We start from the raw sequence: 144,179 nt of genomic DNA, 5'->3' as shown, positions 1-144,179 counted from the left end.
ACCCCAGTCAATGCCCGGCGGGACCCTCAGATCCCCGCGCCCTCCGCTCCCAGCCGCTCCTCAGTAATTAATACTTTACACTGGCCGTGGAGTTTAGTGGCCGATCCCTTTTCTCCCGGACACCGGCCTTCTGGAAAGGAGCGGCAGGTAAGCGCGAGTCTCAGGCGTGGGGCTGGACAGCAACAGCCAAGGGAAAAGGGAAGTGCCCGGTAGCTGCCTGTGCGCGCAGCAGTAAATACCTGCAGAGCGGCCAAATAAGCGTGACCTTTGGACATTTTGCCCAAGTATGTGTATGCCCATCACAGGCCTCCAGACGTCCCAGCAGCACGTTCCCTAAACGCATGTGTCTTATCCCTGCATGTGTCTTCCTCCCCAGACAGGCTCCCGATTTGGGGGATTATCCGACAAGTGACACCTAGGACTCTAAAATCCTGCCTCCCCCCCCCCAAAACAAAAACACAAAAACAAACTTCAGGCCAAAAGGGGCATTTCATTTTGATTCCCTCTTAGGTGTTTGGAGAGAGACGAGGTGGACTGGGGAGTTGGGGGAGGGAGGCGTGACCGGTCAGTGCGCTCCTGGAGGACAGCCGGGCGGAGGAGGCTGTAACCCAGCGGGGCGCCCCGGGGGTGCAGCCCGGGGCCGAAGCAGGAGACTGGACGGGCTCGGCTGGCTCGTTCAGGACCAGCTGACTAGCTGAGGGCGAGGGCGGGGTGGGAGGGGGAAGTCCAGTACCAAAGGCATTGCCCTTCCAGAAACTCGCGCGCGCGTGCGCGCGCGCGTGTGTGTTGTGTGTGTTTTAAATCTCTGTCTATAGTCAAGGCGCAAGGAAGCCAAGCGTCATTCAGATTCCCTCAACGCATCCCTAGAACAGACTGCAGGAAATTTCCTAGGCCAAGTTTTATTTTTCTGTCCCCAGTATTCCTCCTTTAACACTCTTTCAGGCATTTTTCAGCTGAAGGTACTTTCGCCTTGCTGATTTAAAAATACAAGTGAAATAAGTGCTCAGCGCAGCAGCCCTTCCCTGCAGCCGGCACCCCCCGCCAACCCCCACCTCCGGGCTGGGCGCTCACTTCAGCACGCGGGCTTCCTGCGCAGACCGCCCGTCGGCACCTGCACCTCCTCCAACCCTCGCGGCCCCTTTCGGTTCAGGGGGGTTCGGTCCCGGGGAGGGCACCGGCAGGAAGGCGCTGAGCTTCTCAGCACAGTTCTGTTGGACGTCCCGAGGACGGTGGGCTCTTAGCGACGACTGCTCCTCAGCCTCAAGGGACCCTCACCAACTATTCCCTCTGAGGTGTCCTGCTGGGTAGGCGATTGCTTCGGATCTTTATTAATGGGAGAATATATCCCCATGAAGCCACGGAAAGGGGAGAATGCTACTAATATACAATTCCGAAGGTAGCTGTCAGAATTAAGGGCGTGAATTATCTTGTGTCTTTCTCCAAATACTCCATCTCAGCAGACCCCAGGGGCCCCGGGACAGAGCGCATCTCTCGGGTTGCTCGAACCTATTGATGCGCTGGGCCAAACCCTGCGTCTTTCTGCAAAGCCGCGCGAGGGAGGCGCGAGGGCAGGAGCGCGCGGCCAGTCGCCTGCGTTCTGCCGCGAGCACCCCGCGAGGTCGAGGGCACGTGGTCAGTCCCCAACTTTGGAGTTTCTGCGAAATGACGTCCCAACGCTGGGGTCTGGCCGGGGAGGGGTCCCGAAGCTGGGACGTCCATAGGCGGACGCAGCGCTTCTAAACAGCTCAGGGGCTTTGGGATGGGGATGTGGGGACAGTGAGGAGGCCGCGGACGCGTTGGGCTTCCTGCTTTGTCATTATTTATTTCAAGTTAATTTTTTTGATGCGCGGCGCTGTCTGCAAGTCTGCGGAAGGGACAGGCAGCACTATTAGCCCATTCCATCCCCGTTTGTCGGCAGGGAGAAGCCGGGGATGTCTCCTGGATGGCCTCAGCCTGAAATGGGCAGATTAGAGATTTTAAGAAAGCAGGTTTTTTTTTCATTTTTCATTTTTCCCTTCTCTCTGTGACTTTTTCCCAAGTCCCTTTCACTGTTGTAAAAGGAGTAAGTGGATTCTTAAATGCCTTTTCCCCCTGTTATCCCCCACCTTCAATCACTTCCCTGTCCTTTTCTATTTTTTTTGGTAAGTGTGAAATTTACCCTTGCACAGAACTTTTTTTTGGTCCCCTTCCCTTAGATCATTAAGACCCAGAAAATCTCACAGTGTCCCTGCCACTATCTTTAGGACAAAATGTGTTTCCATCCAAAGGGAAAGGGCAGATTGCTCTCTTTCTCACTGAGTGCTCAAACTGGAACCTGCCTCTCCCCCAGGTTCCAGGTTGGCTGAAATGCAAGGAGGGCCTTCTCTTTGGGATGCCTCTAAGCTGACAAAATTGTCAGCCTCGGTTGTCAGAAGACTGTCTTTTTAGTCTCACCAGCCTTAACATTCATGTGCAAAGCAGGACAGATGAACAGTTATTGGTATAATTCAGAGATGGGGTTATTATAGATTCAAATATCAGGGCATTTATTGTTCTTCAAAAAGGAGATACAGTCTTAAAGGGTTATAAAAGTAGCCATCTTTCCCTTAAATGCTTTCTCGGCACAGTGGAGACATCTTACAGGTTGAGATGTTTCCCACAGCAAGAGGAGAAAAAGTGGTGTTTGACTGAGGGTTGATAGTTCTCGAAGGAAAGGAAGGGTGGGTGGTCTTGGACTCAGACACTCTACCCAGGTATTCACCCCACACCTCCAGGGTCCACTTCTCCACCAGGGCATGGCTCCAGCGTCTGCTGAGAGAGCCAAAATCCAGCTTTCATTTGAACCTCAACTGTGTTAAAGACGTGAGGTCTCATGGGCAGCAGACCTGGTGGCCACTGGTCTTGCAAATTTTCGAGGCATGATGACCTCAGGGGCAGGGTCTGTGGGTCTGAGTGTGGCCCTTGCACCCTGCATGATGGAGTAGAGTTCTGGGTCATAGAAGTACAGCAGAATGGAGACTTCATGTCCTCCCGATCCCATGTTGTTCCCTGCTATTTGCTCACTCATCATCTCTCTTACATTAGCCTAACATTAATGATTCTCAGCCCCCACATAAATCAGTTCAGCAAATATCGCTTGAGGGCTTACTATGTGCCTTAACATCCAAAAGGAGACAAAGTTGGGACCCTGCTGTTAAAGTCTTCATGTCTGGTTTCTGTCAGAATTCAGTCCCTGTCCACCCATACTCCTTTTTGCTCTTGGGTCCTCTCCCTTCTGAGACCCTCTTTCTCTGCCTCAACCATGATTTTCTTTTTTTTTTTTTTAGCTCTGAAAGAATGCTTGGGTCACAGAGAGCTGCCCCTCATACGTGCTGCTCCATCAGAGTGCTGTGGGGAAGCCTAACCCAAGGGAAGGGTGGCCCAGGGGCAGATCCCTTTCCTTGTCTTTCCTCTTGGCCCCAGGAGTCACCTCTTCTATTTGAGATGATCCTGCGCTGTTCGGCCTGAGCCGTCATCTCCCCACCGCCCCGCCTCCCTTTCTTGGTCCGAGCCCAGAGATGCCTCGTAGTGTATGGTACGCTTCACTCTCTCTTTGGGGGCCATCTGCCAACGAGCACAGTGGTGATGACAGTTTCCAGATGATTTTCCAGGAGCAAAGAAATCTTCTGGGGGAGGAGAGAGTGGCATTGGCCAAACACTGAGTGGGCTGAACATTGCGGTTCCGGAAGAGGCCCAGGGAGGTGGAGTTTTCTGGGGCTCCAAGATTTCTTTTTCCCCTTTAGATTCTGCCTAAAGCAAAAGTCACTAATTGCGTTTTATTTTCTCGACACTTAAGAGGTTCTCTGGATTACGAAGTTCCTCCAGGAATTTAGGTCTGAGGAAAGCGGGGCTTTTGGGGGATATTGGAGCGGACGTTTGCTTCCAAGTTTCCCTTCCTCAGCTCAGCTGGGCGTGAGACCTGCTTCAGCCAACTCTTGTGTTAGTTCTGTTAGACAAGAGGACTGGACAGGTTAGGCAGGGGATGGAATGAATACTCACCTGCCCTCTGCTTCTGTCCCTGGGCTTTTCCCAGCCCAGCATCTTTCTGCCAGGGGCACTTTGGTTTTTAGTTAAGCAAAGCAGGAAGTGGGAGTAGGGTTACCATGGAGACTTAAGAAGGGTTCAGAAAAAAGATTAGAGTCTCTTGACTCTGAAAAATCCCAAGAAATACTTCCTTAGAGGGAAATAATTACGATTTGCCTTTGTTTGCCAATTCGGAAGAGTGGCCCTAATGTCTTAAGTCTCTTCCAGGTCCTTCGGTTGCTTCTCAGTGACTCATGGACAGAAGTAGCCCAGCCTTCCCAGATTTATGTACTGACACCCCCGTCTTCAAGATGTTCCTTTCTGGTGAACTGGGGAGCCTTCTTTACAGCGTTTCTTGTAAGCTACGCCTCTCCCTTTTCAGAGAAGGGTGTCTCTCACGATAAAAGTTGCCCGTACCTACTTTTATCTTGGTAAAGATGGGAGATTCATTCAGACTATGGAGTAAATGACTAGTAAGGCTTAGTATATTCTCAGTTTAAGAGGCAGCCAGATTTGAGTAAGGGACAGAGATCCTGTTCAAATGTTAACCCCTCCATACAGACCTGGGGTCTCCCCAGGAAAGCTCCCGCCTCTGTGTTCTTATAACATTTTGTTCATGCCTCATTATGCTGTGTGTTTGTGCCCCCCACTAAGTTGTGATCTCTGTGAGGACTGAGACAGGACGTTATCGGCTTGATCTCCAGTCTATGTGCCACAGAGACTTTGCTGAATAAATGTGCGTTGAGGGAATGAATGCCCCAAATTTAGCCCAAGCAATGAATACCCAGGGGTAGATTTCACTACCAGGCACAGAGAGGGACACCTTGGCCAGTTAGATGGGATGTCTTTGTGGCATCCTTCAAGATGTGTCCTGTAGATGACTGCTGGTGCCTCTTACAAGGAAGTCTGTCCTGGCCCTGGAGCCCTAGATTTGCTGTTCTTTCACCTCTTCTGTAAAAAAGGGTGTTGGAGACGTGCCTTTGGAGAGAATATTTGGAGTGATGTATATAAAGCTTACAGATTGCAATCTTTGTACATTTCTGGCCTAGATTTACAAGTTTTGAGAAAACAATCAAACCACAAACTGAAATCATTATTAACATATCAGAACCTTTAAAACCCTCAGACCTTGCTATCCAAATATACAATGATGATAAATATTTTTTTCTTCCTGGTTTTCTTGCTTGCTTTTCTAAGCACAAAGCACAGTCCTTTCATGGATGAGCCATGGTGTGGCCCGACCGTTGAATGAATGGTGGGGGGTGACGTGCAGAGGAGACAATTATGACCTGGCTTTCCCCCACAGCTCCTCTAAGGAAGCCTTTTTCTTTTCTCTGCAAATGGCACTGCTGTTTGTTTGGAGAAGGAGAGCTGTGGGTATGGAATTAGGGGGTGTCATGTGGCCTGCACGTGTGGCTGGAGCTACCTGAAATCTGTAAGCTAATCACTCCCAGATGGCCCCAGGGACTCAGTCCCATGAGCCCCAGAAGCACAAATCCCTCCCTAGCTCCTCCTGTGGTGGGGGAGGGATTTAAAGTGAAAGCGAGAATGAAAATGTATATATGTGGCTGTGTGGTGTCCGGGAACTTTGGGGGCTTGCAGTGCAGCTTGGACCTAACACCCTACATCCTCCCCAGCCAGAGGCATTTGAAAAACGAATCACCCATCTCCACCCCTCCCCTAATTCCAAACTGATTTATTACAAGAAGGAGGAGAAATGAGAGGTGGACGAAAATGACATACAGGAGGAGAGAAACATACAGGAACTATGCACTGGCTAGAAGGTGGGTTGGGGTGCAGTGGATGGAGTTAATTTCAACAGGTATTTCTTTAGTTATTAAATGTCAAAAGTGCCATAGCTTTTTGCTGCTTCTGGGTGAAACTTTGCTGCTCCGGGATGGAGCAGGGCTCCAGGCTGGGCATTCACCTCCAGCAATGGGGAGCCACCCCACGTGGGGAATGTGGGGTGCCAGCCTGAGGAGAAGTCTCGGGCTTGGCCTCAGTCTGTTTAAAGCCTGTACTGTCTCTGCTCTGTGCAAGGCACCATGTGCCCTTCCATCCACACTGTGGGCTCTGTTCTTCTGCCCCAGAACCAGCCTTTGCCTGGGCACATTTATCCCAGCTCCTCACAGTTCTCACCAGTCCCCCAAATGCACGCTGCAGGATTGCTCATTCACACGCAGGGACCCTGGGAGCGCACTCACTCCTCATCCCCTTTCTTGCTGGATTCCATAGCACACGTGTTCACCTATTGCTGCAAAAACGACTTCACTGCTAACGCGTATTGCTTTGTTGCGTGCTCCTGCTCATTGCTGCGGCTTTTCAAGTGCCCTTACTTGAACTCGTCAACTCCATGCCCTGGCCACCCATGCTATAGGCGGCGGTGAGGGGAAGAAATGACTGTCTTTGCTTTTGGAGTGAAGAAACGGAAGCGGCAAAGCAGCGCGGCGAAGGGCAGTCGGGAGGGGCCCGTGAGCGCGTGCGCCCCGGAGTCCACTGGCCGCCGCTGCGGAGCCCAGCCTCTGCGACCTTACACTTCTCCCCGGTCTCGTCTGGGCTGCTGCTCTCTTTGGGGGCACGCGGAGAGACTGGAGCTCCACTCTCTTGTGTCCTTGATCTCCTCCCTTCTCCTCTAATCAGGGTTTGCCTGCCTTTGTCTCGGAGGAGGAGCAGAGAACAGAGTGAGCCATGCACATCCGACGTGTCTCCCATCCGTGAGAACTTCTCTGGGTTGGCAGAATGGTGCATTGCTCGATTTTGCTTCACAGCAGTCATTTTACTTTATTTTACTCTGACGTGTGTTGGGTTTTTTTCTTCTCTGGGTTATGTGGCAGCTTTTTTACATCTTGATCCAGGTTCGTCCAGATTTTAGAAATCACTACAAGGATGAAGTGGGATGTCACCGTCCTGTTAGATCTGGGGACGTCCTTATATCGAAGTGCAGGGCTTTGCATCACGACCCGACCCTTAACTTTTCTCTCAGCTGGGACGTTTATTAGTAAGAGGAAATCTTTGCAGTCTTTACTATGTTCTCAGCCATCTGCTAAGGGCTTCAGCTGATCTACCACCTGTATCCCCCCAAGAAAACCTTTCGTGGTAGTTATTATCTCCCTATTTAACATGTGAGAGAGCTGGGGTTTAGAATGGTTAATTCTCTTCTTCAAACCCCCACAGCTCTGTGTTAAGGGGTAAAATTTACAGTCAAACAAGGAAAACACAGCTCCCAACTCTTGGATGCTTACTATGTAAACGTTCACTTAATACAAAGATGGGATGGACTACACCATCCTCACTTCTACACGGGGGAAACTGTTTACCCCTGGCCCTGTTTTTTTTTTTAGCCTTGATTTCCTTTCGACTCTGTTTTGTGAGGCAATGTTAACCCACGTTTAGGGACAAAAGTTCCCAAACAAGGTTGTCAATAACAGAGAAGGAGTAGGGCGGAAGTGTTGATGCTGAGATTTCTGATCTTTCCTGTCTTGCCTGGGCTGCCTGCAGCCCACATTGGTACTGCTGTTTGCTCCTGTAGCCTTTCTGCCCCTCTGCCCAGACTCCCCATTCAACCCCTAATGCTGAAGGGCCATGCAGGGGAAGGATGTGTTCTTTCCAGGAGGGAGCAATATTAAAAGCCTCTGGATTAGATTTGGTCTTAGCGATAACACATTTCATTTGCATTGCTAAGGAACTTAGTCTTAGGAACTTAGGAGTTTACGAAGACTGGTGTTGAAAACTGGATCAGGTCCATCAGCATGGGCCAGGATGGAGCAGAGAGATGGCCATGGAGACCTGGAACTCAGATTCCCTGAGGATGTTGGTGACCTTTCACTGTTCTCTAGTTCTTTTCTCCAAGCAAAAGCCATATTAGAATTCACCTGGGCTCAGCCTTAATGTTTGGCACTTCTTCCTGTATAATTGGTTGGAAAAATTGAAAAGTGGGGTAAAGGCAATTGCTAAGGTCTCTCTCCAGAGACTATACAGAACAGGGACAGAAGATTTCAACCAAAGGACAAGAATCAGTTAGTTTCGTAGCCCATTTCATTGATGTTCCCTGACCTTGGTTCCCTCTCAGGGGAGCCAGGGAGTCTAGTGGGGCTGAGAACAATGACAAATTCAAACATTAGGACTCCTGCCTCTGGGAAACATCCAGTATGTTCTAACAATGACACAGAGCTCTTTAAAAAAGCGGTACACATTCATTCCACAAACATTTCACGAATGTCTAAGAGAGGCCTGGCTCAGTGCTCTACAACCACCCAAACGGACCAGCTCCGGGGTAACTTCAATTCTTAATCGCAGCCATGTCAGGCTGCGCTGCTTTCTCAGCGGAAGCCCTTGTCAGTCTGGCCTTTGGCGACAAAATGCCACTCTGGGGGGTGGGGGGCCTGATTAGAAAAAGAGAGAGCAACACGTCTGTGCCACATACTTGGACACTCCCCTTTACCTTCCCTGTGTGTCTGACGCTCAGGCAAGGTCTTTTTCTAAGTCTGTGGCCACGAAGGTTTCCATGGACATTATAAAGTGCTTGGTGTATTGGAAACTGTGAATAAAAAGGTAGGGGGAGGGAAAAAAATAAGGCGGACCATCAAGCTCACCCAAGCCCTAAACCTCAGACTCTTGGAAGGAACCAGCTGCATAAAACAGTCCCAGACTGCAAACATACCGTCAGCCGGGAGGACAAGGGAGATGTTTCCAGAGAGACTGGCGGTTCTGCCTCTGTGGAGGCCTTGGCGGCCGAGTCCACCCCAAGCAGGAGTGGAGATCCTTTTTAAATCTCGGACGGCAAGACACTTCTTTCCTGTCTCCCCTCACCCCCCGACCTCGCTCCCCCTGACGAGGCTGGCCTCTCTTTGGGGGCTCCTGGCTGACCCCAGAGCCAGCAGCAGCCTCTGCCTTGCGAGCAGTCACCTCTCTTGCTGGAGCTTATCTGGGAGAGCAGGGGCTCTACCTTTCAGATCGCGCACAGTTTCTGAAAGAAGGCATTGTTATTTCTACAAAACTGCCCAGGTTAGGAACAAAGGCTGGATCTTCTTTAAGCAGGGTAGAAATGAATTGGCATTCCTTTAAAATGGCTTGTTATTTGCAGCCGATTTCTGCTAACAATTACCTGACAATATAAAATGGGGTCTAACTCCTTGAGGGGCTTATGGAGTTTTCCTTCTCTTTTTCTTTTTGTGGAGGCTTAAAAAAATTGGAGCATACCTGGAGCTCCGATTTGGACACACCTAGTATATTTACATTCATGACATATGTGTGAATCTTACTGGACAAATAATTATTTTATACAGGTTGTGTGTGTGTATGTGTGTGTGTGAACATATATGTGCCTTCCCAGCTAAAAGAAAATTGGGATACTTTCTTTCCTTCTACAATCAAAGTGTCTCTTTTAAGAACAAGAATGTAGGAAAGAGAAAAGAGTGAGTTGCTGAGTTTTGGAAACATATATATGGAGAGTATGATAGGATGGTCTGCTTCACAAGCAGATTTGGTATTTTTTTATTATCTGATTTGAGCAAATGCCTTGCATATAACTGACACTCAACAAATATTTGTTGAAATGAATTGCATCTCCTATGCTTGATGTGTCTAAGCAGAAGGGAGTCTAGACTATGTGCTGGAATTGGGCATAAAATGCTTTATTGTTGGCTTAGGAGAAATGAGTGTACTGAAGACTGTAATGCTGCAGTGCTCCAGCAGATGGTCAGGATATTTGGTTAAACCTAAAAGCCAATTTTTGTCAACACAGTACAATTTCCATATATTTTTCAGGTAATAATCCTAAATCCAGAGTTCCTTAGACCCCAAATGTGATCTCTGTGTCCCTATAAATATGTTGTATGATCTTCTGTAAAGTGTTTCGCTTCTCAACGAGCCAGTTTTCTCCTATTAAAAACGAGACATTGTCTTGTCTGAGTTTCCATAGATACTGAAGCTGCATTACTCATGCTTACTAGCAAGTTTGACCTCTGAGATAAGAGCTGGATTTAAAAAAACCAGTCCAAACTAAACACCTGGCATTATTAGCATTGTTTTTCCATCAGATCTGTTCACTTGATAGAAAATCTGGGGGTGGAATTGGTGGGTGCCCTAAATATCCCAGCCTGGTGAGAGATAAGATACCCCATAGATATCTCTTTGCAGCCTGACATACTTCAGGAGCTCAGTAGGCAACCAAACAGAAAATTCCCTGCATACCGGGAGATCTGGCTGTTTGGGGATGGTCCAAAGCTGCGTTGGGACTTCAGACGTGTTCTAGCCCTTTCAGAGGTAATGCGTGTCAAGGGGAGGTCATGTGCATGTCATATTCTTTGTAATGTGAGTCCCTTGCCAAATGAGCAGAATCCTTTTTGATGAGACTGGGTTTGATAGTAGATAGGTTTGTGTTTGTTTGTTTCAACCAAAACCAAGGTGTCAGCTTCCCTGTTCACCCCTTTGTTCCCCTCTTCCTAGCTCGCTCTTACGGGCCCCACACATGGATTGTAATTTTCAACACTTAGCGCCTGACTTAGTGATCTAAGATCACTGACTCAGAAAACGGGAAAGGTCAGTCTGACGAACACCTCACCCAGCGTCCTGGGATTAGCATCCAAAACAAACAGATCAGAGATGGGATGCAGACTCCCAAGAGACAATTCCCACGTGTGAGAAAGCCCAGGAGAAACGGATGGCGTTTCTCAAGCTCACTGACATCACTCAAGTTCCTGATCCAGGGCTTTACCTTGCTGAGGTTGGGGGTTGGAATTCTTCAGGAAGAGCAGAAGAACTAGGCTGGTGGATTTAAAAAAAAAAAAAAAAACAAGCAGGGGGAGGGAGAGGAATTCTTTCTGCTAATCAAAGGAGAAACCAAATAAAACGAATGAAGTCCAAGAAAAATACAGCTCTATTGTTTTGGGGGCATAAGATGCTGGCTTGGAGGCTTCATTGAGTAATTCATGTCACACCCTTTCTCTGTGGGACTGAAGGAATGTTGGCTGTTTCTCTGGAGGCCAGGTGGGAGGTGGGTAGACAGGTCTATGGAGATGAGAATTTCTTGGAGCTGGGACTCTCTGAACATCCCCAGTGGCCTTGTAACTAGAGGCTGGGACTCAAAGACGCAAGAAGGTGGTGCTGCATTAGAGTCGAGGTGCAGTGTCCCCGGTAAGGGATGGGAGGAGCCAAAGAAGGTGGAAAGAGACGAGGAAGCAGGGAGACAAACGACCCTCTTCTTTTTGTCTTTGTCTGAACAGGGGCTTCTGTGTCCTCAAGAGCCCCCTGGCCCCTTTTTATTAAACCGTAGGGCGGCTACCCAGAGAGAGGTGGTGTGTCTGGGCCTGGGGTGCGTCGGGAAGCAGGAAGTACCAGTCATTTCCCAAGAAGGCTTGACAGTAGAGAGAGAGCCAGTGAAAGCTGGCAGACCCCCAAGGTGGGGTAGGGAAGTCTGGCCCGGCCGAAAGAACACTTGGCTTCACATAGTTCTGTGGGTATGTGAAAAAACAAGGCAGTCCACAGAGTTGTTCTGCCAGCCCACCTAAACCTCACTTTCTGTTCCCTCTCCTTGATTGTTTCTCTACGACGGCTTGTCAGCTGCTGACGGTGAACTTCTATGGACCGAGGAAGGATTAATGTGACCAGATGTCTTGGCAGGCTAGTCCTTCCCAATAGCAAGCTCTTAAAATAGAATTCTCATGAACGTGTGTAGGCTCCTGATGGACCCTGCTACCTTATTTTATCCTTCCTTCCCCCTCACTCTTTCTTCTCCTTAGATTTTTAGCAAGAACCTTATTTGTGCAGACATAGCTCGAGAATTGCTTGTAACTCCACTTTTGGGAGAGGTCTGTTGTTGGATCAGGCGGTGGTCCGTTTCCTTCTGGACATGTCCATCCCCTTTTTTGGACCTTTGATCCTTTCTTTGGCTGGGGATCTCCTACCCAAACTCTAGCTCCAAATCCCCAAACTCCAACTTGTCTTCTTCAGCTATTCATGGCAAAGACTCAGAAGATGCCTCATCTTTTGCCACCTGTGATGTGACACATCAGATTCATCAGTGTCCTACCTTGGTGTATCTGAAACTGCAACCATTGAGAAAGACATGTCCTCGGGTGCTTTCCATTTTTTTCCAGAACGTTTGTTCTACATTTGGGTTTGTCTCAGTTCCCATGTCTCTGGACTTCTGCTAATGGGCATTATTGTATATCTAATGCACAGCAGCATTCTACACTCAGAGGACCTGGGTTTTCTCTTTTTTTGATCAACTTGTTCTGTGACTTTAGAAAAGCTATATACGTGTGTCTCTGTATAGAGCCGTGTCTCTTACTTAAAGGTGGTTCTTTGTCAAAAGTTAATGTCCACTGATGCTTTTGCCTTTCCCCAGGCCAGGAGATACACCGTAGAGGTCACAGACATGCTTCTTCCAGTGCAGTCTGGTTCGAATGAGTTTGAAGGAGCTTAGGAGGAGGGAAGTGTTGGAAGCAGACAAGAGATTTGAGGGTTGAGAGATGGCAGTCCGTTTGCCTTTAAGGAATCCCATGCCTTACCCTAGAGGCAGAGAAGAGCTCATCATCTATGGGGCACCAGCCCCTGAACTTTCAAGGTTTAGAACTTGTATGGCAGCTGTCATGGAAAATATCTTTGAGCTGAACAGATGAGGGATGAACCAGTCTAGAAATAGTCCCACAGTATCAATAGCCACGTTTACAGTAACGCATATGAAAAGAGTTTAGATTTGATAAATGTCCACCCCTTTTTACAACAAGATGATCCAGCCAATAAAAGGTAGACCTTAGCAAGTGCTTGTGTCTGAAATCTATTTGTCTGATATGGTATAGAAGTCCCCAACTGGGGCATCTATTTTTTAAAAAATTATTTTTTATTAAGATATGATTGATATATACTCTTACGAAGGTTTCACATGAAAAAACAATGTGGTTACTACATTTACCCATATTATCAAGTCCCCACCCATACCCCAGTGTAGTCACTGTCCATCAGTGTAGTAAGATGCCACAGAGTCACTATGTGCCTTTTCTGTGCTACACTGTTTTCCCCGTGATCCCCTGCACCAACTGTAGCATCTTAACATTGCCCAGTTCCTTATCACAGCCATAGCACCCAGTGTTCTGAACTAAAAATCGAAGCCCTCAGAGCAATGCTTTGCAGAAAAGTCTTTGCCAGCTATGCAGAAAGCGGCTTTCCAAGTGAACCCTCATTTGGGGGTGCCACTCTTAGTGCTAGGGTGCTATCTTTCATAGTAGTGTCCTCAACTGTTAAAATAATGGAGTATAGGAGTCCAGAGCAATGAGAAGCACTTGTTGTTGGCTATGTTCTCAGCTCTATTTGGGGGCTGATTGGATGCTCTCTCTAAAAGTACCCCTACTGCTGCTAATGATAATCATCATCATCATTTGTTGAAAAGCCACTGCAAGTAAAAGTTTTGTACTAAATGTGCCACATTCAGTACAGCTCATTTCACATAGCAGGCCTAGGTTTCCAGCTGATTCTCCATGATGGAAAATAACTCCGGTGTCCCTCCTCTGAGGTTACACTGAGGATTTGAGCTAGTGGGTGTCACGGGGAAGAAGAGTGTCTAATAAATGCTCAGCATAGGTTAACTGGGTTAACTGTGTGTCCATGCTAAGCTGAAGACAAGCAGGCTCAGAGCCATCAGATATTATATCCTAGTTCACATAGCTGCTAAGTGGAAGGGTTGAAGTCAACACCCAGGTCTGTCTGTAACTGCAACCTGGGCGCTTGTCATTTCTGGAAGAGGACGGCAGGAAGCCGTGGGGGTCAGCATCTCTAGCAGCCACGGAGTGCTGAGTTCCCAGGCCACATGCTTCCCACATCAGGGCTCCCGAAAAACTGTTGCTTGGAGGAAAGGATATTAGTACAAGAGCCATGCAAGGTAGGGCAATAACTTAAAAATATGTCTCATAAGTGGCTATGGTATGATTTGTTTACATTTTTCTGGATGTTTGCAATTTTCATAATAGAATGTTGGGGGAGAAAAGGGGCAATGGAGGCAACATGAGGCTTATTTGGAAGGCAAGAGGGCTTTGCCTAGAGGCCCAAACTGTAATCTCAGCATTTTCCAGAGGCAAGAAGGAGCAGCAGTGGTCTGGAGCTCTGTGCACCTTTTCTGGAGGCCTGGACCCATGACAGTTGCTCAGCCTGATTCAGGGGACATCTGTCCTAGGTGGAAGATTGGTTCTAAGGAACAAAAAGCCTCTTTTCCCCAAACCTTGCTGATCTTCACATTACATAATGTTGAGTTATATGTCTGCTCTGAGGTTGGCAGGAGCCTGAACACGATATGTTGATAATATATGGAGTCTTGCACGCAATCTTTGTTTATACATGGGGCCCTCCCTCTGGGTCTGGGGCAGGGAGCTGGCTGCACAGCCTCCATCAGAGCCTGGAAGAGTCCGTGTTTTATGGACATTCATGTTTATTTTGCTGTCTAACTATGTTAGCCATTGTGAGTTTGGTTAAAGCGAAGCACCAAAGGGAGATGGAGAAAGCGTCCTTTGATATAGATGTAACTGCATATCCTCGAGTATCTTCCTTGTTAGATGGCATCCTGGTCTATGGAGGAAGGGCCGCCCAAGGCCAAAAAGGAGGCTAGACCAATGCCTTGGTGTTTTATCTAATTGCCTAAAAAATTCGGTTTTCTGTGAAAGCCTATTTAAATATTTAAGCAACTTTTATGTCAAAGTTGGCTTCTGAGAACCGAGAACTGGCATCCTGTCTTCGAAGGGATAGCAGGCAGACACATTCTGGAATGTCACTTCCAAGCCATCAGTTTCGAGTGGGGGAAAAAAGACCAGCCCTGCTCAAGAAACCTTGCTATCCCAGCCAAGAGGGACCTGAGGCCTCAGGTTGAGTCAGGTTCCCACGAAGCAGCCAAATGCTTGCAAAACAAGCACCAGGATGAAGAGGCTTGGTTTGCAGAGACATCCCAAGGTTGCGACAGTCTTGGAAGATGTGAGCGTGAGCTGACGGAAGAGCCTCGGGGAGCCGAGGCTGAGAGGCAGGCCTGCCCAGGGAAGAGCCAGGTCCTCTCTGCTCGCTGCCCGGGACCCAGTGTGCGGAGCAGGGAAGGGTGAGCCGGCTGGGATAATCGTCCAGTGTTTATATTTGAAAAGGGATACCGCACTTCCCGGATAATTCCCTCCAGCCTCCTCTTGGGCTAAGATTTCCAAATGGTCTAAAATCCTGAAGAGAAATCAGGGGCTGATTACCTGGACTACTGGGCTGCAATCACACCTTTCAATACTGATTATCTGCTCCTTGAGCTCAATGACATTGAGCGGCCGGGCTCTGGCTGGGGAGAACCTTGCTCAGTGGTTTGTATCACTGGCTTAAGACAATGATTTGAACGGACAAAGTACCCACACCGTGCCTCGATAAGCAGGAAATGAATGCTTGTTTGCAAATAAGATTGGGAAATGTGATCAGCTTCTTGTTCGGCATCTGTCTTAGGTAACCAGCCTGATAATACTAATGTAGATATAATATGTTAGAAGATACCAGTGAGGGTGCCTTTTAAAATGATCCCCCCTCCCCTGCAACTTTCTCTCCCTGAAGCAAAGGCAGAAGTTAATGAAATGTTGTGTGTGTCTGTGTTTGTGTGTTTCCTCCCTGAAAGCGTTCTACTTTGAATGTGTCTGTGTGGGGATTTGGAAAAATGGGTACCAGTTTGATACGATACTTTTTCAGTGTTGGGGTTTGTTCATATATGTGGCTTTCCTAGATGCCTGTTCCTGTTCTCAGCCCTCTGTGACCTCTTTCCCCCAGGAAGCCCTCCTTCATTCAAGAGAATAAAAATTTTACTTCCACTTGGATGCAGCTTAATCAGGGTTCATTAGTTACATAAACAGCTTCAGTATAGAGTCTTTTGAGTGGCATATCACTTGGTGACTGGAATGCATTATGAGTGTCTGAGAGCTCAAGGAGGATTAAGATACGGGCTGGGTGAATGGAGAGGGAGATTACCAGGCCAGTGATCTGTCGGAGCTGCCTGCAGTGGTGTCTTCCTAATGTATCATTTCTGGTGAAGGGGGCTGGGGGACATGGCCTTTAATCTTTGGGAAATGTTACTTTCAGATCCTGACCTCTTGATCATAAATTAGAGAAGGTTAGTGTTCTGGGTCACATTGCATCCCCTTTAAAGATGTAGAAGTCCTAACCTCCCGTACCTCTAAGAATGTGACCTCATTTGGAAATGGGGTCATTGCAAACGTAATTAGCTGAGTAGGATGGGTCCCTAAGCCAATATGGCTGGTGTCCTTTCGAAAAGGAAAAATTTGGACACAGACACACACAGAAGAAAGACACCGGGAGACACCCTGAGGAGATCGAGGGTTGGATGAATGCCTCTGCAAGTGGAGGAGCACCTGAAGCTGTCAGAAGGTAGAGGATGACATGGGACAGACCCTTTCCTGGTGTCCGCAGAGGAAGCATGGCCCTGCTGATGCCCTGATTCCAGACTTCTAGCCTCCAGACCTGTGAGGTAGTATGTTTCTGTTGTTTTTAACCTATCCAGTTTGTGGTACTACGTTACGGCAGCCTTAGGAAATCCATCCACCTCATTTTCACGGATTTGAATGATTTGGGCCAGCATTGCAAGGTCAGCCAACGCAAGCCAAGACACATACGTCCTTTGCCTTCCAAGCTGGGCAGCTTCTTCATCTGTTGCCACTGAAGTCTCAGAAGTACCTGTCCTGTCTTGGAGGCGTTTAAGTTTCAGGGGACTAAATCAACTGCGCACACACCTCGGGCCACGGTACCAACCGAGGTCAGCAATGTGAGAGCTGTTTGGTAGGATGGACCGGCACTTGGAATCCCTTACTTCATCCTCTTACCTTCCCTCCCTTCACCCTGGAAGGGCAGCCAAGAGAAAAACGCTTAGGGGCAGATGCTCACTTTAGAGCCAAGCACGGTTAGAGGCACAGGTGGTGTCAATGGCATCCTACTGGACCAGCCTCAGGGCCCTTTGAAATAGATTAGATATTCCCTGTAGCACTCCTCCCATGCAAATTCCCCCAAATATAACTGGAACCCAGGGGGCAGTGGAGACCCTTGGGACTGAAAATACTGTTTGTACTTTGCCTTCATCTCTTTTTTACTGTCCTGAGAATTACTGGGTCCGTGAGGTCCTGATGAATTTCTTTCTCTACCTGGCTCCTTCTCTATGGTGGGAAAGACCACCAGTGAGGAGGGTCCTCTTACCCTGGCCCTGACTTTGTGTCACAGTGGTGTTTAGAACTGTAGAACCCTAACGATGTAAGGACCTTCAGGGATCAATATTAAAACTGTCTTATTTTTGCTTGAGGATGCCACGGTGCAAAGCAGGAAGGCGACTTGCCATAATGTGGACTTCGAATCCGTGTTCTGAACTGTGTGCCCTTCTTGTCGCGGCCCATTCCTCCCTTTTCTCCGGAAGCTCTAAGGCTTGCCCCATGATTGTGACAGCTCTCCAGGTCTCTGTCTTCCCCAAACTCCCATCCTCCTGCTGCCAGACCCCCGAGGGTTGTTCTCTCTTCCCCTGGGAAGCCTGTCCTCTCTCTTGGGGCTACTTGAATCAGAAAAGAAAGGAGAATTAACATTTGCTGGGCACCTACTCTTTGCTAGGCATCGTGCCGAGTGTTTTACCTGTGTTAAGCGATGCGGGGACTGGGGCTCAAAGAGGTAAAAGCCATGCTGGAGACCATGCAGCTATTAAGATGTAGAGCTGGGATCCACATTTCTCCCGGGAGGCTCTTTCTCCAGCTAGAGAAGGGGCACCACACCCGTGGTGCCGGGCTTGGGTGTCGCCGTAAGGAGCAAAGGGAGGATGAAAATGGTACCTCCCTGCGACTTTTCCATTCTCTGCCACATTCTTCTAGCTGGAAGGTTTCTCATTTCCATGTCAACAGAAGCATTTTGATTCAACGCCTGCTATCTGTTAATGAGATGATTCATTTTTTTGTCTCTGGACCTTTTTGACATAAACAGAACGTTTTATGGTGGTGGTACACGCAGACGCCCCTGTGGCCCGCTTACAGGTCCAGCATTAGAGTCAAAGCGAGCCAACAAATATCTGGTGGGCACCCACGATGCCCAGCGTGAGAGCAGTGATGTGTGGGCTCCTCTGTTTGAGTTGGTTACTAGCCTCGAGAGGGATGACTCAGGTGCCGCTCAGCAAGTCAACATGCCAAAAATAAGGATGTTCTATGAGGAATCCAGCCACCGGCCACCCCTCAGTTCACCTCCAAACCTCTCCTGTCACGTCTGCCCACTGCTAGCCTAGTCCTCTTGCTACAGACACAGCCACATCCTGCTCACTCCCTTTGGCGCCGTGGCTGAGGTTTCGTCCCACCTCTTCCTCAAATGGCCCCAGTGATGTAGTGGAAAGACTGGGCGCCTGGGCTCCTGACTCCCTGATTCTCCTCTGCCACAGGACCTGGTGGGATGGGGGTTTGGAGAAACCTCCTGGACCTCATTGTCTGCATTGTTTTCCTGAAGGAAATGAACACAGGACACTGAAGAGATACCTGCACTCCTGTGTTTACTGTGGCATTATTCACCACAGCCAAGGTATGGAAACAACCTAAGTGCCAGTCAATGGATGAATGGATGGATAAAGATGTGGTGTATATGTATACACACACACAGTGGAATATTGTTCAGCCATGAGGAAGAAGGAACTCCTTCCACTTGCAACAACATGGATAGATCTGGGGAACATTATGCTAAATGGGGGAAGCCAGACAGAGAAAGACAAATACTGTCTGCTATCACTTACATGTGGAATCTAAAAAAAGCCACACTTGGAAAAACAGAGTGCCATGGTGGTCACCAGGGATCGGTGGGGTGTGAGGGGGGATAGGGTGGAGGGGATGGAGATGCAGTTTAAGGGCACAAACTTGCAACTAGTAGATACATAAATCAATAAATCTTGGAGAACTAAGTCCTCTCCTGCTATGCCTCTCCTCTCCTTGTCTAGTTCTACAGCTGTATAGTGAATATGGGCAACAATATTTTATGATCATCATCAAACTCACTAAGAGACTAGATCTTTTTTTAATTTTTTTTATTAAGGTATCATTGATATACAATCTTATGAAGATTTCCCATGAGCAACATTGTGGTTACAACATTCATCATATTATCAAGACCCCTAACCCCCACCCCATTGCAGTCACTGTCCATCAGCGTAGCAAGATGCTCTAGAGTCACTACTGGAAGAGACTAGATCTTAATTATTTCCACCACTAGAAACAAATGATAACTATGTGATGAGAGAGAGATGTTAATGAGCACTATAATGGCAATCATGTTTCAGTGTAGAAATGAATCCTATCAACATGCTCTGTACACTTTCAACTTATACTATGTACGTCAAATGTATTTCAATTTAAAAAGGACACTTGTAACACAAGGGTTTTACTTAATAATAAAACAAATCCTTCCAGTTCTAAAACTTCATAATTTTTTCTGGGTCAATCTTTGATTGATCCTTCTCTTCAAGGTTTTAGCCAAAACTGGTTCTGTTCATTTTTTCCTGTCTAACTTACTCAGACCTTCAGAGCACTTAACTAAATAGTTTTCATGTACTATTTTATGTTTTTTATAGGCATTTAGAGTAGTGTCATAATTGTATGTTTTGTTTTCTGGGCTAGATTGTTAGCTCTCAAGTGTAGCTTGATCATTCAGTTATTTACAATCCCAGGCACTCAACAGATCTGATGAATGGGACTTATTTGTGAATTCTTATGTATTAACTTGTTGCTGATCAAGTTTTTTCATCCAATCTGCTGTTAAATTCTTTGGTGATTGAAATATTCTTGTAAATACACTCATGCACTTGTGCAGGTAGAGAAGACTCCGAGGTGGATGTGAGTAAAATGCTGTGCTGGCCCCACATGATGAATACACTAGAAAGAGTTTGTGATCTCCTTTCTTGCAACAACACGATTAGTTTCCTTGGCCTTTTGGGCTACCCATCTTTCTGTCACTGATACTTACTGTTCATATGAACTCAGTTGAAGATAAAGTTGCCCACAGGGTCAGAGATTCTGGGTTCTTGTGGCTGTTATTGATCACTAAATAAACCCAGACAAAGCAAGGACCTTTATAAATTAGTTAAACAGGTATTGACTGAACTCCATCAAATTCCAGGCACTGTGCTCATACAGTAGAGAGCCGCCCTCAAGGAGCTTCAAGTCTGAACAGTAACACAAAGCAAATAAAATTGTCAGAAATTGTGACACATGTTTGAAGAAAGCAACTGAATGCCCAAGATAGAGAATAATGGAAGTGGGGTGGGTGGAGGATGACTTCCTTTACATAGGGTACTGGGGACAGGGCCTTCAAGAAAATGGTAATTAAGCTGAAAATGAGGCTTGCCATTCATGACAAGCAGGGAGTGGAAGGAGAGGGAAGTGGGGAAAACATCCCATGTAGAGACAAGAGCATGTTCAAAGGTCCTGGGGTGGGGAAGAGTGTGGTATGTTCGAGAAACCAAAAGAATGCTGACAGGTTTCAAACGTGGAGCCTGTGGTACAGAGGCTAAGCAACTCTCTCAAGCCCTTCCTGATAGAAAATGGAGAATACAAGTCTGTGCTCTTTCTCACCCACCGTGCATCACGGCTTGTAGTCGGCTGGGTATGTGTCTCTGTAAGGAAGTCAGAATGGATCACCTGTCAGGACTGGGGAGGCTGGAGCTTGGCTGGCAGGATGTGGAGTGTGCGTGTTTTCTGTTTATTCTTGAAGTTTACTTCCCTGCAAATGCATGCCTAGCCGCCACGCACGTTCACAAGGGAGCCAACGCCAGCACTCCATCGCTCACGAGCAATCCTGCAAAAACAAATCCGTATCCTTCATGCAACCCTAGGCCCTGGCTGGGCAGCCTGGAGCTTAGGAACAATCTGGTCCTTAGGAAGGGAGGGAAGGAAAACAATTTCAAATTCCAGGCACTGAGGGCCTCTTACAGACGGCTGTTGTCTGGAGAAGGGAACTGGAAACTGTGTAAGGGAGCCCAGCGGTGCCTCGGGGAAGGGGAGAAGATATTGACGTTAGGGGCAGCTGCTCAGGGCGCGGCGGTGGGGGTGGGATGGATAATCGGACGGGCTGCACGGTTTGCTCGTGTGATCCTGGGGCAGCTTGTCTTTAAGGGAGCCTGTTCCCTCATATTTAAAATTATGGGAAGAGTATATCTGCCCTCCCTCCCTTGGGTTGGACATTGGAATGAGAATAGCCTTAGGAAAGGGTCCCACACTCTCCAGAAGTCAGATTGCAAAAGGGGCCACCTCCCTCTTTAACAGGTGGTTGGCTACGTGCCCCAGAGTATCCTAGTGACTTAGGGAATAGCCACGGGGGAGAATCATAGTGTCCCATTCCCAAGGGTGAAGGTGGTGGGTGGGTGTTCTCCAGTGTGATCTAGGTTAGGTTAACCCCACAAAGGGCTTTGTCAGCTGCAAAAGAGTGCTAACTCATCCAATTTTAAAGCACCCAGAGCTACCGTGGAGAGATGCGATAGGAGATACTTAGCATTTTGATAATGATGATAATGACAATGCTGACAGTAGTCATTTATTGAGTTGACTGAGTTCTACTGCACGCCTGGTGTCTTAGTCAACTCAGGCTACCATAATGGACATACCAGAGACTGTATGGTTTATAAACAACAGAAATTTATTTCTTATAGTTCTGGAGGCTGGAGGGCCAAGGTCAAGGCACTGGTAGATTCAGTGTCTGGTGAAAGCCCACTTCCCCTTCGATGACTGTCTTCTCCTATAACCGCACCTGGTGGAAGGGGAGCTCCCTAAGGCCTCTTTTACAGGACACTAATCCTGTTCATGAGGGCTCCCCTCTCATGGCCTAATCATTTTCCAAAAGTCCCACCTCCTAATACCATCACACTGGGAGTTAGGATTTCAACATATCAATTTGGGGGAGATGTGAACAGATACTGACGCCTCGTAAATAGCACTAAGCACTATATTCTTATGATTTCATTTGCTCTTCACAACAACTATATCAAGCAGGTGCTAGGGTAATCCCCACTTCACAGATGAGAAGACTGAGCCAAAAGGGGTGATAATTGGTCCAAGGTCATACTGCTAGTAAGTGGCAGAGCTGACACTCAAAGCCATGTATATCTGACTTTAAAAAAGATGACCTACCCATTACATACGGGTCTTTTTAAAGAAATTAACTTTCATATTTGAGTAATTGATGTTCATCTTTTTAAACAAGCTTGTATAAGCACATATAAATGACATTTAATGTTTATTGGGGAGAAATTATTTACCGTATGGGATTGTTTAATTTATTGCTTTGTACATGCTTTAGTCCTTGGTGCTTTTAGAGAAACAAAATACTAATGTAATGCAAAAACCCAGCTGGGGGCTGATGCTATTTATTTTCCATCATATGCTTTCTTGTTGCATAAAAGTTAACCAGAGGGAGAAAAGGTGGAGAAAATAAGTTCCAGACAGAGGGAAGAACATAGGCAAAACTCAGGTATCAAGAGAAAACATGGCAGGTTCTGCGAGCTGCAAGTCAGTGAGATGGCTGGACTGTAGAGGCTGGTGGGGGTGAAGGGTGGGGTGGGGTAAGAGATAGAGTTGGGAAACTGACTGGTGGCAGATCAGAAAAGGCCTGAGATGCAATGTTAAGGACTTTGGGATTTATCCCAAATCAATGAAGGCTCTGAAGCTGGGGGCAGACATGATCTGATTTGCATTTTAGAAAGAGAACGCTGGCTGTAGTAGATCACACTTCCCAGGCTGCAGGCGTAGATCTCTTCCCTCCCCCTGCTCCGCTCTGATTGTGGTTGGATTTTTTTTTTTTTTTTCAAGATCTGGTTCGGTGCTCAAGGGGCCTGCCCTGGGGAGTTAGGCCATTTTCCTCTTAGGGGTCGAGCTGACTCACAGCTCCTGGAACAGCCCAGCCCTAACCCAGTGAGCGCTGTGCTCCCTGCCTGGCTGTCAGCCTGGGGGTGTGCTCCCCCTTTTTCTCATTTGTGTGACACTAAAAAGACAGGTGCTGAGTTCCAGGGCTTTCAGACTATTGACTATCAGCCTTTTTGCTGAGTTCTGAAGGATGTTTAGCTGATGCCATTTGGGGGCAGACACTGGGTGATTTTTCATCTTAGCTATAAGTCAACCTGCACCTCAGGATGGAAAAGGTTGAAATGAACTATGGCATCTCTGTACTTAATGACAAAGTAGTAATGTTCACTTCCTGCTGGCACTTAAGTCCCTAAATGGGGTCTCCACCATCATCACCACAACAGCAAGATATGCAGTTAGATGACAGGTGAATGGACACTTAAACAATTGGGTACAATTGGACTTGAAATGTGTCAGGTCTGTGCACCTCTCTCCTTGACTTTGCTTTTGGCTGAAGTCAATGATACCAGCTCTTCCTGCAGGTCAGTGTGGGAGGCAGGCAGGGAGATGTGTAGACCTGGACTTGTTTTACCATCGGGGGTGCTTTGTGCTTTTCTGATTCCATTTTCCAACTCGTTCAGATCACTAAATACGAATGTCTTGAAGCTTGAGGCCAACCAACTGGAATGGATGATCCTGGGTAATGACAGTGCCAGGAAGCAGAGCCAGAAAATTCTTTCCTTGCTGCTTCGTAGGCATCAGGCCTTTAGGAGGTGAAGGGCTGTTGTTTGCAGGGTGGACCTTCGTCACCTGAGTGGAGCTTGGGAAACTTCACAGCTCCGCTTCGAACTCCCCTGCAAGAAGTCAGAGCAAACAGTGGAGGTCAATGACTGAATCGTGTCTTAAAGCCCTTTCCATGGGAGTCCAATTTCACTGCCAGCTGCTTAACCAGGACATCTGGAACCTGGATGTGAACATTCTGACATTCATTCTTGAAGGGACAGTCTATTGGATGACGACCTGCCACTTTCTTTTGGCCAAAGGAAGAGAGGGAAGGAATAAAAATGGCAGAGTAGGTTGTGTTACCCTTGATTTCCTTAAAAGGTTTAATACCCCCAGGAGCATATTGGACAATTGGCCACTACGACATTGATGATAATCAGATTTCTCTTCCATTTTGTGATCTGGGTTTGAATTTATTTCAAATTCTAAATCTTACCTGTGTAAGAAGTCGTGCTTAATTTAGTGGGGGAGCAATACACGGGGATGGAGCAAACAGGATGGTGCAGATTTTCACAGCGACAAATTCACTTTATGGCTCCGAGCATCAGTTCTCTTTCAGACACAACAGATACGTAATTTAAAATGTGGAGGCGTCATGAATATCACTGTGGAATCTCTTCATTAACTCCTTAAAAATTAGGAATCTGTGTTGGGAGGACATGATGACAGACAGACACACACATTCTTGGTATTTCAGACTTTTTTCACCTCTGCTTTGGTAGGTGTATCGTTACTAAGATGTGAAAGCATTTGGAGATGATGTATGAGACTTTGGGCTGGGCTCTGCATAGCCAGGAATAGGGATGTATTATAAGGGTTGGTGTGGGTTTGGGGGAGAAAAGGAGGCCATCTCTTCCATCACAGTGTCTTCCTGGATCTTAATAGACCCAGGACTGGGAGGGGTATCAACCCTCATGGAGAAATGGGCCTTAGAAATTAGCCTTCTCTTTGCTTGCCCAATAGTCATGCTTTCTGAAAGAAAGGATTTGATTTGGCTTATCTGTCACCATCCTACATGGGCAGCCTCATTGGGCAAAATTTAGAAACAGTGTACCCCAGAGATATTCAGCCTTCCTCATGTCCACCCATATGTGGTTGTCTTTGACTTATCAAACATTCCCTGGGGCCATCAGGTGTGGTCAGAGAGCAGGGTTGGTTTATCCACACAGCATGGCGGAACCTCTATCATGATAGGTAGGAATGAACCATTCTAGCCATTTCCCTTAAATGGGCATGAGCACCTCAGACATCTGACTGATCTGGTACCCCTCCCGCAGTCCCTCCTAAATATTACTCTTGTCCTGCCCAGAGTTTTGGAGGATCATGTCACTAGTATGCCATTTACCAATGCCTCCTGCACCCATGCCAACATGTGGCTTTTACAGGTGTATCTAGAAGACCTGTCTTTGTATGACTTGTGTTTGGACAAACCTAGAGATATACCAGGTGGAAACCCAAGGAACCACAAAAGAGTCTGAGCATCAGCTCTGAGGACCACCGGGCTTGTTGTCCATGTGGGTTTTGTCCAGAGGCTTCTGGGAATCATGACATTGGCTAAACTGTGAATGTTGATCTTGCCGTTGGATCAGCTCTGGCTCTTCTCTCACATCACATTGAGTTGGACAGTGGTGTGTTCTCTGTAAACATCGTTCTGCCGTGAGACAAGCTGCATTTAAAAATTTCTTACACTTGTTTTTTTTTCTTGCTTTGTCCACTTCTTGTAAAGCCAGACTAGGGTGAGGTGAACACTGCACCCAGAGTACAAACTATTAGGAGATGCTCGCCCTCAGGGCCATACAGGTGTGCAGTTGGCATTCGAGTGTGAGGGCCTCCTTACATTTTGCATTCCAGGTGCTTTGCTGCCTCACCTGAATGAAATAATACATTTTCATTAATTTGAAATAATATTTTTTCATTAATTTTTAAAAATAATAATAGTATTAACAAGAACCAGTACTTAGTAAGTGTTCTCTATGGGCTGGAAAGGTGAGTTAGATATATTTGTTTATTTTTTTCTCCCTTAAAATCCTCTGTCATAGGTCCAAGCTGTGTCATCTCTATTTCACAGACAGTGGAACTAAAACATGGAGATGTTAATAAGTAACTGTCTCCAGGCTTCTCACCTGGGACAAGCCACATCCGGGAGGTGGATCGAGGTAAAAATCTGACTTTGAACTCTTGATTCTCTAATTTCTACATATACCTCTTAAGGGTATTTCTGTCCATGTGACAAGTAGAAAAGTTTCACCGACTGTTTTCTACTTGTAATTATAACACAAGGGATTTGAGACTGTGAATGGCCGATGGTCAAGAATTTTCAGGGTATCTCCCCAGTAAGAGGAATCTCACGTATCAAACACCGGACTGCTCATTCTCAGCAGGGTGCTGTGAGTGACTGATCCTTGGACCTGTCTGTTGATTGCATTCAGCAGCTGTTTACTGGGCCTCTCCCGTGTGCTGGGTACCGTTCTAGATCCTAGGAACACGGCTATGATTGCATTAATGCCTGTGTCCTCAGACAGCTCACATTCGAAGAGGGAGAGCAGATCATAAGTAAATGAACAAACAGACAGGGGATGCCCAGAAGAAAAGTAGAGCCGACTTAGAGGGTAGCGAGTGTGGGGTGGGAGAGGGACAATCTTGGGTGGCTGCCTAGGGACGGTCTCCCTGAGAAAGTGTCATTTGAGTAGGGTCTTGAGTGACATGAGGAAGAGAGGCCAACGGCAAGCCTCACCTAGACGTCCTGAAGTTATTTTGTGAAATAAATTCTTCCTACCATGCCTTGTGCTTTACACCAAAAAGGCCAAGGTCAACGTGACATCAGTGCAGCAGGGAGAGCGTCACTCACCCAGGCAAGGCCTTGAGCTGTTTTAATCTACTTACTGTGGCCAGAGGGCGCAGGTGGGGTAGATGGTCCCTAAAGCTCTTGGCTCCCTGGCACAATCCTCTGGCTGGGGATTTGAGGTCGGCTGAGGGATCCCCTGTTTGCTACCCCAAGTTAAGTCGGAGCCGGGCAGACTCCATCTCACAGCTCTGTCTTTCAGTCTCTGGTGGACCAGAGCATCAGCCAGTTTTCATTCGCGTCTGAATTCCCTGGTGACAGGAGCCACCTGATGTGAAATACACCCGTTCCTGGCTGATGGCTGCAGACCCCGCGTCCGGCGGCCTGTCCGCAGAGCAGCGTTATCTGGTCTCCCGTTTTGAACCTTGTGCATCACAGTAGCGCTCATGCGGGGGATTTGTAAGTCCTCCCTAGGGCTGGCGGAGGACGGACGACAAAAGCTGCCAAGACAGTAGTGTGTGTAATTGATCGGGCAGGCGAATACGTTAGGTGAGGCCTGGAGTCCTCCTCTGAGATGGGCTAGAATGCGACGAGCACCTTTGCTGCAAGTCAGGGACAGATTTGGGCAACCTCTTTCGGTCTCTTCCAGCCTGGGACTCTTGGGAGGCTTTCATCCAAATTGTGATCCGGGTAAGGGCGACCGGGACTGAAGGTAGATGCTCCCCAGGGCATCTCTGTCTGGAGGTAACATTTTAACTCTGGTCAGAGCCAGATTTTAAGTTTTGGCAAAAACACGTTTTGCAACTCAAAACTTCTCTTCCTGCTTTATTCTGATTAGTTGTTAGTTGAAAACAATCAGCACCTCAGCTCTGCCCATCCCTCCCTACTGTTCCCCGTCTCCAACAACTACAAACTTCCAAGCTCTGGGCTGCGTTCAGCGCAGACATTTATAATAATTACAGGGAGGCAGATGGGTGGAATGTGGGGAAAAAAGGGAAGGAGGATGAAAGAAATTCCTAGTCCACCCAGGTCTCCTCCTGGAGATGCTGCTCTATGGGGCACAGGGCGGGCCTCCGGAGTTAAAAGGGTCAGGTTCAGACTTGATCCTCCACTGAAAGTGCTGTGTGACCTCGGACTACTGGCCTAACCTCTCTGAGCCTTAGATTTGTCCTCATCTGTAAAGGAATAATGTGAGGATTCATTTCAGGGAAATAAGTTCAGTCCAATGATTCTGTTAAACTGTGCAAATTGCCCAACACATGCTAAGCATGCAAATTGGGAGCTGTTTTCTTAATACTTTATTTCAACACCAAGACCCCCATTTCAAGGGTGGCACTGCCTGGCCTGGGGTAACGTGGCACTCTTATATCCCAGGTCCACAAAGTCTATGGCATTGCATAGCTAAGAGGTTGGAACAATCCCAAAGACTCTTACTATACAAGAACCTCATAGAGGCTCAGATGCTGACAAAGGAACTAGATATTTTATTTTAATATTACATATATTTAATATTAGTTAATATTAATTAATCAGTATATTAATATTTTATATATTAAATAATATAACTATATTATATTATTATTAATTATATACTAATCACATTAATATATATGAACAATATATATTAATATGATTAAAATAATATTGCATGTTAGACATATTAAAATATGTTGGAAAATAGATGAAATACATACAAATATAAAATGAAATATAAAACAACAAAAAAGCTGTGTTAGTTAATTTAATGTGTCAACTTACGTGCAAAGCTATAGGACTGAGCTGTCTAATCAAACATTAATCTAAATTTTGCTGAGAAGGTATTTTGTAGGGGCATTTAACATCTATAACCTGTTGGCTTTAAGTAGATTGCCCCCATAACATGAATGGGCCTCCTTCAATCAGCTGAAGGACTTGGGTGCACAAACTGTTTCCCTCCAAAAAGGAGAAATTCTCTTTTAGATTACAGAATCAATTCAGACCTGAGTTTCTGGCTTCATGGCCTGCCCTGTGGATTTTGGACTTTCTAGTTCCCCACAATCACATGAGCCAATTCCTGGAAATAAATTTCCTTATATACGTGTATGAGTATAAATGTGCATATACACACACACACACACATATATATATATGTTATATATGATATATATTTATATCACACATAGCATATATGATATATGTACATATTTCATATGTATTACAAAACTAGATGTTTATATTTTAATATTAGATATATTAAAAATAGATAAAATATATAAAAATATAAAGTATGTATATAAAAATGTATATCTTTAATGTCCTACTTGTTCTGTTTCTCTGGAGAGCCCTGACTGACATAGACACTGGTGACTTCAACACGTATGTCGACAAATTTTAGCAGGAATCTTTTCTCGGCTCAGCTATTATAGGAACCCAGACTGGAGTGCTCAGTGAAAACAAATAAGAAAAGGATGAAGGTGGGAACCGGTGTGGGGATGGATTTCCTAATCTTAAGCTGAAAAGGGAATTTCAGGCTGGAATGGGTAGCATCCCAAACCCCAGCCCAGTGTCCCAGCCCTGAAAGAGGCTCGGGGAGAAGTAAACAGTTTGGGTGGGGTGTGCAGTTTTGCTGGCCCCTTTGCTTAGCATTCTGGGCCTTTTCCCCAGGCTCGGTCATGGTGGTTTGTTTAAAATTAGTTCTTGTTTGGCCTGTGGAGAAGAGGGATTTGCGGAGTCTGGGGTTTACTCTGCATTTCAGGTTCTGAGGCTGGATCCCTTGTCTATTTTAAAAGCGGAGAGAGATGGACCCAAGGCTGCCATGTGACGGGACGCCTGTCCTCGTGGTCAGAGCTGGCCAGAAGCCTCGACTGCGCCAGAGGCTGGTCCGATTCGGGAAGGATCTTGCCAGTCCCAGTGGAGCCTCCACGTCCCAGCGGGAGATGCCTCCAGGCACTCCAGGGAGTTGTCTGTCTCTAGAGCAACTTAGAAGCAGCTGCCCCGTTGCAAAAGTGTCACCTCAAAGCCCTCACTGAACGTGAGCACACACTGCCACTGGATTTCATCTTTGCGATTAGCTGCACCTCCTAGAGCAGGGTCACCTTGGAACAAGACAGAGGGTGGGTAAGCTTTACGTGGGGAGGGAAGGAAAGTTGAGATACTAATTGCATGTAATTGCATATTTGGAAAGAAGTTCTGGCTCTTTGGGCTTTGACATACGATCTTTGGGGGCTGGGGAGTGGAGGATGTCAACGGAGAGAGTTCCATCAAGTGACAAAGGGACATAAAAATGGGCATTTCATTCACTTCGCACGTGTGTTTTCAGCTAGCATGAAACCTTCTTTGACTCTGGAGTTGTTTTCTCCAAATATATTTGCTTTTCCTTTTTCTGTACGGTTGGTTTCTATTCCAGTGTCAGAGTTAAGGCTACACATGGTTGACTACACACGCTGCCTGGTCCCTGTGAAAATATCTAAACTAATCTTGAGTTCAGGGGTACTGTTGATGGCTGTCCTTAGTGGGCTTACATTGTGCGGCTTTATTGATCTCAAAGACCATATCGACAAGCCATGCTGTGAACATGTGCTGTCAGCTTCCGTAGTTTTAGACCAATACCTCATACATGCTCACACATGCACATGCACACAGACAAAACACTGTGCTACATTATCAGCTGAGTTTAGTTATTTTCCTTCCAATCTCAGCAACGCTTAATTTCCTTACCAGTCATCAGTGGTAAAAACAAGTGATTGAAGGTGATCGGGCCTGTATCCCCTCATGTCACCTGTTTAAATCTTTGGTTAGCAGTTGCAACTCATGGACACCCAAAAAGAGTGATCACTGGGTAGGATCAGCTTGGTAGGAATGTTAGAATTTTAATGCCCCCAACATAGTAAAACAAAAACAAAAAAGGAGTTAGAAGTAATCGGAAGATTTGCTGTATATTCTTATTAAGTTATAAGAGACTTCTATACACCCATCATATAGACAGTAGATAGATTTCTGTTCCAATTAAAGATAACTATGTTATCTGCTATTCAGTTAAGAACATTTATATAGTTTGTGTTCAAACAGATAAATTTGAGCAATGAAAAAAATATCATTACTGGGCATCTGCTGGTTCCCTACCCAGTGGCCAGCCTCTGCTATGTCTTCCTAACAGAATGCTGGTTTGATTGAGGTTTGTGGAAGCCATGTGTCAGGGAAGGTGGGCTGTAGGAAGATGCTCAGGGAGGGAATCTAAGCCATTGTGAGATTCCTGAACTTCCCTTGGTATATGAAGGATGATACGAATCTGCTAGAGGCTCTTGGAAAATATTGCACAAGAAGATTCATTGAAATAGGCCCTTCCTTTTTGCCTTGGATATTGCCATGTAGGAAGTAATGCTTGAAGCTGCTACAGACAAATTGCAACCATCAAGGAATGCCAAGAGACTCTGAGACTTTCCATTATTGAGATGCTGAATTAACCCTTCCTGGAGTCACTTACATCATAGCTTATTGATGTGTCTTTGCCATTTAAGCCAGTTTCTGGATGTTTTGTTACCTACAGCCAAAGATATTCCATTGATGCTCTTTGCAATATTAACAAAAAAATATAGATATGGGCAAGATTTAGTCTTTATATTTTTCTTGGTCCTAAGTAAAAGGTAATATCATGGACAAAAGTTGATTGTGCTTTTCATAATTCTAGGAGTCATCATCTAAGAATAAAATGATTTGGAAAGCATACATGTACACAGGAACACATGACGGTGCACGTGCATACACACACACACAATCCATTTTTGAGATTGATATATTGGCGTTTCCAGGCATTGATTTTTTTCACCATTTCCATAAGTAAAAAAATTGGTGAAGAATCTGAGAGCCCCAGATCTAGAAATTTTTAGCCCCTGCTATGCAAGTTGGCAATGCATAAAGGGTAGAGAAAGGAAGCACGGTGGACCAGGACCAGGGGGTGGATAGTTACCAAAAGGAGAGCAACTCTCAGCCCTGTGGGTATTGTCCTCTAGCCACACCACTTCACAAGCTCAGAAGTCACACTTGCTAAGTGTGTTTTACAGATAGAAAATTCAAGATGCAAAGAAGTCAGGACCTGCTCCCAGAAACTGAATGGTCCAAGTTCCTGGTGTCCCCAGAGGATTTTCATGACCGCACATTACTTCTGGTCTATCTCCTCCCATGAACAAGGAAACGGATGCAAGCTAAGCACTCTGAAGATGCATTGCCGCTTTATGAGCTTGTGGAGAAACAAGGTTAAGCCATTGCTGGATCTGCTCAAATTGAAACTATGAATTGGTCTCAAGAAAAATGGTTTTCATTTCAATTAACCCAGCCATCTGGACTTTGGGAGCCCTAATAGCCGCATGTAAGGAACCACATTTGGAAGAGATTAATTTCCTTTTGTAGGTTAGCAAGGGGGTCACAGGGGCACTCTCAGGGCCTTGCCGACACCAGACCAGCCACTGATGGAGAGCCTAACTGGGTGTGACAGGTCTGAACACCACGTGTCCAGGTCGCTGTGGTGACACACTTCCTGAGAACCGCCTCTGATGTAAACCTTTCACTGACAGTCTAGCCCCGAAGGTGCGGCATCCCTGATGGCTGCGGAAGGAGCGAAAGGAAACAGCCACAGGTCACCACGAACATTTCTAGTTCAATTGTCATCCAGTGGTTTCTCAAGGACAAGGAGGTGTGTGACAAACAGCGACAAGAAGGGACCAAGATGGTTTGGGCACCACTGCTCTGGTGCAGGGCACTTCTGTAGAGTGAGGCTGCCCTGGAGTTAGGAGCCATCACCACCCCTTCCCAGCGGACCAGGGATGATCTAGCAAAGGCTTTGATGGATGCAAGGCTAGTGGGGAGGAGACAGTCTGCTGACCTTCCACGTCCACCTTGGGGACCCTCTGAGGCGCTGACGCTTACCCATATTGTCCTGCTATTCCATCTTCCCTATGGGAGTTGGGGAAAGAGAGAAGAGACTTTTTTTTTGCATTTTTCTTGAGACCAAGACAGTCTGAAAATTTTCAAAAATGTCACTGTTGTTTTAAATACATTTTTATCAGATGAAAACACCTATGAACAATGTGAAAATGGTTGAGTTTCCAAAACTAATTCTCAGAAAGCTAAAATGTCACCATAGAGCAGCTTTTTTCATCATTTCTCTAGTTCCTGTTTCTGTCCCATCTGGTTTGAGACTTTTCCACTCCTTAGAAACTGGTTGGCCTAAGCTTCCTGCTCTGATTGAAGTTACCTGTGACTGGCATTTTCTTATTTCCAATATATATATTCCTCAGCGTATATTCTCTGAGGACAGAATTATGATTTAGAGCAAGCATCTTGTTCTCTGTGTACTTATGTAACATATGTGATTAATATACCTTGTGCCAAATAAGGGCACAGACTTTTCTGTTTTTGCTTCTTACTTCCCCTGCTAGCTGGATCATTCTTCAGATAAATCTGTCCTCTCCTGGGAATTTTCTATCAAGAATTGAAAGGAATTTGGTAACTGCTGCACTGGAGTAAAGTATCGTCTCTCAAAATATGTTCCACAGAACACTGATTCCTTGTGAACCGCTGTTTCATGTTCCATGTTATAACACCTTCCAGGACTCATGTTCTTAGGGAAGTATTTTGGGAAATGTTGGAGTGATGCAATGTTCTGGGAAAGCACAGAGGTAGCATTGACTGTAACTGCCTTGGAATATGGGAGAAGGTTTCCAGGAGGAGGTGACATTTGATCTTGATCCTGAGGATGTAGTAAGAACTCAACCAGGAACTCAGAGAGGCTAACGGCATACTAGTCTAAAATATGTTCAAGTAGGGACCACTCAGATTAACTCAGCATGTTTAAGAAGGCTCAGAATTTCCATCATGGCAGGCAGATAGATGAGTGAGGGGTGGGAGAGAAGAGGGTACAAGGAGTTTGGAGCAGGGCATGAGGGTCTGAGCTAGTGTGCTGGATTTCTTCTACCCAGCACGATATCACTCTCCACCCTTGTCCACCTTGTTCTTAGAAGAATGTCAATGGTGGCCCTTACCCCCTGACTTCTGGTTGGATTCGCCTAGGTGTGGGCCCCAGCAGGAGACTGGAAGAAGGTAGGGGAGTATTTGAGGCAGGTGTTCGCCCCACTGGCTCGGCTCCTTCCGTGAGAAGTCATCTTGGGCTAGTTGCCTCCCCCAGCTGGGGGGACCTTCGAACGCCATCCAACTCAACTTGTCCTTTAGGGATCAGGTACCATCTGCCTCTCCTTGTCCCTTTGGGTCTGCAAATGCTAAGCCCGTCGTTACTGCAATGCCTCTTGTGATTCCCCTATACTCATACCTTTGTAAATACTCTCTTCATAAATATATCCTTCTCAAATTATTTTTTTAGATGTGCCCACTCCTTTCTGTTGTGTGTTCTGACTTAACAGAAATATGAAGCTAAGGACTTAGAATATAATATGGACAAAAGAGAGCCAGTGAGAATTTTTATTAAGTTTGTGATATTACCTGACTTATATTAGCAAGAAACCATTTGTTTAGGATGGATAGAGGAGATCCTTTGGGGGAAACAGGAAAAGTTATTTAGAAATCATGTGAATGTATATGTCTAAGATTTGGCCACAGATCCTTTAGTTCAGTGCCCATGGACCCAACAGGATCTGTAGAGAGAATTCAGGTAGTCCTTGAACTAGAAAGGAAAAAAATTACACCTTTAACTGAAATTTAGCATGTCTTTTAATTATGAAGATATGCAATACTATTGGCCATCCTAAGACTTTGTCATCATTGAAAATGGCAGGTAGTTTCCTTTCACACTGTAGTGTTCTTAACATCTCAAAATATTATCTTTACTTATCTCTACCTCAAAACTATGGTGATTAGTAGACCCACAGCTCTTGTTATGGATGTGGTAGTAAAGAAGTATATATATTAATCATAACAATTTTGTTTTCTAAATCTTTGGATAACTTCATTTCAATATAATTTACCTTTTCATGACCCAATGTATTTCAAGTTATATATTTAAACATACAATTCTGAGAAGGAGTCCATAGGTTTCAACAAATTTCTAAAAGGGTCCATGGTACACAAATTGTTAAGATTCTCTGTTCATTCATAGATACTCCCTCGATAAAATATAACAATGGGTGGGTCTCTGGGATATCTCTTTCCAAAAAAAGAAAATACCCTCAGTGGTTAGAAAGCCTGGATATTTTCTATATGTGGAATTTCTAGACTAAATCCTTTGAGTTCAATGTGCTGATTATATCCAAATCATCTTAAATATTTGACTTGATTTTATTTTTTTCTCCAATTCTTCATGCGTTTCGTAAATGAATTTCCTATGTAGCATTTGATTTTAAAATGTGAGGAGTGAAACTTTCCATCTTTGGCCTTACTTTAATTTTCATTATGTAGACTTACAAGTAGCTCACAAGTTGGTATCTCATAACTCACTTCTGAAATATCCAATGAGAAACTGCCAAATTCTTCTTCACAGTTGTTTATTTTGGTCCCAATACACTGTCCATGCCCTGGTTGAATATCTCGCCGAATTTCCTCCAATATATTGCAAAACCAATTGGCAGAACAATAAGGAAACCTGTTTGGGGCCAATTTTAGGCAATTGATGGTGCCGCCTCTTTCCCCCACCCCCACTTCCCACTAATCCCTCAAGTTTCTTCCAGATCCAGCCATTCTAATAGGAATATGACACCTTGGCATGACTCCAGGCATGAAAGAAATACATTCTTCCTATCCCTGCCACGCTTCTCCCCTCCCTTCTGCTTCCTATCCTGTCCTCAAAATCTGTAGCACCCCAATACTCACTTCTCTCAGCAGAGAAGATGGTCGACCTGGCATCGCAACATCCAGAATAAATCTTACGGGGCAAATGGGTGATTGTGCTCTAATCAATAAAGGAAATGGGAGATTTCAACCTCTTACCATCAAAATGTGACTCTTTCACAAGCAACAGATCTGGAGTATTTCCTGTGTGGCTGACGTAGGTGGGAGACGCTGACTTGCAAAGCCTATTGAGATCAAAACTAGGAAGCGTCTTACTGCCTGTTGCTACTCAAAGTAGTTTTGTATAGATGGTGGTGTCTTTCTAACATAGGTTTTAAATCTCTTTCACACAGACTCCATAGTTCCACTGCATTTTTAGGACAGAGCAAAGAGCTAAGTTTCTCTGCTCTCATTTACATCTGAAGACTAGAGACTCGAGAAGGTTATAGGACTTGTTCTTCAAATGATGAGCCCCAAGCTCACGGGAAAATTATTTCCTCTTTCAGAATCTGCTGCCATTTAGAGCTAAGCATATGTTGGGTTGATTCTCAGATTTCTCCCTCGGTAACAAGCACAAAACATCTTAGGATATTTATCCATGATGGCCACAGGCAAGAAAACAGAAACCACTTCAGGTATTATCACAGAGGAAATTTAATAGAGGGGATTGATTATTTAGCTGTTGGATGACTGAAACAGTGAAATGGGAAGACTGTGGTTACATAGAGATAGCAGCTGGTGGGAGAAGCTACCCCCAAAAGGCTGGGGCAACACCAGAGAAGATTTGAACTGTGAAACCTAAATGATCAGAGGAAGGCTCAGAGGAACTGGGGCCCAAACCCCTGGGGAGGAGGTTCTGTATGGCTGCTGAGGGCCTGTGAGGAGCCTGTGGGGAGACCCTTGCCGAGCTTGAGTTCTGATTTCTGAGGAAGGACACATGTCCAGCAAAGATGAACTATCATCTGCAGAGTATCCTTTAGCATCACAAGCAGGGCATAAAGAGCTTTAGGGCTGGGAGACAGAGCTTACTACCTCACACAGGTATGTGGGACACTTTCAGGTTGCCAGAGGATGCATCAGTCACCTGTAGGGGCACTGAGTATCAGGAAGGGACTGATTTAATAGCAAGTCTCCAGGTTGTGTAAGTATGGCCTATAGCCGGCTTGTGAGTCACTGGGACTCCAGATTTCCTAGGCCCTTTCTTGTTTGCATAGTCTTGTTGCTTGGGGCGGAGAGAGTAAGGTTGGTGTGGGAAGGAGACTGCCGCATGCACAGCTGTGGGTGGTGGAGCCGGTACCCCTTGTCCAGCCATGCAGGTACTGGGAGCTCCATAGCAGGCAGGCCTGGGCTGATTGGGCTGAGCTGCGGGCAGGGGTTAGGCAGAGAGGAAACAGACACTGTCTGAGAGGCCACTCCAACCTCATCTTCATGGAGAATCAGAATATTGGTGTAGAGAAGCACCTGTACCTATTTATGGCTCAGGTTTCTGGAATTGTGAGGAGCAGAGAGAAACTTGATAATATAAATCTACAGTCATGTGTTCATCAGATAATGAAAGGGTGTCTAGTATATGCTGGCCACCATGCTAAGGCCTGGGGATATGGAGATGAATCAGGTAAAGATGAATCTGCCTACAGGGGAGCTCAAATATTAGAAAGTGTCTACAATAGAGCATTATAGTCACTTCTGTCTGTCAGAGTGGGGACAGAGTTGAGGGAGTTGTAACTTACCCAAGGCACACCAGGGACAGCTTCAGACAGGAGTCCTGAATCCTGACATAAGGGTGGACACGCAGTGGGTGTCAAGGGGGGAAAGAGGAAGCAATGTAAACAGAGGCCCAGGGGTATAGGTCAGCCTGGTGCCCGTGAGGAAACCGGAGGGTTTGCATGAGAAGCTTAGGGTCTTCATTAAGGCCACAGCCTCAACCTCCTTCTCTGTTCAAACCTGCTACCAGGTAGCAGCCTGACTGGTTTCGGTTCACCTTCTGGTCACCTTTGATGAGAGCAATAATCATTGCTGCCCAGAGAGCAGCCAAAGGAAGAGAAGATGCTGAAGATCTGAACAACAGACAGATCACTGGGATCATCAGCTCTTGGATAACAGAGAGAAGAGAGACAGCACATGAATAGTCTTGATTTACTCATGAAGGCAGAGCCCAATATCTGCCTTTTTCTCAAACCAGTCTATATTGCCTTGTGGCTTTCCAAGGTAGAGAGGGCATGTTAGAACATTTATTTGGATTTTTCTCACATTTTTAGAGAGAGGGAGGGACGCACAGTGTCTCGATATCCAGCATGTAATACGCAGGTCCTTCTGAACGAGCTGGCCATTAGTCAGCCCCTTCCAGAAAGCTGTCCTAGGATTTAAGCTCTGTTAGCAGCCTTCTCTCAGCTCCCGTCCCCCACAGAACCTTTGGCTTCCATCTGACCAGCCTTGACACCCAGTGTCCAAACATTGATAAAATTGATTTCTCTAAGTGTGGGAAAGTCCTAGAGCATCGATTGTTTCCTCCTCTTCACCCCCCATGCCCTGGTGTTAGCACCCACCCCGAATGTACCTTCCTTGTTTGGTTGGAGGAGGTCAAAGCCCTGATGAGGAATGAGTGGAATTCCACAGGATCAGGCCGGTCTTGATAAATGACAGCAGGGGATGGTGTGGGGAGGGGGAAGGGATCTGGGAAGTGGAGAGAACTGATTGGCTTAAAGACAATCAACTCACTGCCTCCCCTTGTTCCACCAGTCTGTCTAGTACTTTGAGAGTGACCAAAGGCTTGCCATTCTAAATATTTGCACCTTCAAAAAATGATCTGTGGAATATGTTTATTATTTTCAAGTTAAAAATATTAATTTTTCTGAGACTGTTATTGTTATACCTCAGCGAGCTAGAACCACCTAAGCAGGATTGGCTGTCATTGGTTGAGGCGTTTGCTCTGATGCATTTCTTCCTTGTTGTTGTGGACCGGAACAATGGACCTGTCCATTTTTAGCTGTGAATAGGCCACCGTCCTCTGCCCGGAGTTCTAGTCTTGCTCTGCTGATAAGTTGCCCGTGAGCCTACTTAACTTGCTGTAAAATAAGAGGTGGGTTGGTGGTCTCCTATGTTCCTTCCAGCTTTGACTTTTATGCTCTCTAGCTCCCAGGTACCTCATCAAGTCTGCAGAATGAGGATAGGCAGGTAATAACTACAGATGAACCACCTGCAAGGTGGTACTGGGATGGCATAGAGAGTCCCTGCACTACCCTTCTTCTCAAATCCAGACAGGGATCACAGTGGCCACACATACCTTGGTGAATCATGGACGTGCTTTTGGTTATTCTGCCGTGGGTAGACTGAGATGTCCCCCATGAAGAATAGAACTGCTCACACTATCAGGCAATTAGACAAAGACATAGAAGCCTTGATTACAGATGCTACTCAGGTGGAGTTAGGATCAAAGGTGAAGAGGACCTGATGGCTAATGGTCTTCTTGGGAAGGCTTTTCCCAGTCACGGGGAATTTGTTTTTATGGCTTGAGCTTCTGCATAGACCAGAGAGAGACATCCATTTCTGTTACTCCTGGGTTTAAAATCAGGTTGAAAGTTCAACGAGAGACTTTGGCATATAGGATTGAATAGGATGAGCATGTATTTATATGCCCTCCATTCCTTGGGCATGAACATCCTTTTGTCCATTTAGTGTCTCATCTGGGGGTGGCTTTGTCTCTACTGGACATTTGCAATATCCATAGACATTTTTGATTATCAGCCTGGTAGGATGGATGCTGCTGGCACTGAGTGAATAGACTTCTATGACTGTTTTAGAGAAAGAAACCACCCTTTCAAGACTCAGTTCTATCAGCTTCCCCAACCACATGTTCTTAGTAAAATGCTTATGACACTCTTTCTCTTAGGATTACAATGTTAGGACTGCTATCAATTAATAAAACATACTGCAAACTATAACTTATCATTTAGATTTTTTAAAATATGGGAATATCACATATTTGGTGTAAGGATTTCCTAAGCAAGTCTCAAAGTATTCTCAATATCAACAGAGAATGTTAGCAGGTCATGTTATTTCCAGACTAGATATACCTTGTATATTTGCTGATATTGGGGTAACACTCCTCGTGATGTTTGTTATGAGAATGTATGAAATATATTCCAAGGCTGACAGCAGCAGAGCAGTTATTGACATCTTTCAGGTGTTTTCCAATTGTCTGTAATTTGTCATTGTTACACAGATACGGCCCCTATCATGCCTTTGTTGATGGAGTTTAACAGAGGATTAATAATGTGTGTCAGGTATTAGCATGAAAAGCATAGGTAAAGAAACTACTACCATTAAATATTTTGCTGATTATTAAAGTAGTTATGCTCGCTGTAAAAATTTTGGAACTCATTGGAAAGTGTAAAGAAGAAAATAAATATTCATGACCCTATCATTCACTTATAGCACTGTTAACTTTTTGATACATGTGTGGATACATTAACATACATCACATATGTACACACATATAAACAAGTAAAATGTAGAAGTGTTTTGGAAATTCTATTTCACACACAATTGTGTATACTTCTATTAACATTATGCTTTGAGCACTGTCTCCTATCAGTGTAGAATTCTTTATAAACAATCTTTAAGGGTCTGGCGGTAAAGCATTCTGTGGGCACAGCATGACGTTACTCTCAGCAGTTACACGAGAAGGCTGTTTTCAATTTTGCACTATTATAAACAATGCTACAATGGGCATTGTTGCCTCTATCTTGTAGATTTTGTGAGAGTGAAATGAGATGATCCATGTAAATCATCTAATATAATAGTGATAAACATTCAAAACGTCATTTCCAGTTCTCTCCCCATCCACATTCTTCTCTTTTCTATTTTTAATGCATTTTCCCCTTAAGATTCAGATCCTAGAATTACAGCTATTTAGGTAAGCATACACATATTTTTTAAGATCTCAACATGGGACATCACTAGGTTACTTTTTGGAGAGTCTGTGCTCAATTTTCTTCCACCTGAATCCAGTTTTTGGCTGGTTTGTGTACCTAACAGAGATGATGATATTCTGTTCCAGTCTCAGTTCATGTGAACATATGAGAGGGCAGGGAGGGGGGTGTGCAATTCGGGGGCCAGTTGTCACAGCAGGAAGTCCTGTGCACAGGTGGCTGTGCCAAATCCTTGCCCAATTCTAGCTTTGTCCAGTTGAAACCACTGGAGGACCAGTCCAGCTGTCCCTGACCCAATCTTGATAAGACTGGGGGGGGTACATTGGGAGTTCCTTCCATTCTAGGGGGTCTAGAATTAGACTTGTTGTGGGTGAGGAGACCCAAACCCCTTCTTGTCTACCAAGCCCATTTTATTCCACCACATTTATTCAGCCCGTAAGCCTGGACCTTTGCTCCCCAGATTCCCGAGTCGTACTCTATTTCCTCCTTGCAGCGGAACACCTGTCCTAAACACTAGCCTGCTCGGTATCTGGTCCCTGCTGATCCTTGCTCTCGGGGAATGCGGTCTGCTGCAGGGGCCACATGGAAGCGCATTGCTGCCATTGTGTCACACCGACTTAGGACACCTTTGCTCCTCTCTCCTACCACATGAGCCAGTTTGCTTGGGCATTGACAGCACTCCGGATCAAGGTCAGATTTTCCATTCCTCTTTGGAGTTTTGGCCCCTTCTGGTCCCGCAGAACTGGCCCTGGGGCTGATTTGACCTGTGTGTTTTGAGCCCGTCTTTCAGCTTCCTTCATGCCTCGTTGGCCAATGCCACCAAGTTCCTGGCTTGCGCACGGCCAAGCCAGCTCACAGAACTGCACCCCCTGGGGTACTACTGGCTACTTCATGGTTCTGAGGAGAAGCAGCAGGTGCCAGCAGGCGTGTTAAGCAGACCAGGCTCCTATGGGAACCTCAGAGTTAAGAATTCCCACCCCTTTAGGCTGCCTTTCACATATGATTGATTTTTCTCGATTGGTTGTTTGCCTGACCTGATCAGAGAGCTGGGGCAGCGGTTTCTGTTGACAGTCTGTTTCACTTTGGGTAAAGTTTAAACATTACTTATCACAACCCTGACACGTCTGGAAGGCCATGCTTTGCCCCCCGTCCTGTCCTCTGCCTCTTTCAGTTACGGGACCAGAGGGTACAAAGGCATTAAAAAAAAATTATATAGGAAGCAAATTCATGGATTTGGATATTTCTGGATAAAATAGACATTCCAGGTTATAATCACTGCTAGATGATGCTTGTCTTTTGCACTAGAGTTTATTTCACTTACCACAGGTAAAAACCATCCCGATCTCATTGGAAATGCCACTGTGGGATTGGAAGACCCAGGCCCAAGGTTTTTGTGTGTATGTCTCTTTCCAGTGAAAGTGGCTGGATACCTAAAGCTGAAGTCGCAAGTGTCCCCAGTGTCAGGGAACTTCAGGTCTAAGCTAATTAAAGTTCTTTGAAGGTTCAAGCTTCTATTTAATTCTATTTCATGTGGAAATCCTTCCTACATCACCCCTACAAGGGAACCATGGGTCTCTATACCTGTCTACCCTAGTCTATTTTGAGGCTCGTTCTCATAATTACACATATTTCTCTTACTAAATGGGAAATTCCCTCCAGTTTCCACTCACTCCATATTTGGTCAATATCTACCATGTGCCGGCCGTGTCGCTAGGCCCATGGGATCTAAAGTTGGAGAAATCCCAGAATCTGCCTTTAAGGAGTTCCAAGTGGAGCCATGGAAATGGTCACAGAGTGTCAGGCACAAAGTTCTTGGGGACGCAGGTGGAAGTGTGCTTAGTTCCACTGGGGAGGTGGGAGAAGGCCTTTCAGACGGTGGGCCGTCAGAGCTGAGCCTGGAGAGGAAGGAGGGATTTCAATTAGGCCGAGAAAGTGGAGGAAGAGTACATCGCGTCCTAAGAAAGCATAGCCATCCCTGAACTAGAGTCATCCATCCCACAGCACAGCTGAACTGAGAGCAGGTGTGCCGGGGGATGGATGATTCTGGAAAAGTGGGCTGGAACGAGGTTGATGTGGACCTTGAATGCCATGCCCAGGGCTTTGAGCTTTTTGCTGCTGAGAAGAGGAGCCACTAAAGTGAGGAATGTACAGGCGTTGGCATTGTAACTCCCGACTGGACCAGGAGAAACAGGAGCGTGGGGCCAAGGCGGCACTGAATTCAAGAGATATTTAGAGGCAGGATCACAGAGCTGAGCAACTGTCGTGTCTGGAGGGTGACAGAGAACATTGTGCCAAATTCTGCTGCGCCCTGATCGCAGTCCTGCTTCAGCAGGAGTCTTCTCTGCACTTAGTCCGCCACATCCGTATGCTTTCCAGAACCTTCAACATCCTCATCCCCTCTGAAAATGCAGTGGCTTGGGGTCCTCTCTTGAATGTGGTCCCAGCGTCAAGCACATACACCAGAAGACATGTAACCAGGGGGGACGATGGCATTTTAAAAGTGAACAGGACTTTTCTTCCCGTCTCAGTTCCAAGTCCCCGTCCTTTCCTCCCCTCAGGCTCAGTCCGTCCCTCCCTACGTCTCCATCTGTTCACCAGCATGAGCTATTAAAGAATAGAGCATGTGACCACTTAAAGAAAAAGTGAATCAAAATCAGTTCGAACATTCATCTGTTCATTCTGTAAGAATGTCTGATATTTACAGCATGCAAAGCATTACAAACATTATAATTAAATACCTGTGGCACACCTGTGGGCTCATGGTTGGAATGACGGGTCAATTCCAGGATTTGCCTTTAACGAATTCATTCTAAGTATCTAAATGAATAAAAAGATGTCTGAAACAAGTTTCTACCAAGGAGTGGCTTGTAGTCTGGAAGGCAAGAAATACATGGCATGGATTGGATGCTTTCTCTGTGCGGGTGTGCTTCTAAGAGGTGGGCAGGAATTAACTCACTCAGTCCTCGTAAAATACCATGAGGCAGGCTGATACTCTCACTAACATTCCCATTTTATAGAGCAGGATACTGAGGCACAGCTGCTCCAGGTCACCCGATGTGAATAAGGGGAACCAGAGTTCAAATGCAAGCATTTTGCCATCCAAGTCTGCACCCTTTAGCAGTATGTTGCAAAATCTCTTGTAAATAACTGTAAGACATAAGGTAGAAAAAGGGGCCTGCTATGAAAGAGGCGGTGCAGACTCCCATGCCTGGAAAAGGGGGCCTGTTCGGATCCCACTGTAAATGGTTCACCCCTGTGTGGGCTTCTCTGTTTCCAGGTATGCCTCGTGCACCTATCTGCTACCACGCATAATTTACTGAGGGAAGGCTCACACCCAGCTGGCCCTTAGTGTTCAAGCCGTAATGTTTTTTGCTTTTGCTTGTAGCAGGTGACAGCAAAAAAGCAGTGGTTTTTTTTTTTTTTTTTTTTTTTTTTACTTACAGGACCTTGAGATTTAGCATTGCCCCAGACTGTAGTGAAAATTCATTTATGGTATGACAACTACAGATAAGCAATTTATCTCTCCCCAAATAGCAGGGCAGTTTATTACCCTGCTGTTTTGTTCCCTTTTCCAGAAAGGACAGGATCATGTGCCAGGTTGCCCCAGTGAGTCATAGCCTGGTTTTATTGTATGGGATAAATCAATCAAACAGGTTTCTTGCGTTGGCTTAATGAGGCTATGATCAGCAAGTACAGAGCTTGGGAAACAGTTGTTGGTCAACAACCTTTGAGTGCTGACAGAGGGCCCTCGAAGGGCTGAATTTGAAGTGAACACTCAGCAGTTTGCCTGCAGGTGGGTGATAAGAATCTGGGGTTTGGAATGAGAACTGGCTTTCAAGAGGGCAAGTGTTCTAAAATACAGATGAACCTGCAGTGAGCTTTTGCACATTAGGAGACCAAAAACTAAATAAACAAAACAAAATCCAACAAAAAAGTCTTTTTTTTTTCCTACTGGTAGCCCTTGCCATTTCCCCATGCAGTGATGGCTTCGTCTGTGGGAGCTTGAGATGATGTGTGAAGAAGGGGAGTGGGTTCCTGAGCACCCAAGTGGCCTTCCAGAGGGAGGCTTCCTGCTTCTCTATGGCTAACACGGGGTGTGGAAGCTGTTTTGACACAATATTTAGTAACTCCTTGTCTTTCCAAGCTCCCAGATGTTACACCAGCCTTCTTTGCTTGGGCTAGGATCACGGCAGGGAAAGACATTACAGTTTCCCTCTGCCCTTCGTACCATAGCTTATCTCAAGATGTATTAGATTCCTCCAAATATCTCTCAGGTGTTTGACAAAGGGACAAATGAAGACTGCCAGGATCTTCTCTTCACTTGAGTGAACACACCTGCCTAAATGTTCCATGAAGCTATTCCATTTTCCTCCCTCTGCGCAACAGTTAATGACGGCGCCACACGAGGAGAGACTACAGTGACCGTAAGACCATACTCTGCTGCAGGAGAGGGAAGTGGAGTCAGAGAGAAAAATCAGGTGGTACCCACTGTTTGGACTCTTCTCGGAGGCAATCTGTCTTGCCTTTTGGCATGAGTAATAATCCCTAAGGAAAGGCGGGAGGAGGGGCCTTTGAAGACTTTCTGCCCTAGCTAGGGCACTTCGTTTCATTTCATGTTTCTACTTTGTCCTTTTCACTACAAGACTTAGACTTACCAGAAAAAAATACCCAATGATTTTCATTCCCATCTCAGAAGATAGAAATGTGCTGACATCTAAGCAGAAGAGGGGTTACCGAGACATAAGAAAACACTTCGTTAGGGACCGTGATGGTGGGTCAGCCAGGGTTGCCTGTGTTGTATCAGTCAGGGCTGTTATGGTGTGGTGACAAACAACCCCTGAATATTATTAAACCTTTAAGTGTAAACTAAAACTCAACACAGAAACAAATGTTTATCATATTAGTATGAAGCTAACATACTTGTAGTTAGGAAATGGAGCTTAGACTGCCACCCCAGAAGTCCCTTCACATGCCCTGTCCCCCTTTCCCTCCAAAACAAACCACTTTGTTCACTTGTACAGTAATAACCCCCAAATCTTAATGGATCAAAACAGTTAAGGTGTATTTCTTATTCATACTATGTATCTATCACCAGAAGCTGAGGTCACCATCATTTTCTTACTCTGGAACTCACGCTGACAGAACTTTCTGGAACATAGCCAGTGAGCACAGCAGAGGGAATGGTTCATTCTGGGGAGACGCACATTGGCTCACTGTTTAAAAATCTCCTATTCAGGTTAGATATTCAAGACTGAAAGAGATTTCTGCCAACCACTGCCCAGGATGGTTGAATCAGGGGACTTGAATGGTCTGAGATGCTCTAACCCCAGGTATAAACACAGAGCTGTGGACCACCTTTGGAAGCACCTTGGAGCCTTGTACTTTCTACTCCACGGCCTATTAGTTTGGGGTAGGGGACAGAGAAGGGAAGGGGAGGTGAGACCTCCCATGGCTAAATCCCTTTGGGGTTTCTATTTTGTTATTGCTTCAGGATGTTGATCTTTTTCCCCTTTTTTGGATGGCAAGAAAGTGACTCATGTTCAGGGGAGGCATCCCATCCCCTCTCACTGACAGCAAAACTGTCAAAAAGCCCATCCCTATAAAAACTAACCTGGCAAAGGAGACCAAGCCTCCGTATGGAAAATCAAAGTAAGGGATCTGGCAGGGAGTCGCAAAGATGGTTTGAATCAGAGGCAGAGACAGCCCGTGGATATTGGGGTGGGGGCTCTGAGGGGCTGTCTGCACCCTCGTGCCAAGATGGCTGGGAAGCTGGGCCAGTGAGTTTCCATTCGCTGGGGAGGGCCGCCCTGTCTGCACTGGAAGCAAGATCATGGCAGGTCTCTGGTTTAAATTCGGCTAATCGGAGGGTCCTCGGAGCTAATTGGGAAGGAGCCGGACTGTGTTTTCTTTCCTGCTTAATAACAAGGGGAATTGCTTACAGCTCTGGACTTTATTAGGGGGGAATTGGACATTGTTTGGTTGGGCAGAGGCTCCGTCCAGGGAGCTAATCTCTCACACCTGTTTGGCTTTGTTAAGAAGCCAAGGGGCCCCAGCCTGATTGCTCTGGGTTACCGCAGGGCCTGATACAGGGGGAAGAAAGGAAGGAACAAGAGAGAGGATGAGGATTTGCCTTCTCACTCCTAATTCTAACAATCTACTGCTAAAGAGGATGCAAATGCTAGTGACAGTTAATAAATATGATATTTGCGTCTGGAGTAGGTCTGTCCAGCAGCATCGATTCCCTAAATACTTACTGGGCATCTGCTGTCTGCAAGGCCCCGTCCTGTCCTAGCAACAAACATGATAGGCAGCGTTTCTGCCCTTTGGGGATTTGCATACTGTTCATCCCAAGAAACAACTGGAACATCTCTCATGGTTCCAAGAAGCCAGGTCACTGGGGGAAAGGGGTTTCTCTAGGAACTGTTGCTGGCTCTTTGCCTGTGCCTTTTCTTTCACCAGAGTCACTGCCAACATTGCAGGCTGTTTCACAAGCCCAGGGAAACTTGCCCTTTATCCTTTGGGGGAGCTTTACGCTCACCGTGCTGCTAGAATGATGGTCAATGGAACCTGCGAGGATACAGCTGGGCATATACACCTGTGGGAGCAATGGAACCTGCGAGGATACAGCTGGGCATATACACCTGTGGGAGAAGGGAACGTCCCTCATCCTGTGGCAGGGACACAAACCTGGGGCCTGTTGGTTACTAGCCACACATGTTCCTTCTTCTTGTTCCACGGCCACTGGCAGAGGAGGAGGCCACCAATTCTTGCTCCACCAACTGGAGCAAGACACCAGTTGAACATCTGGGGAACTAATAAAAAGGCCCAGACTCATCTGGATAGAGCACCGAGTTTCCTGCACAGTGATCAATACCTCCATCTCTTGACCTGAGATATCTGGGTTTGAATCTTAGCCCCTTCTAACTATAATGACTGGGGCCAACTGCGAGGCCTTGGCCAGGAAAGGAGAGGTCATGGACCCAGCAGCCAGACCCCCAGTGGACATGCAACCTCAAAGATACTGCAACCTCTGTTCCAGGGCATGCTGAGAATCTGAACTGGGGGATGGTGGGAGGCTCCTTCCACATCCCAGTGGGAAATGGCTGGGAACTTCCTCTCTGAAGTAGACCAGGGCAGGCAATGGACTCTGCCCTTCTGCGGGCCTGTGTCATACGGTTGATGACAAGACCCTTTTCCTTGTCTGCAGAACCCAGGTGCTGCTCCAGGTGGTAGGCACTGGTCAGGGGCAGGTACAGAGCATCGGGGATAAGAAGCAGGGGGCCAAGAACCCATCCCAGAAAGCCTAGTAGGCAGCAGGAGGCAGGACCAGATGCAAGTAGAGGCTGCAAGGTCCCAGGGGTGCTCCATCTGACTTTAGTTACAACACACAAATTCAAAGATAAAACTATTAAGAATTTTAAGATGGCATCTGTAGAGCACTACACCCCAGGCACGGTCCCCGTGGGTGATTACCCTGATTGCACGCCCAGGAAGCCAGCCTTGCCCTCAGCGTTACCACTTACAAGCAGTCAAATCTTGAGAATCTTACTTAACCTCTTGCAGCGTGAATTTCTTCATCAATAAAGTTGAGCTGAGAGTACCTATTGCAAAAGGATGTTGTAAAACATTTAAAATGAAAATCCATTTGAAGTGCTCAGGGCAATGCCTGGCAGTTAACAAGCACTGTTTTCTCCACTAGCTTTTCCATGTTGTCCTTCTGTGACCAGTAGCAAGAGATTCCAAGTATCTAGCCAAGTTTCAGGAGGTGAACCGCAATATAGAACAGGGGACCCTCTGCTCCCCAAAACACACCCACAACACTCACACAGACACAGATACACACACACACACACACACACACACACACACACACACACCTCTCCTTAACCTTGAATGCTAATGTGGATTTTCTTTACAAGCACTTCATGGACACCGGTGTTTCTAGGTGATGTTTGCCACAAAAGAAAAACAGTGTCCCTATGAGCAGACAGGAGTTGTAGCCATAACTGGCCACCCCCCTTCCACTCTCCCCATTCAGCCACAGAAACTGGCCTTTTGGTTTGAACTGTATTTTGCTGTTTCATATAGGATTTTGCTTGAAAAAAATAACAAGGGTTCTGCTATTCTAAAAAGAAAAAGATACCAAGAGCCAGCAGTCTACTCAATGGAGCAGTGGGACTTGGACTCGGCCGTAGCTCTATGCCTGTTGAGTTGGACTCTCTGGCCAGGTGGCTGCTGTCTGACCCAGGGCACCGTGGCTGTCCATGCACAGGCGGACAGATCAAAACCGGGTTCTGCCATCACAGGTTGCTTGTGATGGAGACACAGCCAGTAAGTGCGACTGAGGTCGAAAACAGGGCTTTCAGAGTCCCAAGTGCCTTCTTTTCCCTCTGCACTGCCTCCTTGCTTAAACTCAGGTCTAGCAGGGATGGAACTTCCCAGAAGAGCTGTCCGAGAGGGAGGGATTTTGATCCTCCTTGGAGAAACAGTGGAGTAGGAATCAGAAGACCTATGTTCTAGTCCCAGTCACCCTCAGTCGTGTGCCTTTGGGCAGATAGCAGAAGCTTTTGAGCCTTAATATGCTCATCCATAAAGCGGGAGGTTTCACTATCTCGGTTTTATCTCCCAGCCTTACGAGGCTCACGTGATACAGTGTGTGCAGAAGTCCTTTTGGAAACTGTACAACACTATCCAGGTGTGTGAACATTTTAAGGGTGGGTTCTTGCCTCCTTTCCTGGCCTTAGATGAACCTTGTTCTGGCAGCCCCGATGAAACAGTAGGGCAGGTAGGAATGGCTCTTTTGTGTCATTTTTCTACCAGTGGCCTTCTTTCACTTTTGTGATCTGCTTCTATTAAACCAAAGCTAAGCGATGAATCAAACACATACACACGCACCCATGTTCACCTACGTATACTACGTATACTTCTGTTTAACTATCATCCTGTAATTCATTAAGACTACCCCTTTTCCTTACAGGCAGTCACGGTATTGGACAGCGGTGTGCTGGTAAAATTTAACAATCAACTCTCTTAAGCAAATATGTTTGTGTTTCTACATATACATAAGCAATTATAAATCCTATTGATATGAAGGATGCAGAGCACACAATTTGCAAATAATTATAAGATAAGCAATACCCTTTATTGTAAATTCCATATAGCTAATTGGTTCTCAAGAAAACGTTTCACTGGCTATTCTTTTGCAGATAATGAAAGAGTATAATTCCAACCTACATGCTGGTAGATATCTTCATTTTTGTTAGGGAATAAGACGAAAGAATGAAGATGTATTTGTAACCCCCTTTCTTAGTTGGCGATGTCACTGATTTCTTCACAGAGTCACAGAATAGTTTTTGAATACTGCGAGAATCTGACCTTAATATATATATATTTTGGCTACTTACAATGTAACAACTATAGACATGCTATGCCTTTATGTTTAATCTGCATTATTAATATTTTCTTCATCACTTGCTTAAGTCTAGGCAATTATGGAACCATAAATCCAACCCTGATTTGTAGCATCTTTAGATTTCCATGGGGTTAATGTTCCTCCCTGTAACCAATTTTAAGCTAAAAATCTGACATCGTGGAACACAGAGTAGAGAAGAAATGGCCATAGTCACGGTTATCCAGCATTTCCCCCATATAGACACAATCTCCCCAGAGACAGTCCTGGTTCTCATGCAGCTTATAGTCAGTCTTCTTGAGGTAAATGGACTCAAGAGCACAGATAATAGTAAGACACTGTCAGATAGGATGTGATAAGCTTATGTACCTTTGTTTTTAACCTAATTTATGTAATTGTAAGTTTATAGGGTTTCATGTTTAATAGTGGCTGTGTTTAACTGCTGGCTTGCAAAACTCTTGTAAATTTAACGATCGGCCCCCGTGAACGGGGATGAGCTGGCCCCAGCACACCCCTGCGTGTTTGTCTTTCCCCTCCTTGTGAATCTGTCATTTTCAACATTCACCAGGAGTGATTTAGTACTTAAATGTGGTATGGGATGGGGATTCAGAGACACAGTCTTGGCTCTCATGTAGCTTACAGTCTTCTTGAAAAACAAATCAATGAAGCTGTGATTTAGAGCTGTTTTCGAAGTGTGTGCTTGTTTTTTTAACTATGAAATAGAAAACCCTGTTTGGAGTGCAAGTGCATATCTGCCCCGTTCTTATTTCCCTGTTACCTTCTAGGCCTGGAACCTTCTGTCTGTGCTCTCCAGTTTTCTGGCTAAAAATTCTTTCTTATTGAAGAACTTTGGCTGAGGACCATGGAGCTAAGGGCCGTGAGGTGTTGTCTCCAAGTGACCCTCTCTGCCTATTCCTGGTGTGGCACCCTTCAGAAGAGAGGTCCCCTAAGCACTGTGTGCTTCACTGAGGCCGCAGTGATTCAACCCTTTCCTTTATCATCGGAGCTTCCTCCTAAGACCTCCACCCATTTCACGGGCAGGTATGAATCCTGGATCCCAAGCAGAAATACATACACGAATCAAAACTTTGAAATGCCCACTTACCCTTTGCTAAGAACAAAATAGAGTTCATGTTGTAAGGGCTTCCTCATTTTGTAGAATCCCCTCAAGTCAGGGACTTTCCAAGTCATGGCTGCACCTCTGTTTACGTGAGCTGGTGTAAGGCTCTGAGAGTATTGGTCACTTTGCCCAGAAATGGATAGATGTGTGCACACATGCATGTGTGCACGCGCGTGCACACACACACACACACACACACACACAGGGAGAAAGGCTCTCTTCACGTATGAGCAGAGCTTGGCCATCAAAGGGCCAGCAGTGAGTCCTCTGTCATCATTCATAATAGCTCCTGAAATGACTTGGAAAACTTTAATTATGTTACTGCCTCGTTTTCAGCTTTGTTATCTTTTCAACTCCTGGAGGGGTGAGGGAATGGCTCACCCTGCAGCCTGGGCTTTTTCTAAAGAGCCTTTGTCTCTCTGCCCAGGTATTAAGTTGGTGACGAAACCACCATAGGTACATTTGGTTCACTTTTCTACCCCACCCCCCCCGCTCCACGCCATCCTGGGGCTGAATGTGGGCCTGTGTTCTCCTGGTCCCCGGCCTCAGCCCTGCACAGGGCACTGAAAGAGAATGGGCCACAGGAATGCACCCAGAACAGAGCCAAATTGTTCAAGCTGCGTGAAGAAGAAAGAAAAAACGGAGGGGGGGCGGTGGTTGGGAGAAGAAGAAAAGCTTCCCTTGTTAGCTCAATTTCTCTGGAGATATTTGGAGGATCACACAGCAATTTTTTTAGCGGGGGGCTTGGGGGGGAGCAAAACCGAGAGAGTCGGGTTTGATGGGCACAGTGGCCCATACAGAAAGGTGACATTTGAGAGAACAATTGCTAGGTTGTTCGGCCACATTTGTGGCTATGAATGAAGCTTAAGAAAGCTGTCTTTGGATCGCTGCTAATAGTCATCTTCATCCTCCCTGCTTGCTCTCTCTCTTTCTCGGTTCCCTTATGAAATAAGGGCACACAGGTAATAAACAAAGCACTATAAAAGATCGGATCGAGGTATTCTGTGGGCTCAGTCAATGTCGAGCGCAAGCGTTCTGCACACAAGTGCTGTGCTTTCTGCTGCAAAAGCCGGTCAGAGGCCGGGGAATAGTGGCGGGGTTAGGCTAGGCCCCCTGCAGCCCTGCAGCAACCCTGCTGAATTTATCAGGGCCAAGTCGTTGGGCAGCTAAGCCACGCCTGACGACTCAGGGACAGAGGAAACATGGTGGGGTAGAGACCCTCGGACCGTGCTCATATGGATTTTGGATTTTGACCTGACTTTCTCTGTCAATTCTCATGCCAGACCCAGGTGAGTAGCTGCCTGAGTTAAAAAGCTGTTGTTCAGTCAACTTTGACTTTTCCCCCCAACTTTGACAGATGACTCAGTCATGCTTATTTCTTCTCTTCTTGCCCTGGTTTAGGAGCTGGTGGCTACCTGTAACCTCCTTGCAGAATCCTTTCTGGCCACCTGCTGCATGAGGGGCAGGCCAGACTCTGCAAAGGAATTGTGTTGATGTGTAGGAATGAGCTAGGTGAGCTCATCTGATTTGTGGGGATGGTCAGCACTGGGTGGACAGAGATAGGCGTGAATGACTCTTCACCTGACAGGCAAGCTTTCCTGCCATGAGCCTCCTTGTTCCTGGCTAAGCCTCTATCTTCTGCCTTTGCCCTGCTATAATTCTTCTTTGCTTCCAATTTGCAAGCTTCATCATCAGTGCATAAGGAAACCCTTGGTGCTGTCTGGTTTCACAGACAACGAGTGAGTGGTGGGCACCTGCTGTAGATCTGGTTTCCTCCCGAGAGTTGGTACCTAATGCCGTTGTCTAGAAAGTTCAGCCACACGCAGGTGCTGGTGAGCTGGGCTCCTACAGGCCAGGTGTCTGGGCTGACAAGGAGCTAAAATGAAACCACTGGGTTTTGGGGCTCTTGTGCTTCTTTGGAGCCTAGCACCTCCTGGGCTGCTGTTTGTCTTTCTCCTGGATCACAATCACATCACAAAAGCATCTAGGAATAGGCCTGAATGAAATTATATCTGTTTTGCAGAGAGGAGTATAAGGTTGGAATGGGTTTGTGTCTGTGCTCGTGTGGGGCAGACACACCGTATAGCGATAGGAGGGCTTGACAAGGGTTCAAAGACCCCTGTGTTGCATGGCATGAACAGGGTAATTATATGAGGCACTGAACTCCCAGGCATCCTAAGGAAAAAAGCTGTTCTAGCGGCTGTGTATTCATATGAGTGTTTTCATCAGTGAGTGATACCAAATAGTGGTTCGGTATGACCCTCTGTAAGATTGGATGGTCTGATGTTTATGCGATATGCTTAGCTTCAGAATTTCGGATACTTCCTAAATGACCCGTTCACTATTATTATTAATTTTTAACCTCCCATTTTGTGAGTCAACTGTGAAACGGATTCAATCAGAGGTTTCAATTGTCTTCCAATTGTTGCAAAGGAAGTCTTTCTGGTATTTAACTAAAACCTAGACTTCCCAGATGAGAAAGACTGTGTGTGTGTGTATGTGTGTATTAGAACGTACACTGTGAAAGTGGCATAAAAACTGGTATATTCCTTGTTCTGTTCCGGTGCATGTACGTTAGATCCTTCAACTGACGCTTTTCGGATAGGCTGCCGCATGAGACACGAGGCAGAACGCTGCCGAGGCGTGGTATGAATTCGTAGGACCCGGGTTCTATTCAGTGCCTCATAAATGCATTTCATAGACATGTGCAAAGTCTAACATACCTAGATCTTCTCAACAATGAATGAAGGGTACTTGAAAGCTTTCCAAATTTACCACCACATAGAAAATTTCCTCTTCATTTGTTCCTTGAGGCTTTTTTTCTGCGCCTGTTTTCCAAAACGGCACTTGATTTCTCTGGAAATAGCAGGGCTTTTAATATGTCTGCTCTGAGAGAAACATACCAAATACCTGGTTTTAGCCTGAGCCAGGAACATAGTAGGGATTCGGTAACTATTTGAAGAATGAAGGAGTGATTGCTAGTTCCCTGGACTGTACCTAATGTGTCCCTCTGTATCTGTGTATACACATATGGACTCTCTTGAGAAGAACATTCACAGCATAATTGGACTTGCTGTCTTTGGACTCAGTTGATAAATTCTTTTCTCAATGTCTCACTTAATTTGTCCATAACTTAAATTCAGTCCATCAACCTATTGCTTGGCTATTACGTAAATATATCACCAACCTTTCTATCCTTCAGATTTCTTTGTTTATCTCCCATTATCATCTATATTTAATCATTATGTATCATGGGTTTTATTTGTGTCTATTATATATCAATATAGGCTGCATAAGAGTTCATTTTCTCTGAGACTACAGTCTGAAATATGTATGGAGTGTAAGTATGCGTGTAGCAAGTCCTGAAACTGAATTTAACTTCCTTTCCCGATACTTGCTCGCAACTCCTGATAGTGACTGGATTGGCCAGTAGAAGGTCAGGGCAGGGGTCAAAGACTGATATTCATGGCAGGTGAAAAGTGGAGACAGCACATCACAGCTGGAGGGTTCTACACGTAAGCCTAAGCACAAGGTGCCCCCACAGTTGGGTTCTAATAAGCACTTTGCCCAAACAACGTTGGGCAAAACAATTGCCAACGGTGCCGGGCCCTGGACACCTATCTGCCTTTCAAGACTGATGCAGACATGGGGACCCAGGGCTCAGACACCTGCTACTGACTGCTTTGTTCTCTGCTCGTTGGCCTTGTGGGTGAGGGCGGCATTAAGTGCCGGCCCAGCAGCCTTCAAGAGCAAAACGCAGGAGAACCCAGTCTTGTGTTGGGGGCTTTAAGAGACTCTGAGATGTTTTGGTGTTTGGGAGGGTTGGAGAGCAGGTTGGCTTATAGCCATTTCTGTTGGTAATAATCACACTAATCTTTTCGAGGGAGGTTTTGTGTCTATGCGTGTTCCCCCTTCCCTTCATCCCCAGGTCAGAGAACAGTAGGGGAGCTGTGGTTCGGCAGTGTGGCCTGCGGCAGGAGGCAGCGTGTGCCTTCAGGTGGGTGAGGGCTGCAATGGGTGAGGATGCCCACGGGCGTCAGCCCACGCCCGGCGAAGGAGCCCCGGCCTCAGCACTACCGCTCTGGCCGCATTGTGGGGAAACATGTGCCTGTGGAGCCATGTGAACAGCAGCTATTTAGGGGCTATCAGATCCAGTGCTCTTTGGGTGAGTGCAATTCTTGATGCTAGTAGCCAAGGAAAAGAGGAGGGGTGTGTGTGCAAGCATGCACTCATGAGTGTGTGTGTGTAAGGGGGTGGCAAGCACTGAGAAAAGAAAAGAATTTGTCAACTGAGTCCAAAGACAGCTAGCCCAATTACTCTGTGTTTATCTATAATGTCCAAGTCAAGTCGTCAGCTCTGCGAGGAGTTAAAATAATCTACCAGAGTAGGCTAGGATGAGGACGTGCCCTCTGGTGTAGAAAATGTTATTTCAATGTTCCCTGGCGATGAGGATCCTCCTTCTAATTTAGGAAGTAAGTGCTCAGCAAATACTTGCGCCTAGACGGTCAGATCAAGAAGCTCAAGGGATATAAGACCCAAAAGGCAGGTAAAGCTCACGGCACCTCTGTCACTGTGGATGCTGATTTCCTGCACATCCCCCACCCCCAAATGGGGCACAGGATCCCATTAAACATCCTGCACCTACCAATTCCTCTTAGTGAATTTCCACAGGCTAGTGCTCTTGGTAGGCACTGTGAAAACAGAGGTGCTGCCGACATATCAGTTTGGGTAAATGCAGAGAGTTCAAATTCTCCTTGGCCTCCCCGGCCCAGGTTTCCCTGGTGCCCACTTCGGGGGTGTTGCACACCCTGTTAAGCAGCTGCTGGACTCAGCAACAAGGAAGCCAGTGTGGCTGGTGGATGGAGCGCGCTGTTGGTGTGATTTGGCAGCAGGTTGCACGCTGGCACCAAAGGGCGGTGCAAACTAGAGGAGGCGAGGATGTTTCCACAGGGGGGGGCGGGGGTTGCACCCAGGGGAGGGGGGGTGGTAAGGCTAGCAACCTAACTGCCACCAGCGGCTGATGCCCTTGGGGAGTGGCTGATCTGAATGACGCTGAGATCCAAGCAAAGAATTTCTCCCCTCTCAGACCCCAGGAGTTCTCCAGCCTGCATTTCCCAACTCCCCACGAACATTTCCAAATAAAAAAAAAAAAAAATAAGTGTGGAAAAATCCAGTAAAAGTGACAGCGCCTTCCTGGTTTCCGACAGCTCTGTTTTGACTTCACAGATCAGCCAAACTGGAGCCCCTGAGTAGCTGGCTTAATTTGTCACCTGGAGTTATTAACCGTTTCCCTGCCTTTCTTGGTGGGTGTCCTTCTGGCTGCCCGCCCTGGGCTGGCTTGGGGACCTGTTAATCCTGTGCCCTTTCTCCTGGCCTTATGGATCCCCCTGAAGAGCTCAGTTTCTCTCCTGGAGTCAAATTTGAATTCACATCACTGTCAGGTCCCTGTGGGTTTTGGCGAGTAGTAACTGAAACAGAAGAGGAATGGGAAAGGGTAGGAGAGATTGACCCCTGAGCCAGCTCCCGCGTGGTCCAGTGGCCTACACAAGTCCCACTGTTTGGTATGTTCCTCTTGGTTAAGGGTCAAAAGGCAGAGGAAGGTTCCTTCTAGAACTGGGATGATATAGGACACAGTCAACAGGGACATGGAAGCAGAGTTAATCTCATATTTTATTGTCAGCAGAGTCAGTCTTTGGGACAGATGGCTTGGCCCCTGGGCATCTTGTCTCTCCTCCCACCATCCCTCCGGTACCTTCATTTTGTCCCCTGGCTGCTCAGGAGCTTCCTGTGTGACCCCATCTACCCAGACCAATGCCTGTTGTTCTCTCTTCCCTCAAAACCTCCATGTCCCCAATCCATTCTCCTTGGAGCCTTGTACTTTTCGGCCATGCAATATGAAGAGGAGAAATGAGGCCAAGTTCTTGAACTCTTTGGGGGCTACTGGTTGAATGCATTATTCAAACAGAGTACATGGCAAAACTAAGTTGTCTTTTAGAAACAATCTTAACTTGGATTAAAAAGTCAGTTTTATTTTTGTAAAATGTCAATTTCACTCTTTTAAAAGGGGTAGTAAATTTGCATGACATTTGATTCGAAATAGACACATGCATGCCGTGATGCTTTCTGCAGCAACTCTGGTCCTCTTCTGGAGGCAGCAGAAATTACTAGAGTGTGGCTTGTTCTTCCGCACGTATTTTATGCACGCGTTAGCAACGATATAATCTCTACCTCTTTTTAACTTTTAGTAAATGTTTTATTTTAGAAAAGTTTCAAATGCAAAGAAAAGTGGGAGAGATACTATGGAGTTCCTATATGCCGTGACCCACTTTCCCTCTATTAACATCTTGTCATGGCGTACTTTACACACCAAAGGAGCCCACATTGGTACATTACTCTTAACTAAATTCCATATTTGATCAGATTTTACTGGTTTGATCCCAATGTCCCTTTTCTGTTCTAGGATCTCATCCAGGACACCACCTTACATTGTCATCCTGTTTGGCATTCTCTAGGTTCTCACAGTTTCCCAGACTACTTGTTTTGATGACCTTGACAGTTTTTAGAAGGGCTGCTCAAGAATTTTGTAGATGCTCGTCAGTTTGAGTCTTGCCTTTTTTGTTTTGACAATGTATTTTAGAGATTGTTCCATGGCAGTATTTAAAGAACTCTACATTCATTATAAATTTATTCTATAGGTATATTTAATACTATAACTGATTTAACTAGTCCCCTTGTAATGGGCATTTAGGTTGGTTCAACGGTTTGGCCTGGTAAACACAGCCGAAATAAAAACCTGTTATATCTGGTATATACGTTCAGGTATATCTGCTGGATAAATTCCAGAAAGTCAGCTTGCTCTTAAAGAGAAAATTATCTGTAATTTCTCAAGCTATTGCCATAGTGCCCTCCTTAGACGATGAACCAGTTTATACTCCACCAATAATGTCTCATCAAAATCCTGCAGTGGAAGTTCAAGTTGGAGGAGGAAGTATTTTTAAACTGGAAGGCCATTTGATGCTTTCGCAAATATCCTAAAATCACAGCACAGTAGGAAAAACTAAAGGAAACCCAATTTTTTGGAGCAACCTATCCTGTGAGCTAACTTAATGAGTTAGAGCCCAGACTTCACCTGTCACCTGCCTGGCTCCTTAGCTAGGTGGACGTTCATGCCCATCCCCTGTGCGCTCTTGAAACCTTCCTATCTTTGCATAGAACATTCTTCTTCCTTTCAAGACTCTCACCTTCTTCCCCAATTATCCATGTGCCCATTGAAAGCGCTCACCTTGGTTAGGCCCATCCTCTGTTGTTTTAGCACAGATGCACTCCATCTGCCTTCTATTTGTTTGCACCTGTGTGCTGCGAGGCTCAGGCTCTTAAGTCATTGCTATGCTGAAGAATGATTTTGCCAGAATATTGTGAATATTCTGGGCTAGGATGCTGTATCTTTTCCTCCTTGCATCATTCCTCAGAGGCTCCTGGACCGCAATGTGAACCGAGGCCATGTTGTTAGTAGTGCTGCCGACGAAATCTCTTCTCCATCCCCTCCATCCCTTGCTGCCGGAAAGAGCCACGTGGGAGGAAGCCACTGCTGTGAGGGTGTCTGCCTGTCCTTGGGCTTGCGGTACCCCCACTCTTTCCTCCGAATAACATGAGAGGGACAAATATTTTCTCTGTGGCTAAGTGATAATTTCCCAGAAGTGGTGAGAAATGGCTAAAAAGGTCACTAGTGAGATCCGAAATTACCTAGAAATGTTGCAGATCACTGAAGGCTTAACTCTGGGCCACCACAGGCTTCATGGATGGTGAGCACGGTGGCTTCTCTGATGTGCTGGCATGAGGCTGCCGTGAATTTATTTATTGCAGCTGTGTTAGCCACCGACTGGGAAGGCTGTGCCCACTCGGACTTACACTAGGCTCCTTTTGGTGCAAATCCAAGTCGAGGTAGAAATAGTCTGCTCTCAGCTAGGCTATCTTTTGGCTAAGTCTGGTCACCCAGCCTTCCTAAGCGCAGAGCCTGGGGAAGGCCAGAGTCTTGCATAAGGAGACAGGCTTTTGTATTTGTCTAGTGAGATATGCTCCCTTGCACCTCTACTGCCTGAACCCTGCCTTATACATTTTTATTGACACGGTTTTTATTCCATTTGGTTCTCATGTATTCAATCTATTTAAATTATGGGATTTTAGAATTGGAAGGCATCTTGGAACCCAAGGAAGAGAAGCCCGGAAAGGTGAAGTCTCTCTTGAGATTGCAGAGCATTAAAGAATGGTCAGCTCAGGGGGGCCTCTAACAGCCATGAGCTACTTTCTTTCTGTCATACTCCCTTATGTGTCAAGTGTCCACAAATAATAATACTAATGATAATGATAGCTCACTACTTTCCATGAGCCTAGGACACAGTAAAGGCTTTATCCATATATTTCCTTATAACAACTCTGAGGCAGACAACTATGAATTTTCCCATTTAGCAGATGAGAACATTGAGCAAATAGTGATTATGTTACTTGCCCAAGATCACATGACTAACAATGGGTGAAGCCAGCCAGGGCAATCAGATGGCAGGGTGTGCTTTTCTGTACAACATTACTTAGCACATGGAATGGACAGTATTAGGTCTTGCAGAGAGGGTAAGGCAGAAGCAATCTTGGCCCTTTAGTGTTTCCATTCTAGTTGAGGGGGCGATAAAATACAGAATACCCAGTTACATTTGCATTCTGAATAAACAGTGAATATTATTTAGTATACTTACGCTAAAACTATTTGTTCTCTTTCTAAAATTAATATTTAACTGGACACTATATTTCCAATAGAAAGCAAATTTTGTTTTTGAGGATAAGTATATCCAAATATTGCCTGAGACATAATTTTCCTAAAAAAACATATCTGTGGTTGATCTGAAGTTCAGATTTAACTGAGCATCCTGCCTGCATTTTCATTTACCAAATCTGGCAACTACACGGAGAGCCCTTGGAAAGCATTGAGAAGCTGATGCTGGTATAGTATATGCTATACATCCTTCCTTCTCCCACCAGGTTATCTTCTCCCCTCCTTCCTTCTCGTCTCCCACTCTTCCTGTTGGGCCCCTGTGCCCACCGCATGCACTCCATCCAGAATCCACAGCCTTGAGACCCAGCAGCAAGTTTTGGGGCTGTGTCCCAGGCTGGCCCGCAGCAACGTGCAGGCGTTTTTCCTTCTGCCTGGGTGCCCAGTCCTGGGGTGCGTCCTGCAGCTCCCAAGGCCTCCCCTCTCCTCCACAAACATGCTTCCTCTTGGCTCTGCCTGATCGCTCTGTCCAACCCTCCACCCCACCCCAGACATATGTTTCACCAAGGTGTGCACCCCGCCCAGTGGTGCACACTGGTCTGCATCAGGTCACTGTGTGTTCGTTAGTATTCACCTAAGTCACAGAGCCCGAAGGCAAGAGGCAGCCAAGCAGCCTGGCTGCTTCCTCGTCCTCTGTCTGAGATAGGCTTTCACGGGAGTTGGGGTGAGCTGTTGGGGTGGGGTGGGCGGGTGCTCTGGGCACACTAGTGAACAGTCACTGCCTGTGTACTCTCTGGGAAGGGGGCGTTCCGCTGGCTATTTTAAGGCCAGACTGGTGAATGTTGGGTTCCCCTTCGTTTACCTAGGCTCTCAATATTTTCCCTGGCACGCTCAGAGGTGGTCACAGAATGTGGGAAACCAGGCAAGGGAAAAAATTAATGCTCTGTGATGGCGCCCCTGGTAGTTGCTGCTAAGTTCCATGGAAAAGACGGGGGCTGGGGAGAGTGGGGGTCTCCCTATCTGTGTCTTAGGGGTGTCTCCAAAAGCTTTTAGCTGTATTGGCAACTACTCAACTCTAGAGATGGTGGAAAAAGAAAATTGGCTGCAAACTCGGTCCGAGGCCTGCCTGGTAGCCCCGACCCCACCCGTCCCCATGGAGTGCCTTGCCCACAGTGAATGCCCCTTTATCGTCAGTGAGCGATACTGACTTTTCAAAAATACTGTGTAGGCCTTGTGTCCTAGATGCCTGTGGCATGCAGGCTCTGCCTCCCTTTCAAGGCAGTTGGCTTCAAAACCCACCCAGGAACCCGAGAAAAATATCTCCAGTTGGCAGCTCAGGAGGCTGACACCAACCGCGTTCTGTTTCTTAGCCCACGGGCCACAAGTTACCTACTGACCAGTTATTCTAAGGAAAGGAAGCGACTTCAGTGCTGGGACTTATGCAGCAGGCAAATCACAGTTATTTTAAAGTCCTTCACAGAGTGTTCCCTGTATCACTTAGATTCACATGTGAAGATTTGGCTCATCACCTTCCATGAGCTGTAGATGGGCTTTGCAGGGAAGGCCCCTGATGGCCTTCTGCAGGCCTGGCCCTCTTGGTTACCACTATTTCATTAGAGTTGATAGTGGAAATTGAGTCTGAGTGTGGGTCTGAAGTTGGGCATGTGGTGGGAATTGGTCTTGCCCATGGGTCAAGCATTTGTTAAACGTGGACTGTGTACCAGGTACTTGATTGGTTACTGTGCACACATTGTGTCCTCTGACTTTCACAATGACACCATGCAGTAGATGTCATTGGACCAGCTTCACAGATGCCAGGTTAAGGAGCCTGACTACGGCCATCAGACAGGGTCAGCCTGGAATACCTCCAGTGCCGTATTTTTCTATATACCAAGTCTGACTAATAGGAGAACCTTTCTCTTGAGCCTTTGTCCATATAGTTTTTCCCTCCTTCTGGAAAAAACAGTCATTCTTAAAGTGAAAGTTCCACTTGAAGATTTTTTCAGCCAATTATCACCTATCTGTACCTGACTTTTGTTCAGATGCCGGTGATATGGTCTCATTACTCTTCAGTCAAATGGAGTAATAAACGTCTCCCCAGGAACTTGTCTTCCTGTCACACCTGGATGGACTCTGGGGACCAGATGATCCCGTATATCCTAACTGGTCAGAAGACACAGACTGTTAAACGTGGTCTCCGGCTGACTCATATTAGCCTTCAAGACCTCACAGGAAAATTACTCTAGGCTAATAAGAGTGGGTCCAGAGGGTCCATGAAATGAAGCGTGAACTTTCATTCCTTTTAAAGGTCATGCCCAGCAGACAAGCTCTCAGTGTTGCTTCTTTCTAACTTCCTCGTTGAGGCCAGCAGTGAGACAGTGTTCAAAGTCCCTGGTGTTTGACTAAGTCCAGGCAAAGTCATAATTCTAGTTTCTATTGATTACAAGGTTCCCATCAGGATCCCAGCTGCCACTCTTTCTTCTGTCAGTCAGTCCACTCTGCCTTCTGTTGATGTTATCGCTTCTCATTTTGGGGGCTGCTGACTTGTCTTCATTTTGAAAACCCTGACAGCATCTACAAGGGAAAAATCCACAAGCACGGGCCTGTGGTTACACACTCATTATTAATGCAAGTTTTATTCAGTTCTCCACAACCCGGAAGACCACAGGCCTTCTCGTACTAGGCAGATCTTCCTTTTGCTTGGAGTCAGGAGTTAGTAAAGCACAAATACCTAGAAAAAAAAATGTCACATGCCAGTTCTTACTCCGAAAGACATCAAGCCAGCATCATGGAAGGTAAGACGAGGCAGCAGTATCTAAAGAGCCAGTCTCCATCCTGCACCGCGAGCCCTTAGACGCGCCCGTCATTCCTCATCTGTGAACATGTTACCTAACCGTAAACATATTTGGGGGGCAAGTTGGCTGATACTTACTTTTACTGATTCCTTTTTCTCCAAACTCTTTTGCCTATGCTTTTGTGTTATGCAGCAAATGATACTCATTCTGTAATATTTCTAAGGTACCTACTGTGGGCAAAACCCTATGCTTAGTCCTCTGATGGATGTGGATGAGATCAAGTGTAAACAAGGGAGACTCAGTGAGCATGCCTAGAACTAGCCAACAGCTGTGAGACAACACACATCTGCACAAGCACGATACTGGCAACATAGCATGAATATGTGCCTTTGCCAAAATACGCAGATCCCTAAAGCTCATAGAAATGAATTTGGAAACTACAATAACTCCTTCATTCTCAGGTTCATTCAACATAACATTTTTTGGAGGTCTTAAATGTCCAAACCTCAGAGTTAAACACGAAGAGGAAAGTGGAATGGAAAATAGATAAGGTTCCTGTCCTCAAGGAGCTTATAATTAGGACATTAGGAGAGATTATAAGTAGCTCTTGTTTATATTTTTATTGTAAAGCATGAATATGGAGTCTGTTCCTAGGAAGTATGTGATTTACGAAATACAAACGCAGTTGTCAGATTCAAACAGACATCACTCTTTTATAGCCGTCCGTAGATTAAAAAAATTTTTTAAATATAAAATAAAAAGTAAGGAAACTTGACACTGAAAGTGTGTTTTTAAAGAAGCATTTCTCTGTGTTGAGGTCTTCCGTTGACAAGGAATGTTGAATGTGCTGTAATTCATCAGAGAAACCCTCATAGGTGGCTTGGATTCAAGACAGCCTTTGAAAAACTTGAAGGTCACAGAGAGACAGGCCCCAGGAAGGGGAAAAAGTTGCGAGCAGGATACAGAAGGGGACAGAGGCGGTCAGCATGGCGGTGGGTGGGGGGAAGTGGGGATGGAAGGGTTCATTTGATGTGACTGGACCAGCAAAGCTATGTGGTCAACGAGGGGAAGAATGAGGAAGGGAGAAATGTGAGATTCGAGTACTTTCTTTTTCGCAGAGAAAGTAAAATATGCATGAATGCTAAACATAAAAATAGGAGGTGGAAAGAAATTTCATATTTTGAGCCGGCTACTCCCAGACCCCCAGAAATCTTTTTTTTTTTTTTTTCACTTTTCTCTGCTATTAACACTTATCTGGTTGAAAACGTAAAGGAATATTGCATTCTATTCTGTCACCAACACTCACCTCTCAGTTTGTACACTTAACACAAGACGTGCCATGAAAAACATTTGTACCTTCGAAACAGGGTGATATCAAAACACCGAAAGCAAACACCGTTAGAATATGTAAGAACAATTTGGGCAAAGAACACACTTGCAAACCTAAATAAGCACAAAACCACACACACACACACACACAAAAGAAAGAAAAGAAACAGCAAAGGGAGTAGTTTCTGTTGGAAGAGTTCTCCTTCTTGACCATCTCTTTCCTTCTTTCCTCAGGTAAGGGTGGTGGTACCCTTGGCAATCTCCAGGGGTGGCTTCGAGAGTCAACTATACCAGTAGCACTCACAGCTGGAAACTTTATGGCAGTGGAAGAATCAATCTATAGCATCTCACAAACTCTGAGGCTGAGGAATGTACCTAGTTCCTGAGCAGAACAAAAGGGCAGCCTTTTTTCCTTCCATGAGAAGAGACCACCCAGGAGACAGTACGTTTCCTATTGGATTGTTATCAAATTCATGGCCTTGACCTTGCCTCTTCTCCGGCTTTCCTTTTGAAAGAATGCAGAACTGCAGCAACCATTTCAAGGATTCAGTGAGAGAGAAGAGCTGTCACTATAGCAGGGTGATGCTGTTGTCAAGAATCATTTTTAACGACAGTCCATCTAATATTTATGGAACAATCACTATATGCCAAATGCTGGAATAGCGATTCTTAACCAGCGGTGATTTTGACCCCCTGGGGACATTTGAAAATGTCTGTTTTTCTATTGTGATGGTGGAGGGAGGGTGGCATGTAGGTGCGGTGCCACTGACATCCAGCCAGTGGCAACTAGCATGCTGTTGAATATCCTAAAATGCATAGGGTGGGCCCCACGGCAAAGAATTTTCCCACCTGAGATGTCAAGCGTTAAGGCTGAGGAATCTTGCAGTAACCTGAGGCTTTTACACATATTTACCCTTCAAAATAACCCTATGAGACACATAATTTTGTTGCCACTTTAAAGACGAGAACAGTTCGGCTTAACGTGACTAGCTCCAATGGTTTTGAGGTTTGAACTCTTTCGCTTTTCTTTCTGGAGATCTGTCTGGTCCTAAGAGAATGGCAGGAAATTGAGATTTATTCCATGGCTGGGAATTGGCTCCTTCAAATGTCAGCATGCAAGTCATTCAGCTCAAGCGGAGCCAACCCCCACCCGACTCTGGGATGAGACTGGCTAACAGCTGGTGACTGGAGAAGGGGAAGAAGATATTATATAATGTCTACAAAAGTAATGAAAAGTTGACTTAACTTCTAAGATAAGCAACCAGTAAGATAGAGAATGAGAATCTACAGTGATTTAAAAATATGTTTTCGAGCGTGGAATCCAGACTGTTCCCCCACAGCCTCTGTTCTTTATTCCTGACCTCTGATAGCCGTGTGGCAAGTACTGTTGGGTAAACAGAGCTCCCGATGCCATGAGACTCACACAAGAGAGGGAATCTCTATACTGCAACCTTACACAGATTAGGTCATTGAATTCCAAGAGTGTTGGGTCCTCTGGAAGACAACCTCTGTTTTTCTTTTTTCCCTTTTGATAAATGCCAAGCTCCTTGTCAAAATATTTATGACTAGAGACAAGAAAATCAGATGTTTTGTTTTGAACCATTTCTCTGCATCTGGCTTGGGTGTTCTGACCACGTCTTCTCTTTCCTCTGCTCTTTTTTTTTCTTTCCTCTTTTCCATTTTTTCCACCTTTTTCTCAATTCTATTTCCATCTTTTCCTCTCTCTTTATAATAGTTCTCATTGTGTATGCAAAACATGAAACAAGGGAATGGAGGAGGCTTGCCAAAATTAGACCGACCCATCCGATGAGCTGGGTCAGGGAGGGCAAAGATCTCTTTCGTGTAGTTAGGAGGCAACTTTGAAGTCTTTTGAAAATGAATGAAAACTCCCTGAAAGTCTTTGAAGCATGACCGGTCACAATAGCGTGCAAATCCAAATAATTGTTTACCCTCCCAATTTTCAAAAACGTTCTGCCCTAACCAGCTGTCCACTTTGTCCTACTGCTGATGCATAGTTAAATATGACTGTTGTTACTTAAATTAACAGGATTCAAAGAAACTCAAAATACAAATCAATTTAACAAATGTTTGTAAGCACGTATTATGGGACACGATGAGTATGATGTAACTAGCCCCTGCTCTGGAGGAGCCTTAACATTTTGGTGGGGAAAATGAGTAAATCCACACCCAGTTGTCATATAGGTAGATGTATTAGTTATCGATTCATAAGGAACTACTGAAAACTTAGTGGCTTATGATAATATACATTTATTATTGCACAGTTTCTGTAAGTGATAAATATGGGCATGGTTTAGTTGGGTCCTTTGCTTCAAGTTTTCTCATTGGACTGCAGTCAAAGTCAAGGGTCTGTGGTCTTATCTGAAACTTCAACTAGAGAAAGATTCACTTCTTAACTCACCCATGTGGTTGTTGGAAGGGTTCAGGTCCTTGATGGTTCCTTGAGGGTCTCAATATCTCAGCAGCTCTTGGCTGAAGGCCGCCCTCAGTTCCTTGCCACATGGGTCCTCTGACGTGGCGGCTTGCCATCAAAGTGTGCAAGCTGAGAAGGTAATAGAGAGCCTACTGACAGAAACCAAAGCTACCATCTTACATGAACTAATTTTGGAAGGGACGGCCCATTGCTTTTGGTCATTTGATTGATTCGAAGTGAGGAGGCATTAGGTCCAGCACACACCCAGGAAGAGAGGATTATACAAGGGCCAGAATCCCAGGAAAGGGTCACTGGGAGCTGTGTCAGAAAAGGTAAGGGATTGTTAAAGAAAGTCTCAAAGAAGCTGTGAGTTTGTCAAAGCAGGAGTGGTGTAAGAAATCTTACCTTTAAAAGAAGTATTTTTCTGACTATAACGATCCTGGACTGTTCTAGAAGGCTTAGGCAGCTACCCAGTGATTTGTGGAATAATCCCAGACCTGCAGAATTTGTGACTGGAGCCTTGGTAGCTAACCACTTATTGTATAATCATGAAGCAACATGGATGGAGTCTCAACAGTGTCCCAGAGGCCACATTTATGATCCCTCCATTCAGTATCTGTCTCAAGGAAAAATTTTGGTAGTTTATTTATTCACTCGTTGTATCTATCAATTAATGCTAGACAGTGAAACTCAAAAATCAATTACATTTTAGGGACTAGACAATGAAACTCAAAAATGAATAAGGTTTACTTTTGAGGGTCTTTCCACAGTCTAGAAAGCTTTACTGGAACATCACCATCCTATTTATTTATATATCATCTATGGTTGCTTTAGCTACAACAGCAGACTTGAGACCATACAGTCCACAAAGTCTAAAATAATTACTATCTGGCCTTTTAAGAGAACGTGCCCCTTCTGATGTAGAGAAAGATGGATATGCACACCAGTAATTACTGCATTGCGATGTGTGATATTCTAGACTTACAGACAAGGGTCCTCAGGAGCACACAGATGTGGGTTCTGTTCATAACTGTTTCTGGATTGGTCAGCAAAGGCTTTGTGGAGGTTTCCTTGAGAATAAGTAGGGATTTTCCTAAAATGAGAGGTGTTAAAGAAAAGATTATTCATGACACTTGTTAAAGATGATAAGGAAACCTTTATTCAAGAGAGACTGCTTCAATGGGGGCTTTGTAGTAGAGGAGAGAGATTGGGTTCAAGTCTGGATACAGCAAGGACTAGGAGAGATTTATAGCCAAGGAAGGTGGGGGCAGTTGGTAGAAAATTATTAAGAGGAAACATCAAGAGTAGGTGGGTTCTGGCAAAACCAACATGACAGGATTTTTGCTGATGGCAGGCCAGGGTGATAGGGCACCCAGGCAGCAGTTGAGGAATTTGATCAGATGTGAAGGGTGGAGGATCTTTGTGAAACTGCTCCAGCAGGATTCTTGCTAAAACTAGACCCAATGGTCCAAGGACGGAGGCCAAGGTTTGGCCTTGTCAGAAAGAGGACCCAGAGGAGTCTGACTTAAGTCTGGTCAGAGAAAGACATCGTTCTCTCTCTTTCGAGGCTCCTTAAACTGGTGACAATGGATTCCTTAGAGGGTTGGGGCACCCCTGAAACTGATTGCCAAAGCCTGTATTTATACGCGTATGTGCTTTCCCCCCACAGGGGGGTTCCATCTCTTTCAACAGGTTTCAACAGTTTAAGAATCACTAATGTGGGCAGACATGGTGGCCTGTGCAAAGCCACAGATGTGTACAAGAGAAGAAAAAACTTATAGGTTCAACAGTGAGAATACAATTAGGTTTCTGTGGGGTATAGATGGAAAGGAGGCTAAGCAAACGACCCTCCCCACAGGAGGGATAACTCAGGACCTGGGGGGAGCGGAGGGCTGAGGCAGACTCAGTATAGTTTAAAGGACTCACCGGGGCAAGGATATTGAACAAAACCCAATTAAACAGACTTGGTCTTTGCTCTTAAGTGGCCACACCATCCAATGCGGCTGATGGACAAGCAAAAAGAACCCAGCCACTGTGCAGAGAGGCCGTGGGTTGGCAGTTCATTGTGTTAAAGCTGGGGGAGTTGGCCAGACGTCCACCCTTTAGTCAACCTGTAATCAAATCCTATCCCCTATCCCCCTCCAAACCCAAACAGCACTGACCAAATCAGCCTTTGGCCCCGAGGAAGTCTGGCCAAACAGCAAAAGGCAGGCACAAGACCCAGCTTCCTCTTCAAGAGGGGTCTTGATTCTTGGTTGTACTGTGACCACGTAGAACGACACAGAATCCCCAGTACTTGGGGGCAGAGCTCCTGGGGCCAAGGCGCTGGAGGCTCTGAACTGAGGTGCGAGGCCGGGAGGTAATGATTTTCATGGAATTCCTTTTTATATTTTATTTAGAGTAAGGTCTGCTCAGCAGGGTGATTTCTTAATTAGAGCCGCCCAGCCAGGCAGAACTCCGGCTCAGACCCCTGTGCTGCCTTCTAAGGTTTCAGGAGGGACCTTGTCCTGCCTTATTTCCTGAGTTCTAATATTTGAATAGTACGCAATGGGTTTCAATGGGAGGAAAAGACATGTAATTTAATCATCTTTATTAGATTTTGCCTGTGGATGGGGAGAAGGGAATGACAGAGAGGGACCTGTGTCCTCTCTTTGTTAATTTGTTTTCTTTTTCTATATCTTTGTTACACCAGTGGTCAAAGGAGGAGGAGACCCATTGGCTTTTTCTTTTTGCTTCATTTCTCCAACAAAGAAGCTAAATAAGAACAGTAAACCTGTAGGAGCATTGTGTTCCTTGCAAGACTTTTCAAGACTTGGTGTAGCGATTGATAGAAACCAATTGCATAGTTCTGCCTTTGGTGGCCTTGATTCTGAGGGTGAATGTGATGATCCAACAGCTTTTTGTCCTCTGCATCACTATCAAAGTCGCAGCCCTAGCTCAACAAGACCTCACAGATTAGAGGCAAATCAAAGAGAGAAACGGCATATTCTCCATGGCATATTCTCTAACCTGCCATAGATTGGCGTCACCACTCAACAGAGGAAACCAGTTTATAGAAACAGAGAAGGAAGATCAGGAGTTGATGTAGGGAAGGAAGATTTGTCTTCAGGATGGGGTAGGAAAACTGAGCAGGAATTAATAAGAGCAAGTAGTCAGCAGGGGCTCTTTTTAGAGGAAATCCATCTATGGGAGATTTCTAAGAGAGAGAGACAGAATTCAGCCTGGCACATCAAAAAGAAAAAGAATGACAAGAACTGTGTCCAGAACTCTCCCCGCTGTCCTGCTAAATGCAAGGACACACAACCCGTGGTTTTGTCTTGTGTTTTGCTTCCCACACCAATGCGCACCTTCGATGAAGGTCTGTGTTCCTTCATTTGTATTCTATTACCCTCATGCCCCCAAATTCTACGTGTGCATGTACACACACACACACACACACACACACACACACTCTGCAGCCAATAATCCACCCTCCTGCCCCTATCCTGTTGATCTTTCTTCCCTTAAAAATTATCGGCAAAGGATTTGTTCATTTGGGAGAATTCCAGGCACTACATTTATGTTCAGTTCAAATGAAATGGGATCCAGACTTTTCAAATCGTGTTGTTTTGCAGATAAAAGACAAAGGCAGGACCTCATTATCTGGAGACACGGCCCTTTCTTTTTCCTCCTGCCTTTTGTTTCTAAGCAATTTTAAGCTTGTTCGGCGGAGAGTCTCGCAACAGGGGCAGAACATTATTCGCCACGTCTATTTCAGGAGAGTTTTTAGTTAAGAATAATGAATTTACCTCTAAGCAGATGGAAGAGTTTTACTAAAGCTAGAAAAGACACTTATACTAATATCCCCTATAGGCTGATCTTAATCCTCTCATTGTTAAGAGCGCTTGGTCTAAAGAGTCGTATTTATGTGCCAAAGGTCTTTATTAAATCATTATATTAACACAGGAAAAAAATCTTATTACAATGAGTTTCTCTGTGTGATCAAAAGTTGTTCACGGTCCTGTTGATAGCCTACTTACTCCAAAATTTTAAAAGGTGAAATTCCAGTGGAGCCCCACATTTGGGAAGTTGTTTTCAAAATTCACTGTAATATGGCTGGAGAGGTTACTAGGTCCTAGATAGGAAAATGGCTAAGTTTTATCAAGGCAGTCATCCCACAGAAATGAATTCTTGGCCACATTGTAATATGATTTGATCTGTAGAAACACAATAGCTCTCTGATACCCACTTTGATTCTAAAAACCCAAGTGGCAAATTCAAAGACAAACTGCCTAAGTGAATCCAGGGTGGTGGGACCGGAGAGGAGTTTGATTAGTCGAGACAAAGTTGGGTGTGTTTGTAAATGGATTGGGAGAGTGAGCTAAAATAAATGTATTTTTGAATGCAAGATTAATCCATGTGTATTACAGGGGAAAGTTTCCACTCGTAAGCTTACCACTGAGATAGTACATTTGTTTAGGATTCCCAGATTTCCTCTTATATGTGGAAGTGAGTGTTAAAGGCTCAGTGTTAGGGTGTATTTCTAGAAGCTGGGGACCAGATGGACAGTTGGAGAATCTAAAAAGAGAAGAGACAAATTTTGGAGGGCCTGCCCAAACTGCGGCCTGTTGGGGATTTGGAGGGCTAGATTGATCAAGTGAGGCGAGTCAGTTGGAGGGTGCAGATGAAGCAGCAGACACAGGGGGGGATGTGCATGACTGGGATGCTGGGGGGCACCAGGAGGTAGCAAAAGAGATGGGATGGATGCAGCTGACGTCAGAGGGAGAAAGGGGATCATGCAGAGGGCTTGGCTGTGCAGATACATTTATAATCTTTCAGCCTTCCAAAGATTATTAACCCAAATTACCTTTCTTGCTTATGCCAGATGACTTAGTACCTCATATTCTTACTAAGTACCTGCCATGTTAGAAATAAACATTTGGGAAGCAAGAGTGATTTTTCTCTCTTCGTTTTAATTGCCATTGTGATGTACTCACGGCCTGACATTACATGACGTCTGGCTTAGATCAGCCCCTGGCGGAGAGACCCAGGCTGATTTAGTTCCTGCAATTATGCCCGCCTCTAACAGGGCTCTTCTTTTTGTGGGACATGCCCTTTGAGTTGTTTTTCTCCTATAGAAGTAGTGGTTCCTTTGGGCCCTCTATGCATTCTTGCCCACCGGCCCCGTATGACACACATTGGTGAGACAATCAGCCAGGATTAGGGGCAAGGTCAGTGACCCTGAAACAGAATGGAATTCATTGGCAACATGGGGGTTGATTCCATGAAAATCATTCTATGAGTACCCTACTCAGCGACCCCAACTGCTACAGGTATGCGCCTGCCTCCCATCCCAAATGATGCTTCCAGTAAAAGCAGCAAAAGGGAACAAACACACAAACAAATGTTTTCTGAATGCCCGCCTCTGTATGGGGTTTCACCCAACTGCAGGCCGCCTGTCAGCTGAGAATGGAGACTGGTCATCAGCCCTTGTGTTCGGTCTGCAGAGGTTGGCGGAGCGAAAACAAGCTGCATAACCCAGTGCTGGCAGCTGGTGAGTGAGGGGCGAGGCGCTGGGTCAGAAACTGCAGAAAGCTCCACGTTTGTGGGGTTTACGCAGTTGGACCTCAGGGGAAGGGAGCGTGAATGTTAAACGCAAACCAATACTAAGCCCGTTTGGAAATATAAATTCAAGTGTGCTTTTTCCTAGCACACGTGACTATGACTGTTCCACGGAAAGAAGAATGTGCTGCGTGCTACCTTTGAACCTGTCCTCAGGCTTCCACGTTCACCAAGGATACCAAGGCAAGTAAGTGACTGCTTGCGTCTGCGTTTGGGGCCAAGAGGGAGGTGGAGAGAAGGATTGCAAGCTCACTATTACTAAGCTGCTCCTTCTCATTCCTCCCGAGAGGAGGAACTTGGCTGTGAAGCCACGGAGGCTGGAGGGGTAGAGGCTGGGGCGGGAAGTGGAGGAAGTGGGCAGGGGGCGATGCCGGGAGGGCTGGGGGAGTAACCAATTCCTTCGCTGGGGGCAGGTGGGAGTCTCCAGGGTCATTATCGGGCAACCCGGGACGGCGAGGGAGGAAAGAGATTTCCGGAAGTCTCCCGCTCCCCTCGCGCCTGCTTCCCTGCTTTTCCTAGCGGCTGATGATGGCATGCAGCAGCCGCAGAAGGAAGGATGTATTAAACCGAAAGAAAGAACCCCTGCCACTCGCCCCCATGACACCGACTCTGAACTGCCGCGCTATTGTGGCAGCAGCGTGTTGCAGATTAACAGGGGCTAGAGCAGGAGGCAAATCAGATTCCAAAAGAGCTGACTGTTTTCTTTAGCACTGAGAGCCCAGTGAGGCACAGGTTCCATATCAAAGGAAAAGGAGATCAGGTCTGTGCAAGCTCAGACCCAGCCCTGGCAGGCAGTGGGGGTGGGTCCAAGTCCCTAAAGATGTCAGTCAAACACCAGCTGAGTCTCTAGACCTCATTTCTGTGGCCCTTATTCTGAGCAAGTGTGCAAAAAAAAAAAAAGTCTGTCTTCTAGGTCTGCAAGTGTAACTGTTGTTTCATTCTGCTTGCTTGCTTTTCCCTGCGTAGAATTCCCCATAGGGAAGGCGTGGGTCTTCACTAGCACAGAAATGAGTTTTCGCTTCCTGAACACAGATGTCAAGGCACTGGAGAAAATGCCAGGGGCAAGCATCTAAGCTTTTGGGGGTTAACTGTGGGCCTCCAAATTTGCATATAATGGAAGATCATCTGGTAACACCAGGGTGCTTTTTATTTCTCGCTCCTTCTGTCTGAGAATACTCTAGGGGAAAGGTAAATATCTTGATCCTCTGTTTTCAGGTGGAGCAAGAGAAGCCCAGCCAGGAGGAAGTGATTTGCTCACTGACTTAGGATGAAAAGGGCTCACTTTGTGATAGAAATACCTATTTTCTGTGCATTCTCAAGTTTTGCCTGGAAGGAGTGTGAGAGTGAGTTGCAATCGGTCATGTCTGATGTCTGCCCTCTTCCCTGTTGAGAACATTTTCTCCAGCTAGCAGATCTCACTGAGAGGACATGAGGCTTTTCATCAGACACCTGGCCCCTCCATATTTTTTCTGTGTTTTTCTGTTTTTTCTGCTGCCCAGGAAGATGTTTATTGTTGTTACTACTGTGGCATCTCTCTTATATTTTCTGTGAAAAGGCTTAGGAGTTTTCAGGAACTGGGGGACACCAGAAAGGGGTACAGAACAGAAAAAGAAATCTTTAGTTACTCTCTTCAGGAGCGTTTCATGCTATACAGCTTGTCCTCTCTCCTATGGAACCCTAATAATCTTTTGTGTGGAAGGGAGGAGACCTTTTGTCCTTGGGGAGGGGGTTGGCTCCTTGTTTGAGGTGGAAGGAATTTGCTTTATGTCTGCCTCTGTGGGTCTTGTGGCTTTTCTTTCATCTCCTCAACTTCCCTGTGAAAGAGCTGTCATTTGCCCATTCATTCACTGATCCGCTTGCTCACTCATTCATTCAGTGAACATGTGTCGAGCACATACTTCCAGTGGAACGAGTCAGAATGCTGTTGTTGAAAGGTACGTTTGTCTAAATATCACCTTCCAGTTCTCTGAGACCTACCACGCTCTGGAGAGCGCTGCTTCCTTGAGCAAGGATGAGCAAGCAGAGATCCATCGAGAGAAAACTCTCTTTGGCATCTCCATTCTTCCCTAGTGAGTGGTCAGTACAGGCCTCCTGTGCAACACTCAGGCCTGCAGACTCCTAAAAGGGGTGGAGGATGTCAATTCTGAAAATAATAGCAAAAACAGCTCATGTGGAGGGAGCTCATCGTGCTTCACAGAAAGCGTTCAGGTGCTTTAGCAGAATGAGTTCATTTGGGGATTAGTCGGGCATGAACTCAAAGCCGTGATCCCTCCTAGGTGGGCCCTTGATTAGTGTTGCAGATCAAGATGCCTAAGACAGGCCCCCTGACTACACAGCAGCACAGCGGTGCTTACGAGGCACTGGACGCGTGACATGTTTCACCCAAAACGCAGCCGTCACTCACAGTTGTGCTATGCACAACACACATCCGAAAATGATCAGGTCGCCTCCGTGACACAGGAGGAACACCCATCCTTGGAACTGTTGTTTGTCCAGCTCAGTCATCCTCTTAACTGCTCGCCAAGCATGGTCATCCTCTCACAAAACAAAACCAACAACAGTGGGAAACTGATTTATAAAAAATCAGAAGAATGATGTTTGTAGGGCTTGAGCCTGGTTTCAGGATTTTTGGTTATTTCTGTTCCTGTGGGTGTTTTCTTGGACCCCTTAAATTAAGAGTGCGTGCGTGCGCACACACACACACACACACACACACACACACACACACACTATACTGGCCCTCAAATTTTGACCCTTGTGCCATTTATTGTCAGAATTCATGGGATCCACAATCACAGGATCCAGAACCGAGTTAATCTTTGAGGAACAAATTGTGGCACATTGTGTTACAGATCTAAATGTCATTGTCGGGGATTTATGATCTTCCGTGATTATTTATTTAGTTTCTCTTGTCTTAAAAAAAAAAGACAGCTTTTAGGGTCAGCCTTCGTGACAGCACTACGCATCACCACAGCGTCAGCCCGGCCTTTGCTTCTGCTTCGGCCTGAGCGTGATCAGGAATTTGACGTATCCCCAACCAGCTGGTCACCATCTGTGTATGCCACTCCCTCCATTATAACCAACCAGGGTTCTGGGGAGGGGAGACCCAGCCAACCCAACTGATGCGAATGGATTTCTACTCTTCATGTTCGAGCATTTTGGGTTTGAGAAAAATCCCAAACACTTCGAGCCCCGGGCACTTTTTCCATTAATTTCTTCAACTGATGTGTATGTCAAGGGAAATTTAATACGAAGGTTTCTGATTCATTTACACTTAACTCATCAAAATATTGTTCTCTAAGAGGGATTTGGTGTCCAAGAAATCTTAAGAGCCTTTTTATAAGCTTTTAAACTTCTTTTAAACGTGAAGAAACAGAAGTTGCAGTCTCCCCAATGTAAACAGGAGTGAATCTCTGGGGGAGAAGGGAAGAAGGGAGGGCGGAGGGCCCCAAGACACACTGACCTCAGTCCCAAGGAGTCGCCAGCACAGAGCCCACTATTTTCCAGCCGCCTCCTGGCGCTCAGCATCTCACCCATAATCAGGGCCGCTGGTGGTTCAACCTTTTAGAATTCTGAGGGCAAAGGTGAGCTCTTTTAAGGGTCCTGCAAGTTGGCAGAGAAAAATCCCAAGTGTTCTCCAGAGAAGGATATAGACTCCAAAATTTTACTTCCAGCCAAGACCCTTTTTTTTCCCTTCAAAGAAAGTGCTCATAATGTATCCTTTCATTTATAATTTTATGAAGGTCTCAATTGAACATGTAAAGAAAAGTGGAAAAATCTAAGTTGCCGGGGATGTTTGGCATTCTTCCCTTCTACTAAAATTTACTTTTTCCCCCAAGCAAAATGGTTTCAGAGATTCTAATAAAAGGGTGAGGGGGACAGTGAGGGCAGCTGTCTGGGATCAGAATCTTCACAAAATTCTTTGTGTATTAATTGGTTAGGATCTGCTTAGGTTTTCACCCTATGTCACTCGGCTTCCTACGTTCAGAGAAAACTCCCTTACATTTCAGAATACCGTCGTTTCTGTCAACAGGCACGCACATGTCTTACCTTGTTTATCTGTGCATCTACAAAGTGGGCAATATTACAGAATCTAGCATCTCCTGTTTAGATTCATTTGTTTGTTATGCATTGTTTTTAGTTTCCGTTTTCTAAAAAGAGTAAAAGGCTTTAGAATAATAGATACCATCTGTGATGAAAAATTTTGTTGTTTTTGTTTTTATTCCTTATAGTTTTAAGCAAATGCAGAAAGCATGCACATTCAGAAGAGGAACCAAGGAAAAATGTTAGCTGTCTAACACTTCTCTTCCAATTGATCAAATACATGATTAAGTGGAGGCTTTTTTCTCAGTCTAAGATTTAAGTTAATGCTATCAGCAGTATCTGTGCTTCTCCTGCCTCAGTTTAAACAGATTCAGGCCATGTAAAAACTGATGATTTACTCAGAATGAGATATATTTTCTTCTGTTCTCTTACATGATTTCAGGTACATGCCTTACCTGCAGGTCCAAAGCCAGTAGAGATTCTGTGTGCTCATTATTTGCAAGGAACTTTCCAATGAAGCTCCTTGAAACACCTGTTTTGTAACCTGGTCAAATGTATATTCTTGTCCTGCCAGCTTACTGGGTAAGGAATGCCTAAGATTTCTGTGTGGTGGGTGTAGATGTGGAGATTTTTGAGAAATATCAATTTAGAGATTCTTCCAGGAGTTCTAAAAGGAATATGAAAAAACATCCTTCTGAAAAACAAGGCAGACTTCTGGGTACATTAAGATACTCATCTTCCACTTATTATTTAAGTCTCTCCTTTCTTTGAAGTAAAATTTCAAATAGTATTATTATCATATCCATGCCAACTCTATTCTAATTTGTTTCCCTATTAAATTATTTCATTCTTCTAATTTTCCTTCTTTAGAAAAACAAAACAAAACAAAACCCAAATATGACTTATATACCTTTACAACCACTTTTGCCTTTTAAAAAAATTCTTTTTGAATGTTTAATTTTACAGCATCCCCTAAAACTTCGGTGTGGGATGTGCCTCTCATCTATCACAAAATATTGGGACTAAGGTCTCCCATACTGCTTTGTGCTGCTTGGCTTCTCGTTTGGCAAAGGAAATTCTTGTCCATGGAGGGTATATATTTTCAGCAAGGTTTTTCAATTTTTTTTTTCTTTCTTGAATCAAAGTTCCTCTATGAAGGAAAACCTACTGATGTTAATATAGCTGACATTCACTGAACAATTACTTCGTTAGGTTTGTAATCGTTCCATTTTCCTGTCTCAACTGCTACATTTAATAATTGAGAAAACCGTGTCTCCACGAAGTCCCTTGATGTCGGTATTGGTTGGATAAACTAGCAAAGCCACTCACAGTGCCAGGTCACTTGAGAATGTTGTCCAGACCATCTCCCTGCAATGATGTTTGTTAATGACCCAGCTTCAGAACAGGGACTTTGGACTGAGAACACATAACAGGGCTGTTCACAATTCTGTGACGTGGACTTTTTGATTGTATGTTCATAGGAACACTTCTCATACCCCCAGGCGTATTTGCTCATCTTACGTGTATATTTCTAGTTATTGTTTGTTCCTTGATTCACTCACTTAACAAATGCTGACTGTTGGGTGGATAAACTGGAAATAGAAAGATAAAAAAGACAGAGTGCCTGCCTGGCCTTGAGTTTATAATCTATTAGGGGAAATCTAGGAAGAGATCATTAGAAAATCATGTAAGGAGGTCTAATACAGACATCTTGCAAAACCCTTCACCTTGATGACTCTCAACTTGGATATGATCTCCCACTTAGGACAGGAATATCTCATTTTGCTAAGAGGGCAAAAGAACCTTCATAATGTATACGGACGCCCCAGAGCTAACGTGTTTTCTGCTCCATACACTTCACCTCTGGGAGGTCTTTGGTTTTGCCACAAAACATCAGATGGCCCAATTCAAACTGCGATTCCTATTCTGAAAATACGTCAATTATGCCGAGAGGATTGCTTGTATTTTCAGGACCCTTGTGGCTCCAGTTTACTGGAGGAAGAGAATTTATTTCCACTTCTAAAACTTCATTTTTGAATGTTGAACATTGTCTACAATCTAACAAGGCTGACTCTCTTCGAGCAATGGTAAAAGCCCCTTCCCCAAATCGCCCTCTTCTTCATGGACCATTAAACTTAACAGCAGAAAACACCAATTAAATGATCATTAGCTTGAGGATGAATAATTATGCTTAGATTCACATGATGCCTTTTATGTTCGAAGAACTGCTTAGGCATCACCTAATTAATCTACAAATGAAGACTCCTTCCAACATTACTCTATAATTAGATAATCTCAGGAGGAAACAAGAGGATTGCCAAGGGACAGTTGGGCAGCCTCGCACGCCTCTACGGCATTTATTTTTTCATTGCTCAGGTAAAGTGGCCAGACCTGAATCCAATTGCCAACTCATTCTGCGTATGTACACATAAATTCTTTTTTTAAAGAGCAATGTTATATAACTGATGAGCCTTTGGAAACAAAAACAAATGAATACCCAAAGTGTTGCCTTTCATCTGAGCCTTTGGGGTTATTTTTTAAGACTTTATTCCCCATGAACAACAAACTCAAGTCCATGATATGTGGCAGACTCTACTTTCCCTCTGTGTGTGTGTGTGTTTTGGGGGATAGAGAATGAATTGTTCTTTCAGGCCTTGATTTTCTGAGTATTAAGGATTTAAGATAGGGCAGATCCTACATCTGTACCGAGAAACTGAATGACATTTTTGCAAATGTTTTTGAGAAGCAAATGTTTGTGATGTTTATTATCATTTATATGTTTATATATCAGATATTAGAAATCTCTTTGGTGTAATGATGGATACAACACAGTGGAATATATTTTTGTAAATTCATAACCAAATTATAAAAAAAAAAGCAAGAACCATTAGCAGTAGCCAAATACAGTCCTCAATGTTGTCATCTGTATGTTGGGTTGGTGGGTGTGTGGTAGTAAAATATTCAGCCTCTGTGGTTATTGATCTAATTTTTCCGAAGGAAGTACAACCAGTCTTCCCAGGGATGCAACAATAAGTGAAGTCAGTTCAAGTTTCTGGTTTTAGGTGGTTTCAAATGAGCTTGTGTTGAATGCTAACATTTCTTTAGTTGGGCAGCTAGCTTGTATATGAAAATTAAGCGTTTGGTGGGAAACTTTCCCCTTAATTTTTATTTGTATTAATGTCTCTTTCCCCCCTTCACTTACTTGCAGTAAATTAAAGTGATGATCTGCTTTTAAATTACATTTTGGTAAGGGAATGTCTTAGGAAGTAGCAATTTAATTTCCTCACTATGAATATGCAGTTTCCAACCTGTTAAGATGAGCACAGCTTTCCCATGCCACACAGACATTCTGATATGAAATTTGGAAACTTGGGATTGTTAGAAAAGCTAAAAAGCCCAGACTGCACTCAGTTTGGTCAAAGATAAACAGAAAACATGTTTTTTTTATGAAGAGATTAGATGAGTTGATGGAATCAAGCCTAGACATCCACATAAGCCAGAGTGGAAAATTATAGGCTAACATACATCTGATATCAAAGAGAATAACTCTCTCCAAAAGCCCTCACTTTTTATTTGAATCAAGGATTCTTTCTTTCTTATAAAATCAGCAACTCCTAGGATTTTATAAAGAAAAATACAACCCTCAAAACAGCATGGGTTTTATCCAACACTTCTGTGATTTTCAAAGGACCAGATCTGAAACTTTAATCATCTCACACTTAAGGATTTTTTATGTGTTTTAATCTGTGGGGCATGTCCACAGACAAAGTAACTCCTGAAAACAGAATCAACCTGAACTCCCAGCCATATTCCTCTGTCAAATCAAGAAAGTCAGTTTGGCCTTGGGATTTTACAGTGTCCCCAAGTAGCCCTTAAATTTATGCAGTATTCACTCCCAGGTTTCTTTTGAAATGTACTTTAGCTCTTGATTAATTCAATCATGGACAATTATTTAGGAAATTCAATAATCCTTTTCCAAGTGGAACCTTTCTTCCTGGGCTTCCTTATAACTTGGGATGATGACTTAACTGGTTCACACAACCTATGGATCCCATGCCATGAGCCTGTTTTATAGGGGCAGTATAGTAGGTGCTGTAGAGCCTTGAATTACATTTGGAACATACATAGGAGCCAAGATAATGCCTTTGAGAGTCACTGATGGCCTTTGACACTGTAAGTTACAGAAAATCACTGCTAGTCTCCATCTCTTTTCAGGGGCAAATAGCAAAATGATATACTAGAACTCATCGTTTAGAGAATCAAGCCTTGATTCTCTTCAAGTTACTTAGGCAAATATCACTGTGTTTTCTCCTTAGCTATAGAATGACACTGGTTAACAACTAAAAGTTTATTAATTAACATTTCAGATTGTACCCCAAATCACTTGGAAGTATCATAATAGAGAAGGAACAAGAACATAAGCAACAGAAAAACAGTCTAGAATAACAAACACCTTCTAATAAGGAGAGCAACAGTTGATTTCACTCATTAGCTAATATGCTACAACTTTGCCCAGAGGAAGAGGCTCTTTCTTAGCTAGTATCTGGTAATGGTTTAAAAAGCATAGGTTTAAACATCCTGACTTGCCTGGATGGCTGTGTGATTGTGGGACTCCTCAAGCTTCAGTCTGTCATCTGCAAAATGGGATGCACAAAGTACCAGATATCCTGGCTTGCCTGGACCTCTCCCAGTTTTAGCACCAAAAACCTCAGATTTCAGGTGACTCTTCAGTGCTGAGCAAGCCGATTTAGTTGGTTACTCTATTGATGAGAAACAAATGAGGAAATGCGTGCAACATATATGGCGTGGTGCCTGACACCTAAGAGAAGTTTAATTTATTTCAGTCTTTATTAAATGAATTGGAAAGTGTCAAACTTTATCTTTTTCTCTTCCCCCTCATACATTTAGGTTGTGCATTTTGTAAAATAAGAAGGAAACAACTTTCCAAGAGCAGCTGTCAGAGGTGGTCAGAGTTGTCCTGGTGACCACGTGGGACTTGGGGCGGCGTGTCATCCATGCTGTCCTGAGGGCGTTCTAGGACTGAGGGGGCCATGTGGATGGGGTGGGAATTGAGCTGCTATATGGTATATATGGCGAGGGCATTTTGTTCTTGCTTCCTCTGTGCTATGATGATTTACCTCCACATGAGCCTTCTTCCCAAGGGTATTTTCAGCCCTGACTCTCTTGGGACCCAAATTTTCAACTTCATACCTTTTCTCCTAACCACAATAGCCAACACAAATCAAAATACATTCCATGCTATAAACTCTAAGCACTTTTCTGCTTCTGTATTAACTCATTAAGCCTAACAGCAAGTCGTAAGTGACTTGTTTTTCCCCATTGCACAGGTGAGGACACAGAGACACAGAGAGATGGGAAAACTTACCCAGTAGTTAAGAGTTAGTTTGCAGGAGGTGGGATGCAAATCAAGGTGGGCTGATCCCCTTTGGTCTCACTTTACTGACCTGTAAAATGGGCTAATAGTAACCGCCCATCTAGCTCACAGAGCTGTGGAAGGAATCAAATGATTTGAGGTAAAAACCCATCTGTGGATAAAATGAAGGTTCCTGTGGCCAGGATTCTCACCTGGCCCTGGGTGGCTAGCTCACTGCACACATGTGGGCAATGCATCATTATTGACTCTATATAAAGAGCCCTGCCCAGTGCTCTGGGCGACACGTGGGCACGGCTGCAGGAGAGCAGAGCAGAGGCTGGAGTGGTGGCAGCGCCGAGGACAGAGGCCCAGAGGCAGAGATCGGTTTGCTGCATGCAGCTTGCTTTGAGTGAATGCAGTTTTAGTTACTGACTTGCTGCCACCGTGGAAGTAAAGTTGGTATAACCCTTTCACTCCAAGACCTTTCTACTATCATTTCTTTGATCTCATTGAATCCATAGTGAACTTGCCTGGGGCTGAAACCCATTAGCAAGACAATTGGTGACAGTCAGCAGGGTTCACTGGTGACCAAGGAAAAAGAGCAGGTGCCTCATGGAAGGAGTGTTTCAGCGGCCGCACCTGTGGACAGGGAGACACTCGAGTGTCCCCTGTGGACATGTGGTCCTGGAAAGGGGTGGGGGATCAGGGTCCACCCCAAGAGAAAGAATATTTGTTGCTGACTGAAATGGCGTCACTACGAGGTGCTGTGCAAATAGTAAAGGATGTCGTGGCAGCGTGAGAGGCAGCGACCCGAGAGGAAGCAGTGTGGGTGCGCAGGCTGCCTGGTGCCATGGGGCAGGTGGAGGATGTAGGGGAGCCGTCAGCCCCAGAAATGGAGGAGCGGAGGTGTGATGGACAGGAGGGGCTGGAGGCCCTGCCAGTGCCGGACGCCACCCGGCTGACAGCTGGTGGGGAGCCCGAAGGACTCGGCAGCCACGGGTTCCTCCAGGAGAGGCCCAGCCCCTCCTCAGGCTGTGGGGCGCTCCGAGCTCTGCTCCTGTCCTCAGGCTCCAGCACAAAGGGAAATACGGTCTGCTTCTCGGAGGAAGAATTTAAGGGGCCTGTGAAGGTCATGAGGGCCCAGATGTGGGTCGGCTTGAAAAGGCAGGAGCAGATGGAGAGAAATTGGACTGGAGCTGTGGCAGCGACTGGGACCGGAGCGGTGGTTCCGGCTGCTGAGGACGAAGCAGAGGCAGAGATAAAGCAGCAAGACCGGCCCGTGTGTCTGCAGGACCTCCTGCGGGAGAGGCTGGAGAAGGTGGGTGTTGTGAGGCCCACCCGCGGTCCTTTAGGTAAACTCCTTTGAGTAGAACTGGTTTGCATACAGCCAGGGTGTGGCAACGGATCTCCTCAGACTTGAGGGTTATTATAATTTGTTGTAATTTTTGTTATTCGTGTATTGTTGTAGATTGTGGAATTTAATTACAATGTTCCAGCTTCCTTGTACAGAGACCATTGCAGAGGATTGAGGGCACATAGATTGAGGAGAGAATCCTGGAGGAGTGGATAAAATGAAGGTTCCTGTGGCCAGGATTCTCACCTGGCCCTGGTTGGCTAGCTCACTGCTCACGTGTGGGCAATGCATCGTTATTGACTCTATATAGAGAGCCCTGCCCAGGGCTGTGGGTGGCATGGCTGCAAGGCTGCAGGAGAGCAGAGCAGAGGCTGGGGTGGTGGCAGCACCAAGGGCAGAGCCAGAGGACAGCTCTGTGGGCCGACTGTGCGGGCAAAGAGGCCCAGAGGCAGAGACCGGCTTGCTGTGTGCAGACTGGCTCTGAGTGGATGGGATTCTAGTGCTTGACCTGCCACCATGGGAATAAATTGGGTATAAACCCTTTCACCCCAAGAACGTTCTACTGTCATTTCTTTGGTCACACTGAATCCATAGGGAACTTGCCCGGGGCTGAGACCCATAAGCAAGACACCATCACTGTCAGCTTCTAAGTGTTAGAGAAATGCACCTTGAGTATTCATTCACCACACTTTTATTTGCTCACTCTTGCTGCTTAGTGTGAAATGCAAACATTTTGGGAGATTGCAGGAGTGCTCTGACAAAGTAGGTCCCTGTAGCTGTCCTGCCAATGGGTTTCTGCCCAGGACAAGTTCACTATGGATTCAATGAGACCAAAGAATGACAATGGAACGCTCTTGGGGTGAAAGGGTTTATACCCAACTTTATTCCCATAGTGGCAGGCCAATCACTAAAATCCCATCCACTCAGAGTGAGTCTGCACGCAGCAAGCTGGTGTCTGTCTCTGGGAATCTCTGCTTCCATGGCCATCTCAGTCTCTGTCCTTGGCACTGCCACTACTCCAGTCTGCTGTCCTGCAGCCGTGCAACAGCCCTGTGGCCATGCCACTATGTTACCTGGAGCACTGGGTGGAGCTGTTTATATAAAGTCAATAGTAACATATTGCCCACACGTGTGTAGTGAGCTAGCCAACCAGGGCCAGCTGAGAATCCTGGCCTTAGTGGGAACCTTCACTTTATCCACAGTAATCAAGGACACAAAGCCTCATTTACTTGAAATCTTCCCCTTGAGGATGAAATTTAGAGCAAAGAATTTTCCCAAACTTCTCACATCAGTGATGCTCCTGTCTCTGACCCCTTCCCAGTAGCGCTTTTTGCTCTGAGACAACAGAACAGAAAAGGAGGTCCCTAGCATCACTGCTGCTCAGTACAAAAGTGAACCCTGCCACTTTGAGGATGGGAACCAGACGATAAAGTTTAGGTGAGGACTTCGTCACCATTATGCAGCTCTACCTGCAAACTAATTAGAATTCAGGACTGTTTTGCAGAAGCCATTCAAACACCGACACCCTTAGAACACAATACAAGGAGCAGAACGTGCAGCTTGGGCTTGCTTTGGCTTAGAAGGCTCGGCCGAGACAGCGTGTGCACACTGCCGATTATTCACTATTCTCCAGGCCCTGTTTAGCACGCGCCCACACAACACTCACTCTGATTAATGGGGGCTATGTATGCACACTGACATCAGCATCGGAGCTCAGGGCACTAGAAATCTCCCCAGGTGTGGCTAGTTTATTTTCAGGTGTGGACAGGATGGTCATTAGAAACAGAGCCAGACTGGGTCTCCTACCGAAACTCAGCACCTCCGCCGCCCCGGCCCTGGCAGCGTTCTGCTGCCTGCTGAGCCTGCTGTTTCCTCGCCGGGCAGGCAAACCTGTCACTCAGCAGAGGCCTGGAGTTCTATGGAAGCCTCAGATGTGTCAGTATCAGTCAACTAATGGAAGCCATGTGTTTGCAGAATGGAAAAAACCTGGCATCTTAAGGCCCCAGACGTGTCTCCCTGTAAATGGGTCTAAAACAGAGGCTTTTTTTTTTTTTTCAGTCCTTTTCTCTTCTTAGTGGGTTGTCGGTCACCCTGCTGGTTAAGTATTGATAATGCTACTTGGAATGACCCCACTCCTAAGGTGAAGGACCCTTCCACCAAAGGCAAGGGAAGCAGCTAAGATTTATTGAATACACATTAGATCTTATACAATTTATTAGTGTAAAGATGATCACAACAGTTACATCAGGGACTATGTATTTAGTGCATAGACTTGCGAAGAGCTCTATGTTGGCTGACTTCTTTAATCCTGACCCCAGGGAGGGAGGGAGGTATGGTCATCCCCATTTTATGGGAGGGGAACACTTCTTCAGGAGGGTGGAGTCACATTTCCGCTGGTGGAGAGGAATGGGGAGAGTCATTACAATGTGTTTTTTTTCTCTCCATGGCACAGTAAATTGGAAAGATAGGAATTACAATGCTAGTCTTACGGCTAAGAAAGCTGAGATTTAGAGAACTTGAGTAAATTTTCCAAGGACATGCGGCTGATACTGACAACAGAGGGATGTCAATACAGCATGGAACAGTACTTAAAAGTCAGTGTAGTCTGCTGTGTGTTACCCCAGAGCAGAGCTTCTATGGTAAGAGGGGCAGGATTTCCCAAGAAACAGTCAGGGATGTGTGCTCAGCTTATCACTGGAATAGCGTAAGCGTAAAAAAGAGGGAGTGACATTTTTTTAAAGAATGTGGTTATTTCATGGAAATGCCAAAATATCAAAATACCTATTTGGGAAATGAACAGAAATCTTGTGGGCTTCTCTCTTACTGTTTTATAGTTTTGTATCTTCAATTAAAAAAAAACAAGGTAAAAATCTCAGTGGCTGACAATAACCAAAGCCTATCATTTATTTTTACTAGCCATTCACCTGGGGTCAGCCCACAGGGTTACTGGGTGCTGGGGTGGGGCAGGTGGGGCTGCTCCCCTTTGTCTCCCCTCCGAGAGGCAGGTTGCTAACTGGGAGAGGCCTGGCCTCAGCGGCATAGGGCAAAGGGCCTGGGCCATTGTGCATGGCTCTGAAAAGCAGTCTTCTGCCTGAAAGAGTCTTATTTCTCCTACATTCACATTGCATTGGCCAGAGCAAGTCTCATGGCATATTGACTTGAATGAGATAAAGAGTGTCAATACCACCATATATTTAAAAGGAGAAAACCCAGCATACTGGGCAACAGCCTGACAATCACAATGTTGCCGGTAGACAGACAGGCAGATAGTAGATGGATGGTGACACATAGATGATAGGTAGATATACGATACACAGACAGACCAGATGGACAGTGGGATAAGGACAGCATTCATCTTTTCAGTGCCTGCTGCCCTCAAATGTCTTACTCTGTCCCAGGAGGGAAGGAGGAAGGGCAGGCAGCCCCTCAGTGGGTCTGCATCCACGCAAACAGTAAAAGTCTGCAATCCACCCACTTCTCCTCCAGACGTTGCATTCCTGCTCCTCATTCCCTGCCTCCCGCCTCAGTCCCAGGTGGAGAGAACCTGTTTCTCACTGGAGGAGGAGCTGGGCTGATGATCTCCTCACCCCCAGGGCTGCGTTCTTGGGCAGTTTTGTAGAACGTCTGGACTGTCCCACTGCAGTGTGACCCTGGGGCCTTCCTGCTCTTGGTGCAAATATGGCTCCGAGCAAGGGCTGGTCCTCCGCAGGGGTTGGCCCTGGTTCTGAGCTTCCCTTTTCCTCACCTTTTTCCCAGTCCTTCCTGCTTGCTGACCATCTCTGTTCAGAGAACATCTGAATTCTGGACAGCGGAGTGAGGGTGGCCACCTTGGGGTCCCAGGGGCCTGAAAGCTCCCCCGTTAAGACAGCAAGTGAACTTCGGGATCATCTGTGGGTTTCCTTCAATCTCACCAGCTTGTGGGGCATCCCTCTTTCCTTCAAATGCATAATTATAAAAACAGGCTGCTTTCCCAAGGAGCAGCCCACCATCCCCTCTGATCCCCACACAGATGTGCAGTCTGGCACCCCAGCTCCAAGGCCCCCTCCCTCTGCCCTCTGTCACTGGCTCTTGCCAGCTTCATCCTTTTGGGAGATGATGAAAGGCTGTGTCTGCAGAAGTAGCCTGATGATTCTGCACCCTTTAATTAAAGTCACCTGAATTGCTCATGCATGTTCTTGCCATCATCCTAAGACCTGCTTTAGCCCTGACGTGACTCCCAAAGGAACAACTTTGACATTTCTTCAAAAATTGGTTGCAAACTGAGATGTTTTCAAAAGTAAGGTCTTTCTCTCTCTCTCTCTCTCTTTTTTTTTAAAAGAAATTCCTTCTTCTTCTTTTGTGGCTCATTAGCATCTTCTAATTTTTTTTTTTTCCTCTTTCTCTCTCTCCTGGAAGCTAGAAGTATTTTACCCTGGTTTGCCAAATGATTTTTATCTCAGTAGAAAAAGAACTTGCTATTTCCTGAAAATCTACCACCATCACCCCTATCGCCTTTCCCCCCCTGCCCCTTTATAATACATTTTGTGCTGGGACTCAAAGTCAGGTAACTTGATAAGGAGTTAATGAAAACAAATTAATTCTGTCTGCATTTAAAAGAGAGACAGCTTGGCCTTACAGAGTTATCTTATTTGCGTCTCTGGACCTGGCACTTTCTTGATGTCACACTGTTGGGAAGTCTCAGTGTTTGGGGGAAATAAATAAGGGCATGCTGTTTTCCCACTGGAATTAGGTGATTATGTATGTGCACATTATTCAGATAATTCTGGGCAGTGGGTGGGAGAAATTTCATTCTAACACATCTGGCTAATTGCTTCTAAATCAGCAGGTTGACCCTCCTTATGTAGACGATTTGCATTAAGTCCTGGGACACAGAATATGAATTGTAAATAGCATTTGTGTGACAGCTGCACAAACAGTATTTTAATGATCCTAGGTCTCTCCTTCTGGAACGGGACTGTACAGCAGGAGGGGAGATGTCCTGACCTGCTCTCCCTTCTGCCTTTCTACACCTTTATGTTCCCAAGGATAGAACACACTCCCTAATCTTTCTGGACTTGGAGGAAAACGTCCCAATTTTAGGAAATATATCTCTTTCAAAGCTGGCAGCTTTCTATACTCTTGAAGAGCCATTGAAACACGTTGCGATAAAGAGATGACACAGAAAGGAGGTAGCATGGGGATGAGGGTGATGCTTTCATATCTAGTCATGTCAACTCATGAAGTGTGAATCTTCAGGAAGAATAGCAGCAAAGCGTTGGAGATGATCATGGTTTGGAGCATCGTGGGAATATGAGCTGGAGGTCTAGGCCCACTTGCTTGAGGGTTTGTTCTTACTCCTGGCTCCCCAAAAATACCAATTATGAATGTAGAGAGGACCAGAGGCAAATGGATGTTTTCATCCCAGGAGCCTTGTATGGCTTCCTCTGGCCAAAAATAACTCAACAAATATCAAGGCCCTCCCCCCTGTTCTCCTCTGCCCCCCGTCCCCCTCCCCTCCCACCTCCTATGTAGCAGCTCTTGCTGTCTGACAGTGGATGGTGTGAGAACTGGTCCACACAGGGAGCAGGAAGTTGGACATGTGTTGATGCCACTCCGTCTCCTCCCCCAGTACATCCCCCCCATCCCATACCGGGATCGCCAGTGAGGCTCTACCTTTTTCTTCATCAGTTGAGGATGTCTCTTAAACTCACCTAGAGAATTAAGGGCTCTCAGACCCAGGTGCAGTTCCCAGGCTATCACTTAAATACTTACAGAAATGCCTAAAGTCGACATTTCACATCCACTGTATTTGAAGGTTGCTCTCAGATCATTTTGCTTCTTATGGATCTCATTCCAGAAGCTGGGGAGAGGGGCATTCCACTTCTTTATGATCTCAGCCAAGACGTCGTATCAACCACTCCAGCTCTTTTTAGGGTTCCTTCCATGTGCTGAGTAACTTTGAGCCGGGATGTTCATAAACTGCTGCAGCAGAAACCGCCGGCATATTCCTCCAGCTCTGGATGTTTTGATGAGGTGACTTGGAATAGGGGTGGATCTGTGGTCTGGTCCTGGAACCTGGCAGATGGCAACAGTTATTTGCCTCAGGATTTTGGGATTTGAGGTGTTCGGCTGTTGGTCGGGGATGACGGGAGAAACCCAGGAGGCCAAAGGGAGGGTTGCTCAAGGGCAGCGCCCACGGAATTCAGATGCGTGGGGAGGGGGAAGGACTCCAACGTCCTCCCCAAAAGGCTCGCCTCCAGTAACTGGGCATTTGCATCTAGAATTTCTGGATTCCACTCTCGACATGCATGCTGAGTCATCCCGTTTCCCTCCTGGGGCTCTTCAGTGTACCTTCCAGGATCATAAATTGATGTTATCGGCTAAGGCAGACCCAGGCCTGTTAGTACCAGGGCTATGTGATGTTAATCAGTGACCATGAGATCTTGGGATAAGTATGATAGAGAGAATTATTGAGGCATCAGTTTAGGTAATCTAAACCCAAATCCTCCTGGTCCCAAGTATCTGGATATCTTTGGTAATTTTTTTTTTTCAATCTGACTTAACACTGAGTCAGACAACCAGCATGGCCTTTTAGTGACGTGGGCTACAGATGATCCAGCTAAATACTTATATTCCCTTTACCTGCCCTAGCATACTTTCGCATGGCCTGTTTATTAAGTGTGTTCTTTTAATGTCAGCCAGTTTTCATAATAAGTAGGGATTCAGGGACATGATATGGGAAACTTAGCATAAGATGTTAGAGGACTTGAACTCGTGTTTCTGATTTACCTACCAGCTGTATGATCTTAGCAAAGCCATTTCACTTTGACGGTCAGAGATCTATAACGGGAATTGGACTGGCTAAGACGCTGTGACCAAATATGTATGAAAGCCACTGATTTTTGTGACCTCTATATCACTCTTACATAGCTTTTTGCCAACAGTTTATTATGAAGGCATCAACTACAGTTGAGCTAGGATGCTGAGGTGAGGGGCTATGATTTCTTAATGTCAATTGCAATATGGGTAGACCAGACAGAGATTTAAAGATGCCCTATCCACAGCTGTCTTTTTCTGCCCCTAGAACTTATTCCTCCCCAGGCTATTCTGGGACTCACTTGGGATTTACTCATTTGGATTAATCAAGTTTTCTCTCGGGAGTCTTGGGTAGTTGTTTGTGTTAGTTCTCTACTGCTGTCATAACAAGTCGCCATAAACTTAGTATTTAAAAGGACACAGAATAATACTTCATATTTTATGAGTCACAAATCCAACATGGATCTCGCTAGCTGCAGTCCTTACCGGAGGCCCTAGGGAAGAAACTCTTTCAAGTTTATGCACTTGTTGTCGAGTTCAGCTCCTCACAGTTGCAGGACTGAGGCCCGTCTCCTTGCTGGCTGTCATCAGGGGGCCACCAGCATGCCTTGGCTGGTGGCTCCCTCGCTCCTTCTGCAAAGCCAGTCAAATCAAAATTCAAGTTCTGACCTGATCTCTGCCTCCTGTCTTGTGCTTCTGTGCATCCCTTCTGTCTGGTTTGCCTTCCTCTTCTTTTAAGGGCTCGTGTGATTGCATTGCGCCCACCTGGATAATGCAGGCTGTTCTCCCTATTCTAAAGTCAGCTGATTACTAACCTTAATTATCACATCAAAATCCCTTCACAACAGTACCTAGGTTAGTGTTTGATTGAATAACCATGGGAGGGGAATCAATGGGGTTGGGAGAAAGCATCTTTAGAAATCTAAGGAATTGTCCTGCAGGGTAACATAGTAAGCTGTTAGCAGTTATCTGTACCTTTATGGAATTAACCCAATGGGTGGATTTCCAGTATTGTTGCCCCCTAAAGGGAATAAGATGATTTCTTTTTTAAAAGTCTGAATGGGACATTACTTTGGCACTTGGCATCAAGCATTAGAAATTTTTGGCTGAGAGCAGTGAAGATCTGAAGGAAGTAGTACAGACAGAGAAAGGGTAAAATTGTTATTTTATCACCAAGGGGAAAAATCATTTACTTAACATTACTCTGATGTGTTTGAGGTTGAGAGGTACCTACTGATGTATAAATAACATAATGTCATAGAAATATACACCGCCTGCATTTGAACTATATATTTGAAAACAAATGAAAAAAAATGGAATGTTTTCAAAATATTTGAAGAGATTTGCTTGAACTGGGTGTGGAAAAAAATCTTTCCTTTCCCCTTTCCGTATTCCTTGGGGGTAGATGTAGGTTTATGCAAATGTCCAGCGTCATTTCCTCACTGCAAGTTCTCTCCAGGACAATGGGAGATGTATTCCTTTTACCTCCTCCTTTCGTGGCCCTCACAGCTTCCTGTCCGCCATCTTTCCATGCTTCCCTTTGGGCTCAGTTTGGCCTGTGCTTGTAGGAGTGACCGGAAGGCAGTCTTGCTTTTGATAAAGGCATATCATTTCATCAGGTCCCACACATTCACACAGTGGGACCCACCCACGGTACCTGGGAGTTTTTTAAATCATATGTTAGTCTGGGTCAGGCTGACTATTGTCCCGTGTTCAGGTCCTTGCCTGGAAGTCACAGGGCTAAGAAAGAAAAGAAATCATATCCTGTCAATAAGCGCTGAAAATATTTAGTGTGGCAAGCTCTGTGTTTTCTTTCTTATGAAAAGCTGATTAATATTCAGTGGTTGAAGGTTAATACCCCATTCATTTTATTCACTTTACATCCTGCACACAGCAGTGACTGTTCCAATTTCAACTCCTAATTCATACAAATCTGGTTCCAATCAGGAGATTAGTAACTTACTGCTTTAGCAGAAACAAATCGCACAATTGCTAAGCTTATCTTTCTACTCATGCACAGACACGTACATGTGCTTGAAATGGACTCATTCATGGACAGATGCAATTGCATACAGACCAGCAAAGTCCAATCAATGTGGATATATCTGGGAAATTTTATTTGCTTATGCAGGCATGTAGTAGGGATAGATGAAACTGACACCAGAAAACACTGCCTAAATATATTCATATGTGCAAAGGTCTTTAACCTTACTCCGTAATTGTGTTTCTGTGAAGTTTTCTATATCACAAATACTTTGATGCTGAATCATATTTTAAATATATTAGGATGAGTCATAGTTAAAAGACTGTCTATGCTCTGTCCTTACGTAGAATATGGTACTATTTTTTAAGTTATCCATGACAATTCAATCCATGCATTTACAAATTCATTCTTATGTTGGAGGGGTTTTTGTAAAGTGGGACCTATCGCTTTTTTAAGAAGGCGAAATGCAGCAGGTTGAACTAGAGAGAGATGAAAATGAAAGTTTTGCTGGTCATATGAGTAAAGCCTCAAAACAGGTCATCAGTGTAGGGAGGGGGATTTCCATTTCCTGAAGATCTTTTGAAATCATGTTGCATTTGTCTGGAAAGGATTATGAACAGACCTGCAGGGGTCTGTCCTTAGGCCCCTTCCAGTTTAGTGAGTCTGTGATTTGGGGATATCTGTCTGCAGTCACTCTGCAGGACAGATAAGCTGGGGTGGACATCTGCATTCAGGATAGGAGGGGACAGGGAAAGGGACACCAAGAAGTTTGCATGTCCAGACAGTGGCACACAACAGCTGACCTGAAGCATTAACCACTCCAGTGATTTTGGCCATACAACACTGAGGATAACTGGTACTAGTTATTATCTATTTATTTATTTATATTGTATGTGTTTCTGTTTGACATGTACATTTTGCTGCTTTAAAAAAGTGACATAATGTGACTAAGAAGAAACTCTTAACACCATGAGTGCTTTGTTTGAGGGCCTTGATTTTGGTTGTGATTTCTTATCAAAAAGATATTTCCCAAAGCTTTGGAAAGATGGGAAGCAATGAGATGTTTTTGATTCTAGCTTATCTGAAGGCCTAAAATCCATCTGTCACCTAGAGACTCCTAGGATTTGATCCTTTCCTCTTTGATTCTTGTATTAGGGAAAAAAGCAAAGTATAGAATAGGGGACTAAGAAATCTGCTACTACCGCAAACAAACAAGCAAGCAAACAAATAAACAATCCTGTCTTAGAATCGGGTCTCTTCCATTTACTAGCCCAAATGGCCTTGGCTTCTCTAAACCTCTTAGTCTAGGCTGAAGATGAAATAATGCAAAAGATAAAGATGACAATTGGCATATTGCAGGCCCTCGATGGTGGCGATTAGCATGGCTTTATTGCGAGGGCTTTGTAGTTTATATTTGTGAAAACATGTGGAAGTCTATGCATTGCTAACTAACGCGTTTCTGTCGATGAGAATTATACTTCTAATAAGATTTGTAACATCCCTGTGAAAAAATGCTGGAGGATATGAAGGTCCGGATCTTAGAGTAATATCCCTGAAAACCACATTTCATTTGTGGATGCTAACCCACATTTACTTGGGGAAGAATGTGGAGTCTTAACTGGGACTTTCCTAACCACTCTTTGACCTGCATCATCCTTTTAAAATTATGCTAAAATACATGTAACATAAGATTTGCCATCTTAGCCATTTTTAAGTGTACAGTTCAGTAGCCTTGAGTGCATTCACAGTGTGGTGCAGCCAGCACCACCATCCGTCTCTAGAACTCTATTCCTCTTGCAAAGCAGACACCCTGCTCTTCCCTCTGTCCCACCTCTGTCTCTGTGAATTTGACTCTGGCTGCCTCAAATGAGTGGGGTCACGCATATTTGTTCTCGTGCAATGGCTTATTTCATTTAGGGTCATGTTCTCAAGGTTCATCCCTGTGGGAGGCATCATCTCTTTATTGTGTGAGGAAGGAGTGGTAGCCGTGACCCTTGGGTACATTGTTGCATTGGGGGTCGGGGTGGGGTTAAGGGGGTTAAAGACATCACCAGATTTTCTAGGGGTTCTGAAAAAAATTCCAGAAGACAAGGACTTCCGTAGAGAAGCCCACGCCCTCTGCTCTCTGGAGGAAGCAATTACTTTCGGGAGACTTGGAGGCTGTGGTGGAGTTTCTCCCTGCAGACGAGGGCTTCCTATTTAGCACTCTCTTTTTATTTCACAGATGCCATCAGGAGGGACTCTTTGGCTGGTGGAAATACTATGTTCTCTTCCTGCCTTCGGGTGACTGTACAAACTTAAAAAGCCCAAGCTTCAGCTTAGCTCCACACAGGGTGTCTAGCCAAAATGCAAAGTTTTACCACAGCGTACAAGCAAACAGTGTTTTTCAAGTGAGGGAACAGAGCGAGGTGCCTTTCAGTACCTTTTCCGGCACTTCTTTAAAAATGATTTAAAAGGGAGGCAATAGCATTGAATGCAGAACATCTGACACTCAGACAAGACTTAATGAATCATACACTTTAACAACATCGCTCTCCTCCAGCCACTTCGCTTGGCGTCCGCGGTGGTTGTATTTTTTCCCACAAAAACATTTGTTCTGCAGATCAGTTGCTTGTTAGAGTGTCCTGGGCAGGGACACTCATTCATGGCAGGGAGATCTGGCCCAAGAAAGGCTGAAAACCCAACTTCCTCTTGCATCCAGTCCCTCTGGGTCTGAATTTTAGAGTCAAAAGACAGTGGCGAGCCTTAGGAACCGGACTTAGAACCACTTTGGTGCCTCCCCAGCTCGGTCTCTTGCAGAACATTTCAGCTACAACAGGCAACATTGTCATATGATTGATCTGAAAATGAGAAGAGAGTGAGTGATTTTGTGGATAGGAAAATAGCAGTGCTAGGAAAAAGACACTAAATTCTAGTATTCAAGTTGGAGCGAATCACTGTTTTCAGTGTCATAAATTAAACCTCTCCCTGTAAGTCTGGCAGTATGGCTCAGAGCTTGCCTGGCAATTGTTAAGGATGCAGGCAGAGTGGACAGAGGCTGCCCAGCTTCCCTGAGGACTGTCCATTAGTGTCTCGCTCACCTTTTGAATAGGTCACTCACTCAGTACCACTGGCAGGGAGAATGGGGGGGCTGTTCCCTCTGTGGCTACAACGTATGCAAACAATTTAATCTTCCAATCCAATCCTTAATGTAAATGTTTAATATAAACCTCATGTTAACATGATGTACGTGAATTTACTGGCAGGCAAAGCTGGGATTTACATCATTCCAAAGATCAGATGTTCTCTGCAGTAGGGGTTGGGGAAATATTTAAAGATGGCAAGGTTTTCCTTCTGAATGGCAGGTGCATATGCCCAGGGCTCCGCGGGAAGACTGACCACTCACAGATGCTGGAGTCTGGTGTGCAAATTAAATATTCCTCAAGTTGTATCTTTGTACACTGCCCCACGAATGACAAGTTAGACTCTAGGCCGGTCGCTAGTGCAGTAAAGTCTGTGGGCCACTGTTTGATTCTTTAACAGCCTTAGTGAGGTATAAATGATTTACAAAAAATAGCACTTATGTAATATATACATTTTGATTGGTTTGGTATGCAAATACCTGTGAGGCTGTCATCACTATCAAGGTAATAGACATATTCTTCACCTCCAAGAATCTTCTTGTGTCCCTTTGTTTTTGATGTGGTTTGGTTTGGTTTTGTATTTTGGGTGTAAGAACACTTACCAGGAGATCTACCCTCTGAACAAATTTTTAAGCAAAGTTGTTTACTGAGAGAAAGTTTTGGTTATGCAAGATGAATAAATTCTAGAGATTGGCTGTACAACAAAGTGCCTGCCATTAACAATACTGTATTGTCCACAGCCTGCTTTTGTGTGGCGCACAAGCTAAGAATGGTTTTTCATTTTCAAATGGCTGGAAAGAAAAAGAAAAACAGCATTTTATGACACACAGAAATTATAGGAAATTTGAATCCCAGTCTCCATAAAGTTTTATTGGAACACAGCCATGCTCATCCACTTATGTACTGTCTATGCAGCTTTTGAAATCCAGGAGCAGTTTTCAGAGCTGAGACAGTGACTTTATGGCCCAGAAAGTCTGAAATATTTACTCTTCGGCTCTGTATAGAAAAAGTTTGCTGTCCCCTGCTTTGCACAGTCCCTACAGAGCAATGCTCTTGGCGATGGTGCTAATGACAGTGCTGGCTCCCCATGACCGTTTGCCTCTTTATAACAGGTGTGTGTATATATAGGGACTGCTCCTTCAGCACTGCATGCAGCATGTTAATTTTCACTTAAAAATTGTGTTTGCTAAGTGTTTATGGGATTGTCACCTATGGGGGCTCTAACCTTTGTCTACTCCTCTAGATTTAGGCTTTTCTACAGGTTAATGATTATCTAGAAGGAAACTTCTTGTTTAAATCCTTCACATATTACCATAGTCCCAGATAATTTGATGCTTCATGAATTAGGCTGAGATTTCACAAACCTGGCTGATCATCAGTATTATCAGGGGAAGTTAAAAGACGCCTGGGCTGAATGAAGCAGGGTCCGGGGTGGAACTCAGAACTTGTGTTTGTTTTTCATTTCTGCCAGTGATGCTAAGAATCTACCTGATTTGGGAACAACTGATCAAGCTAAGTATTTTATTGTACACTTTTTATAAGGATATGAACTGCATTGCACCTACCACCTGGCTTGGAACTCTGATTTCCCTATTTTTTTTTATCTCTTTCCTCCCAACCCCTAGCTTTCCCCCACACCCTGCCACCAGGGTAATGAGACAGGACTTTGTACATAGGGGGATGCCCAAATGTAGGTATTTGACTGACTTGATAGCATGGTTCTTGATAACACGCACCGACTTCCTTCCCCTCCTTGGAAAGAATTTGCCTATGAAAATAAAATGGCACCCACAGTGCTTTGGATTCTCACACGAAAACATTTAGAGCAGTTTGGGACTGGCTCAGTTTACAGCGATCCTTTTGTTCCTAGCCAAATTTTCATAGAAGAGTCAGAATGACCTTAATTGGGACTGAAAATTCCTACCTGGCCTTAATGTAACCTCCTAGAAAGGTGAGGAGAAATTATCGGCAGATTCAATATCTGTATTTTTATGATGGGACCCTAATATTTTTCCCTCCAAGCTTTTAGGATCCATTTCCCTAGTTTATAGGCTGCATGGAAATATCCCAAGGTCCCTTTGGCCCCTCTGGATGAAATAATTAGCTGCACATGCTCTCCAACCCACTTCTATACTTTGGCCCCTCATTAGTTTCAAATCTCAGTTTAATTTCCCGGAGAAATAGTTCAGGGTTTCCTGAGATTTAGCAATTGAATCTGACCAACGGCAGGGAGTCCCATTCCCAGACGGCTCTTTTCCTGGTCCCCCACCCACCTCTCACCACCACCTACCCCCCAAATCAGATCACTGTAAGATTCAATTTTGCTTCCTCTGTGTCTGCAAACGGGACAGACCAGAAATTGTTTCCTGAAAACCAAATGCTTCTATTTGCTCTCTTCTTAATTGCTCCCGGAGTTTGATTTGAAACCAGTAGCTTTCTGGAAAAATTTTCCTTAAGCTAATCTGTGGGAAACTGATGCAGCCCTAGAACCAAACGTCTGAGCTGGTAACTCAGAAAAAATGATGCTCAGCTGTGCTATTAATTCAACTAAAGGTAACTGTACATAAATACCAGTGTTGTTCCCATTGTAATACCTCTGGTCCTATTCCTCAAAACCTGATGTTCATTGTGAGTTCTTTCTTGGTTTCAGCCTCCACATGGACTCTGAGTTTGACCACCTGGGAACAAAATGATTGGTTTGGTCTCATCAGGGTGCTCTGAGTCCCATTTTCAGCATCAAGCCAAGTAAGTAGTAGATTTTAAAGATGGAATATCAAGATGAGGGAAAAATAATTCTGCTGAAAGATAACAAAGGCTAATTGACTGCTTAAAAGTTCAGCCATATACCCTTCCTGAAATATTCCGTGCTTACAGGACTGGGTCCCCAATTCCATGCTATTTGACTCCCCCATCTTCCCCTCACACGACTATGACCCAGATTCCTGGGTCAGTGCCACCGGAAGTGGCATTGAATTCTTTCAATATGATCATTGCTAAAGCCATAAAAGGATGAACCGGGGTTGTTTCAAGTTTTTGCTGGATATTGACCTCTAACACAAACCACAGTAGCAAAACTATGTAAGACCTGCATTAAGTCTCAAGTTTGATTTAACGCCAGATCCTCCAACATAGAGCTGAAATTGAGGGAAATGGAGGTAATCAGAAGTTGAGACCTCATGCTGACTTGTTTTTATTGGCTGTCCTAAATCATGGATTATTTTCATCTTCAAGGAACAAAACATGATACTGCATTTCTTTACAATTAAATTAAGGCTAGAGAACGACAGAGACTTGATCGTTCATATGATGCATTTGAAATATACTGTTTGCTCTCTACTGGAATAGACTGGAATGCCTTTACTTCATTGCTTTATGAAATGCCAACTTTTCAGGGCAAATCCTATTAAGGGGTTTTAGTTCCTGTCTATTTTTCTTTCTTCTCTTCTAGCTGCCCATGCATGGAGATGCCTCAGGATTTTTCAGGCTCTGGTTGGACTTAATTGAGAATTTAAAACTACTCAACTGGGGAAATTAGTCCATTCATTCATTCATTCTCCCATTTACTTATTTATCAAATATCTATTATTTGATAAATATAATCCTTTTATTATAATTGCCTGTTTCCTGGTCATTTCCCCCCCACTAGTGTGTAAGCTTCTGATGCAACGTGTTCCTAGTTCTATCTTTAATGCTTGACATATTTAGTGAGTCATAGGTACTAGTAAATATTTATTCAGTGTTTGAATTCTCAGTGAGCTTTTAATCTAGTAAGGAAGATAAGACATGTAAGCAAACAACAAATAATAATAATATGTTGAGTTGGGGGGCTGCCACAAGAGATTTATTGGAATTTTGAAGACAAAGAGTTATCTCAAATAACATATGCATTCACATTTTGGAGGAAAAGTTATCTATATCTGTCTATCATCTATATATGTATCTATCCCCTGATCTTAAATTTTGAACATATTTATTTGCTTGCTCAGTTTTTACTTGCAGTGTTTACTCAAATTGTTTTTATTTAAAATGTAGGTTTCTTCTAGTTATTCACATGAGTTTCTTCTAGTTAGCAAATAGTTGGGTGTTGCTCTTCTATCCAATTTAGTGCACATTGTAATTTGAGCGTTTAGTCCATGTATATTAATATCATTATGGATTTGGTTCTATATGTCAACTATCTTTCTGTTTATTTCCTATTTGTCCGAGATGTTGCTGCTTTCTGTGTTCTTTTCCCTTCACATTTTTTGGAGCAGGGGATTAATTGAATGCTTTTACATTTCCATTTGATTTCCTCTATTGGCTTTTCATAATCTCATTAGAGTTAGGCTTGTACGCCTTCATGTACCATACATCACAAATATAAGAACTGATTACTCAGGAATTTCCAGAGAAACTAAACTAACAGATAAACACAGAAAAAGGTGATTTGTTATGAGGAATCCGCTCAATCGATACGGAGGTTGAGAAGTCTCATGATCTGCTGTCTGCAAGCCGGACACCAGGGCCTGTAGCTTTAGTCTGAGTCCAAAGGCTTGAGAACCAGGGAAGTGGGTCATGTAAATTCCGTCCAAGGGCAGAAGACCAATGTCCCACCTCAAACCAGCAGGCCAGAAGAAAAATACAGTCAAATTCGTACTTACTCTCTGCCTTTTTATTCTATTCAGGTTCTCAATGGATTGGATAATGCCCACCCACATTGGGGAGGCTAAGTAACTGAGTTCACTGACACGAATGCTAATCTCATCTGGAAACACCCTCACAGGCACACCAAGAAATAGCATTTAATCTGGGCATCCCCTGGTGCAGACACAATGAACTATTCGATTCACTATCTCAAGAACCTTGTAGCAGAATAGTTTCATTTTGCCAAACCCCCCATCAGTTGTCACATACTTCACTTGTACATTTAGTATAAACCCTAGATTGGATATTATTTTTGTTGCAAACAGTTACTTGTCTTTTAATGAAATTAAAGGGAGAAATATAATATTATGTTCCCATAGATGTACCATTTTGGGGGCATTTCTCTCTTTCCTGTAGATACAAGTTTCCATCTTGTATTACTTCACCTTTCATCTGAAGAAATGCCTCAGCATTTTTTTTAATGTGGACTCATGATGACATCCTTATTTCATCCTCATTTTTTGAGGAATATTTTTGGTGGATAATACGTGATGACCCTTTTAATTTCTTTCGTCACTTTGAAGACGGCATTCCATTTTCCTCTAGCCTCTGCTCTTCTGATAAGAAGTAAGCAAAATTTGCACAGCTGGTCACCACTAGGTAATGTGCCATTTTTGTCTGGCTGCTTTCAGGATTTCCTCTTTATATTTGGTTTTCAACAGTTTGGCTATGATGTGCCTTGGTAATATTTTCTTTGTATTTACCCTGCTTGGAGTTTGCTCACCATCTTGGATGTACAGACCGATGCTTTTCAACAAACTGGTATATATTTGACCATTTTTCTTCAAGTATTTTTTGTCTTGCCGTGTACATTGTATTTTCCTCTGGGATACCATTTATACATATGTTAGAACTCCTTGATATTTTCCCACAGGTTCTGTTTATCTTAACCATTTTGCTTTTTCTCTGTTCTTCAGTTATGGTCACATTTTCCTGTTCTTTGCATGTTTAGCATTTTTCTTAGTTATCTGATGAATACTACAGCTATGTGTTAAAAGAAGTCTGGATTATATTGTCTCCTTTAAAGGGTGTTAGGTTTTACCCTGGCAGGCAAATAATATACCGAGGTTCTCCTCGATCCTGCTGGAACTTGGTTTTAGGCTTTGTTGGAGCAATCTAGAGTCACTCTACTGCAGGGGTTGGCAACGTTTTCTTAAAAGGCCTAATGAGAAATATTTTAGGATTGTGAGCTGTGTTGTCTCTGTTGCAACTACTCTGCCATTGTAGCATGAAAGCAGCCACAAAAGTATGTTAGCAAATAGGCATAACTGTATTGCAATGAAAGTCTATTTACAAAAACATATGGTCAGCCCACGGACTACAGTTTGCTGAATCCTGCTCTACGTCCTGGCCTTATTCCTAAGGAATGACTTCACTGGTGTCCAGTTGTGCACCTGGGGTGTTAAGAGTATCTCTCTATTCTGAGTGAGATAATAATCTGAAGTCTCCCAGTATTATGTGACCTCTAGAATCTCCATTCCATTCTCAGCCCCGAAGCAGCTTCTGTCTATAAGGTCTTCTGGAGTCTCACTGTGGGCGCTTTCAGCCCAGCCCTTCACTGAGGTCTTGCAGAAAACCCTACACACACCTCTTGTGCCTCAATGCCCTCTGATCCATGCACTTCTACCCTGTCTAGTACCCTGAACTGAAATTTCCACGTGCATTAGTATTCCTAAACTCTGATTTGCTTCCTCAGCTCAGCAGGACTGTCATGATCTTTGGGTTCTATTTCCTTGTGCAATGGTTGGGAAATTTTCCCCCGGCAGAGAGCCCAGATGAACATGGGGCTTACCTCATACATCTCCCTTATCTCAAGACTTTCAATCCAGGGCCACCTATTTTCCAATGCCTCAAATAGGTGCGTTCGATATTTTGTCCAATTTTATCATTGTTTACAGAAAAGAGCAACTCCAATACGAGCTACTCCATCAGAGCCTGAAGCAGAAACCTCTCATTGTTTGAAAGGAAAAAGTGAATGGCTACGTTGTGTAAGCTCATCCCATTCAAATGGCATTTTAAATAGTTAAAGTGAAAAGGGCCCAGAGCCAGCAGAGTCTGGGTGTGGTCCCCGTTTATCATATTCTGTAATGATTACTGGAGTGCTCTACACATGCCCAGCCTAAAACAGATGCTCTGATGGGAGTTGCAATCTTTTCAGCATTTGAATAATAACTCCTAGTCAGAAGATGACATGTCAACAAGAAATTCCAGAGGATTATAATTGATTCAAACTCACCACATTTACCTCCCTCGATTTATTGACATTTCTGTATCTATTAGTTCAATAAGAACAAACATTTCAGACCCTCTTCTAAGTTCTCAGCCTCAATCTAGGTGCTAAGGATATGAAGGTAGAGAAGACACAGCCCATCAAAAAGTCCTCTTAGCCTAAGAAGACAATAGACTTGTAAAAAGAATACTATAATAGTGTGAAAAACCCTATAAAGGAGGTGAGATTGGACAAGGTGCACCTAAAGGTATCCAGACAGATTGGAAAGTGCTCAGGCTAGGCCTTTACTAGTTAGTAGCAATTTATCCCACAGCCTGTCTGAGCATGCGTAAAGGACATATCTGTCTGAGTAGAGCATCTGAGCGTGGTTACCAAGTACGGGAGAGAGACTATGTGCTCTGTGTTTGTAAGTAATAGGCAAGAGATGGTAGGAGAAGAGACTGGGCTGGAAAATAGGACCAGCTCCTGAAGGAGCTCACATTTTATCTTTCGGCAATGAGAATTCTTTGAAGGATTGTTGAGAAGGGAAGTGATATGATCCAAATTAGGTTTTAAAGAAATGAAAGTGGTAAAATGGAAAGGTTCAGTTGGGTGGAGGGGTTGGAATCAGGGAGGCTGATAGTCATGCTGAGCAAAGAGGAATCCCTCAACTAGGGCAGTGACCCAGGGGCAGTGAGGAGGATTTCAGAAATAGTTCAGAAGGTAATATATGTACATACTTTTTTGGTGATTTTATGGTGGGACTAAATGGAGGAAATTGTCTAGGATGAACCCTGGCTTTTTGGTCTGGGTGGCTGGGTGAATGGCAGCAACATTTGCCAAGAAGAGAGAGAGTGGGAAGAATAGGTCTGTAGGGGCTGATGGTTTATGGTGTTACTCAATCATTCATTCACTTATTCCACAGATATTTAGTGAATGCCTCGTGCTGTTCTCAGGCAGTGGTGACTGAGGCAGGCAATGTTTCTGCTGCATGGTGGGGAGTTAACAGTTGTTTAAATGAGTAAGAATTTTAGATATTGAAGGTCACAGAGCAGGGTCCAGTGAGTCACAGAGAAGGAAAGTGAAGGAAAGAGGAACACTAGAGGTCAGAGACATCCTCTTGGGGGATCTGACAGTGAAGCTGAAATATATGTGCTCATCAGAACGTAGATATGCAACAATGCATTTGTAAGTGGGAAAATGCCAGACTAGATGACAGTATGCTTAGTTGCAACATAAGCAGCCAGGCACCTCTCTTTTACACCTGGTTCACTCCATGCATTTAAGAGAAATACACGTCCTCTGCAGGTACTCTAATTTGGCAATAAGTAAAGAAGAGAAGCCAGTTAAAAATGGAATGTTGGAGAACACAACATTTTCAGATTGGCCAAACTGTGAGTGATAACTGGGTATAAAAAGTAAGCAATTCATATCTGTATGTTCTATTTTACTCTCCTATCTTATCCTGTCAAATCTAGGATCATATGGGGAAGCAAGAAAGTGATATTTTGTGTGCTTAGAAGCTGCAGGCTGTGTTTTTACACCTGTTATATATCTCACAAGAGTATTGGTTCTTAACTTTGGCGTGCTGAGAGTTCAGGCTTGATTCTAAGCATCTCTCTTGTCTCTTAAGATGTTAGCCCAGTTGCTTAATTTTCATAAAGCCTTCTTTTATTTGTCTTCAACCTCCAGTCATCTGTTTGTACTCATCATCTGTTTGTACCACCATGTAGCTGTCCTTCCTAGTATGTGTACCAATTATCAAAACCCTCCTCGATTGGATAATTTTGATTTTGAGATTATAAAAAGCAATTACAGATTATTTTTTAGAAGTTCCATGTAGTTCGGTCATCTTTCATCTTTCTGCCACTATAATGGGAACTTGCTCTAAACTTGACAATAAAGCCACTCTGTGACTCCACTAACTTGGAAGAACCCAGAAGGCAGCCTGGTTTCTCCTTCAGTCCTCTGGCTGATTCCTTTGTGCAACTCGTTCCATCTAAGGAACATGTTTCTCATCCATTAAGTTGACGTAACATGCCAAATTAAATCAAGCTCTCCTGTCTTGAAACTTGCCTACAATTCTGTGATGGCGATATTTTTGGTTTCCATGTACTTTACTGAAGACGGCATGTTTAGTAAAAGTAAATAGAGGAAACAGGGTGTCAGCAAATAAGCATCGTTAGTGAAGGAGGATGTATATTAAAAGCAACTAATTCATATAGTGTTACGGGCTAGAGAGATGGATTCCTCAATCTTACAGTAAAAGGCGAGAGAAATAATGTCAGCATGTTGCCAGTGGGGGTGGGTGGCAGATGCTGGCTGATTGCAGAGAGCATTTCTAGGGTGCTTTGGTTGACATCTATCCACATCGTCTTTCTGCAGGAAGCATATTTTACAGCAGGTTGAGGGAAAAGTCTGGAGGAAATGCTGAGCCTTCCACTGGAAGCTCTGTTATTATTGATTCTGGACTTCAGGCAAATTCCAGGGGGGTATCTCAGGGTTCCCAAGTCTGAGAACAGGATTCCTGTAGGGACTCTGCCTTCGGCTAGGACATACTCTTTGGCAGATGCTCTCCGCACTTGTCAGTAGCAGTTCCACTGTGGAAATAAATGCACCCTCTGAAAATTGGGGGTGGTGGTGGTGGTGATCAGGGCTCTGAAAGGACACCTCCCGGAATAATGGCTTTTTTGAAGAAAAGACAGAAATAAATGAAATAGTCAATATTTCAGGAGAAAAATACAAAGCAAAATTTTTCTTTGAGTTCAATAGGTGAACAGTGTTTGCTGTTCGTAATGTGAGGATTTGAATGTGGGTGAGAATAACATTATAAGTCAAAGAATGCTTTTCCCTTCTGAAAATGTACACCTTACCCCATAGCTCAACGTAGCTAAAAGCTTATCTACACAGAAGTGCCTTCTCTTATTTGTGCATCACAAAGTCATTGCACACAATGGGGGCCTCATCTGTAGAGTCAACTGACAGAAAGTTCTGAGAGAAATATCAGTGAACTCTTTTCTGAGTACTGAACAATGGAAGCAGGCTGTGGAGCACCATATTGGATCCATGGAGGCTGGTTACCTGGGATTTTCTAAATGATTTCTATGAATTATAGAAATCCATTTCAGGAATTTCACCCTAGATAAAGAATATTCACAAGGAAGAATCAAGTCTTTTTTGTCTTTGAGACCTGCTATTGGGAGGTCAATGTGAAAGGTCAAAGAACTAATTTCTAGTTTGGGAACTATAGATCCAAGTGATCTTAGTATCATACAAATCTAGGGTTACAGAATCTTAGAACTGGAGGAGAAAATAGGGCCTATCAATTACTAGTCTATATAACTTTTTGGGGGGCAATATGGGTGAAGTAAGGAAATGAGGATTTTGAAGAAAAACAAAAGTAGGCCTTTCTCACTCCTCTTTTCCTGAATGGTTTTGGACTTTTCTCTGAGGCTCATGGAGCACTGAATCCATAAAACAGAAACTAAGTTTAGCTATGTCCTTTTAGATGTCCCCAAATTAATGCACTATTTATCTACCTTCCTCCAGTGGAGGAAGAAAACAGTTAAGAGCCTGAGAGACGTCAACAAATACACAAGTATCCAATGAGTTGTCTTCCCCTTCTTCTTAGGCCCCTCAATCTACTATCCTATTGGAACTGAACTTGCAGGTTGGAGGGCCCCACAACTGGAGGCTTCCTGGTCTTAACTGGTGAGGTTTTCCAACTTGGTCCAGGCTACGGGTAAAGGTCACCATTTCTTCTCTACCAAGGAGATAGGAGCAGAGGGTCACATACCTACAAGCATTGAAATGTGGATGGACAGTAATAGAGGGAACAGGGTCTTCATATTATCTTCCAACACCAATATTTATAGAATCAGGACAATAGTAGTGTATATCCCATTTTTGTGGAGAATCATAAAAAAAAATGTTGCTTTGAAGTAAAGTTGAAAAAGACCCTGCCTGGGGTCCAACCATTCCATTTTTGAAAGAGCTACATGTATAGGCTTTGCATGCACACACATACACACATGCATATACCTATCTGTCGCCAGGGTCCAATGTGTCCCCCAGTGTCATACATATACACATGGCCTGCTCCCAGCTTCCCAAGTAGGCTCTGTCTTCTTGATCCTTGAGGTGAGTCTTCATTTGCTAGAAAAAATTTCAGAATCATGTCAATGAGAATAGACTGATGCAGGGGAGGATGTTGACAACACAGCCCGGATGGAAATGGGAAGTGTTTGTATTTCTCTGGAGGGCTGGAAAGTGTGTTTGGAAAGAGCTGGTCTTTGTGATTTTATTCTCACTGGAGAAGGGGCTTGGGTTCTGAACTGGACTATAATCAAGGACTGCGTCATTGTCCCGGGACACTGGTGACTCCACTGTGTGGTTATGTTTGGGACAAGCCTGAACAGCACCTACCGAGGAGCCGGATCTCCTGGGCGTGATGCCTGGGAAGTACCCTGCAGCCTCAGTGCAAGGCCTACCCTAGCTTTGGGCTGGGATGTTCGGTGGCCCTTGGCCTCCACATCTGGGCTGTGATGGTGTCAGACCTCATCCAAGAAGCCTGCTTGGGACAGGGGATACTTGAGTAGGAGACCTTCGAGAAATCGCTTAGACAAAGGTGGTTTTATTGAAGGTAGGTTGTTCTTGGCAGACACGTCCAACAGTCTATTGGGGGAGTTGATGGAGGGTGCTGAATCTGTCCCGTCATTGCTGCCACTGCACGGGCCTGTTTATGAGAGTCTGGGCTCTATGAGGTTTGGCCAGGAAGACACCCCCTGGGTGGAGTGATACTTGCCTAACCACACCCCTGGTGTGCTGAGACACCCCAAGGAGAATGTGTGTGGAGAAGGCAGGTGGGGACACCACACCCTGAGTCGGCTTCCCTCCCTGCTGTGAGAAAATAAGGAAGAGCTTCTAGAAATCATGCCTGCTTTCCCAGAGGTCTGCCCCTACCTTCTTGAGACATAATGAAGAGGACAGGAACAACGTGTGGGAATATTGTCCCGGAGGAGCTGGAACCTTTATCCTCCTTAGATATTTATCTGAAAATAGTTCAAGTGGTTCGCATCTCATGGGACTTGAACACATTGGCATGTGTGACTTGGGCAATAAAGCGGTGGTGGTTTTGTTGAGGATCCCATTAATTACTCTGTAAATAAGGTATGCTTCCAAAGGATTCTCTCTCAATCTCTCTCTCCCTCTCTCTGATTCTCTTTTCAGATATGAGTTGAGGTAATATGACAGAAGAACTCTCATTTTACTTTCTATCTCGGGAGAATCAAAGTTGAGAGGTAGCATTTGCAAGGTACTTAGTATGTGCTAAACACATGGGTTAGCATTTTACAGGCAATATTTTTAAAATCACTTTTATGAGACAAGTGCTGTGATTTTCTCCATTCGACAGATGAGGAAATTTATACTCAAAATGGTTCAGAGAGTGGCTCGTGATCGCTTGGCTAATAAGAGAATATATTTGTCAAAGAAATCTAGGTTATGCCGTGCTGATCAGTAACCCTCAAGTTGCCCTCAAATTTCATGGCTTAAAGCAACACAAATATATTCCTCATTCATATTACCATCCCACTTAATTACTTAAAGACCTAGGCTGAGGGTCTTCACATCTTGAAACTCACAATCCGAAACACAGCCCCTCACTGCCATGGCAGCAAAGCGAATGCTGGGGGGATCTTTCAATAGCAGTGATGTTCTGGGAATGACATCCATCACTTCTGCTCTCAGCCCATTGGCCAAAACGAGTCACATGGCTCATGGCCCGCCGGCCCGTGCAGACTCCTCCTCCCCATGCCGTAAGGAGGAGGCGAATCAAAACGGCTAATACAAGCCACTACGTCAGAGGCCGACTTTGAGCTCTTAGCCACAATGTGTTACTGCCCTTCGGAAGAAGGATTTAATTCTGCGTTAAGATGCTCACAGTGGCTGTATGGGGCTTCATTTTTTCTTCCCTAAGCATCTTAATCTTGCCTCTCTCTTGATCCCAAAGACCTCCTCTCAGAGTCCCTTCTGGCTCCTACCAAATCCTGTGCATTCATGACCAATACCCGACGCCCTGTGGCCCGCGTTTACCCTCTGGGATCCATGTGATCAGCACCCACACAGCTGGGAATCTCCGAGTCAACAGGCTGCGTCGCTGCTTGCATCCCTTGTGCCTGTAAATGAGATTTGTAGGGCAGAGTGAATCTGCCTCCTACACTTCTGGCAAGCTTCCGTGGCTCTGTGCATCCCTGCTGCAAAGCCTTATGGAGAATACTTTTGACATCTCAGAGACACGTTTCAAATGCCGGCCTCCATAGCTTACAGGGCACGGTGGGTGTAGATGTGGAAGTTGAATGAGATGTGAACACCTTGGCAGGAATCACTGTTGTGTTTCTGGACATGGGGTTTCATTAGCCTGCTCTTTACGATTCACTGACATGGATTCATTAATTTTTTCAACTTATCCTCCAGGTAAGATATAGTTTCAATCAGCCTGGAGGTGAACAGTGAGAAAGGCTAAGAAAAGTCCAAATGTAGAAGCTATTTGCAAATACTGCTTCATATAGAACCTTCTTCCTTTTAGGACAAGTAGAGAAAGAGAGACAGAAAGAAATCAGTATCATCCCACGGGAGAAAAATAATCAACACAAAGAAAACAACTTTCTCTTGAAAACTAAGAGAAAAACATATCTCTGAAAATTATCTTCTATAGAAAGCAACAGAATTAAAAACAAAGCCAACTCTTCCTGATTTTTTTCATTTCAATCCATTCTCTTCTCATGGTTTTCTGTTTTGGTTTCATAGAGTCAGTCATTTTTGCATTCTTTGAATAGAGCAAAGTCAATGAACAGAGAATATAAAGGATATCAAAAAGAAAGAAAGTAATTGCAAAGAAACAGAACTGGTAACATCTATCTCCTATGTTAGAAATGTTTATCTCAGAGATGGTAAATAATAGGCTTGATACTGGAGAAAATAGGAACCAGTGATGTGAAACAAACTTAAGAAACTCTGAGAATGCAGAGAAAAAGGTTAAAAAGACGGTGGGAAAAGCCAAAAAGGAAAATGACTGATATGGAGGAGAGAGAACAAAAGAACCAATAAAAGAATTATGGACACATTTTACAGAAGGAAATTAAAGATCCATTCATTCATGACTATTGACATAAAACTGACACACCAATATGCTAGTAAATTGTGCTCTTAGACCATCAATCCCTAGTTAATAGGTGGCAAAATTCTCAACTCAAATAAGAAATTAAAATTTTTTGAGATCATTTATGACATACACTTTTGCTAAAAAGATACAAAATAAGATTTGGATAGGTATTCCTGGTCAGAAGATCAGATGGTATGAAGATGTACATTCTTCCTATGGTGTATTATGATTGAACAATTTTAATAAAAATTTAAGTAGTGCAGGCTACAGGAGCTCTTGAAAAAGTGAATCTAACTTGTATCTGGAAGCAGAAATGGTGCAGGTAGCCAAGACACTTTTTATAACATTTTAAGAGATTATAATCAAAACAGCATGGTGATGATATAAGAGAGGCAGAGTAGCACAGAGATGTCCCAGCATCATTTAATGGTTCTTTCTCCTCTAATTTTGAATGCCAATTTAATCATAAACTTACTCTTCTATATACATACCAAAATCTATTTTGGGGATAAGTGGCTAAATATTTGAAAGAAAGTTGGTATCATTTCTCAAACCGTACACCACAATATAAAGATCAAAAGGACTAAATAGTTAAATGCACACACAAAAAAAGCTAAAATAAAATATAGATGCATATATCTCTGATCTTGAGCTTGGTTTAGTTTGTCTATCGATAATGAGATGTGGAAAATTTTATTCCCCACAATTCCACTTACTGATGGAACTCATTGGTTGGAGTAAGTTCATGAAGTAGAAAGGGAGGCAGTGATGGGGGCTGAGTAATGAACATTGCTCTGTGGGAGAGACAAGAAGAGTCTTCTTGATATTCCAACAGGAAAGGAGGAGGAAAACACGAGGAAAAACAACAGGAAGTAAGACAAAGGAGGACACTGTGATGGGTATGGAGGGTAAAAGGAAGAAGTTTCTAGAAGAAGCAAGATGTTGAACTGCTACCAACTACCAAATCAGAGTCTGAGCAGATTTTCAATAGTATCTATAGGACAGAAGATGTCTACCAAGTATCTGGGTTATATGAGTACAAAAGCAGTGGAGAAAAATCTGAAAGAGGAGCAACTAGTAGATTTTCTAATTTAAAATTTTATTTTTTACATCAGGAGTCTGCCAACTACAACTCATGGACCAAATCCAGCCACACCCCTTAGCTTATGTATGACCTGTCTTTCCTTTCTGGCCACCGTCACAGCGTTGAGTAGTTGTGATAGGGAACACATGGCCCACAAAGTGTAAAATATTTACTATCTGGCCCTTTATAGAAAAACTTTGCTCATCCCAGCTTCACATTAAAAACAAACAAACAAACATGATTTAAAAGCAAACAGCAACCTCAGAAACAAAACACCGGATGCAAATATACCAAATAACAATACCCTAAGTGCACAAAGGGCCCTTCCAAATTTATTGAAAAACTCTCAGTTAGCAATAGGCAGAGGACTTGAAGAGACAGGTCACTGAAAAAAAATAGAAGTGAATGGAAGTTCAGTCTTGGGAGTGAGCAAAGAACAGAAAAGTAAACCACAATCTTGCCAGTGTTTGGAATAAGGGTGTCAGAATGTGGACATATACTGTTGGTTGGGGATGTAAGCAATTTGACAATATACACTGGAATCTTACAAAACAGGGGGCTATACTCTTTGATCAAGAAATGCCATTTCTGAGAAGCTATTTGCAAATATGAGTATGGAAAGGTGAGCATATTCCCTGTACTAACAGTATCCCCAGGTCCATCTCTTACTAACTGGGATAAATGAAAGTTGCCAAACCTAAGTTTCAGTTTCTTCACTTGTAAATTGGGAATTAAAAACAGTACTCAATCACAGGGCTGTTGCGAAGATTTAGTGTGAGGGTACACATACATTTTTATGAAGAATTGTTACCTAGTAGTAACATGTATCAAATCCCAATTACTTTTTAAAAGTGGGATAATAGGCATATAGCTAAATAGTGGTGTTTTGTATAGAGGAACATTGTCAGCCACTAAATTAATGAGTTTAAGGCATATTAGTGATATGCAAAGAATTCATAGTGAAAAGTCAGAGTACAAAACTGAATATGCAGTGTTATTCCAATGAGAAATAGAAAATCTGTAAATGCATCTGCATGTACCTAAAAGGACTGGAAATAAATATACCAAATATTAAGAGTAGTCTCTAGGAGGAACAAGGTTGACCTACTACTTGCTGTTTTAAAAAAAATTATCCTACATATGATTTTTCATAATCAACACACTAAACATTTTCTAATATAAAATATAATAGGTAGGCAATAACTAGAAAGTTACGTATGTTGAGGGAAGGAAAAAGTACAATCATACGTTGACTCTTAACTCAGGAGAAGCGAAGACAGGCTCCCACAGGTGGGAATCGGTCTCTTGTCTACTTCGGGCCAGTCTCCCAGGTGTAAGGTCTGCACCAGGAGAGGAAAAGATGCCATGGGGGTCTGTGTGGATCATAAGTCATGCTACAAACTCCTCAGCGTCTCTTTCAGAAACCAGGGGTCCCCAGCCTACCCGCCCTCTCTCTCTATTATATTAGAGTCCTGCCACGACTCGGGGGTCTCCCCAGGTAAATGCACCTGTCCCCTCCCACTCCACCTGAGCACACCTTGAGTCTGGTGCCTTCTCCACTGTAGCTCGCCAGCCTCCCCCTGTTCCATCAACAGGATGCCTTGGTGCTCAGCCCACCCAGGTGGGCTCCCTAAACTGCCTGGGAACGAGGCTTCAGCCTGCTAAGCAACCACTCATGGTCTCCCCGTGGAGAGCCACTCAAACATGATTATCAACTGTTTTGCTTTTCCTGTCCTTAGGACTGCATGGCCTTTTCTGGAATTTAATAGCTCAGTTCACATCACTGGAATCTGATCATACAGTCCTTCAAATTAAAACAAATCTTCTCACTCTGGTCTACAAGACCTTGGTGATCTGGCCCTTGCTAATCTTTCTGGACTTCTGGTCTTTCAAGTACAGTAGGCCTACACACTTCTGTACTTCCTACTGGGAGTGCCTGTTCCCTTCCCTCTAAATCTTTCCCTGGTCCCCCCATCCTAGCCAATGTACTTCCCCAATCACTCAATTTTCTCCTCCCCAGAGAACTTATTTTATTGTATGAATCTCATATTTATTTCCTATCTTCTCCTATTTGCATGTGAAGTCCTCAAGGGAGAGGCTCTGTCTTTTGTCCTATGCCCAAGGACCTAGTGTGGTGTAGCACTCAGTGAATGTTCACTGACTGAATAACAGTGATTATTTCTAATGACTTCAACTTAGCCTATGAAGTTCTTCCACATAGGCAAGGTAACAGCTAGCACTGAAAAATAGAACACATTTAATAATACACCAGTAACATTTTTGTAGGTACTGCTGAAATGCCTTTCATGGCCTGGGATGATAAGGCATCACCATAATACTAAAAATAAGAGAAATGGGAAATAGAGAGTCCTGAGAGCTTAAAGAGACCATGGAGATCATTTAATCCTGCTTTTGCTAGTTCACAGAGGAGGCCCTGAGGCCCAGAGAGGGCCCCACTGGTGGCTGAGCAAAGCCAGACCATGAACCAAGATCCTGCAGATCTTGCTTGAAGAACCCACACAGTTCCAGAACCTTCCAGAAGTCCTCCCCATACACACTCTTTTTGCTACCTCTACTGGTTCTGGGAGAGTTCAGAGAATGTATCACTTGCTGGGCTAAAAGAATTCTGTTTCTGTTCTGGGGATGTAGGCAGCAAGAAGAGTCATCATTTCCCCCTGTAAAAAGGTTTACTGAACACGTGGGAATGCTTGCAGGGCCAGGTCCAGGGGTTTGGTTTCCTGCCTCCTAAAAACTGGTTTCACCTAAGCCAAGAAACGAGTTATCAGATAGGAATGGCATTCTATCATCCAGCCTCGGGTCTCCAGAAGCCTAGAGGTGAAAGTCTTTGGGACATACTTCCCTGATGAAACCATCAGGGCATCCTTCTGACAGGTAAGTGGGGAGGGAAGGAATGTGTTATGAACTAATCTTTCATAGATGACATTGGATGTGAGGACTTGAATGCCTGAACGCTAACAACACTTCAGTAAAGAAAATCTTCAGTGAAGAGCTTCCTAAATGGCATCTCTGTGACATGTAGAGAATGGCCTGGAGAAACTGCAAAGAGCTGAGTTATTTGTAAGCAGAAGGTAAGTCCCAGTTGAGTCACTGTTTCTGGGGACAGAGTAAAAGCAGGAGGGCTTGACAAGATCAGAAGAAAATACAGGCCCAGGGGAACTGTAGACTATCTTCCATTGTAACTTTTCAAAACCATGAGAGTTTCTATCACTTGGAGAGCTATTTAATTATGGTGATTTTTTGAAGACAGAAGCCTAGGCTCCAGGTGGAGGATCAGGACAGATGTGGATAATATAGTTTATTCTGATGGAGTTGAGTAGGGGGGAAGTAAGTGTTATCTGTTGTCTATGATGTGCTAATCATTTTTCAATCACTGACTCATTCAAGCTTCCAAACCATGCCATGAGGTTCCTGTTACTGTCTCCATTCTTCAGAGGAGGAAGATGGGGTTCAGGGGGGCTCTGGGAGCCCACCACCAAGGAGAGGTGGGAAGCAGATCAGGGCTTTGAACTCTTTGCTTATGTTATGCTGAGAACAAGAACAATCCCCACCCTCAGATGCTAATCAGTACAATTATATTATGAACGTACTTTATTAAAAGGAAAAAGTAAGTGAGAAGGCATCTTCTGGTTTACAGTTTACCTGCCAAGCACCAGTGCTTTTCCATAGTTCTGACTCATCGACTGCTTCTATGGCTTTCCAGGCAAAAAACCTGGGGTTTTGGGTACCACATACCCACCTCCACGGGGTTTCTCCCCATGAGTTTCACAGATGGGTCCATAATGACCTGTAGCCTCCACTTGCCTGTCCAAATTAGCAGCGCATCAGGCTGACCTCTGCCCACACGCAGGTGGGGGAGTTGTGAGTTTGCACAGGTCCAACCCAACTTTCCTGTTTGATCTGTGGTCCTGACCTCCTCAGAGAGAACCGAGCTCTGTGGTTGCTTTTACTAGTGGTGACTCGTTGAAGCTGCAATTTTGCCAATAAACGTGAGCCACAAGGTCCCTCGCACTGCACAGCTATTATGCTGTCTGGGCCACGCAGCTGGGCCCTGGGACCTGGCGCTGGCCTCAGAGGGAAACCACAGTTTAAAAAGATGGATGAAGTGGAGAAGGGCCAGATGCACTGCTGCTGATGTGATCAAGGTAAAGGGGGCACCTGGTCATGGCCTCAGGGAATTGGTGAGCCAGAGAAATCCTCAAAACCCTCAGAGCCATTTTTTTATTTGGTGATTCCTGTGAACACTACAGTAAGCCACAGATATGCTCAGGATGTGGCCAAATGGAACTTAACCAGAGTTACCCAGTCAGAAGATTGCCCATCTGTATGAGTTTCACGTGCTGCTGTAACAATATCATAAATGTAGTGGCTTAAAACGACACCCATTTATTATCAGTTCTGGACATCAGAAGCGTGAGATGGGTCTCCCAGGGCTAACACCAAGGTGTCGGCAGGCCTGGGTGCCTTCTGGAGGCTCTCGGCAGAGAATCCACTTCTTGACTCTTCCAGCTTTGAGCTGGTGTGTGTTCCCTGGCTCACGAGCCCTTCTCCATCTTCAAAGCCAGCAGCAGGGGCTGAGTTCATCTCACGCTGCCGTGTCTTGGCTTTTAAGTCCAGGCAGCATTAAGGTGTGGATCGAGTAAAAGGCTTTTCCAAGTTTTCTCTCTACCTGTTGGGGACCTGTTGGGGACCAAATGTCATTTTCATGTGCTGAAATCCTGGCTCCATTGTGAGGCATTAGGTTAGTGCCCTCAGAAGAAGAGACAGGAGAGAGCTTGCTTGCCATCTCTTTGTTCTCCACCATGTGAGGATCCAGCAAGGTGACTTTTTGGAAACCAGGAAGCAGGCTGTCGGCAGACATGGCATCTGCCAGTACCTTGATCTGGTAAGTCTGATAAGCCTGAACTCAGCAGTGTTCAGAGCTGGGAGAATGTTTGTTAAGTCAGTTAAGTCACCCAGCCTACAGTCATTTGCTATAGTAGTCCAAGCTGACTAAGGCACTATCTATGGTATTCATTAACAAAAAAGGAAGAAAAACAAACATTCCTTGATGGAGCTATCTATGCCTCTTCTGGTGTAGCTGCTGGAGTCTTTGGGTAATAACTGTTAAGTCCTGGGGTCAGGTTCATTTACTGCCAATCACCATGTAGTTGACCATTAAAAGGTCAAGTTACTTAACCGCTGGCCACGGTTTTTCCATCTTTGTAATGGGCATGATTCGCCCGGTCCCACACTCCAGGGCTATCATGAGTAAACAGCATAACGAAAAAGTACCTTGAAAAGAATGCTGTGTAATCAAGCAGTTTCTGTGACCTCACCAAGATAGGTGGGGGAGAGGCCCACCCCACGGCTCAGCCCTCTTAGTTCGTTACCTGGCTCATGAGCTGCTCTCTTATTGCGGGTGTTTTATTTGTTTTTACGTTACGCATCTGATTGGATTTACGGATTTAATATATAGCAGTGCCTCCTAAGGAGGAGGATGTCTGTGGGCCCGTGGTTGGTGCTCCATGGACATTTAAGGAATAATAAATGAGCAAAGGAAGCGAAGAGAGGCAGGAAAATGTGTGGCAAGTGGTGGCGTCCCGCCTCACTGCTCTTGAGTGAAGGAAGCTCTGTTTCTTGGGGAGATTTAAGACCCCCAACTTGGGTGCTTCTGCTCAGAGATATGGGGACAGGAACCGATGCAGACCCTCAAACACAGGCCGTGAGGGGTAGAGGGCCACCCTCCTGCCCATCTTGGGAAGTACAGAGGAAAACGCCACACCCTTTATATCTTTTGTGAAGACAACCCTGGTTTCCAGGGAGTTTGTTAATCAGTGAAGCACATGTTATTCCAGGCTTGCTAACTGAACATCCTTCTGTTACACGGTAGTACCTGAAAATAATGGGTAGCAGGCTCTAAAATAACATTGGACAATTAAATGAAGGAACAAGGGGAGGGAGAATGTATCTTCGTCCCTGGACAGCGTGCACACAAAAAGCCAAGAAAACCCCCAAAACATTTAAATTGTATGGCATGATAATTTTTGATGGAGTTCGATCATTTTCAGTTCTGCGGTCCAGGGTTACGTGATGTTTGGCTGTAGCCCTGCTCTGCCTCAGCTCCTGGGGGAATGTGACCCGCCTGCACAGACGGGGCTCAGTGTGCAGATCGGAGACGTCGGAGGACCTGGGGGCTGCCAGAGCCCCTCCGCGTCGGGCACTCGTGGACGCGGCAAAGGCTGTGCGCCCAGCTGCCTGTTCCCCGCCTCCTCCCTGCCTCTCTCCGGAGCTGGGCAGCGACTCAGGCCCCAGGGAGAGGAGCCTCCTGTGAGTCAGGGCTGAGTGAGCCGCTGTTGCTTCACCCCTAGCCTCCCGGGGGCTTGGAGAGCCGACCTGCTTGTCCACAGCCGCAGGAAACTGCAGGGCTTGGGCCAGTGCAAAGCAGTAGTTTGATGTGAATAAGCCAAAAAAAAAAAAAAAAAGTGTTTCTCCAGATTGAATTTAATGGAAAACAACCACCCGCCCCCAAACACTCTTTCCGTTTGGGCTGCTCTATGGTCCAGCGTCTGCCTCTGACTCAGAGGCAGGAGCAGAGGCTGGCACCCCAAATCCAGAAGCGGAGGGCCTGGGGCCCTAGGGCTTGGGACCACAGGTCTGTCAAGGTGAGGTGGGCCTCAGAGCGGCCAGGCTTTGTCCACCGCTGAAGTGGAAGGAGACAGAGCTGGGCCAGCCAGGCCACGGTGGGGGGAGCGGGGGGCCGGAGAGGGGCCCAGGCCCCCTGCCCTGCAGACACCCGCCCGCTGAGTGAGGGAGCTTCCCCTGCAAACACTGCCGAGTCTCCGAGGAGGAAAGGCTCCTGCAGACGGGCCAGGAAGGCGGCATCCGAAGCTGCTGCGGGCACCGGGCAGGGCGGGCCGGCCTGTCTGCTCTCCCCCCTCTCTGGCTCCCTGGGAACCTCTCTGACATCATGGTGAAAACCAGGCCTGGCTTTCAGATGTTGGCGCTGCCCCGCCCAGCTCAGCCCAGCCAGCTGGACCCTCCCAAAACGGGATCTCTTTTGTCAGCTGCCTTTTATAGAACTATAAAACCAAAAGTTCAAGTAAGAAGGCTTAGACCAGTCATCAAAAAAGGCAGGCTTCGCCTCCTGTACACTTCCTGCCCTTCTCCCTCCGGCGGCGGCATCCACCACCCGTCTCTCAGCCTCGTAAAGATCCGACAACCCCATAAGGCACATTAACCTGCCTGGCGGGGTGAGGGGGGGATTAGGGGAAAGGGAAGGGGCGAGGGGAGGTATGCCACGGCCCTTGGGGGGAAAGAAAAGATAGGTCTGTAAAGCAGTGAAAGGGAACCGCTTGGGGGAATGTCAGGTGGCTCAGGACCACAGTCAGTGCGGGAGAGACGTTTGCCAAATTAACTGAGAGCTCTGCTATTTCAAATGACCTCTTTAGGTGTTTAATCCTTCGTCCGAAGAATAAATGAATAGGGTGGTAGGATAGCAGATGGCGCTAGGCTCCCCTGAGTTTAGAAGGGAGAGAACCGCAGACATTCGGAGCTTCACAAAGGAGCTGTTTTAATGGCTGCAGACAGAGGCAAATACGTGAGCTTCGTTAGGTTTATCTTCTCAACAAAAAGTAGGGCTAAGATCAGTTTGATAAAGATCTTTGTGATTCTTGGGGGAATGAGATACATCCACAGCTGAGGGAGTCCCATTTATACGCTAAGAACAAAAATCAGAACCAATGGAACTCACCCAAAGGTCCAAGACGATGGCTGAGAAAGCACAGCTGCCCCCACAGGGACCACCTTGTTCCCTGGCCCTACCTTATCCGCACGCAGTCTGCAGCTTAAAGGATTAATGTGAAGTGTAAGGAAAGGTGTTATTAGTAAAGCCATTCTTTGCTCAAATTAGATCTGTGATCTTGACCCGATAAAGAGACTTTTTTTAAGATGTAACACACAGGACCTTTCTTTTGGCCTTGAGATGTTCACATGTATGTTGAGCATTAACATTCCTGTGGGTCTCTCAGATTATATCAGGCCGTTATATAACTGGCATTATAGGATCAGAAAGGATCTTAAAGATAGTACCTAGGTTGAAATCTTAAATTTGTGAATAAGGTTGAGGGAGGTTCAGTGACTTAGGCTTTGTATACGCCCACATTTATTCATCAAAGATCATTATTACTACTGCTTGCTTTGTTCTGTTGTTATTATTTAATGCCTACACATACTCAGCATTGCTCTGCATGCTGGGGAGCCACGGCAAACAAAAGGGACAATGTTCTTGTCTTGTGAAGCTTATAGACAATTTGGAGAAATGAACATTAAACAAGTGAACAGATGTGAAAACAATACTTTCAGGAAATGATAAAGAACATGGTGAAGGAGATGATAGTACTTTAGATACACTGGCCAGGGAAGGCCTCTCTAAGCAGGTGACTTCTGAGATGAACTTTCAGATAAGACTGAGCCAGCCATGAACAGTGCTGAGAAACGAGTTTCCTAGGCAGTGGGAATGACAAGTGCAAAGGCCCTGAGGCTGGAACAGTCTAGGTATATTTTGGAGGCAGAGATAGACCACAAGCACAGCTGAAGTATAGTGAGTAGAGTGAACAATGAGAAGAGTCGTTTACAGTCCACCGCCCACCACCACCCTACTCTCAGCTGTCTATAAAGAGGTCCCCAGATCTTTGTGCAGTCCCAGAGTTAATGTGCCCTTGGTCTTGGTGTGACTATCATTCCCCATCTTGTCCTACATTCTCAGAAAAACAACTGTAAGAAGGCTTGTGACCCACCCAGGAAAATATCAAAACTCCTTGCATCCTGCATCACATTGCAGTTTACCATCAAAATTCCAAGTATACAAGAACATCCGTGATCACTAGACCTTCAGATCTTGTGCATTGGGTTGTGTGCCCCCAAATAATACAGGGGAGTCCTAGCCCTCAGGACCTGGATGTGACCCTATTTTAGAAATAGGGTTTTTGCAGATTTAACCAAGCTGGCCTGAGGTCATTAGGGTGGGCACTAATCCAATATGACTGGGGTCCTTATAAAAAGGAGAAATTTGGACACAAGAGACAATCCCTTAAAATCCTTCCACTGTGATCTAAAACTCAGAGTCTCACATTAGCAAAATGCCCCAGATCCTTATGCATTTCTAAGAATATTCTCTCTGAATGCCTGCTGCAACGGAAACCGACCAACTGAAAGGTCATGGCTGCCCTTTCAGCCTTCTGCAGCGGGCGTGCTTCCTTACCCGCATGAGCAGGGCCTCCAAGGTGCTGACGTGTCTTACTTGATCCACACGCCATCCTTCAGACCATTTCTCCATCCTCTCTCCTCTCCGACCCCACATCCTTTCACCCCCACAGCCCTAGACTCCATGCCGTGAGCCAGCCCCTGCGCTGCTGCGTTAGCCTCCCCCCCCCCTTGGCTACGGAAGACTTGGCGCCCAGCTCAATTTCACCACCAACACCAGCTGCACTGATCCTAATCTTCAGTAGTTTCCATAACCACACAGACGGGCCTCCCATATTCAGGTCTCAGGGCTTGGGTCCTTTTTCGTCCCGTGATCTTGAACTCTGCACTTCCTCAGTCTCTCCCTTCCATGGCCACCCCGAGCCCACAGTAGAACTCTTTCTCCCAAACCTCATTTTTGAAGGATACCACTGTCCAACCACCACCTGCTGTCTTCCAGATAATTCTCTCCACAGCCCCGATCTCAGAGATTCTTTGGCCCTCCCCAGACCGTTAACCAGGGACTCTTCCACTGGACACCATTCCTTCAACCCTTTCGTGGCCACTGTCTTGTGTATAGTCTCAGCTTCTATCTCTCCCTGCAGCCTAGCGACCTGAAAATCTCCCACCCTGCGTCAGTCCAGCCCTCCACTGACTCTGAGCCAGCGTATTTGGATATGGCTGGAGAATGGGGAAAGCAGGGTTATCTGGGCACGTGTTAATTTTTGACCACAAGCCTCACTGGGCTCTCAGCACTGCCTGGCAAACCTAGACATTCCCCGGCCAGTACCCCCACCCCATCCTCCAGCGACACTACTTCACATCCCGTCTCACCTTATATTCACCCCCTCACTCTCAGCTGATGATTTCATCTTTACTCACTGAGAGAACAAAGCAGGCAGAAGAGAACTTCCTCCATCCTCCTACAAATGAGTCAGCCCTCCACCAGTCTCAGTGCCCTTGTCTTCTGCCTTCCTTGCAGACCCTCACCTGCAACTGCCTTCATTGTTGGTGCACCGGGACCCATCCTGAATTGCTTACTTGAAGGCTTCGCTCCACAGCGATTGCTCCTTTTCTCAGTGCCATCTTTTCTCTCTTATGTCGCATTCTCATCAGTCCATTAATACACTGGAATAGCTCCCATTCTAGAGGATCTCTCCCTGTTCTCGTAGCTTCCTCTAGCCATCACTTCATTTTCTTTTTGCCATGTCACAAAACTCCTTGAAATTGTCCTATGCTCCATCTCCACCTCTTCATCTTAGGTGCTCATCTCAACCCTCTCCCGCAAGGTTTTTGTCCCCATTTTTCTGCTCTTGTCTCAGCCTTTGGGCCAGAATTAAAGACCAGTTCTCAGTCCCCATCAGGAGATGACAGGAGCATCTGGAACAGAAATCTTTCTTCACTTGGCGTTTTGGACATTAGACTCTCCTGGTTTTCCTGCAACCTCAGTGGATTCTCCTTTTCAATCTCCTTTCCCTGGTCCTCTAAGTATCCGTTTGCTCTAGGGCTTTGCTCTTGACCCTCGTGTCTTCTGTGTCTATGCTACCTAGCAGATCTCAGGGCTTTCAATGTCATCTATATGTTGATGACTCATGAATTTTTATCTGGAGACCCAATCTCTCCCCTGAATTCCAGAGCAGTATGCCCGACTGCCTACCAGACATCTCCACCCTGACATCTAATAGATATGTTAAATCTAACATGTCCAAAATGGAAATTTGGATCCTTCCCTCTCACTCCTCCCACAGGTTTCCCCACCTCAGTGAATGGTGTTACCATTCTCCAGCGTCTGTGTCCCAAGTGTAAGATTCATCCTTGAACCCTTTCTTTCCCTTCAATTGCAGACAAATCCGTCAACAGGTCTGTCTGCTGTACATGTGGATGGAAAGAACTGACCAATACTACAAGGAAAAATAAAAGCAGGGTGTGGGATAGAATATTCCAGAAGGGAGGGAAGGACAGGGGTATAATTTGCTAATTGTGGTCAAGGATGGACTTTGAGAAAGTGACATTAAAGCAAAGACTTTCCTGAAATATGGGAAGATACAAACTCCAGCAGCATCTGGGGAGAAAGCATTCTAGCAGAGCAGAGAGAGAGCATAAAGGCCATGAGGTGGCCAGGAGCAGGTCAGGTCTGAGAAGGCACAGAAGGTTCAGAGTGCCCGAAGCTCACTGATGGCTGACGGAGGCCAGAGTATGAGGGATGTAGTCAGCCTGAGTAAGCTGAAATTCGCATTTATTCTAATTGTTATGGGAAGTTACCAGACAGTTTTGAGCAGGAGTGTATCATGGTACAATTTGTGCTTTATAGGTAATACCAGCTGCCTGGTGGAGAATGGATGAAGAGACCAAGAGAAGAAACTATGGGTCCAGCTAGGAGCTTACTGCAGTATTCTTGAAGAGGGGGTCAGCAAACTTTTCCTGTAAAGGGCTGTCCTACAGATGGAATGTGTGTGCCCCCAAACTCATACACTGAAGCCCTAATCCCAATGTGATAGTATTTGGAGATGGGGCCCTTGAATGGTGATCAGGTCATGAGGGTGGAGCCCTCTTGATGGGACTGGTACCCCTACAAGAAGAGACGCAAGAGTGCTCTTTCTCCATCTTATACAACAAGAAGACAGCCATTTGTAAACCAAGAAGGTGGCCTTCACCAGGACCTTCCCCTGCCATGCAGGCATCCTGATCTTGGACTTCCCAGCCTCCAGAACCGTGAAAAATACATGTTTGTTGTTTAGGTCACCTAGTCCATGGCATTCTTGTGTAGCCACCTGAACTGATTAAGACAGCTAGACAGTAAATAATTTAGGCTTTGTTGGCCATACGGTCTCTGTCCCAACTCCTGAATTCTGCTGGGCGGTGCTAATTCAGCCACAGTTGATATGTAAATTGGTGGGCGTGGCTGTGTTCCAACAGCCCTTCCCAGCAGGCCCTGGGACATTGCTGGACTTGGCTCATGGGCCATAGTTTGCAGGCTTCTGTTCTAAATTAGAAATGCTGAAGGCTTGGCCTAGGCCTGTAACAGGAATTGCTTTAGAGGTAATTCTGGGCAGTCTTGTTGCTAATGGACCCATTGCTTCTTTCTCTTGGTCTCTTAGAATCCATTTTCCACCAGATAAATAGATGAAATGTGGGAGCGAGGGGCTAGTACAGAATTAAAGATACCCCCTTAGATCCACTTTTTAATCCTTCCCTTTTATCACGTTTATGCAGGCATTTCTTATTTGTCATTTCTCAGATAGTACGAACGTTTATATTGCTGTTAAGATGAGCAGGTGAAGTCGCTATCAATGGAAAAGTAAGTGTCGAGTCCACGTTGTGAGAAGGATGACCTCCACGCAGAGGGCCTTGGTTTTCTGCTGAAATAAAATGTTCTCCCCCTAAACAATTTTCTATCTCCATGATATGTGGGTAGCTCACCAAAGGGTGGTAGGGGATGATGGTGGGCTAGGTCTTCTTAGATGGAGGAGTGTTTTATCATTGAAATCCTTTAGAATTCAGTGCAAGGTGCCAATAAAAAGCAGATACTTTGTTGTTCTCTGGATTGCTTTTAAATTCTCTACCTTCAGTTCATTTGTCTATTGCCTGTGCCCGGGGCAAACACACCCACAGCCCCCCAATTCCCTTAGTACATCATTATCTTTCCTGTCCCAAGGAAACAGTGAGGGCCCTTGACTCACACCTTTGCAGAGAAATGGTGAGACGCAGATACTTAATCTTGATTCTACCATAAAGTCTATATTTGGTGTTGAGAAAAACCTCCCATTAGGAAAAAGAGAAAGGAGAACGAGAGAGCAGAAAAAAGAAGAAAAAACCTAGTTGTTTAAGGAATTAGGTGTCACCGAATACCAGAATACCTAGAATTTTCTCAAGGACAACAATCAATGAATACAAAGTATCAAGCACAGTAGTAGGGACATTTCACATACTGCTGAGCATGAACTGAACACATGAGGAGAATCTAAGGGGGTGGCCTACGCACCAGCAACTCCCCACTCCCCTTTTCTGAGCCTGCCCAGGTTGCCATCTCCGTGCCGGGAGCAGCCTGGGCTGGGTCGGGCTGCAGAGCCTTCTCGGAGTAGTAATAAAGTGCACACTTATAGTGTTGGGCCGAGTGACAAGAACAACATGAAATAACACTCTACCCACCCACTGAGAAAACCAAGTGTGTCACACTCCTCTGTGTCATGGTTTTAAAAATATCTCCACTGACGGTCCAAGTCTCAGGTTGGGCTGGAGGGGTGTTTAATGCCTAACTGTGCCAGGTGGAAAATGTTTCCATCAGAGTCCCGAGGACCAGAGTGATGGACGTCTGCTGGCCTTGTGCGTGTGTGCGCGCCCACGGACGTGCATGTAAGAAAAATGAGGGTGGGTGGCTATTTCATTGCTCATTTCTTTGCCCTTTCTCTTTCTTTTTAATTACATGTTCCTGACAAAGAGGTGTGGTCCCTGGCACTGCAGCCCAGAGTCCCCTCCACCTCTAACCGCATGTGGAGAAGAGTACAGAAGGCTTCTCAGCACTCGGCGTGATTCTCAGCCTCAGTGGAAACATAAACCCTTGGACCAGCGAAGCGCTAAGTCCCCTGGAGAACGAGGGGTTTAGAAGCCCGGTGAATGTCTGGAGAGAGACTGGCTCTTCCCAGGGCTTACTCTCTACCTTGCTTCATTGCTTAAGAAGAGCAGAGCCCAGGTAAGTGTAGGAGAATTCTGTCGCAGACGAGGGGGTTGCAAAGCACAGGGTGAGCCTTTAACCCTCTTGTGGTTTATTCTTGTTTACTTTGGAACCTCCAGCATTTATCAGCAGGGAAACTCTTGCCAGTTGTTTAACCTTTAAGCCTAAATGTCCTGATTTGGGAAAGGGGGTAATAATAGCATCTGCGGATCAAGGTTGCAGTGAAGAGTAAATGACGTGGCTCAAGGCAAGCACTTCATCCGGGACCGGGCACAGCTCATGGATTCAAGAAATGTCAGCTGTGTTTGTAGCTTCAGAGCATTACACGTTGCAAACATGTAGAAACAAAAGTCTTCCGCTTGCATATCACAAAGGAAAAATACGTGAGACCCGTGGTGTTCTCTGGTACCCCTGTGCTCTGACCCCACCTCCGTCCCCTTAGACATGGGTGTGCTCTGCTCCTCTGACCTCCTGGGGATTTCTTCATACACATCAAGCATCCAGGCCTTTACATTTGTTCTTTCTTATGCCTGGAAAATTCTACTCTCAGATATCCTCATGACATGCCCTACCACTCCACTGTATTGGCCCAAATTTAATTTATTAAAGAGACACCTTGCTCTCTGAACAGTGTACAGTGACGCCCTAGCTCTCCAGTCATCGTTTATCCCTGTTTGCTGTGTTATTTGCCTTTTTACCACTACCTGCATGTTATGTATTTACTTAACAGTGTATTTATTATCCGGCTCCTCTGCTAGAATATAAAATCCATGAATGTAAGGATTTTGTCTTTTCTTGTCTGTTGCAGCATTTCTAACATCTAAAGCGGTGCTGAAAATACAGAAGGCATATGCTAAATATCAATTCAATGAACAAATAAATAAAACATTTACATAATTCCTATTTTATAGTGGAAGCTTCACATGGTCACCCAGTCAATTAATCATTGAGCCAAATCTCACACCAGGATCTCCACATGTCCTTCCAGTTTATCCCAACAAAGAAGAACGATGAAAGCATTCAATCTTACCTTTGTAACTTTTGACACGCAATAACTTTCCATCTAAATTCATGAAATTCACAATTGAATCATTGCAAGCTTTCCTCTCATTGGTATTCTCAGCCCATATCATATTATGCGTGATTGGAGATATTCCACATATGTGTAGGGAAAACTCTAAGATTTTTTTTTCTATGACTAGATTCTTCTTGTCATCTACTCACTTCCTGAGGGTCTCATGATTTGTATAAGCTCCCAGTAATTAGGAAGAGTTGACCCTGTGCCCCTAGGCTTTCTCAAGGTCACCTTGTCTCAAATAGCAGAAGGGCCCCTCTCTGATTGGTTCTTTGTAAAATATGTTTCATGCTAGAAGAAAGAGAACTTTTCCATCCTGGCAATGTAGTGTATCCCCCAAATCACATGCATAAACATTCTTTCTGGCCTTATAGGATTTCTGTATAATGGAGTAAATCATGACAATCTCAAGTCTTGGAAACTGCATCAGACTGAACCATGACCTATCAAAGTCATCAAACAAGATATCAAGGGATCAGACAAGGGAATGAAGATGTCTGCTTGAAATTCTGAAGACACCGAAGACCATTATCATGCTGTTCTTTCATTTCTCTTCAGTTTGAAGATAGCTGAACTGGCTAAGTGTGAGTCCTACTACCGTCACATACTGAAAAGTAAACTCCAAGGCCATTATTGGAAAAAATAAGAAATTGGCTAAATGCTCACATCTCTACAAATCAATCCATGCTTTTACTTTGGATAACAGAGCCAGCTCTGGTCCTCACCAACAACTAACCTAGCTTTGAAGGCATATAATGTGTGCCAGTCTCAACTGTCCCAGCTCAGAGTCAGGTACCACAAGAATATTTTATTTTATTTTATTTAGTTCAAAAGAGAAACCTACCCCATTCAGTTCAGGGTCTACGTGTTCTCAGGACTTTCAGGACTTGGCGAATGGAGGACATGGTTTTGCTGGCTGCTGTGTTCCATTTTGGACACAGTAAGTCATTTTCTCTTTGTATCTGAAACAGAAGCCTGATTGTTTTACATCTGGGCAGTGGAGCTTGTGCTCCTTCAGCAGCCTGGCTCTTTATAATGACCTATGGGTATTTTCCTCTGCCATTTAACTCATACATAGTAGGAAATAAATCTAAACCTTCACCCTCTAGTTCAGATCTCTTCCCGCTGCTGAAAGGATTCAGGGTGCATTGAGTTCAAAAAGAATTAGCAGCAACTATGCATCCAAAACCTAACAATTCCAGTAGGGAACTTCCCTGGAAGCATGTTTATGCCATGAATTTTCTGCACCCTCATCCATCTCCCAAATTTCCCCAGACTTCTTGTACCGTGGCATTGTTGCTGAGAACCTCTCCAAAGAGGTCTCACTCCAGTGATGGTGGCCAAGCAGCTGCCAGCCGGTGACATCAGACCTATTGGCAGGAACCACAGTGGCACTTCTGACAATTTGCCAGGAGTTCCAGGAGCCAGGCATGAGGCGAATAGTCCAAATAATCATTTCTGCCCAAGCTGTCCTCAGCTGGGGCAACCTACCACAAATTAAAGGCCATCTGTCTGGACCATACAGGCTATGCTGCCAGAAGAAACCAGATGTCAGCACATTACTCTAGTCCACGACCTCTTTTAGGAGATTAACGTGGATTATTTATGGGTGGGCTGAGGTGGTTGCCCTATATGAGCCTGTTTCCTGGTGCAGGGCTTAAGAAATTATGTATATATGATATATAAACTTTGCAACGATATCATTAATTTTGGGTTTTGCCAAGTTCCAGACCTATGTACTCTATAAGTGGGCTTCTGGTCCTGTTTCAATAATAATAATTAAAAAAAAACCTCCCATGTCCCATTTCTCTGTGTTTTCCACGGGCTCTATGTAAGTATAGATATGAATACTCTCCTATGGAGAGTCACTGGTGTTTAGTTCTTGGCAACTCTCTGTGAACTCTCCTGCAGTTTGAGAAGGGTTCCAGGTTAAGAGCCTTTTTAGAATTGGAAGAGAATTGGGTGACGTCATTCTTGATGGTCCTTGTTCTTCTAAGTTGCAAACTGATAGGTCCTCTTTCCAAAGCAAATGCTGGGCCAGTTCACTTATCCCATGAAGGGAAGAAAATCAGATGCATACAGAATTAAGAGTTATAAAAGTTGCATTCTAGTCCTGGCTCTACCATCTATATGCTTGGGAACCTGGGCAAGTTGCCTGTTCTTTCGAGGTCTCTGATTATTCTTTTCTGTATTTTGGAAGTCTGTGTCTTACATATAATGAGTGTTAAAGTCATGGGAGTCGGCGATGTTGCAACCTCTGCAGTGTGCTGGCCAGGGCTTCACAGCAAAGAAGTACCCCGAGCCCCATACCATCCTTCCACTATTTCATTGAACATTCGTGTAAAACCTGCTTATAATCATCTGAGCCTGGAAGGTAATTCCATCTCATACATAGGTACAGTTTTTTTATGTTTTAACATTCCAGGGATATTCCAGAAATGTAGCTTTCATATAAATGAAATAAAGTACCACCCATTATTTGAAAATTCCCCAAGAGTTGTTTCCCAGTTTAGAAAGCACATCAAGAGTGGAAACAGCTCCATGATACTTGAACTGTTTGATAAAACATGTTTGTAGTGGGTTTGCTACCCTGGGTAGTGCTGTGTGTGTGGCCCTGTTTGTATGAGCCTGCATTGGCTTCTGGTGCCTTCACAGGCACACACATCTGACTAGTTTACTATGTTTGTATCACCTGTGTAATCAACTATGTTATCACTATCTTAACAGTCTTAACAATTTTTATTAGAGCCTGCATTTTCATTTTGTACTGAGTCACACAAATTATATAATCATTCCTGAAATAGGGGTTGGTGAAGATTTCCTATAAAGAGCCAGATAATAAATACTTTGGGCTTTGAGGGCCAACAGGGGATGAAAGATACTAAGTAGGAACTTACATAATAATTAAAAAAATAATCAAAATGGAAAGAAAATCTTTATCTCATGGGCCGTACTAAAACAGATGTAGAGCTGTAGCTGGTATTTTACTGACCCCTGTATTAAAATATACGTTTTATTATAACATAATCACCTAATTTCTCCTTCTTGTCACCCTTAGGGCATTATGCTTATTTTTCTGGAATTGTGTTTGTAGACAGGTGATATTCCCTGTGAAATTCATTTTAAGGACTACACTACAAAATCCATTTCTCCAAAAGGGGGCATCAGTTCGGAGAGCCTTGCTCTAGAGCATTCCATTGATGATCTTTTACCTCCTTTCTCTTCTCACTAGAATTCACCCTACACATTGTTGCTTTGCCAGACTTATTTTTCTCAAAATGCAGCTCTGGTCATGCCATGCCACTGCTCAAAAGTCTTTAACCGTATTTTCTACAGGGTAACTTGTGGATATTTCAGATTTGGACTGAAATTTCTCTGTATAAACTAGTTCTAAGATCTTCTAGTCTTTATCTCCCACTGATCTGGTGACACTTCTTATCCACCATCATTTAACCCCTCTTTCCAAGGCTGGCTCCTTCAGGAAATCACTGGGCCAGAGTTCCATGGCTCTCTGGGTCTTTCTCATGGTTCCACTCACATTTTGTGCTAAATTCTCCCTATTATTTTGGAAGCACCTTGGAAGCAGAGACTCAATACGCCTCCAGAATCTTTAACAAGTATTAAATAACCTTTTGATAAAAAGTATTAAATAACCATTTGTACAATTGGATTGGATTATGATATTTACTAATCCAGGTTTTAAGCCTGAGATTATTTGTTGGATAAAGCATCTCACCCTGGAATTTCTCTTCCAAAATCCCTTAACTGACATCAGGTGTAGCACACACTGATGCTTGCATTTTGAGAGTACAATTTCCCTTCTTTTCTAAAAATGAGACAGACATGCAGCTTGATTTTGTTCCTGTGTCCTCCCTACTTCCCTCTAGAGGACGTTTTGGATTAGTCTAAGTCAACTAGGAGAAGAGTTGCCAGAAAAAATATGGGATGCCCAGTTGTATTTGAACTTCAGATGTATGACATATAACTTTTTAGCATGTGTCCCTAATATGGTATGACTTGACTTAATCAGGTAGACCAAAAGGAAAATTTTATGTTTCATGTTTTGGAGAGAGATTTTTCTCTTTTGGGCTAGACCTAAGCAGGGAGCATGAAGGCCACTTGCAGCCATTTTGTGAGCAATAGTCTTAGGCTATCACCAATGCTCAGTATGGAAATGCAAATAAAGGTTTTAAAAATCTGAATCCTCGCTAATGTCATTGAGCCACACGTCATACCTTGCCTGAAATCTGCCTTATCTCTGTGTCCGTAGATGAAAAAATGAATAAATATCTTTTTTATTTAGGCCAGTTAAATCTTGGCTTTCTGTTACTTGTAAGCAAATACATAGTGATTAATTTGTTTTATTTTGGTTCCACAGCAAACAGATATCCCCAGATTCCAGTGTCTTATTCCTAGCATTTAGATCACAGGTTTAATTCCTGCAAAATCCAGTGGGCAGGGCTGTTTCCTGTGGCCACAGACTCCACACCTAACTCCTGTTAGCTTTTTATAAATAGGAACCAGGGAAGGGGCCATGAATACAGCAGTGGAAAATCTGTTTGCTGCCATTGGACATACAAGTTAAAATCCCAGCATGACTTTCAGGACATGGACATCTAGCTGCAACTTCTAATGCCCAGTCTTTTCTGAATCTTTAACCAGGCAGCTACTTTTCTTTTTCTCTGTATTCCAGTGATGCTTTTCTAGTAGAAAGCTGCTTTATTTTCCTGCTCAGCTTCTATTCTCCCTATCCAAATAAAAGTACTTTCATTTTCCTTTGGAAACTATCTCTTGAATTCACAGACTCCATGCTTGGGATGGCACTAAAAAATGCCACCCTACCTCGCCCAGCCTAATTAGCGTATACACTTCTTCAGATCACTGTGATTGGTTCAAAGGTGGACATGTGATCATGCTAGTCTAATGAGAGTAAATCTAGAATTCTTGCTAGAACACTTGGGAAGTTCTTACTCTGTGTTATTAAACTAATATATCTAGAGCTTCTTAGCACAACCACACAAAAGGAAACCAGCACAAAAGAATGCACAGACAACTGATGGGAAGGTAGGAAGATCCATTTTGCTCTCATTTGGTACTTAATTCTGGCTGTATCTGAAGTTAACTCCATTCTTGGACTTTTTGTGAGTTATGTGAGCTAATAAGATCTTACATTTGCTAAATACAGTTTCAGGGAGGGTTTGGTTGTAAGTGACAGAAAGCTAAACAGTGTATTGCTTCTGTAGCTGTGCTCATGGTTTAAGAGGATGGTCTTTCAAAGGAAAGAATAAGTATGAATTGAACACTTACTGGACTAAGCTATTAACTCACTTTATTTTGCCCAAAATATTGTTCACTTGACAGAGGAAGAATAAAAGCTTACAGAGTTTGATCAGTTCAGGTTCCACAACTGGTAAGGGGCTGAGGCAGGATTTAAAACCCAGGCATTACTGCCAAGTGAGTTCTCACCACCCCAGCCTTTGAGTTTAGGGGACGTCTGAAGAGCTCCTTAGCAAAGTTAGCAAAGTCTTATACAGGATATACTGTATGCTGGGGGTTGTACTGCACACTTGACACATATATCTATTTGCCTCTCACCACAATTCAATTAAGTAAGAATAATTGTTCCCATTTCACAGATGACAAAACAGAGGCATTGAGTGGTTAGCCACATTTCCTGAGATCTTACATAGAATAAGTAGATGAGCTGGTGTTCAAACCTAGGTCTGCTGACTTCACGGATTAAATTCTTAGATAAGTCAATCAATAAACATTCTCTTTTGGATCCCTTAGATAAATTAACAGTGTTCCATAGCAGTTTCTTTTGAGATGAAGGATTTTATGGTAATAATCTTCTGAAGAGTGACAATCAGAAATCAGATTCTACCTTAGGCAAAGGAAATTTCTATATCCTTTAAAGATTGGTATCTTGCAATCTCACCCATGTGACTCTGAAATATTCTTAGATAAGAAATAAACCAAGGCTTGTATTTAAAAAGAGGTGACATTCACGTCCCCTAGATAGTTCTTCCTGGTTTTGTGCAACCAGACAATTTGTGAGAGAGGTGCTCTGAGGAGGAATGGCCCATGGGTGAAAAAGCAGAGGAGGAGAGAGGACTTGTGCTATGATTTTGCAGAGGATTTCCCTGAATGGCATAGACATTTGTAAACATTCGTTTATAAATGCTGTTTTTGTAGGGAACAATTTCTGCAAGATTTTGTTTCCCCTTTTATGTTCTCTTGTTGCTCAGTCTCAAGCATTACAAATGATATTGCTTAAATTTAACATTTATTAACATTATTATTACCATGTGCCAGGATGCTTTATGGATTTTATCCAGCCTATTCAATAAGAGTCATAGACCTAACTGAAAAATCTTAGAAAACACAAACCTTCCCTTTCTATGTGCCACTTTGTATCCGCGAGCGTAAGATAGGTTATGTGGAGTAACAAAAGGGCTGCCAACATTTTATGAGGTTAACACAGCAAACTCAGTTCCTTACATTTTTAAAGCTCACTGAAGGTCCAAAATACTGTACAGGACACCATCGCCCATCAGAGCTCAGCATTCCAGATGGTTTCAATGTTGCAACACCTCTCTATCAATCCATGCTTTGTGTTCTTAAATGTTGTGGCAGAGGAAGAGAACATGGAGAATCTCTTACCATCCAAAATCACACAAGTAACTTCTGCTCACAACTTATAAGCCAGAACTAGTCATATGGCCCTCCTTCATTCAAGGACACCAGGGAAGCGTCATCCTTCAAATATCCCAAAATACAAGTGAAGAAGGTATTGGTGAATAATACTGATGCCTGCTATCTGCCAACTCAAAAGGGACCTGGAAGGGAAAGGACTTACTCTCTTGACTTAAGATAAAAAATACGTTTAGACATTCGTGTAATGTGTAGAGGGCTAACACAGGAGACACTTTAAAGCCTCCCTTAGTAGCCATTTAAGCATTCAAAAATAATACACTGGGTTTAAATTCACATAACAGAAAATTACCATTTTAATTGGCATTTATTACATTCACAATGTTGTGCATCTATCTATCCACCATCCCTATCTAGTTTCAAAATGTTTCTGTCACTCCAAAATAAACCCCACTAAGCAGTTCTTCCCCATTCCACCTCACCTCAGCCCTGGACCATCAATTTGTGTTCTGTCTCTATAGATTTCCTTATTCTTGATGTGTAATGCAGAGAGAGTCATACAATATGGGACCTTTGTGTCTGGCTTCTTTCACTTTCCATGTGTTGGAGGCTCATCTATGTTGTAGCACATATCAGTTTTACAACTGAATAATATTACATTGCACGGATGTACCATGATTTGCTTACCCACCATTCACTTTTTCTACCTTTTGGCTATTGCGAATGGTGCTGCTATGACTATGTGTACACACACATGTTTGAGTGCCTGTTTTCAGTTCTTTAGGGTATATACCTAGGAGTAGGGTTGTGTGATGATTTTGTGTTCAGGCTTTTTTAGGAGCCACTAAACTTTTTTTAGGAGCCTCAGTGCATGAGGGTTTCAATTCCTCCACATCCTTGCCAACACTTATTATTGCCATGTTTTCATTGTAGACCTCCTAGTAGATGTGAAGTGTCATCTGCTTGTGGTTTTGACTTGCATTCCCCTACTGACAAAGGATGTTGAGCATCTCTTCATTTGCTCTTTTGGCCATGTGTGTATCTTTCTTGGAAAAATGTTTATTTAAATCCTTAGCCCATTTTTAAATAGGTTTGTATATCATTTTGTTGTTGAGTTGCAAGAGTTTTCTATATAGTTTGAATTCTTGACCATTACCAGATACAGGATTTGCCTTTATTTTCTCCCATTCTGTAGGCTGTCTTTTTATTTTTTTGATAATGTCCTTTGTTGCACAGAAGTTTTCAATATGATAAAATCCAGTTTATCCAGTTTTTCCCCCTTTCAGTGTTATGTCTAATAATCCATTGCCAAACCCAAGGTCATGAAATTTGATCCAATGTTTTCTTCTTGGAGTGTGATGGTTTTAGCTCTCATAGTTAGGTAATTAATCCATTTTGCATTAGTTTCATATCTAGTAAGAAGTAGGGGTCCAGCTTCATTTTTTGCCTGTGGATGCAGTGGCCCCACCACCCTTTGTTGAAGGGACTGTTCTTTCCTCTTGAGTTGTCCTGCCACCCTTGTCAAGAGTAACTGGCCACAAATGTATGGCTGTTAGTAGCCATGTTTAATATATAATAAATCTCACAATTACAAAAACATATCTTATATCATACCTAAATTTCTCAGGCTTTAGTTTAAAGACATTTATTCTTTACTGTAAACTTCACAGACAGTGGAGAACAATTTGCCCTATGAATATGTATTTTTTACATATAGTAAAAAGTGAGGTAATATGTATAGACCTCCTAGTATAAGCTACAACAAATGTAACTACCTACATTGACATTCAGCCAATATTTGTGGACCACTTACTAAGTGAAGAGTAATGTACTTGATTCTAGGGGACAAGATATGAATAATATATAATTGCTACCTATAGGAACATCATCATCTATTGGGGAAGAAAAGCATATACAAAAAAACCCATGTCCAGCTCTTACAAAAGGAAACAGAAGCCACAAGGAGACAGTGATTCATCTTGACTGTGGAGAGTGGCTAGCATGAGATATCTTGGGTAATATCAATGACATTTTTTTCTGATGATGTTGTTTTCAAGTTATAAAGCAGTTCATGTTATGTTAATGCTGACCTTTGATCTCAGTAAAATGGTCAAGACAGGAAATATCCCAATGGTTGTATCCAGATTAAAGTTCATTAAGCCTTTCAAAGTTTTCTCCTACTTCATCTATTTCACAAAAAGATGTTTCAGTATAAGAACACAAAAAAATATTTTAAAAGTATGTTTAGCTTGATATTTATGGGATCGGTGTGAAGAAACAAAACTCTTTCCTGTAGGGTAGATCTAGCTGATTTCCATGTGACTCTGAGATGAAGATTGCCACGTGTCATCAATTGGGGAGGGCTCTCAAGGACACCGGCTACAGAGTCAGGAAAGCAGGATTGGGCAGAGAGAGAACTTGAATGCAACGTAGTTGCAACAGGCCTCAGCTAATCGCATGGGGAGTTCTGGAGCTGCAATGGCCCCTCACAGATGTCCTAAATGAGATGAGAACTCCATCAGGCTCAAGGCAATTTCTGGAGACAGATCTGTCTGTGAGCTATAAGCGGCCAGCATTCCTACTCCTGGGGAATAGCTTCCTTGGTATCAAAAGGGAAATCTGGGCCGTGCACTCCAGCATTCACCACAGTGGGTAAGGCCAGTATTATCGCGGTTACCGTTTCCAGAGGAGAAGAATGAGACTCCATAGTTGAATTGCCACAAAGTCCCACAGCTACAAATAGCAGAGTTAGTGCCAAAACCCAGGTCTTCTCATTCCAAGTCAGTTTGCCTGTAAGCAATATTATTGTCCTTCAAAATGTGCAGCACCATTTCATCTAAAAAAATATTTAAAGCCAGTTGAACTTCAATCAGTGAGGTTTCGCAACTGTCACCCGGGATTCCCCCTTTTCCTTCCAAAACACAATATTCCATTCTCAACTTGCCCATGTCAAGAAATTCTTCAGAACTCCCAGTCCTGAAAGCAAGGCAGTTTTCTTTCACACATAAACACATGTACTTACGCGTACTTTAAAAGTGGCATAGGATGAAAGTGGAATATGATTGGAATTATTATTAAATTAATAGAATAACATACCATCCAGACATCATTTTCAGACTGCAGTTTAGGGGGCATAATACATATGAATGGAGGAAACGTGAAGATTTGAAGAGGGAGATGTGCAAAGTGGTCAAAATGTCAGCTTGAGGCAAAAAAAAAAAAGGAAAAAACAGCTCACCTGAGAGCAAGAGAGAAGGCGCCATTTCCAGGAGGCAATGATCCCTTTCCTTCCCGTATGCTGCCCTGAGACCTGAGAAACTAGGCGAGGCTGTACCTCCCAGGGCCTGCAAGCCAGTCACCAGCTGTCTGAGTTCCAGCCCCTGAGAATCTGTGCTGTCAGAATTGAGAAGACAGTCACATTGTAATTGGCATCAACAGCAAAGCTCACTGGAAGAAAGCTGGCTATAGTGCTTCTTAAGGATGAAGCCTGAAGAAGAGTTCAGACCCATCACTTCCTAGCTGTATGGCTGGGGAAGGGTCTTAGTCACTTTAAAAGACTAAACAGATTCCTTATCTATATATGGTATGATCATAATAACAATTTCATAGGGATGATGTGTAATAAAATTAAGTGAGATACTATGTATAAATCTCCTAGTACTGAGTCCTTATGAATGACTGGCTTCATACTCTATTAACTCTTATTTAATGTTTATTTTGTTTACATGTGTGTGTATGGGACCTAAAAAGACTGGAATATATCCTAATAGTACGATATAGCAGCACTGTCAATAGAACTTTCTGTGATGATGGACGTGTTCCTTATCTGTGCTGTCCAATATGATAGCCATTGGCCACTTGTGAATACTGAACACTGTAGCTAGTGCAACTGAGGAATTGAATTTTTAATTTAATTTAACTTAATAATTTGACTCTAAGTATAAATAGCTACAGTGGCTAGTAGCCACCATCATGGATTGCATGGTTGGTTCAAGATGGAAAATATTTTAGATATTACCTAATCCAAAGTGATCATTATAGGGGATAACATACATATTTCAGAGAGATGTGAAATAACATGCTCAGCGTTTCACAACCACTGAGGGGGCTGAGCCAATAATTTTGATCAAGCTCCAATTACTCCAAATCTGAGGGATAATATTACCACAAGACATAACAAAGTTAATGACTTAAAGACATGGGCAGGTTAACAAGAGATACAGGGCCAGGTCTTCCAAACTCCAGAAGTTATAATTATCATCAGTACCACATCACATTAACTCCCGAGTTTTGAGTACCTACTCTGCTTGGCAGAGAATAGCCAAGGACTGTTCTCTTGACCTTTATGCTTAAATGCCTCCCTAACAGACTCCAAAACTTATACTCACATGGCAGTCCCCTGTATCTCTGTAGGATTTGTCACCCATTCTTTGTAGTATACCTGGCTTACCAAGGTCTCTAACTCATTTCTTGCTCTTCTGGCCTGATGAACACAATGCCATCAATAGAGTGGACTAGTGTGTTGCTCTGTGGAATGTCGAGATGGTCCAGATCTCTTCACACTATGTAACAACAGATATAGGTTAACTCTTTCACCTAGCCCTGAGGAAAAACTTTACATGTATTTTGTTGTCCCTTCCAAGACAGACAAACTCTTTATCGCTCTCTTGTCTGATAATGCAGGGAGAAAATACATTCCCCAGAATATGAGCACATACCGTATTAGGACTCATGTCAATATTCTCTAGCAAAGCACCACTGTGGATATAGTGAAGGTTCCTGTGGCCAGGATTCTCAGCTGGCCCTCGTTGGCTAAGCTCACTGCACATGTGTGGGCAATGTATCATTATTGACTCTATATAAAGAGCCCTGCCCAGTTCTCTGGGCAACATAGTGGCATGGCTGCAAGTCTGCAGGAGAGCAGAGCAGAGGCTGGAGTGGTGGCAGTGCCAAGAACAGAGGCCCAGAGGATGGCTGTGCGGGCAGAGGGGCCCAGAGGCAGAGACCAGCTTGCTGCGTGCAGACTTGCTCTGAGTGGATGGGATTCTAGTGACCTATCTGCCACCATGGAAATAAAGTTGGGTATAACCCTTTCACCCCAAGGACGTTCTACTGTCATTTCTTTGGTCACACTGAATCCATAGTGAACCTGCCTGGGGCTGAAACCCATTGGCCAGACACCCATCTTGGGCACAGTAGCTGGGATGGGGGCCCTACTGGTTTTAGTTTGCAGTGGTCTACTAACAGCTTCCGGGGTTTGTCTATGTTTTGCAGGAGCCAGATCTCTGAATAAATGGAAATATGATGGGGATAGCCATGGAATGCAGAGGTTGATAGACTTTTTCTGTATAGGGCTAGATACTAAATATTTTAGGCTTTATGAATCAAGGGGACAAATTGAAGCTATTATGTAGGTACTTACATAACCATTTAAATGTAACCATTTACAAATGTAAAACATTACTTTTCCCCATGCATCTGAGAGCCATCCTAAGGATGCATTCACACCATCTCCCGAGGTCCTTGCCAACGTGGTTAAGTTCTGTTCCCTGGGAGAGCGCATCCACATCAGTAACACTCCTTTATTCAAATCTCCTAATCCTGTCCCATGAGCACTGCCCCAGCTCCTGCCAGGACATGCCAACCAGTCCTTCTGCTCCCCAGGGGTATAATCTGTTTCCTCCCTCAGCAGTTCCGGCACCTCTCCGGCTGGGCTGGGCTGCACTTTAGCCCTAGTTCCCAGCCCGGTGGCCAGGACAGGAGGGCAGATCCTGAGGGTGAAGCATGTTGTCCTGCAGGGAAGAGGCCGGGGCATTGCCTTTAAGCAGGGGGTAAGCGCTAGCCCCTTGGGAATTGTGGATGCCTTCTTCAGATCCAAAGCATTCAGAGGAATCTGGGAATCCAAGATTTGTGGATATCATCATTCCAGATATCCCCATCCCATGAGTCAAGGCCCAATTCTTTGCCCCAAGAACTCAGGCCTTGGCATGGCCACCTATGGATAAAATGCAAGTTCCTGTGGCCAGGATTCTCACCTGGCCCTGGTTAGCTAGCTTCCTGCACAAGTGTGGGCAATAAATAAAGTTGGACATAACCCTTTCACCCCAAGGATGTTCTACTGTTGTTTCTTTGGTCACATTGAATCCATAGTGAACTTGTCTGGGGCTGAAACCCATTGGCAAGATACCACCCCAACTTGGTTGGGAATTATCCTACACTGTCCTGTCCTCTGCTTTCTCTGCCTTCTGCTGGAGGCAGTGAGAACCTCTTTCTATGCTACTAAGAACATGTTCCAGTTTTCCCACTTAGCTTTTAATTGCTGTGTCATCACTCTCAGCTTTTCTTCTTTCTACCATGTCAATCAAGCTTAGGCACGCGCCACTGGTACACAGGTGCTCTTCCTTCTGTACCGTTAGGGCTTAATGCACGGCACCTCCTAGAGCATCACTTTCCTCAGGTGTACCAGCCCCATCTACGGCTGGTGCAAGTTTAGCAGTCACACTGCTTCGTGGTGCTCCACCTGCCATGAGTGGAGACGGCCTTATTGCTAGCTGGGTAGCAGGTGGGTCAAATTCCAAGATCCCAGCTTAGCGTCTGCTTTCTCAGCCCATTCCTGGCACAAGTGTTCACAGGCTGAGTTCCCTGGGAAGCCGACTCCAAGAGAGAGAACGGTGTGCAGGATGGCTACCATGGAGCGCTCTTGGGATTAGCATCTCGTGACTGAGGGGAAAGATTGGACAGAAGGAGACGTCGAGCTGCCTTTTTAGGGGTCTGGTCTTAGGGTGGGCAGGTGGGGCCACTAGGCTTCATGCTGATCCATCAGTGGGGGTGAGCCGTCCTGGAAGAAGGCCCTGCCTGGATGAAGCACCTTCCCTCAGGGCAGGCGACTCTTAACGCAGGCTGGCGGCGGAGGTCTATTCCAGGACAGACAGCAACGGGAGGAAGCAGGCCTCCGTCCCCGAGGTAGGTGCACGCGGCGCATCACAGAGCACCCCCCATCCGATGATCCTGAGGCGTCACCAGCACATTTCACTTTTCAGTCAACCTCTAAATGTAGGACTCTGAGAAGCCTACAGTTTGAACTGGGACAGGCCCCATCAGCGGCCAATATTGCCCTTGAGAGCAAAGAGGCATTTTGAGTAGAAAGATCAGTTGAGAGAAATAGCACAGGGTATGGCAAAACCTTTGTAAACTAAACAAAGGCAGGGGAGTGATGGGAAGGGGGCGGGGTGGTGGGGGTGTGAGGGTGGGTGGGGGACCTAGCCTAGCAAACCACTAAAAAGAAATCTTTTTATAGCATCCCCAGGAAACCTATTGAGACCTCATAAAATAAAGAGAACCAAGGAACTGGCACTCTTTGTTCAGTGTCTCTTTCACTTTTACAGACTGGGGTAAGATTTTATGATCTATTTGCCTTTCCCTTGGGAGGCCTCCTTGGGAGAAGTCCCTGGTTCTTTGGCCGCTCAACTTTCAGCCAAAGAGTGAGAAGATTCCAAAATAGGATAATAACCATCTAGGCTTTCTGGCAATGTCTGCCAGATGTTGACCAGGGCAGACACTTAGCTAACCCCCAGGAAGAGGTGGATTTGCCAACATGGGCCAGCTACACCTGGGTCCCCTCGGATAGGAAGTTAAAGTCTGGTGGCTTTGGGAATATGACCCTGAGGGGCCCCTCAATTCCCTCCATGAGTTCTGACACCAAAGAGCTTTGCTTAGGAACAAATCATCAGATAATATTTTAAAGTTTCCTGAATGGTGAGCCGGCGTCAGAATGGGAAACAAAGTCATAAGTTCTAAGAATTTAAAATGCCCTCTCCTTTCAAGATGATTTGGCCATAGAAACTGAAGGAAAAGCGAGGCCATCCCCCTTTGTCTTTCCACATAGAAAAAAAAAAGCAATGGTCTCTGTACGGTAGCTCTTCTGTTTACTCTAGGCCTGGCAGGGATCCAAGGAGCCGAGATCATTAGTTTAAAAAATTAGAGACTCATCCTGATGGCAATGTGCTTCTCCAGTCATTAAAAGAATTGCAAAGCAAATGAGTCCCCGGTGTTCTTGGGTGATGGTTTTGCAATGAAAAACATCTAGCTAGGGTGGTGCACCAGCACACCAAGGTGAAAATGGTCTTCAGTCCACTTTGGGGACCTCTCATTTGGTCAGTTCCACACTTAGGTCATAAAAAAAGTAATGCATTTAAGCCCCACCATTGTTTATTACGATGTCACATAATCTCCTAGGTTGATGAGCCATAAATGGTATAAAAACTGACCTCAATCCTCTTCTCATTCAGAGACACTCTGGGCTTATTCCTGAGTCCAGAAATATATTTTGGTGACTTTGGGCACACAGGGCTTGGCAGTAGCAAGAATAGCTAGGAAATCTTTGCTACCATCCAAAGGGCTCCCACATAACCTCCCCAGAAGGGCCTGTGAGCAGCCTCTGCTCCTATCACTTAGCTTTTCTAAGCCTGTACTCTCTACATTACTTCCTAACTTGGACCAACACCTTCTTCACTATCAACACAATAAGTGAGAATAACTTGTGAGAATTATGTAATTTTTATATTAGGTGGCATGCTTCGTGTAAGTTCTCATTTTTAAAAATTATCACTTAATTCAGCCCTGGGTTTTGGGTTGCAAAACATCTGCTTATATTAAAAGAGAGAGAGGGAGTGAGAGAGAGAGATTCAGAGAGAGAGAAGTAGGGGAGGGAGGGAAGGACGGATAGGAGAGAGAATTGCCTTTTATAAAAACAAATGTCAACAAAATCTTTACCAAGGCTCAGTGTGATTTTATTACACTCTTTGATGGCTTTCTACCCATAAAGCATGACATCTACTGTGTGTTGCTCTGCTCTCTACAAGACCCTGAGCTACTTGCTCGGGACTGTCATCTACAAGGAGGTGATCTTTGTACCCATTCCCTGTAGACGGTCATTCACGAACTGATTTTGGAAGAGTATCAGTAAGTGCTCGTGAGCTTTGTTTTAAAATGCAGTTCATTCTATGTGTGATTTCTGTTCAGACCTTCAGGGCAATAATGAGCTATTCGGAATAGCTCAGGACTGTTAAATTAAAAACACAAAGAAGTAACTTTCCATGGAATAGTAAAGTTGGAGAGGACCTTGGATATTATTTAGTTCAGTTTTCTTTTTTTGAGAGGTGAAGCAACGGAGAGCTGTTAAGATTAATGAATTGTTTAGTAACAAAACAGGCATGGGTTCTGCCTGCCTTGTGCATGCTGCATCCCTCAGCCCTTGAGCAGTGGCTCCCAGCTCACAAGGTCTGGAGATAATTTTGGTTATTTCACCTGGGGATGGAGATAAAGTTTATGGAACCTAGAGGCCTGGGTGATGCCAAACATGCTAGGACTGCCCCTTCAGCACCCAATTATCTGGTCCCAACCCCAACAGTTGGGAGGCTGAGAAACCCTGCTCTATAGGAAAAAAAATTTTCACTGTGAATGCACAGTCTAATTCCCAGCATCCAAGGAGCTAGGACTAGTTGGCATACGCATCCCAAAAGAAGTGGTATCACCACCAAGGGGATGAAGATTGATTCTTTCTGGGCAAGGGTAAAAATATCTCTTTCCAACTTCATCCATCCATGTTGTTGCAAATGGTAGGATTTGTTTTCTTCTTATGGCTGAGTAATATTCCATTGTGTATATGTACCACATCTTCTTTATCCATTCATCTACTGATGGACACTTAGGTTGCTTCCATTTCTAGGCTATTGTAAATAGTGCTGTGATAAACAGGGGTGCATGTCTTTTTCAAACTGGGCTCCTGCATTCTTAGGGTAAATTCCTAGGAGTGGAATTCCTGGGTCAAATGGTATTTCTATTTTTAGTTTTTGAGAAAACTCCATACTGCTTTCCACAGATGGAGAAAGACAAGTATCAAATGATTTCACTCATCTGTGGAGTATAAGAACAAAGCAGAAACTGAAGGAACAAAACAGCAGCAGACTCACAGAACCCAAGAATGGACTAACAGTTACCAAAGGGAAAGGGACTGGGGAGGGTGGGTGGGAAGGGAGGAATAAGGGGATTAAGGGGCATTATGATTAGTGCACATAATATAACAGGGGCACGAGGAAGGAAGTATAACAGAGAAGACAAGCAGTGACTCTATTCGGATGGACAGGGACTGTAATGGGGTAGGTGGTGGGGACTTGATGATGGGGGGAGTCTAGTAACCATAATGTTGCTCATGTAATTGTACATTAATGACACCAAAATAAAAACATCTTTCTTTGTATATAAAGCACAGATATACATACAATATCCAAATAATGTACCATATATCTGTGACACTGGAATTTCATAGAAAGCAAAGCAATTAGAGAAAAAAAGCCTAAACTTTTCTTGGCTGGTAATGGAAACAAAAAGCTGGGAAAAACCGAAATCGCATGATGGCAAGGTTTCTTCTCCTGCCTTCTGCATGGCTCCTGACACATGGGACAAATGCACGTGCCATGATAATTCTTGGCTGTGGGGTAACCAGGGAGCTACTCTGAGTGTCCGTCTTCCACTATTTCCCATGCTGGCAAGCAGAGAAACTGCCTCAGGTCATTCTCCAACTCTCCATCCTGTGTTTTCTGTGAATTCAAGACAAAAGGTTGGGGGTGGGGATGGGAAAGCACTCGAAGGGACAGTGTGTTGGCCACCTCCCAAATCAGGGCACGTGGAGAGAGGGGAGGCTGCCCACTTCCCTGGAGGACAGGAGGGTTGATTCTCCTGAGCGGTGGTGGCCGGCAGTTGACAGTCAATGGGCACATGGATCACGTGAGGTGACTCACAGGCATGCTGTTGATTGTTTTCTTTTCCCATCTTAGAGTTGGGGCCTTATGGCTGACGAAAATACTCCTGGACTCTGCCAGTAGTTTGTTTACAAGCCTTAGTTACCTTCCGCTGGGTCTTCGTGAGTGGTTTAGTGGGTGGTTGAACTGGCTATGCAGAAGTGCTACTTGGATGTTTTAATTTGAAAATGAATTTTAGTAAATATCTTCTGATTCATTTTGGATTTGCGGGTGAACCCATCCCATTTTTTTTTTGTTTGAAATGGCTAGCATGATTTCATGGCTTCTGAAACAAAGTCTTGGGCTTCCGATAAGCAAATCTGGGCTTCTCCAGCTGAATGAGTGGCTTGGGGTAAATCTCTTAAAGTTGAAGAAGTATCCCAATGTCAGCAGGATGCGACAGATTGATAGTGGCCACCACTGGAAATATGTTTGACCCCAGAGAAGTTTCTGGAAATGTGTGTACAGAAAGTTCATCTAGGCTCTTAAGGATGGAGAGAGAATGTGGAAGGGCTCTTTTCCTGTCATTCTCGTTTCCAACATGGAACCCTTGATGACTTTATACCTAATGGTGCCTATTAAGCCACAAAACCTTGAGAAACAGGGCAGTAAAAAATAATGAAATGCAATATTCAGAATATATGGAAAAGCAGTGATTTACTTTAATCCTGGGGACCAGGAATAATACACCTGCCTTGAAACAGGGGATAGCATAATGTTGGCATAACATTGGGGGTTTAATAATTTTTTACCACATTTTATAGACCCTTTCCTGTAATTAATGCTAAATAAAGTCAACATCTTCTCCACCTGCTGCTGTGTTAGGGGTTTTCATCGAGTGTGTCCCAGCCGCCCTCATTCCCAGGCCATCACAATTCTTGTTTAAGTTGTTCTCTTTTCATTTCTTTTCTCTCAGTGATCCTAGATCCCTAGGAGGAGCACACTTACTGTTTGGGGGTAGATAGGGTTTTCTATCTTTTCTTTAAAAAATTATGCTAATTGAATTTAAAACCCTGGTCCCATTGTGATTGTAAGGTCACCTCAGTAAAGTCGGTGTCTCAGTACATTGTTTCCCTTAATAATTTGGTGTAATTTTTCTTTCATCTGTTTTTAACTAAAATGTGTTAATATGGATGCCTATTCCTACACACCCACACTGCTCTTCTTAAATCCTTTCTCTCATCTTTCTTAGATAGAGTCTTGAAGTGTTTAGAGTTTTTCTAGGTAACAGGGACCTCTGCACACGCTCATGTAAATTTTAGCCATTTTAGTCTTGTTTCGAGAATTAGTGGGTAGACCCTGGGGGGCTCTGGTCCAAGACCTCACAATGGAATGAACACTGGATGGGTCATAAAACGTATGCCTGCAGTTTGGGAATGGAATATCGTCTTCGTTCAAGGGAATCTTTGTCTCTCCTGCACCCTGTTGATAAGAAGAAATGCAATGCAAGAGTGACACGAATCTTCATTTTGCAAGATCCAGGCTAGCCAACAGAGGTACACCCGTACTCCTGAATTTTAGGGATATGTGTGTGTTTGCTTTTGAGGGAAGGAGTTGAAAGTGTTAGTTATAAAAAACCATTAGCAATTCCTAGTTGACTCAAATCAGTCTCAACATTTTTCAAAATCTCACCTAGATTCTTGCACTGTTTCAGGCCATATCAAGGGGATTAATTCACACAGAGGGCTGTTTATTTAATTGTAGTCACAGTATATAAAGCCAATCTGTCTAATCTCCCATTTTTTGAGTTTTTAAATCCCAAATGGTGAATGGCAAGCAAGGCTGCTAGTTTTATAGCTTCATGAATTAGTTCAGCCGAAAAATATTCTGCCTGGTTTCATTTGGGAGTGGGGGCAGGGAGGTGGGGGTCGGGAGGGCAGGATTTGTTAGCCTGCACTAATCGGTTCTTGGCCTCTAGCAATTCTCTGTGGCAGAATAAAGGGAAGAGATAATTATTCCCCTTAATCATGGCATCAATGAGTGCATTTAGAACTCTCTCCTTAAAGGCTGACCAGATTTCCCAGAGAATCTTCTCAACCCTTCACTGATCTGATTTTGAAGTAAATGGATGTTCTGAAAATATCTGCTAGCAGGGGTTTTGTTTGTCTGGGACTCTGAGAGACAAGGAAGCTCCGGTGGCTTCAGATGGGTGACCTTTCTCATATCTGTCACCGTGCTGCTAATGAGGGTGGGTTTTTGCATTTTTGCAGTGGAATCTCCTGGCAGGAATGACCAAGAAGTAGGATCCGGAGTCTTTACTGCTCTCCCTGCCCTTCCCTTCTGGACTCCTGCCCTTCCCTGCTATGACAGTCATCTGAACATGCAGGTTTGTGACCTCAGGAA

At 44.6% G+C, this 144,179-nt stretch overlaps 1 long non-coding RNA gene across 2 annotated transcripts; it reads left to right on the top strand.

Annotated features, from left to right (window-relative positions):
• The first annotated feature begins 71,677 nt into the window (after positions 1-71,677).
• On the top strand, positions 71,678-127,955 carry LOC118919842 (uncharacterized). Of its 2 annotated transcripts, none has more exons than XR_008997435.1 (4): positions 71,678-71,772; positions 112,334-112,485; positions 123,075-123,326; positions 124,758-127,955. It is a non-coding gene; the product is annotated as an uncharacterized LOC118919842 (long non-coding RNA). The 2 variants fall into 2 exon arrangements; XR_005027683.2 differs by lacking the exon at positions 71,678-71,772 and adding an exon at positions 74,418-74,641.
• Positions 127,956-144,179: the final 16,224 nt, after the last annotated feature.

Source organism: Manis pentadactyla, chromosome 4 (assembly GCF_030020395.1).
Source record: "Manis pentadactyla isolate mManPen7 chromosome 4, mManPen7.hap1, whole genome shotgun sequence".
Taxonomy (NCBI): Eukaryota; Metazoa; Chordata; class Mammalia; order Pholidota; family Manidae; genus Manis; species Manis pentadactyla.
The sequence above is the reverse complement of the archived record's forward strand: the minus strand, read 5'-3'. Positions and strand labels throughout refer to the sequence as shown.